We start from the raw sequence: 121,896 nt of genomic DNA, 5'->3' as shown, positions 1-121,896 counted from the left end.
CACAACCCTAGTTCAGTACGCGGTGAATCACGGGGACAGTAATGTTGCCAATCCGACATTGATCCCGCTAATTTGAATATCCAACTGCCTTATTTGGTATCAACTGAGTTCACAAGATTGTCGTTTTACACGTATGATATAAATACGAGGAAATAAGTCAGACGAAAGGCAATAATTTCCCAGGTGTTTATTGTACAATTAGTTTTCATGTTTTGATGAGACTATTTGCTTTGACTATTTATTTATTTTAATTGATTATCACCATGGTTGTCAATGTTTGTTGATATTTTTTCACGAAGAATACTTTCGTCCTTGTCTGTGGTCAATTATTTATCAGAATTGAAATATAAAACCAAGTCACGATGTGTTCCAGTAGCTGGCTCTGGGATCGGTTATAATCAGTTGTAAAAGCTTACAGTAGCCAGCGTGTAAATGCTAAACCAATCAAAGCCAAGTTCTCTGTGACGTCACAGTCAAGTATCGATTCCTTTGGCCACAAATGGCCAGCTTAGTCTATTTATAGTCTGACACGTGATCAGACGTGTTGTGTTTACTGTTGGAGAGGACAAATCTTCTGTACGGGATATTTGTTTTCTGGATATAACCTCTTACACTGGGAAAAGGGGTAAGATTACGGACACGCGATGTTAAAATATATTAGCGCAATAAGGAATGGATCTTCTGTTGAAGAAATCGAGCGATATCGACTGAGGAGCGATCCTGTTACTACAGACAGGGGAGGGGACATACTGTACCCTCCACTGGAAGCGCTTCGTTTTGCCGTAATGTACAGTCACCTGGATTACGCACGATATATTATGCGAACATTTGGAGAAGAAGTCATGCGAGTGAGTCTGTGCTGTCCTCTTCTGTTATTAACCGTCAGACTTAACGATGAAGCAATGCTGAAACTGCTTTGCGAGGAGAGCCGGTTAATCGGTGCTAAAGCAAACATAAATTATGTGAACGCCAGAGGTTGTGAACTTATGGAGAACGGAAAGACAGCGCTTCATACTGCAGCTGAGCTGGGATATGTTAATTGTACGAAGATATTACTACAACATGGAGCCAATCCAAATCTGAGAGATTCAACTCTCATGACTCCTTTGGAGAAATCCTGCCGAAAATACCGTGCAACACTCAACAACCTCAGGTGTTGTGTTGAACTGCTCAAGTGTGAAAGACAGGTTCAACACAAGTTACTTCCCTTTCTCGTAACTCTTCACGACCGAGTTCATGTTGACGGTTTGTGTGATGTGTGTGAACATGTGCCATCTTCGGTCGAACCCAGCAGTTTAGAGCACCTTAGCAAATGCAGTATACGTATGGCGATGGGAATACACCTTCCACACGTTGTTAAAAAATTACCTGTGCCATTAACCGTCCGTAAATCTATATCGTTGCAAGACAACGAGGATTGTACATAGCATGTATGTTACGATCAGGTGGCTGATCAATCACGCGGTTATGTGTAATGTCAGTGATCTTCTAATATATTTATGGCACGTCCCTTAGGGAAATATTGTCCACATTATTCATGTATTTATCGCTCAAAAGCGCCTGGGTCGTATTTATGATTGTTTAATTTATGTGTTTAATTGTTTTCAGGGATTTTCAGGGATGGGTGGTGTCCCCACAGAATATAGGGGGTCAGCTGTTTTGTACAGATATTTTGGTGGGGGGCAGCTATTTTGTACATGAACAAAAGCTGTTAATATCACCCTTGATACGCGGGGGCTTGGGTGGGGTGGGGTGCTGGTCATGTGTTTTGTACATAGAATGCGGGGGAGGGGGAGGGGGGAGGCTATTCGTTTTGTCCCACGTATTGGAAGGGGGGGGGTGGGGTGGGGGAGCCAGCCAGTTTTGTACATAAAAAATATAAAAATCCCCACCCCCACCCCTAGTGATAAACTATGAACGGTCCCTATTTACGCACTTTTACCCTTCTACAGTTCTACTGAATACGTTAGATGTTGTATCACGCTTTCTTCGAAGGAAGACTTATGTCATAAATCATAATTCTCACAACCGTTCTTACTGATCATGAAGATTCATTTTTAGTTTCATTTTATCTCTAACCGCCCTCTTATACGTGATCTATTCATCATGTTATCGCAGACTAAATTTTAAATTTCATTTCGATTTTAATTATTTAAAACAGGATTATGAGAACTTGTTATCTGTTATTAATTTTATTATATCTATTATCTTAAAACATTTCGCTCTATACAAGCTTGCGGCATCTGTGATGAGTGAATGCATATATGTGTCTTTGTTGTTGATTGGGAATGGAGTTTTCTCTTAGTATGGAGATATACAATGTGTACATGAATAAAACAATAATATATAAACTGGTGTTCAGTTTATTCCATATTTGAAGCTCAAATCTGTGGGATTTTAACTAAAAAGGTATACTGTGGGCATTCAATGCTTAGCGGACATGCTGAATTTACCACCGCTAGAGTAGTGTTCCACTGATACCAAGTAAATTACTACCCCAGAGAATTTCACCTGTGTGGAGACCCTCTCAAACCGTTGTTTGTTTAAGCTTAACGTCGCTCTAAGCCAGGTAATGAAAGCGATCTGTGAATACTCCAGTGGTCAATATCATGAGCATTGATCTTCGCAGCTGGGAAGCCATCATATGTGTTAACCAAGTCAGCGAGTCTGACCACCCGATCCCGTTAGTCTCCTTTTACAAGCATGGGTTGCTGAGAGTCAGTTCACGGTACGCCACAGAACACTGTCGTTTACTCCAAGATTCCGAGCCGTTTAACACCAGGGGCTGTCGCGTGCGTGCGTGCATGCATGTGGTGCACAGTTCATTTTCAACCGACAATCTCCACGAATTTCACTGTTGTTAGATGAACCTCCAGTCGCCCCCGCCTCCCTTCCCTGTGCAGTACTGAAACCATACTCCCTCCCCAGATTTCAGGAGGGCTTATGTTAATCTCATCAAGGCTACTGGTAATTAACACAATGCTGCAATCGCCCTCTGACTCAATCACCAACTGCCCTAATTACAATGAGAAGTTATAATTCACAAGGTACTTATTGCGTAAGGGCTGGACGATGTTGAAATGGACCTGGTCCCTCTGGCCATGCTGTCATCTGTACATTGTGTTAAGTGTGATTGAATGAGTTTTGCTCACTGCTTAATTATTTGTAGTAATGTATCATTGTTGAAAATGAAACAAGGATATTATTTTTATCCCGGAAGTAGACTTAGCCCCAAAGAAAAGAGGCCCAATGGTTCTGTTCCGGACATATCTGCGTGATTTCTCTGACTTCAATACCAAAACCAACCCTGGATTCGATTCTCCATACGGGCGCAGTGTGTGAAGCCCATTTTTGGTGTTCCACCTTGATATTGCTGAAATACTGCTGATAGCGGCATGTAACCAAACTCATTCTTCCGGTCAGCCCCTGCAGTAATGCTGTATCCTCAAAATAATCAAATTTAGATTTATCCCTTGTCAATGTAAATGTTGCTGCTTGTAACTATGAAAACTATATTTTCAACGTTAACAAAGTTCGGTCGGTTTACATTCATATTCTTAAACGGCGCTTAGCAGTGCGTGGGTGTCACATATAACTAATTACAGCTCAGTGAAAAGATAGCTCATATCTTTGTTTATTCACTGTCTTTTAAAACGGATTCACTTCCCAGGATGAACACAGAGAGACTTCAACTGTTGTACCACGTAGCATGGGTCACTGTGACCTGAAGGTTGTACAGAAGGGAACACTCTTATTCTCGTTGACGAACACACAACCATTTAAAGGATCTCTGAACTGAAAGAAACGGGGATGCACACTTCATTTTCACCTGAGTTTCAATGGTAATCAGTGTATGAAATAGAGTCTGCCCGGCGGGGCCGCTGTTTGCTAGTTACATGGCGGGCTTACAACTTTATTTTATAGCCAGCCCTGTGGGCCAATACATTTTCCAAAGGTATGCGTTTGACCATGTCATTGACTACGGGAAATATTTTGAAAATAATTTACAAATGTTGTAGCTAGACAATGTCTGTTTAGTTCATGATCAATCAAAGCATAACTTCCACAGATCAGCCTAGTCATTTATCTAACACTAAATCTGATTGGTCTAGAGAATGCTTTCTGATAGTATGTAACAATCACACATCAGTTCATTAATTACTCTCTCTTTCTTTCTTTCTTTCTTCTGGATCTGATAAATCCCAATACCAGGGTTGTGTATTACTTCGGGAGACGACCCATCCGTTTCAAGAACCTTGTACACTCTACTAGTTACAAGGTAAATAACAACACGCACCTGCTTACTGATGAGCGACCACACATATATTCATAGTACGGCTCTCGAGCTCTTTTCATGCGTGCAGATACCATTTAATAGGTGATCACATCGTCACTGATGCTTATCTGTCACATCTCTGCAAGGTAAACGAAAGCATTCACCCGTTTTGGGTGGAGGTAAACAGAAACACAAGAACTGATTTTTCGATGACGATGTTTGTGAGGGTGTTAAATTTACGTTTAGAACCCTAAGGAGTGAGTGAGTTTGGTTTTACACCACTTTTAGCAGTTCTGAAGCAATATCACAACCGGGGACACCAGAAACACATTGTACCCATGTGGGGAATCAAACCCAAGTCTTCAGCGTGATGAACTGAAGCTTTAGCCATTAGGCTAGTATAGGGCACTCCACCTCCCCGGGAACCTTTAAGGGCCAGTACGTCGACTGGTCTGAGGTTTTGTTTACAAGATGCGCCTATGCTGTGTTTCGGCGATTATTTACAACGGAGTAACGTCTGGGCAGTTATTTTCTTGTTACATACACTAATTAGGTATCAAATTTCTTCCAGTCTATATATTTGCCAAGATACGTACAGAGGTGATATATACTTCATATGAAGTCTTTGTATTTTCTCATACACATCTTGTTGTATACCAGCAATTCACAATAACAACGTGTGCTTGTGCCTCTGAGTCATACGTCACAGACAGAATCTCCTGAGAATGGATGATACAAGCAGCTATTTCGGGTTCGAGGCGTCATCGTGCAATTTCTCCTATTAGTCTCTGCTAATACGTTAGATATGACACACATACCTACAGGCTATACTTTTGCACTTGAACGTACACGCTCTGTCGGTTCTCCATATATGGACACGCGTTGCATAATTCCTTATCAGACACAATTTGTATACCCTTATACAGTCTAAGTTCTATTCAGTCTTTACTATGAATGAATACACACAATAAGAACATTAAAAATCGATAACAAGGCAATTCAGTGTTAATACAAAAATATACATTCTTATATGGGTCGTCTAAAGGTATAATAGTTTTATAGCTTTATCTACTGACGCCGGTATATGGTCGCTGATCTGCAAATTAACATCATCGTGTGGTCATAAGTGTACAAAAGAGAAACAGAAACTGATGTCAGCATAAAACTATTTTGTGTGTATATAAACTAACTGTAGCATTATTGAAACGATCTTGCGTGGAAGGAATGACACAACCTGTCATGACTTGAAAGAGTTGGAGTTATCGGTACTGATCCAGGGATCGCCAGTGTTACTAGACTGGTTTAGCAGCCTTAGAGCGCATGCGCTTCTCGACGCGCAAGGGCAAGTCAGACTGGTTTGCCTTCCTCGCAACACCACTTTTGCAGCCTTTCCAGAAGCGAGGGACAGGGTACCAGTCTAGTGTGTTGCGTGAAATTTTCGTGGACACCTTTTATCCGTTCAGTTCACATTTGTTGGGAATCTCCAGGTTGTCGACACCAAGGTAGTATACACTTGCAAATATACTAGTGTCATTTGAAAAGACGATTTTGAGTGACATATCCTTCCGTTTAGCACAATTATTGTGTCGTCTGAACCTCCTTGCCAACAAACATGGCGTCATGTTTGGATTTCACAGATGATCCTATGACCAAAGTTTTTGTTATTGCAGGACCATATTTTGATTGAGTACAGTGAATCTCCATGTGATCTATGAATTAGCTTTCCACGTCTGTGAAATAGCACAACTTTACATCTCTTTGATGTGATAATTCTGTTCCACCTTTAGCAAACAGTTGAATCAATTTTCACAGGATAGTTAAAATGAAGGGGTCATAAGACTCATACATTACTAATAATGGTTGCTTGTTCTTATAGAGACGTACACAGGTGCAAAGCGTACATTTCGATGGGAAATTATATAGTGTTGAGTTCTTTGTTAAAAATATGTTGTCATGCCAATCAGTCAAACACAACGGCAATTTATCATTATTTTGGACACTAATTTTATTCTCCACGTTTGACTAATGACATTATTGAAAACTGATCCTTCTTGCTGCTTCATTTAACCACCATGTTTTCACAGCATAGTACAGGTCCTATATGCTGACAGACAGGAGAAATACCTGGCTTGTCAGTTTGCACCAGTATTGATTTTTTTGGGATATACAAGACATTCCACATTTTTCTTTGAACATTTCTGTTACTATCACTGAAAGAAGAACTAATTGAGAATCATAGCGTATGTTATATTTGGGGTTACAATTTCTCAGTGAAGTACAAATTCTAGTACTCTTTATTGAGTTGACTCTTGTCCGAGATTTGAACCTATACCCTAGGTCATGCACCTTTTCGGCAGCACACAAAGCTGGCTGCTGAACCCGCTTAGCCACCATGACTTCCTTAAACATCCTTCACATATATGTGCTGTCAGAATGTTGGTGCCACAATCAAAAGAGACCATTGACCTACTGGAAAATGAACTATTTATTCAGTATTCTATGTTATGATATTTTAAATAGTGAGTGGGTATGGTTTACACTGGCTTTAGCACTGTCCTAGCAATATCACTGCTCGGGACACCAGAAACAGACTTCACACATTCTGCCCATGAGGGGTTGGGAAACTGCTACTATTGTCCAGTGGATAGAGATTCTGACTGGAGAGCAGATGGTTTGTGATTCGATCTTAGTATGCATCATACCAGAGATGCTACTTGTTGTTATATAAGCCTAGTACTCAGCATTAAGGGGATAAGTTACCTCAGGGTTGGTGCACTGTGTCACAACTGGGTATCATTGAACTACAGGATGGTATCTCAGTAGTCTTGTCACTATGGAACCAGCACTCAGTTTAACTACTTTGGGGAGACATTTGTCATGTTGAAGGCTTGGGTTCAAATCTCCACATGGGTACATTGTGTGAATCCCATTTCAGGTGTTCCCCGTTTTAATATTGCTCAAATATTGTTTAGAATAAAACTAAAATAACCCTCTCAAAATAGTATCTCTAGTTCAAACAGCCCCACACATGCATAATGATATATATTCACATATACATAGTATACAGATATAAATGCAGTAATCTTGAATGCAAGATTAAATTACATTTCCCCTAAACTCACTGTAGGATATTTTAATATATCCATGCTATGCATAATGCTATGTATACTGATCTGTAACACCAACAACCCCTACCTGATCGCTGATATTTAATTTTAAGAAGCGAACAAGTACTTTTATATTTGCCAACCAGTTTGTAAGTAACATCCTACCATAATAATTATAGATGACAACATATCAGGATAATTATGTTGACCCATTAACAATATTGTTCCCACCTTGATATGACCCTTGAACTTCATAGGACCTTTGTTTTTTATTATGACAATCAGCTGGTTCAGAAGGACAAGGGGTGAACTTTGGACATTTGCCTCTAAAAAACAACAAATAGCTTATCAGTACCACTCCTCCTTGTGTCAGATATACAAGACTTGTCACTTTACATAGCAGTCTGAAGTACTTCAGTTAATATTGTCTGAGCTTGTGTATGAACTCTGGGTGCTTTTCAATTTCAAGTATGTTCAGTGATTTGAAAGGCTATTTTGGCATCTTGCATTTGTGACAAAAGTAGTGGTAGACAACTGGAGCCGTATTTATAAAAAAATTCAGAATAAAAATTTACTCCTAAGTGTAGAAAATACTGAGAATATTTTGAAAGTTACTTTTAAATGGGCACTGATGCGGAGCAGTTTCCGTGGACTGGTTTAAACTTTTGTTATTGTTTTTCTCCTTTGAGTACCCAGATGATATCCAAGAATTTGTGACTGGTTTGTGACCTCTGCTGTGCAGTCTGTATGTGCAATTAATAGTTTAATTATAGACAGATCAACTAAGGTGAAGTCATTTTTACTTCATTACAAATGTATTATGAAAACAAATGAAACACTTTTAAGGTTAATCATCTGCCAGTGGTAGAAATGGTAAAAAACTATTAGGATGGAAAAATAACAACGCCAATGTACGTCTCTGTATTTTGTCTCATAACCTTAATTAGTTTAATGTCATATTTGTATGATTTTGAAAATGGATAAAAGATAAAAGCTTATACTGATAGTAAATTTCTAACATGACTGTAACATTTAAACACTGTATAGACTGCCAATGTGGATCCTATTTCACACACATACGTGATCTAGTGTGCGTTTTCTGTCATATAGATTCTGCTGAATACTACAACAAATAAATTGAAACAAAATGCAAATAATGAATGTAAAACAGACTAATTTTATAGCAACAATGTCAGGCTACTACCTTGTTCAGGAATGCATCCATCAATATCCACATAAAAGAATGACATTCCAAGCTGGTAAATAATCCTGCTCTGTGTAGTGTTTCTTACAACAGACTAATTTGCGAAAAAGTGACACATCGTTTCATGTCTTTCACGCTGGTGAAAACCTGATAAACTTCTCAATGGTCACCCAAGATAGCACACCTGCCAACTAATTGTAAGATGTCCGCCATTCTAAGTAATTTAGTTAACCAATAATGAGCAGTCAATCAATCAATGGTGGTTAATTCTTTGAAGGGAGGATGTTGTTTTTACACTCGCACTTTACAACAGGGTGTAGTTAGTACATCTACTCACACTGCCTTTTGACAAATCCGCTGTAGAAGATAAAAGTAATTAATCGATCAGTGTGTTATCGGTTAATCCTTTGATCAGTGTTTGTTTTTGTAACTCAGCTGGTACACCGTCTTGCATCACTTACATGCTCATTATACATAACATACCATACATTTGCTACTACAGACCTTAATTTACAATGTTGAGTATTTACTCCAGACAGGAGAAATGCCAAATGGGAACCTTTGTTGAGTAACCTGAGTGGTCTTTGAAGGGCGTTTAGAAGTGAAATACATAAGAATGAAGAGTTAATGCTTACTCCTTCATCACCTGATGAAGGAGTAAGCATTAACTCCGAAACGTTGTGTTCTCATATAAAGAAGTTGATATCCATAAAAATCTTCATTCCTAACCTGAGTGGTGTTACCACTAATTATACCTGTCATAAATTCATTAACTGACCACCAAGAGAATGATGACAAATAACACATGTAAGTTTACACCATCAAATGCAAGTTACAGCAAGGAAGATGTAATCTCTGTGTTGCATGCAGTCTGAAAACACTTACGAGCCGAAACTGTTTTGAGGATACCAACGGATCTTTGTTGCATAAGGAATACATACAGGCATTTGCTGTGTACTGGGGTAAATAAATGTAATCATTTTTTTTTTACGTGAGAAAATTTTCACAAGTTTCTATCAGTGGCAAAGTCATTGTTTTTAGTGTACAAATTCAAATAAATCAACTGTGTGTTTTTATTATCATAGAAAATAAACCAGGTTAGCTACCATAGCTACCAAAATTTACGTATGATATTTGCTATCACAGCTGGGCCAACACTCAAAACTATCTGAATATTAAGCTTTGCAATCTTTCGGACTGAAACTAATGGCTTGCTATGTGCCTGTAGACATAATATTTTCACATAAAATGGTTTAATATCGAGGTAAACAACACAGAAATAGGATCAAACTGGATCAGTCACTGTACCATACAAACATCCGAAAAAAAACAACACTGCTGGGATATCTGTTATGATCAGACAAGGAATACCACGGATGTTTTTAAATGATGGCATGTGATGGGCATCCGGCCTCTTGACTGTTTAGGTGAAGAAATTCTGGTAAGGTGGACCGGAGCCCAGTCCCTATGTCTTTCATGGTCGAGGGAGCGGGCGCTGACCAATTTGCAGTTTGGTTTCGTAATTATACCATTGGCAATAATCATTATTCGCTCCGCATCAGTGCCCCTTTAAGTTTCAGAATTTTGTTAAGATCTAGTTATAAAGCCTTTTCACTCTTCAGAATACTCTTAGAGCAAGCAAAAGTTAGGAGTCCTCACAGAGGACTGCTAGTCTACTGAAGAATTTTCCTAACTCAACAAAATGGTGTCTGCAAGACAAAGCAGCTGCCACCTCAGAAATTTTCGACAGCATAAGGACGTTTTAACTTTTTATGATGATAATGAATTAATGAAAAGATTCCATTTGGATCAAGCGGGAATCATAATCATATATGTGACAAGTTTGGTGAGAGAATCTTTGCAATCACCCACAGAAAGAAATAAGGCTATAGCATCCGAACTGAAAATGTCAATCACTTTATGCTATTTAGCAACAGGTAAAATGCTAATGTGCAATGGCAATGACTTAGGACTGTCACAGTCCGCAATCAGCTGTGTCATAAACGATACATTGAATGCCTTGAAAAAAGAAATGGATGTATGATAGGCTTCCTAATTCACTATTTTGATGCAAAATTGGTAGGGTTCAGTGGTTCATACTCATTTGATAATGTAGTTGCACTTTGATTAAATATACTATCTTATTCTGATTAAGCTTCTGGTTTATTCTGTTGATTGTTGATTCCAGATGCCGAGCATCAAGTTGCAGAGTTCAGATGGGGAGATATTTGAGGTGGATGTAGAGATTGCAAAGCAGTCCATTACAATCAAAACTATGTTGGAAGGTGAGTTGATGAATTAATGAACTGAGGGCACTCTTATCTGTCATAATCAGGTTAACATGCACAATTATATTTGTTTGACTTATTAGAAATTTAAAGACAAAAATACTCCAAAGCCCATGGAACATGTGAAAAAGATGACTTCCATGTTTGTTTACCAGCGGGACGTCTCAATGGTTCATGACCGGAAGGCTAAAATCGTATCGCTTCTTGGTTCAGTGAGCATAGCGTTTGTGGTACTTCCAATGCAATGTTATGGCTGAATGAACACAGTGCGCCCCACTTCGAGGCTCTGACAAATTACAAAGAAAACAGGATTAACGCGGACGCTCATTAATTTGGGCACATATGAAAATGGCAAGTAAAGAGATTTGTACTTATTTGTTTTAAATAAAAAACATTCCTATTTTATGTACACAGATGAAATGTAAATAAACATTTCATTGATTCATATAAAAATATAAATAAAGTTATTTACACGTCATTATCTGTGGTATCATATTCACTGTCTTTGAGTTTAAGAAGTTCGGACATGTGGTCTGTGTAGGCGATGCCCCAGGTGATGTTGTTTACAATATCAAGGTTTGGAGTCGGGAATCAATGTTCATGTAACACCTTTTCCCGAGTAGGCTTGCCAGTTGCCATGCAACTGTTTTATCTTCCTCCTCTACCTTCCTCCTCGAGTTGACTCTTTGAAGTGAATTCTAGCTGTGCGTCAGCCATCACAAAACAGCTCGGCTTCGGTTATATATAATAGCATGGATTAATCTTCCTCCAATGTTTTTTTTTCAATACTTGAACTTGATTCCCTATATGTGTTGTACTGATCATGTTGATGAGTGACATTAATTCAACAATTTTCATATTAAAGTTCACCAGTTAATCATCTTGGCAATTTCCCAATTTTCAATGTCATCAATGTCATTTTTGTTTAAAGAAAGTTCACCAATTGATCCAGCAATCCAGCACCAAATGATACGTGCTGTCTTGTACAAATTTGTTGACTGAAATTCTCAGTAAATGTTAGATGCTCCCCTAATCCCCACTTGTCTGACCAGTCAGCACACATGGGAGGTGGTACACCTGAAACAATAGGCAGACCTTGTGAAAAACGTAGTTGAAAACAAGTTGAATAAATAGAAGATGATGCTTAAATGGATTTTGACCATGACCTTGTGTTGCCTTGTACCTGTCTTGTATTCAAAATGGATGGAGTTGTGAACTAGCAGTTACAATTTATTATACCCCAGTTTAAAACATGCAGTATTTACAGATGTGTTAGTTCATCAATCTGTCAGACAAATCTTTTCAGTTTTCTGTGCAAAAATCCAAAATTCATGCATACTTCTTCATAAACAGTCTATGGTTTATGAACTGGTGCCTTTTCATGATGTGGGATAAATAATAAATAATGGCTTTCAGACCTGGGAATGGATGAAGATGAAGAAGAGCCAGTTCCACTTCCTAATGTGAATGCAGCCATCTTGAAAAAGGTTGTCCAGTGGTGCACCTACCACAAGGATGACCCACCCCCACCAGAAGATGATGAGAACAAGGAGAAAAGAACAGATGACATCTGTTCCTGGGACGCTGAGTTCCTCAAAGTAGATCAGGGAACACTTTTTGAACTTATTCTGGTATGTTCATCAGTTCTAATAGTGTGGGTCATTGACGCATATGGACAGTGGGGTAGCCTAGTAGTCAAAGTGTTCACTTGTCATGCTAAAGACCCGGATTCGATTCCCCACATGAGCACAATGTGTGAAGCCCATTTTCGGTATCACCTGCCGTGATATTGCTGGAATATTGCTAGAAGTAGCAGAAAACTATACTCTCTCACTTACTCATTGATGCATACATTTTTAACGTTTAAAGTTTATATGATATACAGCTCTTCAATTGTACAGGATTTCTATGAATTTTGATTGATGCGTTTTGATATTTATAGGTTTTTCATGGGATCTAGAGACTTCCATACCATTCCATGAAAACTCTTAGAGTTCCCAAGTCTAAATACATACAGTGGCATCTTTTCTGACCCTTGTAGCACTTCAGTCATGAACACACTGTTTTTGCAACATTGGGAAAAGAGTGTTGGACCTTACTGTGCCCATAAAGGAATAAGTTTCACTGTTTACCAATCAGGGACGGAAGTATAGTCTAGTGGTTAAAGCATTTGGTTGTTATGTCAAATGACTGGGCTCCAATTCTCCACACGGGTACAATTTCTGTAGTTCCCCTGCCATGTTATTGCTGGATATTGCTCATCAATCAACTTTCTTTATTTGCAGGCTGCCAACTACTTAGACATCAAGGGTTTGTTGGATGTCACATGCAAGACGGTAGCTAACATGATCAAAGGCAAATCCCCAGAGGAGATCAGGAAAACATTTAACATTAAGAATGACTTCACACCAGCTGAAGAAGAACAGGTAACATTCGGTGATGTCTACATCAAAGAAAATGTGTCATCATTTATGTTAGCTTGTTAAAACTGATTTGAAGCAGCCCATGCTAGTCTCCTCTATCATTGTCTTGATCTTCACCTAACAGTATCATGTTGTCAGGCCTGTTGACTTCGTTGATAGTTAGCATCAGTTAAATACATTTAGGAGATAAACATCATGTGTTGGCCAATTTCCGGGTGTTATTGAGTATTTGAAGCACGGGAATGCATTTGGAACCGACGGCGTCAGCCGGAGGTTTCAAATGAAATATTCCCGTGCTTCAAATACTCAATAACACCCCGAAATTGGCCAACACATGATGTTTATCGACATTGTAAACACAAAAGTAAACCAAAGGGGTTTTAGTGTCTGAGTAGTATAGGGAATAGTGATTCTGGCTCACTTTTCAAAAAACCCCTCTAAAAAGCCTCATTTACTAAATGAGGCTTTGGTGGGACCCTTAGCTCTTGCTACTATTGCCCCTACTACAAAGCCACGCCATCACGTTTACCGTGACTTGGCAGGCGGTAACACTGTGCCGTACGGTACGATCAATAATTTGTTGTAAGTTTTGACTGACCATATAGGATCGGTGGCCTGCCCTCGTGTTCCCCTATGTCACGTTTACCTCGATGAAACAGTTTAACGTGAACCGCCTACGATCTCTTTGGTGTTCATAATAAAGGCTTGCTGGGCTTTTTGTATTCCCTGTTCTATGTACTTTTTTTTCTCGTCCTCGCTGATAGCAGACTTACGAGACTTGGATCGAATATCTTGTTTCATTTCGTTATATTTTTTGAGTTCAGATAGGATTGAACGAAACTCCTCTTCTGAGATCTTACTGTCAGAGAGTGCCGTGGAAATACGCTCACTAACTGTGTTCAGCTTTGCTTCGGCCAGAACCCTGATCTCATCGTGTTTCAATGCCTTACGATGCAGTCTGCGTGATACCAACTTAAGCGTCAACCCTAACACCCCCGCTATACCAGCTGTTATTTCAAAACCTAGAACTATAGGTGCAGCCACGATGGTGGTTAACAACACAACTCCTGCCGCCCCTAGTCCCATGCTGGTTGTCATAAGGGTAGTGTCAGCCCCGTCCACGATATTGAAAGCTCTATTGTACTTTTTACATAGTGCTTTCCGCGTGTCACGGTCTTGTTCTAATTGGCGTTTCACATCACATAACTGCCTCAAGCGGAACCCATCTACGGTTTCCAATGTCTTCGCTACTTCCTCTACAACTGGGTACAGGCCCATCCTATAATGTATATTTTGAAAGATATTTTAATTGGGGTTCAGTTAATATTCTATCAATGTATTTGAAGTCTACAAGTTCTAGACTATTAGTCAGGGTAATAGGTGAGAGGCTAATAGAATTTCCTGTTGCAATAAAAACCCTACTGAGGCTTGTTAAGTGGTTTATAGGACCCGTGGTATCCTGTTGTATAACAATACGGCAATATTTATCTTGGTGTTCTCTAATCCAGCTTATATACACCTCGGGTAAAATTTGGTGTATTATTGGGTCTCCATCGGATAAACTCGTAAAGAAGACTTCTATGATGAGGGTGAAAGGGGAGGATATTCTATCAAGATTACTGCTAAATGTTAATTTATTGTTTGGATAAGCAAATAACCCCTTTTTATCGTAACCAGCAGATTGTCTGTGTACTAATTCCCTCTCCGGAATGAAATCCCCTGCCCAGATACCGTTGTTCTTAATCTTAGAGACAACCCCATTATTTAATGTTATATAAGGTGAGGTGAATGTTAAGTTGATCAGCCATTTGGGCTCTTTTAAATCTGGTAACGGCACCCGTCTGTACACGTTGTTTTTGAAGTGCAGGATGTATAATTCATCTTCCTCACCAGGCTGGTCGAATCCCTCTGTATCTCCCAGGTCGTTAAGCGTAGTGTTGGGATGATGACTGGTCATTATTATAATATTATTATATAATTTCCAACTGGTTTTCTGTTAATAATTCAGGGATTAAATTCATACCAATAAAGTGTATGTTGTTAGGTAGGAAGATCTTGGTTAGTGATATCTTGTTTTCCACGATCACGTTGACACCCTGCAGACTGGTGTTGGAGCCGACACCCACCCGAACGTAAACGTTGCAAACTTGATCCTTGTGTCGTTTCTCCCACCCTAGTTTGACTCCCTTCACGATCTCGATGTTATCCCCCGATGATTCCCCTAGGTAGACTTTGATGGCCAGTGTTGTGTTTGACGGTATACCATCTAGTACTTTGTCCACGCCTTCGAATTCAGACACCAACTGTAATGCCACGTTTTGTATACCCGTTTTACTCGATAGCACGTGGAGTGGTGAATTGTTGATTGGGCTGACGACTACGCTACGTCTCTGAGTTGGGACGTAAGCCACGAGCAGGAATCCATCGTTCACGACTTTGTTTAGGTAGTGGTCTTTGTTATCAGTGAACACGTAGGGGGAGAAGAGCTTAATATTGAGCAACCAGTTGTCGTAATCGGGTAACAACACCCACTTGTCATCTTCAGTGAAGGCGAGGTTATATGGCCGGTTCTTTTTGATGGTAGTTCTCTCAACATCGTCTAAGTCGAACAGTTTACCCCCGAACGATGGGTATATTCTCCAGTTGTCATCTCCGGTGTTGACGAGGGCGTACTTAGTGTTGACTGTTGCTCCTGTGGTATCTATCATATCACTTAGGGCTCCACCGGAGGAGACTTCAACGCGTTTGTAAATGTTGTTTTTCAGTTGCAAGGCGTACGTTTTACCATCTACTCCGGGAGCGTCGAAACCACGCGTGTCTCCGAGGTCGGAGATCCCGATATTGACGCATTTTTTCACTCCGGGTCCTTGTGCGCTGGTCATGTTACATGAAGTGTTAAGCTGAGGTATCCTATATTTACAGGATTATGATTTATATCTAACACCGATATTGTCAGCTCAGGTATGTTACCCTGGGTTAATTTCTTATACTGCCGTGGTGAAAATGACTCGGTTCTACCGTCGTTGTATTTCTCAGTTTTCACTGGCACTGCTCTCAGTATAGTGGAAGGGTGGCCTCCTTGAATGTTGTACGTTGTGCTCACCTGATCGAGATGAATGTACAGCTCTCGGTACGGTACTAGGTCGGGTAACTTCGTGCCTGTGACGGTTGTTGTTGGTTTTATCTCGTCAGGAGACATACCGAGCATCCTTGCTAATGGTCGGCCGAGCCTCAAAGGGTTTATTCCATTGTTGATTAACACCACTGTACCGTTTGAGTCGTTCATCTTGAGTTCGGCTCCCAGGGGTTTGAAGACCTCGTCGTTTAGAGAGCACACGCTGTAGTAGCCGTCAGTTATCTGGCTGCGAGTTCCACTGACGAACAGCTTATTGTTGCTGATATTAATGTTAGTCCATTGCGGTAGGTAGGTGATATCGCAGAGTGCGACTTCGAGTTGACCTGACGTGTTATCGATCGCGTGCGTCAGCTGAACGGCCTCACCGCTCGTTATTCCAGGAAGTGTTATGTACATATTATAATATATAATTTATATATTATAATATGGATTTAGCACACTTGAAAATCGTGGTGAATGCAGATGGTACGGGGTTTAAAACAACCTTTATTAATATCTTTGAAAAATATATCGTGTCCGTTAATAACGCGCAGGCGGTGGTAAACTGGAATCAAAACCCAATGCAGTTTTGGCAGAACCAACTCAACTTTGCTGTGTGGTGTGCGACGACAGGGTCGGGTGTGACACCAGACTACGGTATAGACGAACTGAGTAAGGCGGTTATTTTGTTTCATATTTATTATCAAACGAGACGAATATTGAAGGAAATAAGTGCTCCTCTTCCCCAAGATAAAGCGTGGAGTATGACGAATAACCCCTATGATAGACGCGCTTATGAACGTGTTTGTGGGGAGTTTGAGATTCCAACGAATAAAGACTTTCGCCTTCCTGGTGTGAACCATGGTCTCGGTATAGTTCTCGTGTACTTCTACAGGTCCGGAAAATATTATGCCGGTTCTAAAGATGGTTCATACAACCCAAACCGGCATACATTTACAGGCCCCACAACGAATGAAAAGATCCATGTCAGCTGTATAAAGCAAACCAGTCCTGATGCAGCCACAGCCTGGACTAAAATGATCTCAAAAACATCGAAAGAATTCACTCGTGCTGGTACAATACGCTTGAACGACTCGATTCGAACGTACGTGTGGGCGCTGTTGGGTGCGCAGTCTATGACGCGTTCTAACATCCTCGGTAAGGGAACTGCTTACGACGCTCAGACACAATTCGTTTCCAACGTTGAGGATGCTATCAATTCTCCAGTTGATCTCCCGAGGGCCATCGACCGTTACCAAAACGTGTTAGAATACGCCAGATCGAAAGTCAATTACGTATTCGGCGTGGGGTTGTACATGGCTCCGAGTGATATGCAACTGAGAATAAAAAAAGTGGTGGGTTATAACAACAAAATAGTCATAGCCACGGCGGACCAAAAGTTATCAACCCCGATATTAACACCCCCTATATCCCACACATCCCACCACGTGAAAAGGGTATAGTGGCGCCACCCCCGGGTCCTAAAGTTCATGTGTCCCCCCCACACCCTCATGTGCATGTGGGGGTACAGCAGCATATTGATAATAAAACGGCCCTGGTGGTTGGTGGGGTAACTTTGGGACTTATTTGGTTAAAGATTTCTTAGCCGCTACGTACACCAGACCCGCCACGGCGACGATGGCTGCCCACAGGTTTTGACTGAGCCACATGGCAGTTTTAGACAGAGCGCTCAACAACCACGAGACGATGCTACCCAGGATGCCGGGAAGGGCTTCGGCGGCTTTACCAGCCAGTTTAGCTAGGCCTTCCCCGAGTTTTTTAATCCAGTCTTTAACACCACCACCTGTGGGAGTTCCCCCTCCGCCGGCAGGCCCCACAGGTGTTCCCCCTGTCAGTGACACCACCAGGGTTGATATGATGAAACCCAATGCAGTCAGAATACTGGCGATGGTGATCCCTTGCTCCCGGAACAATATCCTAATCCTGTCTGCTAACGTGGTGTCTCGGTGGAGGACTTGATTGATGGTTTCCCGTATACGGCTGACCTGGGATCTAAGCTTTTCTTTGTAGCCGGACGCTGTCTCCAACCAGGTCTGCCTTTCATCTTCCAAATTACGTATTCGTTCCTCGATGGTGGTTTTCATAGACTCGTCCTCAGTTTCACCGAGTTTTTTCTTTTCATAGGCGATGTGGTCGTCTATCTCACTTATTTTGGCTGTGCTTTTCCAGAGCTGACCACGAATGGTTTGCATCAACAGGTCCAACCCCCTCAGTTCCCGAACGGTAAATTCGAGCCCCGGGAAGGGCTCGTTCTCGTAGTCGGCCAACATCTTTTTAATATCATAAGTCATGTTTTGATCTGATGTGGCGTCCCTGATGCCTTCCAGACCTTGAACTAACTTCGGAGGATACTGCTTAGGTCGCGCGCCACCGTAATCTATGAAGCCTAGTTCATCGCGGATAAAGTCATTCCCATGTTTACTGCCCAATGTTGATAAGGCAAGCGGTTCTCTAGTGCGTTTATTCATGAGATCGATCTCCGGGCGAGACTTCAAACGCAGCGTGCCATTGCTGAGGGTAAACCTGGAATAGTTCCTTCCCAACGGCTTGAGTTTGGATTTATTTTCAACTGCGTTGTAATAATCGTCGACGGCACCCTTAAGGAGCTCGTCACTTTGCGAGAATGAGGTCTCCTGGTCATCATTGAATGCCTGGGCACTATCGTCCCACATATCATCCATAGGTATGTCTTCATCCATTAGTATTAAAAATATATTTCATTTATATAACAATGTACGGTAGAAAATTAGATCCTTTCAGAAGATTGAGAGAGCCATTAGGAGCCAGAGCCGTGCGTCAGTCGGTGACCATCACCAACAATCCCAGCAAGATAGACCAGAATCAAACTCTGCTGGTTAGATTTCCAAACCTTGGTGAGAATGACCTCATTGTACCAGGCACTATTCGACTGGCGTTCAATATCACGTTGACCTCCGACAACGACAAACGCGAGCTAGTGCGGAACGTGGGTCGAGCTATCATCAAGAAAACGACCGTCAAGATCAGCGGTAACGAGGTGCTGAGCATCGACGACAGCGACGTGTTTCACTGCTACAAGGATCTCTGGAAAAGCGATGGAGAACGAGTCAATGATGTGTACCAGGGTATCAGCAAATCAACCCGGGCGCGCATAGGATACGTCTTCACGCAAGACCAACAAGACAAGCTATCGGACGGTGAAAAGGCCATCGCTCTAGCATACGGAAATCGATTCTGCGTGCCGCTCGACTTCGAGTTGCTCACGGGACACGCGCCGTTTTACCAGGCCGCGCTGGGTGATAGGCTCGAATACGAGCTCACGTTTAACGACTATAGCAAAGTAGTGCGTACGCCGAACGGTGATGAGGCTAGTTATGCCATAGACAACATCTCTCTGGAGTTCGACATGGTCACTAGCCCGGAGCTGGCCAGGCAGGTTCAAAGTCAGTACTCTGGGAAGATGGCTATACTATACGATCGCGTACTGAGGCATAGATCAGTCGTGCGAGATAAGAGCGACACTGTGTGGAATATCAACCTGAACGTGCCGGCGCGATCGATGAAAGGTATCCTGGTCGTCCCCGTGGAGGATTACGAGCCATTCCAGAGGGACAGCGAGAAGTTTTTCAACCCCGAGATTGAAAAGGTGGAAGTGGCCATCGAGGGCGTGCCCAACCAGCTGTTCAGTCATGGTATGAGACCACACCAGCAGTGGGATGAGATAAAAAAGCTACCAGTGGGGGATTACATAACAAAGGACCTGGACCTAAGCTCCGTGCAGATCGGTGAATACCTGACCACCAAGTACGCCCTATGGTTGGACATGCGATCCACGGATGATGATAAACTGCACGGTAGCGGGCGCCGTATAGATAACGGCAGCGAAGGGATAACCATCCAGATTACTAAGAAGGCTCAAACCGCTGGTAAGTTGAAATTATATCTGTACGTAATTATGGACGCGCAACTTAATATAGACAATGGGAGATTCGTGCAAGCCATCTACTGATGGGGGAGACCCCCTGGGGTTACCCACTGACCCACACTGCGCCATAGTGTGCGGGCAGACTGGCTGTGGGAAGACCGTTTTCGTGTTGGATATGTTGGAGGGTTACTACAAGGATGTGTTCGATAACATTGTTATCATGTGCCCTACTCTGAGCATGAATAAATCGTACGCGCGACCTTGGGTGATGACGGACCCGGACGTACACAAAATCGACCCTGGAACACGCCTGCAGGACTGGTTGAAAGCTCTTCACGAGAAATTTAAAGGGGAACCGACGCTGTTCATACTGGACGACTGCAGCGCTAATCGCGAGATAACAAAAAAGAGAGACATGCTATCGTACCTGGCCTTCTCCGGCCGGCATGCAAATCACAGCGTCTGGGTGCTAACGCAGAAGTTCAACTCGGTGTTGAAAGACCTCAGGGAGCAGACGCGATGGGTGGCCTTATTTCACTGCAAGGACAGGGATTCGTTTGAGGAGTGTTTGAGAGAGAACGATGTGATGAGTAAATTAGAACGGGAACGGGTGAAGAAACAGCTCGCTGAAACTAAACACGCTAAGCTCGTTCTAAAAACCGACCAACCAGTAGCATATATAGTTTGCTAAAGCTAAGCAAAGCTAAGCTAAAGCTAAGCAAAGCTAAGCAAAGCTAAGCAAAGCTATGATATTTGAAGTATTTGTCGTGTGCAACTTAACCTTCATTTCTCTGTGTTTTGTCTGCATCGGGTATTATATAGTTAAAACTAAATCTTACTTGTTATATTATAAGATGGAATGTGAGGAATTGCTCGAACAATTGTCGTTGGAGGGTTCCCCCACTGGGGGTGTGGGGGATTCCCCCAAGCGAGAGAAACTGGTGGCGTTGGCTGTTGGCGGCAAAGCCAAACATTACTTTGGAGACTACACCCCGGATAAAATTCACAAAATCGATAAGCTGTACGCTAGATACGAGTCCCGGCTCGGAGCAGAAATGACAAAGACAATAGGATCGGCTATGACCCAGATATACACCGGTATTGTATCACACTTCCTTCCCATTCCACCAGAGCGCCGACTTTACCTGTGGGAGGACCTCGAGAAAGACCCTTTTATCGAACACGCCGTGAGCTCTATCAGCTGCGGGCTGTACCACAAATATGGTATGTTGTTGGCTCCAGTGACGGCGGCGATTATCACGGCAAAACATTGTCAATTTGAGAGAAAGAATAATAATAATAGTATAGATGGATGCTGCACAGGAAACCCCAGTGGAGGAGACCCCAGTGGTGGTACCCCCTTCACAGGAACCAGTGATGGTGGAGACCACTTCAACAGTAACCAGACAGAAGAATCCTAAGAGAGTAGCTGCCGGTAAAAAACGGTGGTGTAACCAACATAAAGTGGCCAACCCAACCAGACTGTTGTTGGCTGTAGGCGTAACTGCTGCCTTGGCTATATCGTGGTTATATACACGTGAGGGAAACCCTAACCGTGAGGTGGTACCTGAGGTGGTAACCCCCACTGTTGGGGGTGTGGGGGGTACCCCCACCGTCGACCCGCATATCATGTTATAATTTTAATATTTTTATATCATATACATAATGTCTGAGGGGAAAACGTTCGTCAACGACGCATACCACGCCACAGTGGTCGCTAGTCTAGCCGTAGGGTACGCTCGGTTGACTAAAATGGTGCTTAAACAACCAACTATCAAGCTAGATTTCAACCTGCAGGATATGGGTATGCTCATAATGAACCTTGGTATGGCGATGGCCACGAAAGACATCCTAGTAAAACAAGGGATCATACCTGATAATATAATGAAATAAATATAGGGATGGCCACGATAGCTATGATGGTCGGTGGGGCGTTAGTGAATGCCCTGGCATTTTCCGGGAGTAATTTCCTCTTCTCGAAACTACGAGATGATCACGCGGCTGAAATACAGGAAGAAAGGAAGCGACACGATCTCGCTACTGAGAAATTACAAAGAGCACAGGCCGAGTACGCTAAAAAACGCCTCCAGAGGATCGATTTTATTAACGAACAACTCACGCGTGAAAACCATGCCGTTCAAACATTCAACGATGTTGATGAAGCAATGAAAGAATACTATCTACTAACTGGTAAACAATTGGAACCGCTCAATAAACCCACACTCGCTCAGTACTACACACCATCCAAGGGACAAATGAATCGTGAACTGGGCTTCATAGTGTTGGGTATAGCAGCTACTGCGTTGGTTGCGAAGCAATTAAACTAAAATACCTATATAAGTAAACATGAGACCCGCTCCATACCGATGCGAATATATACTTATGGGGAAGACCGAGGCCTGTGGTAGGAAATGCAGGAATCAGGGGTTCTGTTGTTTCCATATGGGAAGTCCTAACTACACGTGTTCTGTGTGTGGTATCGGGGTTAAAGGGCACTACTGTTTATGTAAAGCTCACGGAGCGAACGTAGTCAGACATCAACTCATATACGAGAATAAAAAAGGCTACATAAAAGAACGTAGGCGACTGCTCAAGATAGCCACTTAAGAGTTACCTCCCCTTACTGTCAACCAATTAGACATTAGTTCTCTTAGGTGTAAACACGATGTCTACTGTGCGCGAGCTCAAGAGGGCCGCAAAACAGAGAGGTGTTATCGGGTATTCTAGAATGCGGAAGCCAGCATTGTTGAGATTACTAGGTTTAGAAGTCCCTCCTACGGTAAAACAGTTAAAAGCTCAAGCGAAACAGCTTGGACACACGGGTTATTCACACCTGGGGAGAGCCGGGTTAACCGCATTGTTATCACATGCCCCCGTAGCAAAACCTCCCACTGTAAAACAACTGAAAACCGAGGCACACGATTTGGGTTTAGGCGGGTATTCCCGTATGAGGAAACCACAGCTCGTAGAATTATTACAACAGAATAGAGCTGTTGACCTGCAGTTCGTTCGCACTGAGCGCGCTGTAGGCAACTATTTGAGAGGTTGGCGCATGCTCGTCGATAGAAACATAGACATTACAGATATCAAGCCTCTGATAGCTGATAAGGTCAACCAGGAACTAAATAACCTAGGAAGTATCAAGTTTCAGATCACGGTGAAAATGTCGCTCGATAAGGAGGGCACCACAGGGGCCACTGAGTATGTTCAACCTTACTTCCGAGGCAAACAAGAGGTCGCCACACATGCAGAGACCATTGATGCATCAATCGATACCAGTTTTCAGCAGATACGAGAATACCTAGAACGCTACACGCACATGGGGTCCGGGTGGGCTGTGGATAAAATCGATAACGTCTATCTAGACATAGCTAACTACGTGCCGTTCAGAGGCGGGTCATACCTAGCCTTGCCCCCCTACTATAAGAACAAAAAAGCCATAGTAAACGTTAAGAATACAGGAAACGATTGCCTGAGGTTAGCTATCAGGTCAGCCTTATTTCCAGCTGGCAAGAATTCAGATAGGCTTTCTAGCTATCCCCAAGATGATGGGCTTAATTGGGATGGTATAGATGAACCAACCCCAATATCCCAGATCACTAAAGTAGAAAAACAGAATAATCTGGCTATAAATGTCTTTGGGCACGAAGGTAACACAACAATAGTACACAGGGTCAGCCCGGTGAAGTTATCAATATATTCATGATCCAGCGAGGTGAAAAGTATCACTACACATGGATAAAACACTTTAGCAGGCTGTTGTGTGACCAATCGGCATACAGAGGGAAAAAACACTTCTGTGAGCGATGCCTACACGGCTTCACACGAGCTGATTTATTAGAATCCCACCGGGAGGATTGCCAAGGTGTTGGGCAAACGGCCATACGAGTCGACATGCCTAAGGAAGGTGAAAATATCCTAAAATTCGACAACCACAAGAACCAAATGTCTGTGCCTTATATCATATACGCCGACTTCGAAGCCTTGGTTGTGGGTGGGGATTCCCCCAGTGGTGCCTTCACCCACAAAACCCAGGAACATAAGGCCTGCGGTTTTGGGTACATTGTCGTCCGTTGTGACGGGGAAACGAAAGCTCCGGTAGTGTACAGGGGTCCTGACGCGGCTGAAAGGTTTCTAAAGTGCTTGCAGGAGGAAGAAAAAATTATTAGGAATGCATTGTATAAAATCGCTCCCATACGTATGACCCGAGCCGACAGGCTAGCTCACGCTAGTAGCACTAAGTGTCACGTGTGTGACTCACCGCTTAACGGTGATTCGGTGAGAGATCACTGTCACATAACTGGTAAGTATAGAGGCGCCGCTCACAACGCGTGCAACCTCAAGCTTAAAATCAACCCTAAGACAATAAACATCCCCGTTGTCTTTCACAACTTGAGAGGGTACGACTCACACTTGATCATGCAGGCCATCGCGAAAATCGATGGTAATATAACGTGCATCCCCAACAACATGGAGAGATACATCTCCTTCAGCTTAAACGGACTTAGGTTCATTGACTCGTTTCAGTTCCTCCTGTCGTCACTCGACAGTCTGGTCAAGGCCAACAATACCTTCCCTATCACCGATCGATACACAGACGCCGAGACTAGACCCCTGCTTATGAGGAAGGGTGTGTACCCATATGAGTACATGGATAGTTGGGTCAAGTTCACCGAGACCAGACTACCTCCTATCGACTGCTTTTATAGCAAGCTGAATGAGGCGTCCGTCTCACGAGACGATTACTCGCACGCGATTAACGTATGGAATAAACTGGGTTGTAAGAACCTGGGCGATTATCACGACCTGTACTTGAGGACAGATGTACTGCTGTTAGCCGACGTGTTCGAGACGTTTCGGCGGACATGTTTCAAGCAGTATAAACTCGACCCCGCATGGTATTACACCAGCCCAGGTCTGTCGTGGGACGCCTTGCTTAAAAAGACCGGAGTTAATTTAGAATTGCTCACAGATTACGACATGCACCTATTCATTGAGAAAGGCTTGCGAGGTGGGATTTCCATGGCATCCAAACGATACGCTAAAGCAAATAATCAATACGTGAAAGGTTACGATCCTAACAAACCAACCAATCACATTCTCTACCTCGACGCAAATAACCTGTACGGCTGGGCCATGAGCCAGTATCTACCTACAGGGGGATTCGAATGGGTACCCCACGTTGATGTTATGAGCATTGCACCAGATTCGAACAAAGGTTATATCCTCGAAGTTGACTTAGAGTATCCCAAGGCATTACACGCATCGCACAACAGCTATCCCCTTGCACCCGAACGTATGAGGGTTAACCCAGACTGGATGTCTGAGTACCAACATAACTTGTCAGGTGGTCGTGTGACAGACGTTGAAAAACTCGTGCCTAACTTAATGAATAAGACCAAGTACATCGTTCACTATCGCAACCTACAGCTGTACCTGTCGTTGGGTATGAGGCTGGCCAAAATACACAGGGTGCTCATGTTTGACCAGAGCCCATGGATGGAGCCCTACATCAGAATGAACACAGACCTACGAAAAAAAGCCACCAGTGATTTCGAGAAAAATCTCTACAAGCTCATGAACAACTCGGTGTTTGGTAAGACTATGGAGAACCTGAGGAAACGCGTGACCGTGAAGCTGGTTAGATCTAGTGAGGAAGACAAGCTCAGGAAATTGATAGCCAGTCCGGCATTCAACCGTAGTAAGATATTCACAGACGACCTGGCTGCCCTACACATGAAGAAAAGCCACATAAAATTCAACCGACCTGTTTACGTGGGGATGAGCATCCTCGATTTATCCAAACACCTGATGTACGACTTTTACTACAACGAGCTCAAGAAACAGTACGGCGACAGGTGTGAAGTGCTGTACACTGACACGGATTCCCTGCTGATGGAGATTCGAACCGAGGACGTGTACGAGGACATGAAAAAACACATCGATTTATACGACACCAGCGACTACCCTAAGACCCATGCCATGCACAGTACGGTAAATAAAAAGGTCCTAGGTAAGATGAAGGACGAGTGTGCTGGCACGCCCATAACCGAGTACATAGGTTTGAGGCCAAAGATGTACTCCATACTGAAAGCCGACAATAGCGAGATCCGGAAGGCAAAGGGGGTTAAGAAGTATGTGGTGAAACAACACATCAAACACGCCAGATTCAAGGAAGCCCTGTTCAAGACACGTACCTTTAGACATAAAATGAACACACTTAGAAGTGATGGGCACAAGATATACGGACTGACTATAAACAAGACGTCCCTATCGCCTATGGACACGAAACGTTGGATAGCTATTGATGGGATAAACACATACGCGTATGGACATGAAAAAATTTGAGTCTATTTACTACAGCCCGCGTGGGTACTGGAAAGGAGCTAGCGCAGTAGATAAGCTAGCTAAACTAGCGCGAGTACCCCCGGAGGAAGCCAAAGCGTGGCTTGAAAAACAAGCCCTGTGGCAGATCTATTTGCCTGCACCACGCTACGTACCTAGAAGGAGGTTCGGTATTAACATACCTAATAGCATTCACCAGGCAGACCTACTGTTCCTACCCCACGATAAGAGGTACAAGTATGCCTTAACCGTAGTGGACGTAGCCAGTCGTTACAAGGAAGCCGAACCCTTGACCACGAAAGATTCGGCCCAGGTAGCCAGAGGATTTGAACGTATATACAAACGCAGCCCGCTGACGTGGCCAACAGAGCTGCAAGTTGACCCCGGACGGGAGTTCATGGGTGCCGTGTCACAACTGCTAGCCAAACACGATACAAAGGTCAGGCGTGGCACGGCCGGAGCCCATCGCAGCCAAGCCATAGTTGAGAGATTTAATAGGACTTTGGCTGAGCGCTTGTTCGGCTATCAGTATGCTAGGGAGATGACCACCCCTGGAAAACGATCGACTGAATGGGTCACGAGGTTACCCAAGGTGGTGTCGGCAATCAACCATGAAGTCACCCGTCTCACCGGTAAGAAACCGGCAGACGCTATCAAACTAAAATCAATAGTTGCAGAGTCGGCCGCTCCATTGCGTGGGAAGGAGAAACAGATACCAGATAGGGCCCTAGTGAGGTATCTATACCAGCCGGGGGAACACGAGGGTGATAGCCGTAAGCGAGCCACCGATCCTATATGGTCGGTCAAAACTTACAACATAGATAAAGTGGATATGAAAGCCGACGAACCTAACTTATACTACTTGAGGGGTGGGCCGGGTAGGGGGTTTGTAAGAGAAGAATTATTGATCGTACCGTACGGCACAGTGTTACCGCCTGCCAAGTCACGGTAAACGTGATGGCGTGGCTTTGTAGTAGGGGCAATAGTATCAAGAGCTAAGGGTCCCACCAAAGCCTCATTTAGTAAATGAGGCTTTTTAGAGGGGTTTTTTGAAAAGTGAGCCAGAATCACTATTCCCTATACTACTGTCTGCACTCGTTTACATCGAATACGGACACAGCAGTGAAGTGTCATCAGATGGCCGTTTCAGCTGGTTCCCATGGTAGCATCTGGAGTTGCTCATTTGTGACGTCATTCTAACTTTACGTCACAATATGATTTGAATGACGTCACCACTGTTGATGACACAACAAAACAATTGTTTACGTGTCAATACACGGTGAATAGTCTTTCAGTTTCCGGGAATCTAATACCATTTAATCATGTTTTTCAACCAATCAGATTACAGAACACAGCAACTTTTGGTTTACAATTTGGTATGTGATAGAGCTAACACAGTGATGGTCACATCTTATGGGTGAAAACCAACTTATATTATACAACCTGTTGGACTTACATGGCTTGTCAGCGTATATTGAAAAGGCGATCAATATTAGCAGATGTCTTATGATTCGTATGATGGTGGAGTTATGTCCCTTTGTGCATTGTGTGCTCAGCTTACTTTCCGGTGACATTTCTACACTACAGGGACAGAAATTCTAACCTCTATGCCAGTACTATTGTACTAGAAATTCTATAACATTTGAAGAAAATTTATTAAAATTCTGACATATAGGCAAAAAAATACATTTCTTGTTGTTTTAATACATTTTCGCCAAAGAGAGATAAGAAGAAACGTAATGCTGATAATTTTGAAATCGGTTCTTGGAGATGTGTGAAATTAAAGCTTCACTCTTGATTAGTGTCATATTATTTTTGTCAGAGTCCTGAAAGATTTTAAGTGATTATTTGACAACTAATTTTATGGTCAGACTATCAATTTTTATTCTTGAAAGTGCTATTTGCAGCACTATATGGCATCTCTGGGAGGGGAAATGTTTTGCTTTTAGCACATTCAGTCTGCAAGCCGATGTTAAGAGAGAAACAGAACACCTTGATTTAAACATGTTATGATCTTGTAATTGTGAAATGAGTAAAACAGACTATGTTGTCTGTTTAAAGGTTTCCTAATCATGAATAAAACTGAAACAGGTTGACTAAAATTGACAGTCAGTAGCATGAGATGTATGACAGTGTTGTGAGACTAGTTCTTTTCGATTATATTCTGTTTTTTAGATAAGCCTGTTGAGTGTAATGTGGACATGTTAAATTTGATCAGTGGTGTTGGTCTGTGTCTGCCTTAGCCACAAGTCTTAAAACATTTCCATCAACTGTATGTTTTTTGCTGCTTAATGCTGCACTCAAGTCTGACTCAAACATAACAGCAAGCCTGACCACCCAGTCCCATACATTGCCTCTTCCATGAACCCTGGATGTTGAGATTGTCTGGTCCAGACTCAATTATTTACAGGCTGTTGCCATATAGCTGGAATATCGCGGAGTGCGGTGTAAAAATAAACTCACTCACAATGTGGGTTGGAATTCTGGATGGGAACCAACCCAACAAAAGTACTAGAATCTTTCTCTAACAAGAAAGTGTAATCCCAAATATATCGTGTTATATATATAAAAGTAGAAAATTCTTTTTCTACTTATAACTGTTCATCCACATGGTATTACTTGCAATATATGCTCAGTAAGAATTTTATAAACAAAAGTATGAGTATTTAGCTATGCCCTTTCAAATGGTAATCTGGTTGTGTAAATTTCAGGTTCGCAAGGAGAATGAATGGTGTGAAGAGAAATGAGATGTGAGCATGGCGGACACCTCCCAGATGACGGTACAGGAATTCATGGATGTCAGTTGTCCCTGTCTTCAATAACAACTCGCACTGTCAGGGAAACCACATCATCACCATCTTGATGCTATTGTGAAGGATGTAATCAGCTCTTAATTGTTAACTTCTGGAAGGATCAGTGTAGTGTGAAGACAGATTGGAACAGTGAAACATGGCGAGAAGTCATTACAAACAACTTTTCAATAATCCACTTTCCAGCGTTCAAGGTTATTTTGCAATGCTTTCGATAGATGGCGTTACTTGTGTTGTAACATTAATTTTGAAATCCAATAGTTAAATACAGGAATAGTTTCGAGTTGAAGAGTCCAGTTCATGTTGTGTGACTTCTGGCACAGACAAGGAAGTGATCCAAGGTTTCCAGTTTGAGTAATGCTTGGTGGTGAATTACAGTCTTGCACCAGCGGTGGGCTGAGATACTGATTATGAGGACATTGGTGAAATATACATTTCTTTCATTGCTCACTGACAACTATCATAGGCGCTAATTTAAGTTATGTTGATTGTTCGGCAAATGGACTTCTTCCTGTGTACCAATCCTTGTCATTCTTTAATTTGGTGTTTTAGATTGTGAGAATATTTAACACAATATTTCAAGTGCAGATTACATGTATGGTTGCAGCACAATAAAAGCACTGAGACATGTGGAAAATGGTTTGTGGAAAAAAAAAAAGTCCAATTAAAATGTCAGAATAAACTTTGATGAGAACTGTTGGATTGTTTAAATTTTTCTAACCACCCCCACTTGAGTTGTGTTCATTGGTTTTCACTTGATATGTCTTGAACACCTTCCACTAGAACTGTCCATAAGCATTTCCGTTTTTTGTACAAAGTGATGAAAAATATAGAGTGGTAAATAAAGAACTGATGTTTTAACTTCAAACATAATTGTCTTGATCTTTTGCTCATTTCAGGTTATTTTGCCACTTTCTCTTTTTTGTTTTCATTGAGTGGCAGCATGATTTTAATGTAAAGTACATACATCTTGCACACTCATCTCATTGCATCTCAGCAGCGAATTTAAATAAGCAATAATTTATAACAGAAGTTTCTTACACTTACTGAAAATGTAATGCCTGGACCTGCCCTTGCTATAACAATTTTTTTTTTTTAAATCCAGACCGTCAAGTACGAATAGGTCAAAGGACATGGTCATTTTCTAAACCTGTATATTTCTTTTTCAAGGTGCCTATATGGTCCTCCAATGTTGTACTGTGGAATTAGTCAAGCTTCATTAGGGTAGCATTCTTGTTGAAGTATTTGCTTGTCACAGTGAAGACTGGAGTTTGAGTTGCACAAGTGTAGCTTATGTAGCCCATTTCTGGGGTCATTTCAGACGCCTCTTACTCCTTCACCAGGTGATGAAGAGCGAAGGACAGTATAGAAGTTTTGGAGTATATTCTTACTCAAGTAATGGGAGTACAAATATACCCCCAACACTTATTGTTCCTCATAATGAAGGAATAAATTGTCATCTTTTCATGTGAGTTTCCTCCCTTCAAAAGAAATTTGATCACATCAGAACCGAGTCTAGGTGCAGAAACAATCTTTACATTGGTTTCTTTTCAGCAAGTGACTTGTTTTACACCCCACTCAACAGTATTCCAGTTAAATGGTGACACACTCAACACATTCCGACTGTATGAAAGGGTAATGTGTGAAAGTTAAGAGAAACTTACTATATGCTATGTGTATGATGAGCACATCTCTGAGTTTATGGTTCGGGAAGTTGAACCCAAGGGCCTGGAGAAGTATGACCATAGTATGAAGTATAACCTCAGTCATGCCTTACTATACATATGAACCGTCAATGATGGATAATAGATGATCATGTAGTGAAGCTACATTAACAGTAACTGAAGTGCTAGTAAATCATTTTAACGACAGTAGGCATTACCATAAATAGATAATTCAGCCCCAGCCTCTTTGTTGGCATGGTGGTAGAGAATCTGCTTAGGAACCTGTTACTTGCATATCCATTCCTGCTAGGGAAAACTTTAAGTTTATCTTTGATGACATATTTCAGTTGTTTTCAAACACTTTGCATATCATATGATGTGTTAATATAGAATTAGGAAAAGTAAAACTTTGGAAGAGGTCTTACTCTGACAGTAAACCCGGGAAATAGGTCCTACTTACAGAAAGTAAAACCTGGGATCCAACAATAACCTCAAATGCAGTTATCCTGGGAAATAGGTCCCACTTACAGAGAGTAAAACCTGGGATCCAACAATAACCTCAAATGCAGTTATCCTGGGAAATAGGCCCTACTTACAGAGTAAAACCTGGGATCCAACAATAACCTCAAATGCAGTTATCCTGGGAAATAGGTCCCACTTACAGAAAGTAAAACCTGGGATCCAACAATAACCTCAAATGCAGTTATCCTGGGAAATGGGTCCTACTTACAGAGAGTAAAACCTGGGATCCAACAATAACCTCAAATGCAGTTATCCTGGGAAATAGGTCCCACTTACAGAGAGTAAAACCTGGGATCCAACAATAACCTCAAATGCAGTTATCCTGGGAAATGGGTCCTACTTACAGAAAGTAAAACCTGGGATCCAACAATAACCTCAAATGCAGTTATCCCGGGAAAAGCAGCAATGTCTAATATATACAGTTGTGCCCTGTTTATCCGAACCTCAGATACCCGGAAAACTCGCCTTCCGAACAAAAATTCCTTAAAACAAATTCACAACGTAAAATTACTCACCTTTTCACAAGACAAGCCCCCTGTAGGTTTATATTGTATCATCTCTTGTACTTCAAAATAGCTAGCTACATGAAATCAGGTGAAAATTCATGAAATAAACTTTATTTACATTCATCTTCAGGATACATTCACACAAAATGAAAAGCAACAACTGTTTCCACTGTAAATTGTTTCCAGTTTATTCATGACAAAAAGTTTGAGACAGAACATTGTCAAAGCAGTGTACACGTTACAGGATATTCAAAGCAAATAAAATGTTGTTTACCTATAGTCAATACTGATGGACCAGCCCTACCCACTGTCTGTCGTACTGGTGTTAGGGGAACTAGAACACATACTCAAACTCAATTGAAATATGATATACATCGGTGAACACAATATCACCTTTGCAAAGGCAGACTGGTATCAACACAAGGATCATTAAGATCCATTTGTGAAAAAACAATTTTGATTTAGTATTCTTGCTGGGCTCTCATATGGACTCACCAAGCCATGTTCTATCTATTGACTACGTAGCTGCACACTAGGACTCCATGTTATGAGTGCGAAGGCAAACACATATCACAGACATCACTTGTGCAAGTGACATGACCCCTCTGGCCTGACCTGTCACGAATCCTTTCATAATACTACTATGACAATGGTATTACGCATGTACAGCCTTCGTATCCCCTTCACTCAGCCCCAACACATGTACGAGAGATATAAGAAGGTCAAGGTCCTTTGTGAGCTCCATCCATTTTAAATTTAAATGAGCATAATCATGCTTATTATCATAACAAACAATATTAATTTCCTAGACATCTAACCTGTGATACCAAGATTCATGCAAGTCACACAACAGAATCATTTGTTTGGTTGTTTGTGGTAGCAAAATTGACAGGATAAAAATAGAACAATGTTGATTTAGAAAATAAGGATGTTTATGATTGTCTGACTCAATAAATGAGAGGAGCTCAGCTGAATGAAAGCTTCCCACTTCATGAACTCAACTTGCTTTCAATGATTATGAGCGACATTTGAGATCGATCTACAACTTTGATTGAAATGAATCTTGTGCTTTGTGACTTCACATTCAATCTGGATAGGGTTACATTTGTTAACTTCAAGTAGTAAATGTAATCGTGAACAAAATTTACAGCAGTGGCGATGGCAACAAAGTCAGTAATTGTAAGTACCGTACATATTTAGCAACCTGCCCTAATATCCCAGATTTCTATTTCATTTCGACATGTTTATTAACCACAAAATGATATGGGATGGAAATGGACACCTTTGTCACAACCTTGTATTTATAGTTGAACATGCAAGCCCACTACTGACGATGAGAGCTAATATGTCTTATGCAGACTGACAACATAAGGCTAGTCATCTTGCTCAGACTGATGGAATTGTTCCATAAAGTCAGGTTGTAATACTGCGCCCAACATGATGGACTTGATATGTAAGAATAGTGGGCAACACTTATTTTGTTGAAACATTTAAAAATATTTAATATATTGACAAAAGCCATTATTTTTCAATCTTCAGACTCTTCAATTATGGACAAGTTTCATACATATACACCTTGGTTGATATAAGTTGTTGAAAAACTTCTTTGCTGGCTTACAATCAGCAAGGGCTAATGAGCTCAAAATGGAAACAATTTGCTTCCCAAAACTACGATGAGAAGACCCCTTCATGATTTCTTAGGCAGGCTTGTTAATCTTGGAACTTAAAACCTATTTTGTTCCTTTCTTCATTTTAAAACCAACAAAATAAGAAATTCACATGAGCATCATACACATTTATTCATTTGACACAAAAGGCGACAACAATCTTATGTCTTAAATTAGAAATATGTACAATTTTACAGAGTGAAAGTTTGCAGATACTGCTTCATGGCCACCACTATCACTACCAGAACTGCCGTAACGGTCTCAGCATATATAAATATTAAAGACGATAACAGTTGATTCTGCAAACAGGAACTGTGAGGGAGACTTGGCCTCATCCTGCTCTGGCTACTGGTCGAACAATTGTCAGCACCAAAGATTGGCTAATTCTAAAACAACACTAACACTCAGATAGGGCACAGTCCTCTAGAATACACATTTACAGAACAGCGAGTTCATTTATCACAGATAAAAAAGGTCTTTAAATTAACAACAAAGAAATCAATTATATTTGGATCGTCAATGGTGTAAACAGAAATGTGAAATGAGCTGGTAGTATGCTATTGTATATGCCTATTGAGTAATCATGATTAAAAACACCACGATCAACAACTATGCACAAATATACAAACACCGTACATGGATGTAATGACAACAACTAACTATGACGTGTCCATCTGTCGGTTCGTCAGTCTGGTGTTGCGGTAGGCTGTGGCGTGTGTCACGCCGCGTTAAAGAAGGTATAAAAGTAACAAGCATTAACAACAGAGAGAGCAACAATTTGCCATAACTGAGTCGTGGCCGACAACCGAGCAAATGGCTGTCTGGATTGACCGACTAACCAGCATACCATGAAGGTAATGAGTTAAGGCAATGTGAAACACCAGTACACACTGGTTGCACAATGATTCAGCACTTCATATGCCAAGCTTAACACATAGCGGCGGCGGCGTCTCTACCTCCCATACAGCCACATACGGATGATGAACACTGTTTTCTGGGTATTATGCGTTGCACTTGAGATGTGGCGGGGCACATCGTGAGTAGAAAAATCGCACAAGGCAGGATATATTTCCTGCTGTTGGTCGGGCTTGCTGCGTCGTCGTCGGTGCCACCAGGTGAGTTTGGCAGCTGTGGGTTGATGCCTGTGTGGTGTGCCGACGCCCTCATACCTCGTCCCCGCCATGGAAGAAGAAGTCATATTGTTCAATGAGGGTTTGCATGATGTTGACCAGGAACACAGAGTACTGGCCCATCTGCTCATACGACGTGATCTCCACTCGCATCAGGGTCGGCCACCAGCATCGGGCCAGGTTGGAATCATCCATGCTGTTATACTCGCTGTGTTCTGACACTCTGCAACACAACATACACAATGAATATAGGCAATGCATCCACATTATACCCACTGTATTACAGCAATAATTACCAATAATTGCCATAAAATCAACTGAACAGCAATAATGTTGCACTTGCATTAACACTGCAAGTTTGACTGAAGAGAAGCACTTCTCAGATTACCCAGAATATTTGAACAATCTTTATGGGCAACATATATCATGAGGGTGATGTTTCGATACAGATTCTTACACCATCACACTGTTGTTGTCAGTCAAGTTTGTTCACTACTGTAAGTCGGATGTCAGAAGATTTCATTTAGTGATTTCATTGCATAAATGGTTGGAGTGGGGCACAGAACACACTGAACACGTACCTGTGTAGATGTGTTATGAGATACTTCAGTACTTCAAAGTTCTGCTTATATTTCTGATCTGGCAGTTTCTTGAGGACTCCTCGCAGGGCTAACAACCGACTGCTCTTGTCTCGAACACCTACAACACAATGGCCTTTCATATAAGAAAACATGATGTTATTTCTACAGATTTTCATTTCCATCCATTAGGGTTGATTGTAGAATTACACCTATATTAGCAATTACTTGTGCTATAAGCAACAATATTGATATACAATATATATCCACAGACCTCATATCCAAATTGAAATTATTTGGTGCAGAACTTCCTCATGCTAACATGCATCATTCCTAATTAATATATTTGTGTCATTTACTTTTTCAATCGAAAACAATGGAAACATAATTATTCATCTGTGAAGAAAAAAGGAGAACGTCTAATTGAGAGATACCAAAACACCAGGCAGAGATGTCATCGACAGAATCTATATTAGTAAGACAGAAAGTGATGACTAAGCACTTCCCTCTTAATGTGCAAGGCAGATACTTGCTGAGCAATTAATGACATGGTTTGTGTACAAGCTGTTCCCATTGCGAATACAGGAGCCAGGTTAAATTGGCGTTCTAAGAGATGTATTCTAATTGCGCAGCAGTGAACATTGTCTCTAGAGTATTAGTTGTGCTCAGACACCTACCTCCAAGAATAAAACATAAAAGTACACAAAATTGTGAATGTAAGTAGGATTTCAAGCCAAGTTGTCACAACTTTTACCTTTTCTGTGTTTTCCATCTAGATGCACAAATGAATTATGTACAGACTCAGCTTATTTCAATTATGCAAGCAGAAACATATTTAGTTTACTTTCAACCTTCCGTCAAGCATCTCCTTTCACTTAAATATCAATGTGCATCAGAGGAATTGTCACAAGCAACTGTGGACTTGTGTTTTTCAACAGACTGTTATCAATACATGTGTAATATGATGATACATAACTGCTTAAAAAGTGGTATAACCTGTGACTGTTACATTGTTACACGGATATTATGTGTCCAGTATTCAACCATCACACCATGTTGTAACACAGTGTAAGTTAAAGTACAATACACCTTCATCAATTATTAATGGAACCAAGACAATAATGATCCCTGTACCAATTACTGCCACTATCCACAACACAATATTGCCATGAACACCCTGGAACAATATCTAACCTGTTGTCACCAAGGATGACATGGCAACTCAATTCCCACGACTGCCGACACACGATTTACACAAATACAAAGCAGGACTGAGGGACCTACCTGCTGCAATGATGAGTTCGTCATACAGCTGCACTGGGATAAGGGGCTCAGTCAGGTCCATGAAGAACTGTTTCAAGATGGTTGCCACGGCATTCACCTGTATGTCTAGTGAATGGATATCCGTGTTGATATCTGCAACAAGTACAGCAATGGTAGTAAAGGATTCATCCAGGGCACAATTCGTGTAAGGATAAATAAAAGGTATAACTCAAAAATTTAATAAAATGCAGAGTGGGTTGTAAGGATTATGTCTTTATTATCCTTCCTGACTGTTGATGTTATATCTTAGGCAAAGCAGTTATGTTGAACAAGTGAGTATGTTTTTTGCCACTAGTAGCAACAATCCCGCAATATCCTGGTGGGCTTCACATATTGTTCCCACGTACGCAATCGAACCCTTGTCAGCGTGGCAAGCGGACACTTGGCTACCCCACTCCTCCTAGATGTGAAACACAAGTATAGGGAAGTGAATTATAAGAACAGTTTTTGTCTTAATGATAGATGCCATGGCACTCACCTTCATTAAACTTGGATGTGAGAAGATCCACCTGTCCCTTATTGCCAGGTATTCGGTAGATACCCTCTGCATACAGACCTGAAAAATATGCACCATGTTAAAACCAGGCCATGAGTTGCCAGAACAGATTTCCTCTCTATATAATTCCCTGGATATACCGCCAAACTGGATATAAAGTGTCATTGCCAAACTTTTTGAGAACAAATATTCCAATGCCAAGGATATAATGCTCGGTTTGATCACCAAATCCATTTCATGTTGGTGTAATACAAGAGTAATACAAGTAAATTATCCACCCTGGATATACTGCCAAAAGTTGTCTGGATGTAGTGGTATATCCAGGTTTAACTGTATATCAATTTGAAACACCCCATATAACACACTGTATCTTTGGAGTATTTGAACGTACCTTCCTCCTCTATGAAAACGATGCACTTTTCCACAAACACTGGGATGAGGGGATTGTCGGTGGAGGTGGGGAAGTCTTCGAGACAGCAGCCGCTCTGGGACGGACCAGAACTCTTGCTGGGGTTCTTCTTCATCTTCCTCTCCTCCTTAAGGCGCTTCTCCTGCAACAAACATTGACATTAGACCCTTACACAGACCTGCTGAGGACACCTGCTGAGGTATGAGGCAAATTAGGGGGAAGTTTTAAACCTTTCACAGAAAGCTATAAAGTAATTCTGACTGCACTGTGAACAGTGCACTAAAGCTGTGAATATTTTTGGTCCTCTGTTATGGTAAGTTAGAAACACAAATCTCTAACTCTCAGTTCAATTGTGACATGACAAGGGTGTCTTCATATGTAAAAAATATTTTGAACACCAACATTTTCATATATGTATACAACTACTGTTTATAGAGAAAAAATAAATAAATTCAGTACAATATTTCCCATCAAAACTAAAACAAAACAAAATGATCCATGATATAACATTATGGCCTACACATATTGTTCTTCCCTTAGCACCATGCCCAGCGTCATCACCTGAGACTCTTCCTCCTGTCCCCTGTCAAGCCTGGAGTAGCCACTCCCAACAGTGGAGCACACGGAGGTTGAACAACCCATTCCTCTGCTTATGTCTTTTACAAATAATCCAGTATCCCAACATTTACAAAACCTTAATCTATAGATTGAATTAAAGCACGGTAGAAAAGATCAATACCAGAACCTAATGTAACTTGATACTTAGGCATTCGACTAAGTCAGAAAACAGCTGACATTTGACACAGTTGTTATAGTGAAAGTCCTCTGGAATTATTCCATCACTGCTGAAGGCAACAACGTTTGTTTCACTATAAAGCACATGCATAAGGAAACTTATTTCCAATATCCAAAGTACAGCATGTTGACCACATAAGCTAGTTGCCCCTAGCAACCACATAAACAACTGGTGATATTGATCAGTGTACCTGGATCCCTTCCTCCCTCAGTATAACACTACCCCCATTATAAAGTATTACATGATCTGGTGGGAGGAATCGCATGGCAATCATTTTGAATAAAAACCTTACACCAGGAAAGTAATATAATAATACAGAAATAAATATTATGCTTCTGCAATAGAATAGGGGTTTTTTTGTCACAGATTTTTCACCTGAACTTTATGTTCAATCATTTATGCAGAAAATCTTAGTTGACATAAATGAGTTAAAACGGAAAAAGACCAAAGAGTTAACACATGGAAGCTTGTGTGGGTTTTTGCTTTGGTTTTCTTAGGACAAAAATCCATATAAGCAGAAAGGAAATTGGCCTGCCTTAAAAAGACATCACATTAATTGTCACCATGACATATATATGTGCAAATTTGTATTTCTGAAACAGGAAATGTAATTCTGTAGTTTTCTGCAACTTTTACAAATAGGATTACCTCCTCTTTCTGTCGTCTCTTCTCCTCCTTCTTCCGCTGCTTCTCTGGGTCCCTCATTGTTTTGGATTTCAGTTTCACCAGGAACTGGTTGCCGCCATCATACTCCGTCTCCTCGGCAGGAAACTACATTACACACAAGGAACATGTCAATGATGAGGGATTCTGCAAAGATCCTTAACATGGGCTGTTTTTTCTGATGACAATAAAATGGCAAGATCTCAATAATATAGTCATGTCCTGTCTTTGATATTGTTTATCATAAATACTAACTTGTTTATCATGTTACGATGTGACGTTTAGCATAGATTCTCATACCTTTTGTCAAGCAAGAGTTTAAAAGACTCCTAAATTAATCATGACCTGTCGAGTTGGAATATACCACCTGACTATCAGGCAGGTCGCCAACAACTTATTCTAACCAGGAATCCCTTTATCAAACATACTACCGGGATGACGACTGATGACACTGCTGATGTACTCACCCGACTGTGTGGCATGGTGGAGTATGGGGGAATCATAGGCTCAAACTGATTCTCGTTATGAAATGGACGACCTGTAAGTACAAACAGTTGCTGTGATATGCAAATAATTAGCAAAAAATATTTCTGTAGTTTAAAATCTTGAATCATCTAATCTTCATAAAAAATACTGTCATGAACTGTTAAAATATTTTTGCAATTAACCAGGTCAGATATATTTATGTGCAGCATGTACCAGGAGGGGATCCTACAATGTGGTCACTGTCTGACATGGGTGGACTGATGGCTCTCCCTGGACTCTGGCTGACCACGAAGCCCTTCTGACGACGGAATGATCGCCTCTTCTTTTCCTTCCTCCTGCCCGGACACTCGTCCCCAGTCCCCTCGCTACCTTCCGATGGGGAGTTGCTGCGAACTGCTGAGAGAAGACAGTAGTGAACACAACAAAATCACAGGCAGTAATCTGTACAGGAAAATACTCTAGAATCAACAGAAAATATATTGTTTCCAATTGTAGACCAATAACCCTACTTCCAAATAAAAAAGCCATTGGAGACATCTGATTTGTAAGTTGATGCAATGGAACCAAATTACTTACATTTCCCCCCAAATGTGGTCCCCCTAGGGAGCCCGATAGGCCTTCGTTTATCTAAGGACTGCATGGCACTGTCTTGAGATCTCTGTTTGCCCTTCTTCCTGTAGGGGGTGGGGCGCCTATTGACTCTAGCAGTTGGAGCCACCTCTTCAAGCTGGTCACGCTCCAGTGAACTGAACTCAGAGTCCTCGGAATCGGAACCTGAGAAGAAATTAGATGTCAAATGTCAAAGCTGACATAAACCCACAATAAACAGTATACCACTTAAATTTGGTATGACTACCTGAAGTGAGAATCATACCCCTAGACCAATGAGCCAGAGGGTAGGGCAGAAGATGGTAATTCTCTTGTTTCAACCATTTGTTATAAGGAACCAATAATCACTCGCACTCTCACATCCCATCCTACTTGAACTAGTACATAGCTAGTCTTACTGTCACACTATTCCACAACTGTATTCATACAGGTGTAACCACGTCAAACATACACCTAGTATGTCAAAGCCATTATCACGAAACACTGCAACTGATGTTGTAAGGGTCGAGAACCCCATGGGTCTTAACAACCTACCTTTTTCTTTCTTGCCAGAGGAGGACTTAACACGATGGACTTTCCCACGAGGCAGAGCGTCCTGAACTGTTCCATAGTCGTTCTCCAAAGGCTCGAATGTGTTTACAGCATCCTGGACAAAGTACAAGAGAGGAATTATGGCCACTGTCTTTACAGGTAGTCTACAAAATGCTGCACAGGGGGAACATCAGCAGTCAAGATTTGCATTACAAAGAAGAGTATGGGCATGACTATACACAGTGAAATTCTGCCTTGGATAGGCTAGGCTAGCTGTGGCTGTATTTGTCCTGACCCTCAATGAAGCAATGTGACACATGTAGTTTCACCAGATCCATACTGCTTCTGTACAGAACATGGGTACCCGGTGGGATGTGGGATAAGTCATATGAGAACATTCTACTGCCTCACAGGCAGGATGGGTTACCTGGGGTAATAATCAGATTGTACCCTTTGAGCATCCTTACATTTGATCTGAGCAGGATGTGAAGCCTAGAAAGGTGTGCTAAAAATATTCTTAGAAAAAAAAAGTCTGTGCCAACCTTCACTGTACAGTAGTCAGCTATCTCGATGGGCTCAGGCACTGCTAGAGGAGCCTGCACTCTACAGCCAGACATCTTGGGCCTATCATGACTTCCTCGAGACTGAAAACACCAAGGAATATTATTCATACAAGCCATACTATATCATAGGGACAAATAAAAAAGGTAATGTGTTAAAGTTCACAAATACTCCATATAATTATTTAAAAATGTACAGTGAAATAATTTGTGTAATCTGAGTTACCTGTGAGCGCCTATGTGGCCTGGTTTCCTGTGGACTGTACAGCTCATCTGCCCACACTGCATCCTCGGGGGACACTGGGCCATACCGGGGGTGACGGATGTCCATAGGGTCCCCCATGCCCCCGTGGCAGTATAAGTCATTGTCCGCCCATACTCGGTCGTGGTGCATTGCACTGGCAGTTTCATACAGGTTGTTGTCCACCCAGCCTATAAATGAAAATCACAGCATAATAATTAAAAACATTTAACATATAAAATGGCCATATATCTAATGTTTCGAATGTGACCATCCCAGTAGTCTGCAAAACTGGAACTGGATACTGTCATTACAAAATTCAGTAAGACTCAAAAAGTTGCCTCAAATTTTATCATTCCCAAATCTCAGGCAAGTTATTAATAAGCATATGTAATTACAAGTGAAGAGAAACTATTAACTCTAAGGAATATTACTGATCTGAAAGGGTTGCCCAAGGGTTCACAGATCCAGATTAGCAATGTCAGCACAAGACAGCACCCAACATGGGCACTGATTGCACACAATACATGCAGTGATAACATTGGTATTTATCTCTGATACATAAACCTCAGTGAAACAGTCAAGAACCAGGTTAGATAGTTTTAACAAATAAATATATATATTGAACAAATAGCTTAAATAACGAACCAGGTCTTCTTTTACTTTTTGTTATATATATATTTTAGTTCTCTTGATAAAAGCTGTATATCTGCAACATGAAGTCCTCTTTTGGTCAAAAGGCAATAAATGTTTCACGAAGTGAAATATTACCTTTGTCTAACTATACAATTTAAAACCCTTGCAGTTAGTAATAAACATAAAGAAAAATCACCCTTATTACTGGTTACAATGTACTATGAAATAAAATGCTGAAACCTATAAACACACAAACAAATAAGTGGCATTAGCATTGCAATGATGCAAAACAATGAGACATTCTGTCACAAGTGATTCCAATACAATATCACGTGAGAGTGCTTAATGCTGTGTTGGCAGCTACCACAAAAGAACAAACTATCAAGAACAGCCAGTTCTGACCCCTACTTCTCGACACACACCACCAAACCATTTCCCTAGATGTACACATGTAAGACAATAATAGGGAAACACAGAAATATCTGGCTACTTCAGAAGAAATATCCTGTCATGTAGTGATACTATGTTTGGCGCAGAGTGCTAACAGTAATGATGAAATACAATTTACCAAACCAGGAATTGTGTTGCACTTGGTGATAAGTAGTATTTTCCTCACAACTAAATGCTTAATTATGATTCACAGAAACACTATCAATACTTTGCTCACTTCTACCGAAGGCACTTTCTTTAGTCAGATGTGAATGGGTTCGAATCCCAGATGGGATTCCCAACAGAAGTACTAGAATCTGCACTTTTATAAGAAAATATTATCCCAAATATAACATGTTACATAAAGAATATAACTGGACATGCAAGATTACACTGTCATCATACAAACCTATTTTCATTTTCTTGTAGGGATGGTAATATCCACTACAGAGTAGCACGCTGTCCAGAAACATGACTGATCACACAATTAGACTCTGTAATATCTCTTCAGGTTCTCATCTAGTACATGTCCATGAATTGTGAACACTCAGAAATGTTCAGCATATATATATACTCTCCCTAGGCCTTGTACAAACACCCTGGCACAATACTCCAACACTGGCACCTTCTCCAACCATTATCTTTGACATGCTGTGTTATTGTTCCATAAACAAGACACATGGCCTGCAGCAACAGCAATTAATCTCTTCATTAATTGGTGTGAGTTTTAATTATCTGGCAGTAGAGCCATGCTGGCTTGACCAATGGTAAGGGTAGGGTTGGTGAAGTGTGGACCGTCATGCTCCAGTGACTGCATTGTTTTTGTACAATGATCTGTGTGGGAGATTCGTCAGATATGAGGCGTTATCAGTAGAAAAACAAACAGTAGTCGGATCAGAGGTTAGATAAACTATTGTCTTACAAACAAGGATTTGTCAGTTTGTTGAACAGTTTGTTTTACCCTGGGGTTTGTTGGTTTATACATGGAGACATGTCAGAGTTGTGTATAGATCTATGCATGGACAGACCAATACGCCAATATTGATGTACAAAAACTGACACAGTCAAGAAAATTGGAGATTACTCAGGATTATTCACATCTAAACTCATGTTGTGAGGTTCTGCTTGATTGTTGAACTAATGTTACCATTGCAGGGACAAATATTTGCCTGTCACTGTAAAACATCTGTTGGGAAATCCAACTCAGAGAAAGGATTTTCAATATTTCATTATAGTAACTGCTTGGTCAGAACAAAATGTTTACAAAGTTAAGTTGTGACAGGATACCTGTTTCAGTTGTTTCCAAATGTTGGAATCAGGTAAAAAAGGGAGAGGTACTATTAATTCTCATGACAACAATAAATAGTAGTTGTCTACTTCACCTTCACGAATAAGTTTAACATGTCTCTATATTCAAAGGTGTTGACATGAATATATGGCTCAATGGTTGGAATTAATTGGCTGCATAAAATGTCTTAATTATGAAATATTTAAAACTGTTTTTACATGTTTTTTTCACTATCTTGTTTTTCTTCAGGAAACATTTGACAGAAAACATATACAAATATGCATGATGTGTATAACTGGTTCTTACTAATATCTCCACACAAGATTTGACACTGTGTACATAAATGTGAATCAACATCTTTTCATTTTTCTAAAAACAGTTTCTGTGCCAAATGTGACAGTTTGTACATACACATGTAAATATTTTAGCAATTTATTTCACAATTATCACAATTCAATGTGAAAGGAGCATCAATGTGTATCTTTTAACATTCTCCTAAGCATCTGAAACACCTTCTTGCCTGACTGCCCCAAACTGGTCCTTTCCGACATGGAATATCAGAAGAAATTCATCATGATGCAGGACAATAAATCATTATTCATTCACACATTCATCTGTAATAAACAGTTGTTTCTTTCCTTGACCTATAATTTGCTTTTTTCAATATTTTACAAGTTTAAAATTGATTATACTAAGTAAATTCATATTTTTGTGGCCAGTAAGCTTTGATCAAGGCTGTTTTATAACTAACCATCACTGTGATGAGAGTTTCCTACCCTGCTTTCCTTCATAATTTCTCTATGTATGTGTTACAGGTACCTGTACATCACCAAAAGTTTAAGTCAGCAAACAAATATTTCTGTATAAGCCGATGACACCTTGCTAAGCCAACATGAGATGAAAGGATCAAGAGCTTATCCCGTGTTCCACTACACCTCCATGACAAACAATTGTCTGTGCTCAAAGGCTTAGCATTCACTGTCACTTGGGTACTGAGGATTAGTTGAGAAGTCGTTATAGACACGCATGGTTTCTGTTTTACAACCGACCCACTGAATGCATCTACAGTAGCGACAACTTCTGTACTTCGTCTGGCTAACAGTTCCTGAATCACATATTTCTCCCAGCCCTCCCTGTAATGTTAAAGTTCTATAAATGGAGCAAGTCTATTCTCCATTTCACATAGGCTCCTTCATAATGTAATTTGGATTATTTGTTTTTCTCGAACATGTACATAGTGAGTGAGTATGGTTTTATGCTGCTTTTAGCAATATTCCAGCAATATCACATAGGGGAACACCAGGAAGGGGCTTCACATATTGTTCCCACGTGGGAAATCAAACCCTTGTCTTCAGCTGCCCCACTGCCTCCTAACTTATCTACATATCTACTGTGACTAGGCATCAGTCTACTCTGTCAGCAAGGGTCCATGATATGTCATATTTGGGATTTCACTTTCTTAGTAAAGTACAAATTCTAGTACTTTTTTTCGGTTGTGTCCCATCCGGGATTCGAACCCGCACCCTCAGAGTCAGGCACCTAATCGCCAGCACACAAAGTCAGCCGCCTAGCCCGCTCAGCCACCGCGACTTCCACAAAATGAAAGTCGGACAACTGGTAGTCTAGACTGCGTACTTTGTGTACCCCTCTGATGAGTGTAAATTGGCACGGCTCCCACGGCCGAAAGCTATGATTACACGATGAAATTTAGAAAGTGGTGAAATGCAACATATGTCATATTTGGGATTTCACTTTCTTAGTAATCCCGGATGGAATACAACCGAAAAAAAATACTAGAATTTGTACTTTACTAAGAAAGTGAAATCCCAAATATGACATATGTTGCATTTGACCACTTTCTAAATGGCATCGTGTAATCAAGGGTCCATGATGTGGGAACAGGTCCACCTTCTGGGGCTCAACATCTAGGATTAGTGTTAACACTTTGATTACAATCAACACTTAATGGGTTAATGAATTCACTTAATGAATGGGTTTCCCCTTGAGTAGGGGTCCTACTTTGGTCACTTTTCACAGTCATTGTATTTTGAACCACCGAGTGTAGGGAGTTCACAGTTAGAGCAGGGGTTGTGAACATTTAGGGTCAATATTTAAACTCACTGAGGAAGGTTACACACAGTGTAGGGAGTTCACAGTTCAATGCTTTGGTTTGGTGTTCACAGGGAGTGATCATACAGAGTATGGGGTTCAAAGTTATGGTAGGGGTTGTCAATACTTAGGGTCAGTGCTTGCACTCACTGACATGGCTACCATAAAGCATAGAGAGTTTAATGTTTAGGGTTGGTGTTCACACTCATGGAGAGATCATCACAGAGTAAAGGGTTCACAGTTAGAGTAGGCTTTTGGACATTTAGGGTCAGTGTTTTTGCTTAAGGTAAGTGACAGTTGTAGCATGGAGGTCACACTGTAGGGGGTTCACAGTTAGAAAAGGGGTGTCAATGTTTCGGATCAGTGTTCACACTCAGTGAGAGATCACCACACAGTGCATGTGCTTCACAGTTAGGGTAGCCTTGGGTTTGTCAAGGTTTTGGGTTAGTGTGAACTGTCAGACTAACTGTCAACATTCAGGGCTGGTGTTTAGACTTTGTGTGGCAAGTTCATATTTTGCTCAGTGAGTCACACTTGCATGGGCGTAAGCATTTCAAAATACTGACTGATGTTGATAACAGGGGCAGAAGTACATTTACAATACTCTGCTTAGAGGTTTACAGATAAGGTTGAAGGTCCATATGTTTGGGCAGTGTTCACACATAGAGAAGAGGTATGTATCTAGGGTAAGGTGTTCACAATTTCGGTAGGAGGTCCATGTTTTTAGTCAGGAAAGTTCACTCCAAACAACTTCAATGATTATGAAGAGTGGCTCTTTGTGGAAGAAAACCTTTGACAAAACCAGTTTGGCACAACAATGTAGTACATGTGTCCTGACAATCAATTCTTGCCTCGAGACCGTGAAAAACTATAGGATGGTGATAAATATGTTAAACACTGTGACAAATATACTCCTATATCATTCAGTGAAGCTGGAAGGTGTTCAAAGCGGTTTCTATTAAAAAAAATCCCAACTACATTGTGATATATAAGCAATACACTGTGATAAATGTACTCCAACATGTGACAGTGAAAAGTCAAGGTCTCCGGGGAGACTCGTCATTCAGTGTTCCACGTCATACAATGCAGGTGAGAAAATATAACGCAAATCACATCTGCATCTTGTCATAATACATCACACAAGGACATCCGAGACATCGTGAGCAGTGAGAGAGAGCTGGAGATATCTAGTTACAGAGCTGAAGGTGTTAGTCATGCAAAGAAACGCTGCAGCAAGCACTAAGTGGACGATGACATGCAAATACGTAATATGGTGTCACCATCTTCGCTGCTAGAGGTCTGTTTGCTGGCTGCTGCTGCTGCCGCGGCGGCGTACTTCCTCTCGTGGTGGCGACGCATGTGCTCGTTAAGCGCCCAAGCTTGGAGAGAAAGATGATGGAGAGGAGGAATGAGATAGACAGAAACACAAACAACACAAGGAGAAATCTGGCTGAAGCTGCTCTGAAATGGAATTCCTGAAATGCAAACTCTGCAGATGTTGGAATGTTGGATCACTTATGAAAGGACGCTGGCAGAAAGCGAGAGAGTGAGAGAATGAGTGAAGGTATACAACACTTGTACTAATGTTCCTGCAATACCTCGATGATGGACACCCTCAATCAGCTGAACACACAGAAATAAAGTATGGAATCGAACCCAAATCAGGGGGTATTGAATGAATGTTTCAAGCACCTGACCACCAATCATGACGATGGCGAAGCAGCTATGTGTTGGGATGGTTGAAGATGATTTAATGTAAATATGAGTCCACCAATAACATCACAACGTCCCAAAATATCAAGCAAGAAGGACAATGAGTCTTTGTCCTAACCTTTATGCAAATAGACTAAAGGGTCCATAGATTCAAATACTCCATAAGGGAAACCTCAAAGATTCCACTGAGACTGAACATGCCTCATGGATTTGGTGAATGAACCAAAAGTATTTCGTAAAAGATAAACATACCCTCAAATGATTTAACCTAGCCTGTCTGACAAGACATGTTCAGGGCAAATTACTGTCAAATAACTTAAACTGACTTCTTAATCATTTATCCAGAAACTCATCTGTAAAGACTCAGACTTTTGCACAACTTCACTTGTGTTTTAAAATTTGAGTCTTAGATATTATGAACAGTAGATATCTTTAGGTAATTTACGTAAGATGGGGGATTTCAGGCCTGGATGAATCCTCGTGTCTTGTAACGCCTTGGGGTTCATTCGTAACCTTTCTATTGGCAATTACCATCCTCATTACAGTGCATCCTGGGAAATATCAAGGTGAAGCTGACCCTGACCAGCACATAGTGTGTGGATGGCCCAACCTAACAAGCATAAGTCAAAGGTCCTAATGACTCCAAGGCCTCAGGTCTTGTAGATGGTAGAGGCCACAAGACACCTCAGCATAAGCCATAGATAGTATGACATCCAATGATATTGCCTTCATGGTATTTTTGGATAAGGTGACCTTGGAACCAGACAGAGGCACACTGGATAATGAACTACATTTGCTTCAAAGTTTGTCACATTCAGATCACCGCGACGCATAATTCACAGCCATGACTGAAAGCAGTGGCCCTTGGTGTCTCTAACTCAAAAATGACAAAAAAATATGTCAGACACTCATCATCTGTCTGGAGAAGCTGCTTTATAACTTGGTCAAACAGAGCTTGGAGGACATGAATACCCACAATCCATTGCTACTATAAACCCTCCACTGATCATATTGGCTTGTCATTCAACATGACAATCTGTGTAGACAGGGGGAACAAGCTGTTCTGCCTTACAACACAGAGGACAACAGTGAGTGACAACACCTAGCTGGGATATAAATGACATATACTATCCCACAACACATATTATCCTGTCACAACAATGCTTATTATTCCACTGAACAATTACTACATATTCTAATAAACATATGAGATGAGTTTGGCTCATGTGAATTAAGTTTTCAACACAGAACCCTAAAACATGACATTTTAGACATCAAACAGCTCGCATAGAAGAAAAATGACAGAAAACTCAGGTTCACACTGCCAAAATTGAAACAAATTACGTTCACCAAGAAAGAACACAGCTGGTTTCACATTCACAAACAGGAGAGAAACGCAGATCTGTAAACAACAAAAACTGAACGCAAATGAGTGATGCAAATGACAATGAGACAACAGCGCCATCTAGTCACCTGACGGTTCAACAGGCATCTCAAGCTTCATACTACTGGACTTGTGGAAGTGACTAATCGATTGAACGTCTGAGTCGGAAAACTCTGTACTCTCACTCATCAGGCGAGAAGAGTCACAGGAGCTCTCCAGTATCGGCAGAGACTTCCGATGGTCTTTGTATTGTTGGACTGAAATTTGGGAGGAATTGGATTTTTAGCTATAGAGCCATATTCACTGATTAATATTGCTCAGTTTAGACTGAAAACAAGGAGAAAAATCACTTGTGTATTGTCATCAAACCTTACTAGAACTTGACAAAATTTCTCATTTTACCATAAAAAATGTAATGTCCTTTCTAACAGCTTGCATTGACTTCACAACTAGAGCTAGTCTATCCACCCATTCACACCCTCTAACAATTCCAACCCTTATTTCTTGCCTAACTGAAGTCTGTGACATGGGAAACTCGTCTCTGTCCCAGTTTGGTCAGGTAAGCTAAGTCAGTAAACCAAAAGACCTGTTGTTTTAAGCATAGCCAATAAGAGACTATATATTCAAAAATCATGAACTACAGTTAATACTAAGAGTGAGTGAACTTAGCTGTACTCAGCCATAGTCCAGCCCTACGGCAGTCGTCTGTAAATAAAGCAGTCTGGACAAGACAATCTAGTGAGCAACAGCTAAGCATCGATCTACGCAACTGGGATACGATGACATTTGTCAACCAAGTCAGCAAGCCTGACCACCTGATCCTGTTAGTCACGTCTTATGACAAGCATGGTTTGCTGAAGATCAGTTCTAACCTTGATGTTCACGGTTGATGACACTTAAGGTGGTACACATACAGACTGCAGATGCCTGCTAATCGCTTCCATCCCAAATTCTGGTCCTGGGCAGTCATTGTGAGCTTACACTCCACCTTCAGCACAACAGTCCATCATATTCTGTGTGAGACCTCCAAGTTAAGTCAGTGTGATGGTACAACAGCAACATCACCCAGTGAGATGCTCATGTTCCATCAATATCTAGTAATCACAAGATATCTTCATGTAAAGTAGCATGAGGAACTCGACCGTGTGAAATTCTCGTGTTATATAAGACACATCTGGGTGAAGTCATCGAGCTGGATTCACTCAGTGACATACCCATGTTTAGTCAGTCTGTTGGAATCATGAGATCCTTGTATAGTCATATGTTGAACCTGGGTGAGTTATTGAGCTGGATTCACCCATGTTCAGTCAGATACCCATGGGAAATACCCATGTTCAGTTAGGTACCCATGGGAAACATCCATGTTTTGTCAGATACCCATGTTCAGTCAGATACCCATGTTCAGTCAGTGTGGATGAGTCAGGAGATCCTAATGTAAAGTCAGAAGTCAGATTAGCCCAGATGAGATCCCCATGTGTAGCAAGAATATCGGACACACACTCGTCAATGGTGAAGTCAATATGGTGGACTCACCTGCATGCATGTGTTGCCGAGTCTTCACATAGCTCGGTCTGACTAGATGTTCACCATTTGACTGTGGTCCAACCTCTGCGTAGATGTCTTCCCCTGATGGCACGGGTGATGTTGATGACGCCCGTTCATGGTCACTGTCGGAAGGGTAGCGACCTTGGTACAGATTGGGTTGGTCATACAAAGGCTCTGAGTCCTCTGTGCTTTGGCTGTTGCGGAAATGATGATAAGTATGAATGAAGGAATTTTTACCTTCAAATTTGTGAACATTCAAGACAAACTTCAATATGGTGTTACTCTAAAATAGTTCCTGTTACAAACTAACGTAACAAGAAATAACCTATGACAACACTGAGGATCAGGAGTCTTCCAGTCTCAACATATTATTCACATGTGATATGTGAATTGATAGAACTATTTTTTAATTTCAGTTAATGCAGCAATGCATGTATATCCAACCAATCCATCATCTGTGTTCGACTTTTCTCTGATCAAGTGACCAATTTCCATAAGAAGGACATCTGTGAAATGAGACATAAATAACAGCAGGATGGGAACACATAGACAAATGGATACAATACTCAGGGAAGGTGTGTTTCCATGTTGCTTCTAATAAACACCCAGTGATGTCATCACATTGTTCTGCCATTGTCTCAATATCGCATTAGAACCTAACCTGTGCTATATCCATGATGTCACACGTAAACTTCCAAAGATTTCACACACAAAATACTGTTGATCTTATATCCAGTGCTTTTAAGAATATTTCAAGGAATATGTACATCAGCACGGCATATTTAATGTCGATTTCCCAAGATTCATGGAATGTGTGTTTGAAGCACAAAACTGATGATTAAAGGTATTTCTGATCTTTTTAAACATTCGTTTAAAAAAAACACTTATCAGTTATTCGGAGACATTTACTTTCATAAGAACCGTTAGATGTGCTTTTTCTTCACATATTCATGGGCAGTGTGTAACTAGTCGAGTCTGGACCAGACAATTGAGTGATCAAAATCATGATCATCAACCTACACAGCTGAGCTATGAAGTTTGTCAGCCAAGTCTGTACGTCTCGTACGGCCATCATGCTGACTATTAGCCTGGATGTTCAAGGGTTCCCTATTACCATTCATTCACTGAACTGCATTTTCCACCAAGTGCAGGTGCAATAGGAATGTGGACATCTCGGCTCCATTTTAAGGACCTATCATAACCTTGTAAAACTGTGACAAACAGGCTACAGGGGCCTATTCCAACCTGGGTCCAACCTTAGAAATGTGCAAAGAACTATGCAAGTCTGTGCCAAAGTTGGGAACTGTGGAACCAAAGGGAACTGTGCCCCTCATGACTTGAATCTGGCTTCTATTATCAGTGTATCAGTGTCACTAGGAGCATCATGGAAGCACTCCCTCCAGTGAACTGAGGCAGTCCAACACAACATCTGGAATGTAACAGTACCGTTTCACCTACCATTCTACCCACCTATTACTTGTACTGCTCTTGGTGGTATGATAAGTATTGTATGGCAGTGGGGCAGGAGGTCTTCGGTCAATGTAGGTGCTGCGGTCATCGTAAGCTGGCGGGCTCTGCTCGTCCACTGGCTCGCGGAACATGTCCTCAGATTCCTCCTTTCTCTCCCAGGCTTCCTTGAAGAATGGGTTGTATACTGCTGCTGAAACATGGAAGTGTGCGTTACGCTTCACTAGACACTCTACCTGGTGGAGGAAGAAGTTACTATCCTAGCCTCGAATTATCATAATTGCTGCAGAATATGGAATATTCTGCTATGATAGCTATATTAAAACAGCCTGTCATTAAATGAGCCTGTTCAAATTACTTATTGAATGAATTTTCACATTTTCTCTGGATGATGGAGTAGACAGTTCCTTTTCTGACCACTGCCCATTTAATCATATTTCATCGCTTTTAAACACTTTGCTTAGCAATATTTTGTTTGTAAACATGGCTTAAAAATAACTAATCTTGACCAGACAATCCAGTGATTGATACACGTTGAGCAGCATGCCACTCTATGGGGATATGAGGAGATGCTGTCAGTGACCACCTGATCCCCTCAGCTGCCTCTCATGACCAGGGCCCACTTGCACAAAACGATCTTAGAGCTACAATTATTGTAAATCCTTAAGATCGCGATCTCAGGCTTCGGCTACAATCGCCATCCACTTGCACAAAGCGATTGTAGGCTAAGATCATTGTAAGTTACAATCAAAACTTACAATTGGTCGGAACCAATTGTAAGGAGCTAAGATCATTGTAGTCAGTAGCAAAATGGCGTTCAAGTTGGTGTCAGTTTCACGTAAATAATTAGCTTTATGCTTGGGGATTGCTTTTATATTGCATAAAACTGTATGATTCGCCTCGACACTTCAACAACACGGAGAATGCAACATCGCTTTAACGTCTGAAATACCGTTATTTGAGGTAATGAACAACATCATTACCGAGTCGATATCATAGGGTACAATTCTCACCCGATTAAGTGCTGGAAAAAGTATGAACACCATACCTTTTTGATAAACAAGGAAAGGATAATACTAACGAAAGGTGTCTGCATACGATTAGCAGTGGCCATGACCTTTTCAATAACTCAAGGGCAGCTAATCTTGGTTTTACGCAAGATGGGAGTGGTGTCCCTTTGCGTATTATACCGTTGCTGTAAAATCTGCCATGCCTAAATACAATGTATGTTATATTGTGACAGCGCAGATCTCCACATATATTTCTTTTCGATCAAAGACGTGTCAATAATCTACAGTTGGTTAACGTACAAATTTATATTTCTTTCTGACGAGAGAATAGAGTTTTAATCTATGCATTCTAATACAAGTATTCTTCAAACAGGAAAATACACTTGCTGAGGCATGTGAAATTTGCATTTTCCACAACACTCCCACTTTCATGTCACACTTTCATATCCTTACACATCTAATGCTTTTGGGATATATTTGGGATTTTACTCCAAATAACACCAACCAGATGCCAAACACAGATTCATTGATAAGCATTGACAAATCATGGTACATTTAGGTGTTGTATCATAAGGAAACTTTGTTTAATAGCTATGTTTTCTTTTAATTTTCATGAGTACTAGGTCAGTAACTCAAAACCCAAATTTGTTAATGTCCTTGTTAGCATTTCAATATTTTATCATAAAACGTGATATTTCTGTGGTTGCAGTATGGCAGTTAGTTCATAAATAATATTAAAATGTAGAAAAAATAGAGAATAGCCCAAGAGGTACGAGTTACCATATTTGTTATCTTCTTGCTTGTTGGTTTGTTGTTTTTTTTTGGGTGGGTGGGGGGGCTTTGTTTTGTTTTGTTTTCATGAAAAAACTGCAAGGTGCGATTAAGGAAGGAATGTCAGTTGCGTGCAGTAACCAGTTCCACGTTTTATTTGCGCTGAATGCTATGCGTACTTGTAGACACCTGTAGACAGGAGTCGAGTTTAAGAAATTTCTACCTCCAACGTTGAAGAGTTCGATCTTAGTTAAGATTGCGATCTTAAATCCATGCTGTCTTAAGATCGTGTTTGTGCAAGTGGATTATAGCAATTGTATGGTGATTGTAAAGTTGATTGTAGGGGCCTAAGATTGATTGTAACTAAGATTGCTCTGTGCAAGCGGGCCCAGCAGAGGTTGCTGGAAATTGTTACTACAGAGGGATCAATCTTATACCAGCTGCAACTTATGTCAGTATTTTCTCAAGTTTCTTATTCTGACAAAGTCCTTGAAGATACATATTTTCTATGCATCAAGTCACACGTGTATGTACCAACAAAATATTTATTGTAGAAACATGTTCATTCATCAAGTTCACCTTTATTTGCTTAATATAGTTAAAATCAATAAATAAATTACATCTATCTTAGCAACCATTTTTGAGTGAAATAGCTTTGTGGTTTCTTGTATGTGGGTATCAGGGATAAACCTGGCTCAGAAAACATGTGAGATAAAATCTCACATGGGATCAAAAGCATGAGATTTTTTAAAGTCTTATGAGATTTAACTGTTCATGATCGTTCAGAAGAAAAAGATAACGAGACAAATAAAACATTGTCATAATCAATTTCAAGTCAAGCAATCCTGAATTGCAATGAATTAAAAGTCTGTAGATCTACTAGCATCACCATTGGTGTCTGCATTCTGGTTGTCATCAAGGTCAACGACTTAACTCTTTCAACACCAGTCAACCAGCGGCATAAACTGCCATGACACCGAGTTCCTAGCAACTCTGAGGTCATAGATGAAGTTTATGTTTATCAAGAGAAAATATCAACTTATAAATCATTATTGCTACTGCATATCATACACCAGTTGAAAGGACTAATCTTACTGTTTGTAAATCTGAAAGTTATTTTTATCATATGTTTCACGTAATACGACTACAACTTAAATAAGTTAATTTGTAATGAAAATGCAGGCATAGACATTTGTATGTCTAGATGAACCACGGAGGAACAAAAACCTGGAGCGTTTTTTCTGTTTGTAACAAGTCATGACATCCCCTTCACTTTTTCTTTCATATGTTCATTTATACACGATCAGAAAATTATTCTAGAAAGATTTCAGAAGTAATATGTATGGTCGTGTATTTCCCGATATCAGTGGCAATTCGCTTGGTAACGTGATACAACAGCGTGAAAAACCTCCGTTTTAAAATCTTTGTCTGATAATGAAGAACATGTGAGGCGATTCGTTTGATGGCGGGTATCATTCGAAAGCTCTGAACATCAACAAAATGACGGTATCCTTGCCTAGAGTATTTTCATAGTTGTAAGAAGCGCGTTTATTGGATAAACATTGGTTTCTAATGACGCTTTTTAGCCTCAGCCTGCAGTAAGGATCATGATCGGTCAAATTCAGACAAGTGACCTAAGTCAGCCAATCAGATAACAGCAATGGATACTGTTCCCCTCCCCCCCCCAAACGAGAAAGAATGACATGACACGATCGCACAATAACGTTTGAAATAGTAAGTTATAATGTTCTTAGACAATTTTTATGATTACTGTTGTTGCTTTTATTCTTCAGTTTATGTGATTTGTTTAATTATATCCTCTACGCATTGTTGATTTGCTCACTGAGAACTCGGATGTGGACCCGTTGCCGAAGCATGTGTGTGAGAATAGTTTTTTTTAAAAATAACACTACGGAAAAAGAAAATAGTTTTCAATTCTAACCTTGTCGATAAATATGGCTATCTTAAATGTAATAAGTGTTGACAGGCATTATGAAGAGTGATAGATTTGATAAATGAATCATATGTTAGTTAGGTTCCGAAAAGTATAAATCATTTTGATGCAACTACTGACTGGTCGTTTTTTCGACCTACAGCTCCTGCGGACTGGCGATGTCTTGGCCAATTTTTCGGCCTACGGTGTTGAATGGGTCAAGTTGTTTCTTCGTTTTCATTCGTAGTCTTTAAGAATTTAAAGATTTTTATATCGAATAAGATGGTTTCGTTAGAAGATGCCCTTTGTGTGACGTTGCAGAACACAACTTCCAAATGCGAACTCTGTACACCGTCGCACTGTGCATAAACAACACAGTACTGCGGGGTTCAGAGTTTGCCATACTCCTTGCAGCGCAGCTCATTTTGTGCCGCACTGTGTAACGATGTTCGGTGTTCCATACAAGAAGTTATGTTTCGAAGATTAAAATTAGGTAGAAAGCAACGGGAATATCTTTGACAGGACAAAATAACGACAAATCCTTTCTCAGTAAAACAGATTTAAAAACTTCCTATCATACAGGTAAGCAGGATGCGATTTTAAATCGCTGCAGGTAGATTTGAGTGCGATTTTAAAGCAACTGGTGCGAGAAAATCGCGATATCGCGGCCCAAGTCAATCCCTGGGGTATAATACTGACAAACATGACCAGGTGAAACTGGGATTTAAACTCCCAACTATAGGTTCATGGAACACCAAGGGGTGACAACTCTGTAAAACTAGGTCACCTATACAGACGCTGTGACAGCCTCTGAGCCATCTGTGTACCTTCATGAACACAAGACACTGAGGGGTTTCTGCCATCCACATTGATGCCAAATTCCACAAGGAGGCTGATAGATTGATGATGACGATGCACAAGAGACCTTGTTCAAATGACTACTTTATAGTGTTTTGATCCTCACTGTTCACAAACCAATGCAGACTGATCACTGATCATTTACTGTACTTGTCTTGAATCAACATGGACCTCAAGAACTTACTCTGTGGAGTTTACAATGGCTTCTTTTTCAATGTCTAATCTAAATGATATTTACACAACATATCAGACTGTGTAATGTCACATATTTCCTTGTGTTTCGCTCTAAAGGTATAAACCTAAGTGTGCTTCTCACTATTTATTAAGTCTTCTCTTGTTTTCCCAGAATAACTGCATTTGAGGTTTTTGTTTTCTCAGTGAGACCTCTTCCCAGGTGTTACGTTTTGTAACCATCTTTTCCTAACATCAACATTCAAATGATACACAAGTTTTTGTAATCAATTGAAAAATAACATTCAACATTAAGCTCAAAGTGCAAATGTTTTCGTAAGCAAGATTGGACCTGCAACTCTCAGATATATAGGTAGATGCTTTACTACATGACCACAATACAGAATCACATGCAACAAAGTAAGTGGGGTTGAATTATCCTCACAGTTACTGTCATGGAATTGCTTTTACTCGTGTTTCAGTGATTGTTAAATGATCATCTACATTGTAATTATCCATCATTGACAGTATATATATGTTACAGAAAACACTTCTCAATTTTGGTAGACAATGCAAAACCATTGGGGAATTCCATGGGGCAACTCTCCTCGGGATTTCCGTCCCCATCTGGTTTTACACTGTCTACCAAAACCTGTTCGGTTTCTCCTATACCAAACAGTCAAGAAATTCTTACTTGTCATTGAAAATTTGAAAAAAAAAGCAATTGAGAGAAAGTTTAAAATCTCTATCAGCAACTCTGCAGACAACACCAAGTACAAGAAACACGGATTAATTCTGCTTTGAACAGTAATTCAGATTTGTCATGGTGTGTGAGCTTTTTTCTGAGCTACACAAATTATTGCGTCTGCTTTGGTAACACATACACCTGTGAGTATTACACAATACAAAAGTAAAAGCTGGACATGATAGGGCAGAAATTACACAGACTATGAAGGCAAAGTTATTATGAAAAGAAAACAAAAACTAATGATACAGATAACTTTCAAGATTTGTAAAACCTCGTGTAGAAAAACACTTTGGAAATTCCATGGTGTTTATTTGAGAGTTGTAGTAAGAATTTCACTCAACTACACAACAACAGATTGACAACTTCAAAAACTGTCAGCATCAATGACAGAACAGAAAACAAGAAACTGACACGACAACACAAAGTAAGTCATGACATTGTGCAGAAAGACATGTGACTGTGCAGAAATAAATAAAACTATGCGGAAAGAAACCAAACTGTGCATACTGACATGAAATTTGCAGCAGATGTGACTGCAGAAAACATTCACTTGGAAGAAAAATATTACAATGCACAGAAAAAACATGTAACTGCAGAAATACATAGAACTAACATACATACAAGGAAGACATGAACAGTGCAGACAGACATGGAACAGAGTAGAAAGACATGGAACTGTGCAGAAAGACATGTAACAATACAGAAAGACGTGTAACAATGCAATACATGGAAGCGTGCAGGAAAACATGTAACAGTGCAGAAAGACATGAAACAGTGCAGAATGCAGCAAAGCGGACAACATGGAGAGTACACGAGACTCACTTCCCGTGTCTGCGAGTCCACAAGGAGGCAGCAGCAGCAGCAGGGAGGAGAGGAGGAAGGATGAGTGTTGGGACATTGATAGGGATACACACAAATGCTCAGCAAACTTTGCAAAGCATCAACTGAATTCTCATTATATTCCTTCTTGTCCAACAATTATATCAGAGGTCTGTGTAAACATGATTGTAGCTACCATCTCGATGCTCTTGCGTTTGCACCAACTATGCTCCCAAATCAAAGTCAAATGCTATTTCATCACCACAGAAAACCTCAAGAATGATCATGTGGAAAAACCTCAGACTACTGGCTTAAATGGCTGACTATCTCTCGGAGCAAGAAAACAAAGGATCAAATACACTAGGCTCAGCAAGCACTCCCTTGTTAAGCTGCTGAGTCAGCTGTTTTTCAGAAAGAGACAATGGCATTGGCATAGTGGAAACAAATCATACACAAGGGTAACAGCTCAGTTAGTAACATGAATTCAAATGTCTTCATTAATCATGCATGTTTGTCTTGGCTTTGTACACTGACACTGGAACGTATTTCAGTTCTGCAACAATTTTTGAAAAAGTAAACGATTTAGATCATTGCTTGTCTGCATGTATTGATAACAGAACTTTCTTGGTTCTTGGACTGTTATATAAGACAAAACCTGTTTCCCCAATCACTTCATGTTCACAAAGAAAAGCCATTTCAGCAGATTTGTACCTCCATACTACTAGGTCAGGTGTCTGTACTGCTGTCCAACCAGGCAGTAGTTCTACTAATGGCCTGCAACTCTAGCTCTGTACAAATACCTCTGCTATTGGCCTACAACCCTAGCTCTGTACAAATATCTCTACTATTCACCTACAACCCTAGCTCTGTACAAATATCTCTTCTTCTGGCCTACAACCCTAGCTCTGTACAAATATCTCTACTTCTGGCCTACAACCCTAGCACTGTACAAATACCACTACTACTGGCCTACAACCCTAGCTCTGTACAAATACCTCTGCTATTGGCCTACAACCCTAGCTCTGTACAAATATCTCTACTTCTGGCCTACAACCCTAGCACTGTACAAATACCTCTACTAATGGCCTACAACCCTAGCTCTGTACAAATACCTCTGCTATTGGCCTACAACCCTAGCTCTGTACAAATATCTCTACTATTCACCTACAACCCTAGCTCTGTACAAATATCTTTTCTTCTGGCCTACAACCCTAGCTCTGTACAAATATCTCTACTTCTGGCCTACAACCCTAGCACTGTACAAATACCTCTACTACTGGCCAACAACCCTTGCTCTGTACAAATACCTCTGCTATTGGCCTACAACCCTAGCTCTGTACAAATATCTCTACTACTGGCCTACAACCCTAGCACTGTACAAATACCTCTACTACTGGCCTACAACCCTAGCTCTGAACAAATACCGCTACTACTGGCTTACAACCCTAGCTCTGAACAAATACCGCTACTACTGGCTTACTACCCTAGCTCTGTACAAACACCTCTACTACAGGCCTACAACTCAAGCTCTGAACAAATACTTCTACTACTGGCCTACAACCCTAGCTCTGAACAAATACCGCTACTACTGGCCTACAACCCTAGCTCTGAACAAATACCGCTACTACTGGCCTACAACTCTAGCTCTTAACAAATACTTCTACTACTGGCCTACAACCCTAGCTCTGAACAAATACCTCTACTACTGGCCTACAACTCTAGCTCTGTACAAATATCTCTTCTGACCGACAACCCTAGCTCTGTACAAATACCTCTACTACTGGCCTACAACCCTAGCTCTGTACAAATATCTCTTCTTCTGGCCTACAACCCTAGCTCTGAACAAATACAGCTACTACTGGCCTACAACCCTAGCTCTGAACAAATACCGCTACTACTGGCCTACAATCCTAGCTCTGAACAAATACCGCTACTACTGGCCTACAACCCTAGCTCTGTACAAATATCTCTTCTTCTGGCCTACAACCCTAGCTCTGTACAAATACCTCTTCTTCTGGCCTACAACCCTAGCTCTGTACAAATATCTCTTCTTCTGGCCTACAACCCTAGCTCTGTACAAATATCTTTTCTTCTGGCCTACAACCCTAGCTCTGAACAAATACCGCTACTACTGGCCTCCAATCCTAGCTCTGAACAAATACCGCTACTACTGGCCTACAACCCTAGCTCTGTACAAATACCGCTACTACTGGCCTACAACCCTAGCACTGTACAAATATCTTTTCTTCTGGCCTACAACCCTAGCTCTGAACAAATACCGCTACTACTGGCCTACAACCCTAGCTCTGAACAAATACCGCTACTACTGGCCTACAATCCTAGCTCTGTACAAATACCGCTACTACTGGCCTACAACCCTAGCTCTGTACAAATATCTCTTCTTCTGGCCTACAATCCTAGCTCTGAACAAATACCGCTACTACTGGCCTACAATCCTAGCTCTGAACAAATACCGCTACTACTGGCCTACAACCCTCGCTCTGTACAAATACCTCTACTACTGGCCTACAACCCTAGCTCTGAACAAATACCTCTACTACTGGCCTACAACTCTAGCTCTGTACAAATATCTCTTCTGACTGACAACCCTAGCTCTGTACAAATACCTCTACTACTGGCCTACAACCCTAGCTCTGTACAAATATCTCTTCTTCTGGCCTACAACCCTAGCTCTGAACAAATACAGCTACTACTGGCTTACAACCCTAGCTCTGAACAAATACCGCTACTACTGGCCTACAATCCTAGCTCTGAACAAATACCGCTACTACTGGCCTACAACCCTAGCTCTGTACAAATATCTCTTCTTCTGGCCTACAACCCTAGCTCTGTACAAATACCTCTTCTTCTGGCCTACAACCCTAGCTCTGTACAAATATCTCTTCTTCTGGCCTACAACCCTAGCTCTGTACAAAAATCTTTTCTTCTGGCCTACAACCCTAGCTCTGAACAAATACCGCAACTACTGGCCTACAATCCTAGCTCTGAACAAATACCGCTACTACTGGCCTACAATCCTAGCTCTGTACAAATACCGCTACTACTGGCTTACAACCCTAGCTCTGTACAAATATCTTTTCTTCTGGCCTACAACCCTAGCTCTGAACAAATACAGCTACTACTGGCCTACAACCCTAGCTCTGAACAAATACCGCTACTACTGGCCTACAATCCTAGCTCTGTACAAATACCGCTACTACTGGCCTACAACCCTAGCTCTGTACAAATATCTCTTCTTCTGGCCTACAACTCTAGCTCTGAACAAATACCGCTACTACTGGCCTACAATCCTAGCTCTGAACAAATACCGCTACTACTGGCCTACAACCCTCGCTCTGTACAAATACCTCTACTACTGGCCTACAACCCTAGCTCTGTACAAATATCTTTTCTTCTGGCCTACAACCCTAGCTCTGAACAAATACCGCTACTACTGGCCTACAACCCTAGCTCTGAACAAATACCGCTACTACTGGCCTATCCCTAACACCAAATATCTCTATGATTGGTCTACAACCATAGCACATATCTCTACCCCTGCCCTACCACCCTAGCACTGTACAGGTATATCTACTTCTGGCCTACAACCATATCAAGTACCTCTACCCCTGTCCTACCAACCACCCAAGCACTGTACAGGTATATCTACTTCTATAAGCAGGAAGTTGCAGCAAGGCGGAGCTCCTTGTGGATACTCACTCTGTTGTGTGAAGTTGGCCGTGGTGGTCATGAAGTGAGCGGCAATGCGGTCTGCCAGCGAGTTGCCATCGGTGATGAGACGTTGACTGTACTGACTGGAGTAGAAGGACGACGCACCACTGCTGTCTGATACTGCCAGGATCAGTTTAGGCACATTGGGGAGACGCAAAGCAAATGCTCTGAAAATATTGTGGACATATAATGAACAGGGCTGGACACACATTAAGTGAATGAGGTTTGTGCAGGCCTTTCAAGAAATCAGACAACTGATTTACCAATCAAAAAACCCATGTGAACTGCACTTTCCTCAAGACATCTTTACACACTTCTGGTAAAGCAAGAAATCATAAGCAAACAACAAAGTTAAAATATCCATGAAACATGGAATTTTGATTAAGAATACAAAAATCTTTTATCTCCAAAGTAGGTTAGGTGTATCACTGGATTGTCTGGTCTACAGTGGTCTAAATTCAGATCACTCATACATCAACTAAGTCAGCTTGAATACCCAGTGTTGTCTGTCACCTCTTGCCATTAAGGAGTAATTCTAGTCAAGATCCAGTCTAAGTAAACTTAGTCTCAGTGTATTTCATTACACTCCACCACTGAGTCTAAAAAAACCTAATAGAAGGTCGCGTCAGGTAACCTTTAAGCAACCAATGACCGTCCAATCAAACGCAAGACTGTTAAGTAGATTTAACCAATCAGACAACGGCTACTATTTACGGATCAGAGGGACTTTCAAAATATTCAGGTCACTGACACAGATCTCTCCACAAACAAAAATCCACATATAACACAGTTATTTGAACTGCAGTATATACGCTCTGGGGTTTCTGTTGACATGGTTACCATTCGCTAATATTTCCGCAAGATAACAACCTTGAATATTACCAAAAACACAATTTTCAGCGACTGTTTACTCACCGTTGTCATGGTTGTACGTATGCCGTGTGCATCAACCCAGAAGCGAGCGTACGCTAAATAGCATTCGGAATCGTTCGTGTACGAACCTTTTCGAGATAAAAAGTTCAAAAGGTATTTGTGAATGTGTACTTTCATGATTTGGTAAGCAGTGTTCTGATTGGTCAATCTCAAAGTTTCCTGACACGACCTCCCATAAGGTTTTGTTAGACTCATTAGTGGAGTGTAATAAAAAGTACCGAGGATAAGTTTACTTAGACTGAGTCCAGATCTTGAGGACTATCAACTAACCTGAGCGTCATAAGAGAAGCTTTCCGTTTGGCGGAGTATACAAGAATGTAGCCATGAGTGACTTGTTGAAGGGCGTGGCTGTCCCCATGGTAAGATGACACTTCTATTTCTATTCGCTGTTTCTGATACTCCAGGAAAGTGTCCAGAGTAATGAGATGGGGTGCTTTAGGTGACACTCTACAGAATTCATTATTCAAGAAGGGTCCCAGTGGGACGTCCACCGTGAACTCATCACCGCACATCATGCACACAGATATCCTGAACAGAACAAACAGCAGAAACAATTACATCTACAGAAAACATGGCTAAATTCATCATACAATCAGAAGTATGAAAAAAAAGAAACATTCTAATTCAACTTAGTACACACCACGAGTTGTGATCGGTCTATAAGGGCAATGCAGTATTTCAGGGCATCGTTATATATGGCAGCCCTCCGTCTTCAATTAACTCCCCTAGTATAACTAAAATGGATGGACTTGGGTTAAATAAAAGGCAAATCAGTATCATAAATTTAACTGTAAGCACTTGTCTCCAGTTCATGAAACACTGTACAGTTATGCCCTAATTATACAATGAGAGAAGGTGGACATCAAAGTGCAAGAAAACAAGTTACAAAAACATGCCCAAAAATATTAAACAATGTGAACGGAGTAGACATGGCAAACACGATAAAGCGGTTTGATATTCTCTAGATAAGTGAACAGCCTTTAGAGATGATCATCACTGATCAAATATATAGGGAATTAGAAACATTGTCATTGTTGTCATGCCAGGGTTTATACCTGGACTGTTGACAACAACAAACAAACGTCCAAATTACTTGTCAACAATCTGGGGAAAGGGAGATGATGTTCCATGAGTGACTTGACGCCCAATGTCACAATTAACAAACCAATTAAAAACACAGTGTGATATCAACAGTGCACCATATGATTATTATATAACCCTAAGTAACGGGGTATATAGCGTTATTCTGGCGGTATATATTCACACAATATATTTTGACATAGATACATATTATATAAGTGAAAAAGGTATTAACATTTGAGAATTGTGATGATTAAGTCCGTTTCAGTAATCTGAATGTTCAGCCAAGATGAAGCAGCTCTGACACGTGGTCTGTGTAGTTCAAGTCAGTAAGTCTGTCGGCAAGAAGGCTAGCCTTCAGCCAAATATGATGGACAGGTGGCATCTGTACATCAGCTGGGTTTTTTTCTGAGCTCTGCGTCTGTTGACTCTGACTCCATTGTGGTAAAGATTCTGACCTCCATTAATGTTGTCAGTCAGTGTACCCCACGCCATAGCATTTGCCATTTTGACAGTGATATCAACATTTTTCTGATCTATTATACATTCCCAAATAATACATGGTTTCAACAGGATTTCAAAAATCCTGCTACACCCATTTCACAACATAATTTCTAGGATTTATTTTGTTTTGTGGCATGTGAAACTCCAAAATGGGAATCTTTCCACTTCCATAACGTAAAATAATAGTTTGTTTACAACCTTAATTCTCTTACAAACTGTTGAAAACACAAAGTTAATTCATTTCCTCATGGTATGTGCATAACATAAAATAATACACATGTACTCTGTTTGCAACCTTATTTCTCTTACAAATTTTTAAAAAGGTTAACTTTATTCAATTACTCAAGATTGACTAAGTCACTAAGCAAACATTCTTTAACACAGTCACTGTTTGTTGATCACGCTATGTTGAGACTCCGGGTTTTTACTCTGTTGACGATAAGTAACACCATAATTTTCATTTGTCGACAAATCAGGCTGACACCCATGCCAGGATAGATAATTCCAGGTAAACCAAATTAACACAGGAAAACCAAATACCATTGCACAAAGGATTCTGAAAGGTAAGGAAAGTAACACTGCCGACCAGACAACTGGCAAACTTTGAGGGTTTAATAAAGTAGGGGTATGTTACTTCTATCATCATTAAACTGTGGACATTGTAACATATATACGAGATAGACTACTGTCCTAAGGAAGTTCTTTTAACATCTAAATTAGTTGTAAGTTAGGTTAATGTATGGCACTTATGACTACCATAGCCCTAAGACAACTTCAAGAATCTAGGCCTAGGGGTTTAAGAAAGGATTCTGTAGATATGCTTCCAAGTGGATTCACAAGGCTATGATCAGTGATAGCAGAGGAACAGTAGACACAAAAGGGATGTAATTCTGCAACCAATCCTCTTTCCACAGAAATCTCCACAAAAATATATTCCACTATATTGTTTATACCATGATTATACCATGAACACGTGTAAGATAAAAATATCATATGATGAGAAAGGTGATACGGCCCTGCTCCCCTGGTGCTATCCATCATTAACAAATGCAAATAGTTAATTGTTTATGTAAAACAATATGGGAACGTAGTCAAAATAAGAAATTGTGGGCAAGATTGGCATGACGCTCTTTGACATCTTGGGACGGGAAAAGCCGCCATTGTGAAATGTACGCATATAAGGTTTGAGCTGCAGGAATATTCCACAAGATCATATCTCAGTGTCTATTGGCTTGTTACAAACAGCATACAACAATCTGCCCACCTACAGAAATCTGTGCGTCACCGTTGGTGAAAAGAATGCAGTCTAGGGCAGGTTTCCTCCTAAATTTTGAACGCCGACACCACAGTCTCACAGGTCATGTCTCAAGCATAATAAAATATTAAGTACATCATGTTCAACTCTCGCACAGTTACACTTCTGAAAAGCATAGCTGCTTACAGCCGACAGTAAGAAAACCATTCGTACGAACATTTAGGATTCCATGTGTCAGCATTTTCCAAGCCAAATCAAAGTTAAGGAGACAAAGACTGTGTTTCAAACATACTTCAAATTACATGTCTTTGGTTCGAAGAGTAACCTCAGTACCACATGCTGTCTGACATATTATTCTTTATCATTAGCATGTAGAACGGTTGGTCTTGAGGTTCATGTTAGATGAACATTTGATATACAGTTTCGCATAATGAAGTCAACAAGTGATCTTCTACCTTGAACATCATGGTTTGTGTCACATGTATAGCACCATCTAGGAGGGACATGCTGTGTTAGCTCACCTGATATCTGGCTGTGCATGCTCTGAGAGGAGCCAGCCTCCCATGCTTGATGAGCACCGGCGAATGACAGCCTGAAGCGCCCGGTGGATCTGACAGCTGTCGAACTGTGTATGTGAGGCCTCATCTATGTCCTCAGGAATGTTGATGAATTCACCATGTAACCTAAGAAACCAGTATAGATGAATCAGCTACAGTTAGTATATTGCTACAATTATCAGGTAAAGACACCAAACCTGGATGATAATCTACAAAATAATTTATATCTTCGTTTCTATTTCAAATACAGAAACCTAATATAAGTTGACTTTCTCCACTGCACAGAGGTAACTCTACAGACTTGCTATCAGATGTTAAACAACACAAGATAATTTTAGTAGCAGTCAGAGTAAGGCTAAACAGTGGCCTTACTTTATGTGTAACTACGCTATACCTGTTTTCAAGCCTGTGGATTGGCAAATCTTTCAACAAAATTATGGCTAAATTAATACATTTACAGTTGGCTACTATGTGTCGATAACTCACTTGTATTATGCAACCAATTTCCAATGTTATCAAATGAAAATTCCAAACATATCTTTAACTGATCATTGCAAGTTTCCAATAACTAATTCATGACAATAAAGTTTACATCGATGTATGTGTTGTCTATGAAAATCGTCACTGCAGCTGACCTTTTGGCAAGATTCTGGCCATCATCGTGGAGTATCTCTCGCTCCTTGTCACTTTGACTAGAATTATATGCTTGAATGACTGCAATGGGCATCCCGTTGAGGGCCTGTACATCCTGCTCGAGATCAGTGAACAGTGAGCGTTCCAGACTCTCCCGCACATACGTGAGAGTGTGCAAGGAGTTGTAGACACACACACATCCTGAAACACAGGGCAGCACACAATCAGATCTGTAATCAGTAGGGCTGTCTATTGGGGGTATATTGCACTATATATTGCACTATTTTTTCTACCTTTGAATTGTCTCCTTTGAAGTCATTTCTCAAATATATTTATGGAAAGACTGAAGAAGTTTCAGTCCCTTTTAAGAAAGTTAGAACCCAGATCATGTAAATAGTCATGATTGTTTAAGAAGTAGCAAGGGCGGATAACTCTAAATCACAGTGAATGAATCTAGCACTTCCTGTATATTGCACTGTGCATTTACCAACGGAAGTCAACTACTACACGATCAATAGCCACAGATACTATCGCTGCATCAATAGTTTTTCATTTCTACCATGGATTTATTGTTATTGGACACTCAACAAGTGCAATCCATTGATGGGTCAATGCATCGTTACAGTCCTTGTAACCAATACTACATGTCACACTTACTCTGTTTATAGATATTATTTTCTGATTCAATAACACTGTAGAGTGTCAGTGACTCTCAATGAATGGAAAAGGAGAAAAGTATTGGGGAACCATGTATGTCCTTACCATGTGGTTTGAAGTTAGCTGTAGCTAATGCATTATGCTCCAAACTGACGTCGCCATCTATTGGCCGATAGTCTAGGCTGTAGTTGACACTTTCATGAACATATTCATCGTCTGTACATAGATTCTGAAACAGTAAAGGGAACATATTAAGTTTACAGACTCTGCAAGTCTACATTTCACCTATACCTATTCTGAAACAGTAAAGAGTAAATATCAATTTTCTCAGACTCCCTTATAAAGATATTCATTGTCCTTACCCTATTCTGTCATTGATGCCTTTACAACTCTAGGATAGACCAGAAACTGCATGACTGGAAGACATGCTTGAAAACACTTCAGAAGTTTCCAACTTATCTTTAGAAGCCCATCTTATTCTGAAATTCTGAAAATGTGATATGTCTGACCACAGTAATCTCCTGCTCCTGGGAACCTGTTCAAATATGGACTCCCTTCGGGACTCCAGACAAAAAGAGCTGGGAACTAACCCTGATAGCCAGGTTGACATCTTTGGCGAGTCCGTCCTTGCCAAGCAGCACCAGGTTGAGACACCGCTCTGACCCATCTTCGACCTCACACGACTGGACCACCTCCGGCCTGCAACATACACACAAAGATAAAGAGCCAGAACACGACATGAACCTGTCTACTTGACCACTGGAAAACAGTGACAACATAAAGGACATTATATGAGTCCCCATTTCATGCTATGTTTACAACACAAGTGCCTAAATGTTGATATTTCTCAAGTGAGAGCGATTGATTTACCGTTGACTGGGCACGAATATAACATTCTGTTTATTATGAAAGACTTCAAACTGGGGACACTAAAAACAAATTGACTTTCAAACATAGCCTGGCTATCTGCTGTAGCCGCATGTACAACGAAATGTCACAAAAGAAACATGATGCCATAGGATAGGTCATGACACCAAGTTACCGAAACAAAGTGATATTTTGCCGTATGGCATCATATGAAAAATATGACCCCCAATATTTTCACCCTCATAATTATTAAAACAAGCATTGTCACTAAGGTGACATAATTCTCTGCCGCATATGATCAAGTCAAACTTAAAAAGAAATGAAAGTGAAGGTACTAGTTTACGATGAAGTAAAATGTCAACAAAAACATTATTCTAAAACTCTCTTGCTATCTTGCACTGCAGTTGTTCAAACAAAAATATTTTGAAGAGTCACTTAGACCTTGAACAGTATATGAAACTCCTGAAAAAGTCGCTGTGACCTTGAAAATCAACTGAAGGTCACCAAATCGACTGGGCCCTGCATCCTTATCTAGATAAAGCTTGGTGTTGAATATAAAGAAAAGCCAATGAACGGTTCCTGCGATATCTCGCTGACAAGGTAAAATGCTAATGTCCCCTTGTGACCTTGAGATGAAGGTCAAGGTCACCAAACCTGACTGGGGCCTATTTTACTGCCATAAACCTAGATACCAAAAAATGAAAAAAAAATCCAGTCAATGGTTTCTTAGGATATTCCAATTCGTACGTATGGATGGACGAAGCCTAATACTATATCCCCTGCTCTGCGTTAAACTTGCGGTGGGGGATAATAAGCCACATGTGTATCGGTCTGAAGAATGACGTCAGGTGACAGAGGACCTGATGCAGCTTACCTGGATGACCTGGAGGACAGTAGTTTGTGGGACTGCAGGTCGACACAGTTTTCCCGGAAGTAGCACCGATCCTTGGATGGACACTGGATGAAGCCGAGATGGTTGAGAATCATCACCTTACGGTCCTCCTCTAGGCGAGAGAGAGCCTTGTACCTGAAATATTAACAGGAGTTTGTCACTAAGATACAAGTATACTGAGAAACCTGCAGCAGGTGAGGTCCTGTTGGGTTCTTTTAAACATAACACGATACAGGAGTAGGGAGATGACGATCACTGACACTAGGCAAGTCATATTCATTCAGGATCCTCTGCATATTACTTAAAATTTGTACAAACTTGTAGAGGTAATGAATTCTTAGAAGAAAGTCCCCCTTGGGGTACATATAAGCATTTTTATGTCCATTAAAAATCCCTGCAACTGTTTTGATAATAAAATATTTCCAAAACAAAAACCTTGTTTTTGTCTTGTGAGACCAACCTTATAAGACCCCCCAGGCCCCTTACAACCAAGAGCAATATTCCAACTATTGCAGCTACCAATGCAGTTACAGATATTATACCTCCACCAATCAAACAGAACCTATCAGCCACTTTCTGAGAAAAGCAATTGAGCCCAGTGTCATGTAAACTTTACAAAGAATGGACTCCACTCGCACTTATGTGGATACTGAACATGCATTGATGCTGTGAAAAAGCATTACCTTAACCAGAAGGTTACCTATCACCCCTGCATGAACTAAACCAGTATCACTACCTAGGATCATCCTGCAGCGCCAGTGTGATGCCCTTCAGGTCTTCTGGTGTCAGCCTCCCTGTAGAGTTGAGATTCAGAAATATCTGTGACTGTTCCCACAGGAGTTCCTGGAACTCATGCTTGGCTTGCTGTCGAAGTTCCTGCTGATGCTGTTCGTACACGATGCTGCGGTCCTGCTCATCAAGCCCATTGTACCCCTCCTTACCAACGAAGAACACGTATGTCTCCCCTAGTGTCTTGCCTGCTGTCACCTGATGATTCTCCTCTAGCAGCTTCTTGAACTGTCGCTGGAGTCTAGGGACAAAACACACAGTGAGTCTCAGATCGGCATTTAACTTCAAATAATTGTTTCCTTGGTAGCTGATGAATCACTGACAAGAAGAACATGAAAAAAGTATGAGAATCTCATTGAATGAATATTTACACTGGAGTATTTATAGCTGGATTTGTAAGTAATATGCCAAAGAAAGGTGGGTTTTAAGCCTGAACTTAAAAATGTCAGTTGTGTCTGAGCTTCTCATGGCACAAAGAAGAGACTTCCAAAGCACAGGTGCAGGGCAAGAGAGTGAGCTGTATCCAAACAATTTCAGTTTGTAGGATGAGATGACCAGTAGATTTTGGGTGTTTGAATGCATGTTGCATGTAGGAATTCAATCAGGAGGGAGCCAAACCATGGAGGCAAAGGTGTGTCAGACAAGGATGTTACAGTCGATTTTGACCCTAACAGGTAGCCAATGTATTCACAACAGTCATGTGAGAAGTACCTACATTTCATACAGTTTAGCTATTTTCAGTAGTTGTATCAGTAGATTCAGTACCCTATCAAGACACAGCACAGTAAACAACATGCCTTAAACTGACAAAATATGGTCACTTGCACTTCAAGTAGCAATGACATATGACACTTCTATTTCTTGCGAGGAACTAGCAGCTTAGGCTGATTCCCTTGCACAAATTACATGGTTCTACCACGCCGCCATTTCTTTGGGGGCCATATATTCTCATTTGTCCTTTCTTCTTTCCTTTGCTCAAAGAAGAACAAATTTCATGGATTGGCATCTCCATACAGAAATACATGTGATGTTTCAGCGTACATGATAGTTTCATTATCTGAACCATAACTACGTCTAAATGCAACATAATATGTGCCATGCACCTACTTTATCACTTATAATCACTCATGACAGACCACCAGAAACAGGACTTGACAATATACAGACCACTCTCCTTTCAAACCCTTAACAGGACTGGCTCAGTCTGGACTGTTTTGGGAAGAAAAAATGTCATTCTTCCTTCCCTACACTTACTCTTTCCTGCGATGGTTGGCCTGCAGCTCGTTGACGTGGTTCCTGAAGCAGGTCTCTGCATCAGGGGAGTTGAGCAAATCAAATGGTATCCTGGTCTCTTCCTGGCTGTCAAGGAAGGCATCAGTCGTCTTCCACGTGCCCTGCCCTGACGTGCACGCATCCACAAAATACTTGGAGAAGTCTTCATGCTTCTGGATGTTCTTCTGAACTGTTGGCCAGCTCCTGGAAGCAAAGTCAGTGGAACATTAGTTTGACAGCTTAATTTGAAACAACAGAGCGGACATGAATTAGTGCCACCATTGGAATTACAACTACATGTCATGTAGAACACATCTACAACAATGAACACCTATGGTCAATAACCAGGGTTCCCTTAAACAATTATATTTGGGGGTACTCGGGGGGAGGGGGGGAAGGGGGAAGAGACCTGATAAAAATTTGGGGGACAAACAATTTACAAAATAACTGGTTTTCAACTAACGATTTCAACTAATAATTTCTTTTTTACCAGGTAATTGCCTTTTAGTGAGAATTCTAAAGAATTATTGTGTGTACTTTTGAATCAATTTCAAATAAAAAAATCAATTTACTCACATTTATTACCTGTAGCACAGAACTGTGTGATCTTGATAAGTGATTTTATTGTATCAAAAGCAAAGCTTTGCTTTTAATGCATATTTTCACTTTACACTGTGTCATATATGTCATTAGTCCAACATCAAGGGGAACCTCACACTTTCAAAAGTAAAACAAACTTCTTACTGTTTGTTGTTCTATGCCTGTTACTCTCATGTGAGCGAGTGAGTGAGTGAGTGAGTGAGTGAGGACACCCAAAAGTGTGAAATCATTAAAGTGAGTGAGTGAGTGAGTGAGTGAAGTTTTATGCCGCTTTTAGCAATATTCCAGCAATATCACGGCGGGGGACACCGGAAAATGGGCTTCACACATTGTGCCCATGTGGGGAATCGAACCCGGGTCTTCGGCGTGACGAGCGAACGCCTTAACCACTACGCTACCCCACCACCCAAAAAATCATTAAAGATCTTAGGGACCTTTAACATTTGACAAACTAACCCAGGCAAGTGCTAAAATGCACACATTATACCTCAGCAGGTGCTCTAGGAATCAGATTCACACATTATACACAGGACCATTATGGTATGAACAGAGGTGTGATAAGAATATGTATCTCACACTAAACTTCTCCATGGCTGTTTGGGAACAATACACAGACTTATGAATAAGAACAATTTATGTGGACTCAGGGTTAGATTATTAATGAAGGTCATGACAAGTGAGTCACCTTATCACAACTGTGAGAGAACAAATGGTTCCAACAAAGATAGTGACAAGAATCAGCACAAAGCTATACCAGTTCTGAAGTACCACACTGTAAACAGATAATTCTGGACAGTGCAAAACCAGTGAAATAAGTCATTATTTAAAAGCTTGAGCAAATTTTATTGGGGTTCAAGGGTCAACAGGCTGTAGGTAAAAGATATTTCTGTGGCAAATGAAACATGATGATGCCCCAAATGTTTCGATTTCAATGTTAGGGCTGGGACAAAGTTGGTTGTTAAGGATGCACTCAGCAATATTCCAGCTCTACACCAGCACTCAGTCAATAATGAGTCTTGACCAGACAATCCAGTGATCAAAAGCATGAGCATCGATCTTGGCCACGGTGATACAATGCTGCAATAACAAGGATTTCTCGACTTACAAGCTTTATTTCTGACACTTGGACATGGGTTTATTTTTTAAACAAATCGTTATCAGGATCAAATAACTCAGACAGGAAAAGAAATTGCAACACATCAAAATACTGAACAAACGGCTGTAAGACATGCTGCGGAAGTGTTGCCAGTAACCACTCTGAAAGCGACTGTCATGTGTTGTGTAATCAATGGTGCTCAACACTTGTCTGCCACACCCCTACTTCCTCCATCAATAATGTAATATACTTCTCTGACATCCATTAAGCTAACCTTGTTACCTGAGCTGCTGGATCATCAATTGGGAGCCCACCCAGCCCAGGCTGCTTATCTCCATACTGGTCAATGGTCAAAGCAAAGTTGAAAGACAGGTGAAAGTGTAAGATATGGCTGAATGCTATGATGCCCCAATGTTTAGAACTGTTGCTCATTCTATCCACCACTAGTCACCCAGTCTTGACTTCATTATCTACAGTGGTACATCAGTACATCTACATCAGTGGTATTTAAATACAAGTTTCATATGTTGGCAAAATCAGCAAGTTAACATTGCTTCTTGTACCTGTATACACCACAAGTATACTGGTGGTGGCAGTCAGCATGTTAAGTCACTGACCTTCTACTCTCAGGGTAGATGTTTTACCTAATGAAGCAGTTGCCAACAGTAAATATTATGTAAAGTGAAATGCTACTTGACACGTGTGTATCCACACAAACAAATAATGGCCCCTAGGTCACAACAAGACCAAGCCTATCAGCTTCTGTGGCTGGGGACATCCTGTATAATCCATTCATGAACGGGTTGCAGATCACCATGTATGACAACTCTGGCCATGACACACTGGGCTGTCACTTGATCTACCATTGTGTTAAACACTACACACTGCACAGGATATTTCACTTTTTCCCTTGAATGGTAAGGATGTCATTGTTCGTATGATTTTCTTAATGCCCATTAGATGTTGGGATCAGTAACACCGTGAGAGTTGTTAGAGCACCTGCTGTTTATACTTGTCACTTCCTAATGTTTGAGATTATATAATTTATAAACATTCATTTAGCATATTTGTTGAAGAAAACAAAACTGGAAGGTATGTAGCACACATGAAGCATTGACCAAAGTAAGTGATGTAGGCATACTTCTGTAAGTTAATACCTGACAGCCAGCCAGGACAACTAGATCCAAGCAGTGAATTTAAGTGAATATATGACAATTATGTATCTACAGATGTTCAGTGGTTATCAATATCATATGTCTGTACATAAAATACCAATATCGCTCCTATGCATCAATAGTTTTTCCTTTCTGCTATCGATACGTTGGTATCAGAGACTCAACAATTGCAATCCATCGATAGTGTGATGCACTAGCGTCCACTGTAATAACTTCTCAGCCATGTCACATGGTTATGAGGTACAGGGGATGTCTTGTCCTTACTTTCCATGTATCAATTTTACCTGGGAACACACAGACTTATTCTACCTGCAATCTCCCACCTTTCCATTTTACCTAGGAAATCTTCATGTTCCACAAACATGACGACTTATTCTACCTGCTGTCTCCCACCTTACACACACATCTACTTCACCTGAAACATCACCTGCAAAAATAAAAAAAAACAGGCAAGAAGCCAAAGATACTCACCTGTCACCTATTGCATCTAGACTAGGGAGGAAGTGTTTTAAAATCTTGGGTATCTGGGACAAATACGTCTGTTCCTTCTGCTGAATCTGCTCATCCCGCAGGTGTTTTACATGGTTGCGGAACAACTTCTTTGCTTTATCCGTACCGAAGAGGTCAACATAATGTCCAAAATCAGGCTCATTCACAAATTTCTTCCGACACGCCAGCCAGCTTAGCACTGGATCTGTAACATGCAATTTGAGCAAGTTCTGATAGGCTTTGTTTGCGACCCCAAGGATTTCTTGCCGAGCTTTCAATGCTTCATTGAAAGGAATCACTTTGGCTCGAGCTTTAGTCTTGTCAATGAGGTGGGCTAGAGTCATGAAAGCAAGTTCTGTATTCACATTGTCATGTGCGGATGTTTCCACCAATGGAAAGCATCCTTTGAACTCCCGTCTGTTGAGTAATTTCTCTACTTTTTCCACAAAAAGTTCCTCTGCATCATCATGTTTTGTGGTTGCAAGAACCAGTGGTTTCTTGGCTTTGAGAACAGCGCTTAGCAACGCTGCCACGAATTCCACTTGCTTGTCAACTGGCCGCTGGGGGGCCTGACTGACGTCAAAACAGCAGATGAAGCCGTCAATGGTTAACTTCCCTTCTGGCATTAGCTTCTGTTCATAGTCTGACTCCATACCTACAACACACAAACAAGGAAGGAATTATTACATGCTAAATGAGAATATTGCCCATACGTTTCTTGAATGCTAGAAACAATTTGAGGCTATTATTACACAAACTTGTGAGGTCACAACATATCTACAGGGACACACTGGACTGATAGTTGCCTGATGGATAATAGAAGCCTGACCACCCATCTACACCAAGACAGTCTGACCTCCCATCAGCACCAAGACACAGCCCTAACCATCCATATGGATCAGGACACAGCCTGAGCACCAGTCTACATCAAGACACAGTCTGACCACCCATCTGCACCAAGACACAGCCCTAACCAGCCATATGGACCAGGACACAGCCCTAACCAGCCATATGGACCAGGACACAGCCTGGCCACCAGTCTACATCAAGACACAGTCTGACCACCAGTCTGCACCAAGACACGACCTGACCACGAATCTACACCAAGAAACAGCCTGACCATCAATCTACACCAAGACACAGTCTGACCACCCATCTGCACCAAGACGCAGCCTAACCACCCATATGGACCAGGACACAGCCTGATCACCAGTCTACATCAAGACACTCTCTGACTACCAATCTGCACCAAGACACAGTCTAACCAACCATCTACACCAAGACACACTCTGAACATCAGTCTACACCAAGACAGTTTGACCACCAATCTACATCAAGAAACAGTCTGACCACCAATCTAAACCAAGCAACAGTTTGACCACCAATCTACACCAAGAAACAGCCTGACCATCAATCTACACCAAGAAACAGCCTGACCATCAATCTACACCAAGAAACAGCCTGACCATCAATCTACACCAAGAAACAGTCTGATCACCAATCTACACCAAGACACAGTCTGACCGCCAATCTACATCAAGACACAGTTTGATCACCAATCTACACCAAGAAACAGCCTGACCATCAATCTGCATCACGACACAGTCTGACCATCAATCTGCATCACGACACAGTCTGACCATCAATCTGCATCACGACACAGTTTGACCACCAATCTACACCAAGAAACAGTTTGACCACCAATCTACACCAAGAAACAGTTTGACCACCAATCTACACCAAGAAACAGCCTGACCATCAATCTACACCAAGACACAGTCTGACCATCAATCTGCATCACGACACAGTCTGACCATCAATCTGCACCAAGAAACAGTCTGACCATCAATCTGCATCACGACACAGTCTGACCATCTATCTACATCAAGAAACAGTCTGACCACCAATCTACACCAAGAAACAGTCTGACCATCAATCTGCATCACGACACAGTCTGACCATCAATCTGCATCACGACACAGTTTGACCATCAATCTGCATCACAACACAGTTTGACCACCAATCTACACCAAGAAACAGTCTGACCACCAATCTATATCAAGACACAGTCTGACCATCAATCTGCATCACGACACAGTCTGACCATCAATCTGCATCACGACAGTTTGACCACCAATCTACACCAAGAAACAGCCTGACCATCAATCTACACCAAGACACAGTCTGACCATCAATCTGCATCACTACACAGTTTGACCACCAATCTACACCAAGACACACCTTTACCACCAGTCTATATCAAGACACAGTCTGACCACCAATCTACATCCCGACACAGTTTGACCAGCAATCTACACCAAGAAACAGTCTGACCACCAATCTACACCTAGACACAGTCTGACCACAAATCTACATCAAGAAACAGTTTGACCAACAATCTGTGCCAAGACACAGTCTGACCATCAGTCTACACCAAGACACAGTCTCACCACCAATCTACATCACGACACAATCTGACCACCAATCTACATCAAGAAACAGCCTGACCACCAATCTACATCCCGACACAGTTTGACCAGCAATCTACACCAAGAAAGTCTGACCACCAATCTACACCTAGACACAGTCTGACCACAAATCTACATCAAGAAACAGTTTGACCAACAATCTGCACCAAGACACAGTTTGACCATCAGTCTACACCAAGACACAGTCTCACCACCAATCTACATCACGACACAATCTGACCACAAATCTACATCAAGAAACAGTTTGACCATCAATCTGCACCAAGACACAGTCTGACCATCAGTCTACACCAAGACACAGTCTGACCACCAATCTACACCATTACACAGTCTGACCACTGGGTAGTCTGTAAATAATTGGATCTGGACCAGACAATCCAGGGATCAAAATCATGAACATCAATCTAAGACAGCCAATTATATTACTGCAATGGACACTGTAAATGGCTACTTTTAGATTTAGACGAACGTTTTGGGTAAAATCACAATATTCTGAATGTGTTACAGAAAAGGCACCACCTATATATTTATTATGGAACTTAGTGGACATATTGTGGTAGGTTATGACCAGTGACAAAAATGCTTCATGCATGTATTTTAGCATTAAACATTGTGTACGAGCGTGATGTTCATGGTGATGAAAGCCAAGATGTCACCTGAATTACATTACACAATTGCGCAAAAAAGATGGAAATAGGAAGTTATAATGTATGTTTGACAACTTTTATGAGTACTGTTAATGATTTTATGTTTCAGGTTCTTTGATTTGTTTTATTATCATCTCAAAGCATTGTTGTTTTACTTTTTGACAACTCTGAAGTGGACCGGTTGCTGAAACAGGAGTCCAAAAATTATGTTGTTATAAAAATCATTGTAAAAACAGTTTACAATTCTAACCCTGTCGATAATATATGGTCTTTTGAAATCTGATAATTGTTTTCACACACAGTGAAAAGTTGATAATATCAAGTCTCATATGTTAGTTAGGTTCAGAAACTTTTTATTTTGATGCGACTACTACCTGGCTGGTAAACTGGCCTACAGTGTGAGGGGACTCGTGATGTCTTGGCTGGTTTACCGGCCTATGGTGTTGAATGGGTTAATTCCAGTGTCAATGCCATAACAATATCATTTTTGTACTTCAGTTAAAATTGATTTACTAGTATCTGTTCATGTCAGGAATTTGTAGTGCGAATATGTTAGGAAGTGAAGCTTCAAGTAAGCATTATATAATTCATATTTTCATTTTGCTACATATTACTAATAGTCTATACATGTGCAAATTAGAAATGAAAGGAATGTTTTTGTTGGTCCCTTTTAAGCAAGAAATATAAAATTTCACAACTCATTCGTGATGTTATATTGTAAAACTACATATCTTGATATATTAAATGAATATCGTATACAGATTTTTTCTTTGCACATTGCCGTTACAACTTCTGTAATGGTAGTGATGCAATTTCATGAAACTTCTATTAAAAAGTTTAAAATATGAAAATGAAATGTCGTCAAGTTTGTATAATCAATGTTTTCTATATTCAGAATACTATGACTGTGGTCAACAACATATCAAAGATAAACAAGAAAACAAAATTTACCATTTTTGCCATCGTGAAATATGCATGAATTTTGAAAATGATTCCTACACTAATGGATTATGATGGCAAGTGTCAACTCAGTCAGCGAACCTGACCATCCAATCCAAAGTAGCCTCTTACAAAAGCATCGGTCACTAAAGACCAATTTTAACCCTGACTTTCATGGTTCTGGACAGACTATCCAGTGATCAACAGCATGAGCATCCATCTACGCAACTGAGACACTGATGTAGTTTGCTAAAGTCATAAGGTACTAACATTGATGACAAAATACAGCTTTAACATGATGCTGGAACCATACATGCTAGATACAAGTTTATACTGCTACTATTTCTCAATTCTTGACAGAAAAAATCCTTATCAATAGTCTGTGCTTTTAAATCAGAAGGAAAACCTCAAAAAGAAACAGTTCCACACAATTTATGTTATCTTATTCCCTGCCGACCGTGGAAAAGGTTGCTAGTGCTTATAGTATATAAGTTTCAAATGTTTACCAACAAGGATTTCTTAAGTTGTAATAGTCACTGCAGTATGACAGAAGATACCTTCGAGCGTTTGTAAAGAACCTACAGACTCTATGGGCAAGTAAAATTATAATGTATTAGCCTGAGGCTATTTCTACAGGCTTCAGACTTACGTGCAAGCTCTAATTTCAATCCAGTGAACTAACTCTTCAAAATACACCCAATTACAACAGAAAGGGTTTCATCAACAACTTGTTTCAACATAAAATCCTGCCGATGAGAGTTGAACTAACCTCATAACCCGCTCATTCCGTCAAATAACCTTCATGTCATTCCTTATTTATACAGTACACCTATTCAACCACATGATTAAATTTCTATGTCAGGCAAAAATGCTTTTACATACTATTTCTGACAAAGGCCAAAGTCTTGACACAGAAATATCCTATGTGAAGCTGCAACCTCTATCAATCAGACCAACTATCCACAATAAGCGCTTCTGTTTGCTGTGTGGCTTCACAAATACATCCAAGGGCTTTTCTGTTATGTAACACTGTGTATGTTTCAACTATCTGTGTACATAGGTGGCCACATCGCAGTTGTGTTATTTGTCTGACGATTAAGATACAATATTCAAATTTGAAGAGCCTGAGAGTTTTATCAGTCACACAGCAGCAGGTACAGACAGAGCACGTTGCAACTGAACACATCGAAATGACAATTATACTCACCAAGTTGGTCCTTACAAATGTACATCAGTTTCTCCGCAGACTGCACTTTGGTTTGAACACATCTTTTGGTGTAAGGTTCCGTCCTCCCTGTTTTGAATGGTTGAAATGACACATCATCTATAAACTCAGTCTGCTCCACCACATTGAAAGTAAAATTGTTCCCTTCGTCTGTTTTGGTGACTTCGCCCCAGTACAGGAAGTGGTCGTTGTTGATGACCCGTCCAGCGAAGTCACTCTGCGACAACACAGAAATATGTTCTGTGTGGTACTTGTCTGCCACCTGGTACAGGAACCGATTGCAAAGACAAGATTTGCCCACACCATATTGCCCCTTCTCCCGTTCAGTTCCAGATAATCCGATCACGCCGACGTTAAAAGTGCGTCCCTCTGCCTTTTTCGCCATGACCACTGCGTGACGTCGTCAACCAAAAGGCATTGAATCCACCATTATCCACATATCAGCCATTTGCGTATAATCGTTGACTGCATCGTAGAGCCATTATTGCACTGGACGTAAAACATAACAACATAATCCAAGATGGGAGGGAAAACAAGCACAAATCCTCAACAAAGGAGTCCTAATTCACTACAAATTGCACATGAATGTTGAATCTGTAAATATTCTCAAAATGTCATCTGTGAAAATATTTCATGGAATCCTAAACGTTCCAGCTTGCATGTTAGGAGGAGGGAACGTGTTGGCGAAGCTGTTATTACAACACAAGGATTAGCATTAGTGGAGTCACATCTCGGTAAGAAACTTCTCTGTCATTTCCTTCACCGGGTTGCTCGGTGCAAGGTCATGACCTGAAGGTCGTCCACCACATGCGACAGCAACATCCATGTGCCAGCACCTGCAAACAGAAAGAGAATCTGATGAATGTCAAGACAAAATAACCCACTGGATGGAATTGGACAGAAATGTTGTCTGCTCCCTGTTCAAATTCTCTTTCAGAGAATGAAATCGGGAACACAATGAACACTCTTGCTCCAGAAACACGAGAAGAATTTACTAAATACAAACAGCACCTTTCACTTGAGATTCAAATCTTGGCTGTAAAATAGTTGTAATAGTGACTACAGTCATGAAAGAGCATAGACATAAAGGCTACTCACTGATACCATCAAGTAGTATATTCATACCTACAATTAAACCTCAGTGGATAAGTAGCACAATGAATGGCTATGCCAGGCTTTGGTTGTATGCACATGACATTGAAACTGTTATCATAATTTCCAAAAAACTCAACTCAAACAGCGGTTACGTATCTGAAACAATTTTCAAAAATGTCCAAGTGAGATTAAAAATGAAAACACAAACTGATATCACAGCACAGTGAAATCACAGCATGTTTCTGGTGCTTTTCACTTTCATGGTTAAACTTAAAATGGTAGGAAAATTATATTCCAATACAGGGACATGGAGTTTCTGAGGGACTGTTTTCTTCAAGTGAGTGAGTGATTTTTTTTCATTTTCAGCAATGTCTGCAATGCCTGATAAATGTGTTCAGCCAGTGCACAGAGGTAATGACAAGTACAGACAAGTAATGTCTCCATGACACACAATCAACAGTCTCACACTTCAAAAACACTGATGTTTTGTTACAGATACCATGGAATCTCCAGGGGTTAAAGAATTAAAGAATAAACTTTAATTAACTTAGACATCTGAAGCAAAATCATCCAGATCAACCTTCAACATACAGGCAAGTCTCGTTTAATCTTCGATTCCTACTTCATACAATACCATGTAAGCTGACAGTGTTTTATAACCATGAATGATTGTCAAAAGGTTTTGAGTGATGTTCCCATTCTTTGTACATTCAAATACTACAGCAGGAGCCACAAATCATCCCAGAATCACCTATAAATCCCTCTACTGATCGGGTCACAGTTGCCCTACCTGTTAGACATGTTAGCTGCAGTAGCCAGGCAGCTCTTTCTGCACCTCAACATAGACTACTACACCAGCAGCTATGAAACCTAAACCTACGCTACGTTTTTCACAGCTTCCATGCATCGTAGGACCTCAAATTCCTAACTCTTCTTACGTTATTATTCAGGCATTTAATCTCCTGTGAGTCAAACACCACCTCTCATATTCAGCCTGATGTTGGAGTACTGCAAGGTGCCCCCCTCTCCCAACCCCTCTCCCAGCAGATGGAGTACTGCAACTCACCACCATGTTCCACCTGCCAGACTGGGTCAGTGGGTACACACACACAATCCAGGGTCGCAGTATGTACAATTACAACCACCACAATACATCAGCCTCACATGATGTCCCATCCTTTGTCTATAATCGTCCAAATACAACATACTTGTCTCAATACCTGTGATGACCAAGCTTTTTTTTCTTGCCTTCACTGAGTTTTACTTCATTTGACTTTAAAATGTTTCAGATTAGGAAACAGTAACTAACAAAAAAATAACAGATGTTGTAAAATATTGATAATGAAATTGTATAGAAGTGAATGTGTGTAGAGTGACGGAATGAGTGATCACATTAATGGTGGCAATTAAAACAGTTGCAGTTGCAGAGTCACAGTGAATACCCACAGCACAACCCATAGAAAGCAAAAAAACTTGCAACTTAAACAATACATATGCTTGTGCAAACTTTAAAAGTAAGCAAGCATTTTATAAAAAAACTTTCAATAAAAATGAATTGAAGGATCATGAATATTTTAGAATTTTTTGGAAATTGTGTTGTCTGTCGTAAGGAGAAAAAAATGTACCAGAACGTGTTTTTGTCCTTGAATGGCACTTAGAAGTACACAAAAGGAAGAGAGCTAATTTGAGGATGTCATTGTCAACTTCTTTATAATTAGGAACTCAATGGTTTGGAGTGTATCCTTACTCCTCTATAAGGTGATGAGGCAGCATGGGGGTGTGATGAGACAAAACCCAAAAAATATCCATCATAAATTGTATCTGTCTGGGAGTTGGACCGAGGCCTTAATTCTTGCTTAGGATCACTGTATATACACATACATTCATGATGAAATGGTGGCATGGCAAGGTGGTGAATATTGTTGACCTGGTGTAGGTCAGCTGTGTATGTAAATTACATCAACCTTAAATATAGCAACACTGTCGCTGTCCTCCAGACATGATACACAGTAAATTCCATACCTAGTCATTCAGATATACATGTGATAGACAGCGTGTTATAGGTAATATACCATGTCAATAGATATAGAAACACTGTATCTCCTATACCTGATCATCTAAACATACAATATTTACACATGATTGACAGGTCATGACAGTAATATATGAAATATAATCATGTCAATAGATGAAGCATTGGATCATTTACATTCAGTCATCCAGACATACATGTAATAAACTAGAATGTGGTATTATGGCTGATAGATCATGTTACAGACATGGCAACAATGTAGCAGGTTGACTAATACACATGGACTGATATGGTATACAGAGCACAACATATATGCAACATATCACAACAGTAGACTGGTCGTTTGTCTTGATCGCTGGAAGAACAGAAAATCAAGTCTGTAAACATGGTGAATGGTAGATTAATGAACAAGAATGGAAATTCTGAATTGTATATATGTATTATTTTAGCAAGTCAAAAGATTTGACTGACAGGTGAACAAGATGTTTTGAAAAGAGAGAAGAGATCAGATACTTGGATGTCTTTGTAGTGTCTTCTTTCTATGCATACACAAACATTACTATAATTAGCTAATTACACTATCATTTTGACCTGCCCCAGCCTCATCAAACACACTACTGATCTCCAGAAACAAACATTCACAATGATGCCTGCTGTGCGATATGTTGTTTCTGTCAAGTGTACTACACAAGGCTAAATAAAACAAGTGAAATGTTTCTTGGGCATTGGCGTGTCACTTTTATTTGTGCATGTAAACAATTTTCTACTGCCATAATTTTGACTTGGATGTGTTTAGATCATCTATTTCTCCACCATATGGATGAATGCCTGTAAGAATGTGTGTGACTGAATCTACAACCCATTAACATGTGCTTAACTTTCCAAGCTGTATTCCTGAGAGAAAAAAAAAATGTCTTCTTCCCTAATCACTCTTTTTCTAGCAAAAATTTTTAAAAATGCCCTACAGCCCTTGTCACTTTTGAAAAAAAATGTGCCCAAGAAACATTTAAATTTTTTGTATGCAGCCTAATATGATTAGATTGTAATGGGTTGGTGAATAGTTCTGAGGTAAAACAACCCTTCCCTGATCAGCATAAGATTCAAAAGTGAGAGCTCAATCCTGGCTGAATGGCAGGCAAGGTACCAACAAGCATCAACTAGTTTAAGTATACTGAGAGAAAAAAATAAAGGAAGACACTAAGACAGGCAAATTCAAGTATTCCTTTAACATTTTCCAGTTTTCATCACCAGCTTTAAATGGCAATGTAGGAGACAAACTGAGAAAAAATAAAGGAGCACTGCCATGAAGTGGTGTCCCCTTTTTTATTTCCCTCAGTATATTTCCGAATTGGGGTTGAAGTTCCTACCTTCTACACCTATGGAACTTGGAAGATAATCTATACACAGAATGACTGAGGCAGTTATTCACTGATAACAATATTATCATACATATAAGTGGTGGTTTAATTGATCCATACCAATGATATCCTCTTACAAAGTTCAAATGAAATGTAACCTACACGTTACATTCTAAAGCTTTAGCATAGTATGGGATGAAACCTTGTCTCATAGTCATGAACGTCTCTTTGGTGTAAAGCTGAGAAACATTAGTCCATATGATTATGATGTAAAACTCAAAAACAGAGCATATTACCAACTTCACTGCCTCAAATGTTTTGGGCAGAAGCTGAACTAATACTTAATTAAGTTAGGTTAGTAACTTTTCTGGGATGTCATCTTCTTTCACGGACATCTGTGAATACTTGTCCTTTCTTAACTCTCCACTGCATCAGAACACGTTCTTATCATAAAAAGAATATAATGACATTTTAACAGCAAGATGTCCCCTTTCTTTAACGCCCTGCTTAAACATTCTGGTTTTTTCAAACATTCTCTGTGAACAAGCTTTATATAGACCATCCAGAGGGTGTGTTGATTTCCATCCCAACATTCACAGGTTGGATTTTCAAATCAATATTTTCAGAAGATTTGATATTTAATCTACTACACAACATACCATAGAAAAGTGTTTATGCTGCACTCAGTAACATTCCAATATGTGAGTAGCTGTTTGTCAAATCTGGATCAAACAATCAAGTGACTGATATCATCCAGTGATATTCAATCCATTAAGTCACTGAACCACTCAATCCAGTTAGTCACCTCTGATGACAATGCTAGTTCACTACATGTGTCAGAGATACTGAACATCTATCTGATTAAATACTCAAATGAGGTCATAATCTGTTACCAGCTCCAATTACAAAACCTTGTGCATGACTTACACACATCGACTTCATCATCAGGTCACATGACCATGAAACACACACCAGCTGCCTGGGGTAAACTGCCAATACATGTCTTCGGAGTTTTCAATGTGGCAATAGCTATCTTGCTTGAGAACTAAAACATACATACCATGGTTAGATAAAGTTAGTGGTCACATGTGGGACATTAGGCATTGTCAGACCTAAGGCCCACACCTTCTCAGACATGATGTCACATGATTGTCTGTTTGCGTGTTTCATTCATCCCTATTTTTAATCAATGTATTGAGATGTGACTGATTCAAATGGACCATTTCAATATCTGTTTTATTCACAAGGAAATGTGGTGTGATTTTTAACCTGCAGCTGCAAATACTCTCCCAGCAGAACACACAATGCATCTCTTCAGATGTTCATGGTGTTTCAAGGTGACAGGATATTGGGTCCTGTAATTTTCAGATGTCTGTCTGACCCCTGAAAATTCACACGAACCATAAAATAGAAATTAAACATACATATCAGATTTAATGGCATTGAAATTATTAACAAATGTAAAATTAATAAACAGCAAAACTAGTGACGTGTTATACATGACAACTTCAGCTAAAGTCATTGTGAAATATGTAAGACACTTGGGCTGGTGGGTGGTAGATTTTCCATTGGACTGTCAGACCGGTCTGGGGGCCCAACGCTACCTATGAACACTGGTAACAGGCATTTAATTTGGGAGATGGATCTCCTACCCAGTCAAAAGGATTTCAGATTAATTCTTTTTCTAAGACACAGATAACTGTAACTACACATGTCTTGGAGAACGTTCTTTCAGATTTGGTAACTATACTGACAAATGTTTTCGCAAATGTTGCACAGGGTAATGTGTAGATAGCATTGTTTCTAGCCAAGTTATGGTGACTGCCACTATCTCAGACCAATAAGTGTTTCCAAGTTGATGACAGTGAGTTTAGTCTTATGCTAATTTTAGTAATATCCCAGCAATATTCTGGACACCAGAAATGGTGTGCCAATGTGGGGAATCAAACCCAAGTCATAGGCACTATAAGTGGATAATTCCACCATTAGGCCACCCCACCATCCCTACAATGTTGGTATAGTGTACAGTTGCTTTAGTCCATGCATCACCAGTGTATGTGTTCATCCATTGATCCAGCCCAGAGTGTGACCTAGATATGTGGGAGGAAGACTGAATCAGGTCCCTCCCTCGCAGTGTGCGCCAGCATGGGGACGTCATGTACACCATTATTGGCCACTACGTAGTTACTGGCACAAGCCCATATTAATCAGCTCTGATGACAACCTCTTACACTCAATAGTCAGCATTGACATCAAATTGCCATGTGATCCAACACTGGTCTGTCATGTGAGCAAGTCTTTCACTTGATGTTATGTCCTTACTGCTGTCTTTAATATTCACGTTTTGCTTTCTTTCTTTGGCAGATATAGACAACATTTGAAGGTAACAAATGCATCATTTAGACAATCTCTAGCAATGACAAGATAACAAGCAATTTGGATGTTTTTCCGGCAATGGTTTTGGGAGTGAGATGGGGTTACCAAAACACTGAACATATTCTTTTTTGAATTTAGTTTCTCACTGTGATCAACAATATGACATGCTTATTTTCTACACAATGCAACAGTGAAGTTTATCATATATATTAATATCATATGTATGTGATGGAGATACAATGATAGTCTTCTATTGAATCCAGCAGTAACAGGTTTTAAGTGACTATAGAACCAGCCAGCAAGTTTATAATGTTTGTCATTATAGAATGTTAATAATTTCAATGCCAATGAGAAATGTTAAAACTGAAATGTATGTTTAATTTTATTCTGTGGGTCCTGTGAATTTTCAGTGGGTCAGACAGACATCTGAGTATACACTGAGTATACAGTTACATCATGCCACATTTGGTAGTCTGTTGCACTTCCTAACTAGTGTTTGCGTTAGTGCAGAGAACTGTGGTTTTCTTGCAAAAAAACCCAGAAACAATATTTTGCATGCATGGTTTGCACTGATTCTGATCTACTTAATTTTTAAAAGCACCTTAAAACTGCAATATATAACAAAAAAATAACAACAATAAATTTTGTACTGATTAAAGATTGTTGCAAAAATTTCATGTGCAAAAGATTTGGATCACATATCTATAATTTTCTTGCTGAATGCACTAGTACAAAACTTAACACAAAACTATCAAGACATTAATTAAATATCTAGTTGTGACACTCACAGCCTTAGAAACCACGATACCAAGCACAGAACAACAGATCTCCATATTTTACACTTTCAATTAACTATTTTTGAAAATAAAATATCTCCTTCGTAAAGTTAAAACATATTTTTCACATTTTTTACTCTAAAAAGAATAAGATAACCTGTTTTAACAATGTAGAGCATACCAGGCACTAACCTGGTTGCTTAGTGCATGGAATACGGTAACTAAGTTCTTCATAAACATGGCAAATACACAGATTATTTAGCATCAGCCCTGTTTATGAAAAACATTCATAATCGGACCCCTGAAGCAACAGCAGGCTAATAACCTGCCGTGACATTTACACAGTCAACACCGTCCATTCTCCTGCCAGGTCACTACACCTACACCAGGACTACAAGGACCACAATCTACCGATTCCTCGCTCACCCCTAACCTTCGCGCTGTTCTACTTCTAAGGGGCATTCCCAACTCTAAGCCACTGATCAGTGCTGAGCCGAAGTATGAGGACACCATCAAAGGTTAATGATGCATCGATGCCTTCATTGTCTCCCAGCGGTGACGGACGATGTTTCTGTCTTCCCTCCAGAAACAATGACAGCGCCATAGACTGCGGTAAACAGCTTTACCGAGATGGGGATGCTAAACCTGTTTGAGCGTAATAACTATCTGACACTGTCATATTGATATGATGGCCTTATTTATACTAACTGGTACAGAGGTGGGGACGCTGATGAAAACTGGAAATTAGAATGTGGAAAATAGGAACTCCCTCTACCATAATGAAAACACTGAATCACAATGTAATAATCTTAAAAAGTGTCAATAGTCATTTTCAAACTAATCAGCATATGTTTTCAAAGTTATGACATTTTCCGAACTCCACACTAAGGTATACTGGGTCTATCTAGGATTTTTCAAGGCAAACTGGGTATAAAGAAAAATAAAATACAAACCATTTTTAAATTCTGAAGTATATTCCACAAAGTGAAAACATGTTATATTAAATAAGAAAGTCTCCATCCTTTGTCAGTTCAATTATCACTGGCAGGAAATTCAAATTTGAAAATTATCTGTACATAAAGGACAGAACATGAAATAGATATGGCAAAATTTAATCTGAAATTAGAACAACAAATAATACAACCATCTTTTAAGTTTTCGCTCAAACCATAGAAGATAATGAGGTATACCCTAGATGTAGGAATCGGCCCACTTGCCTTGTGTAAGGTGATGGGATCAGTCCACTTGCCCTGTGTGGTGTGATGGGGGTGAGGGGAAGTGCTTAATGTGGCCAGCACCTGTGGGTCAGGTTCTTCATAAACCATTTGGCCTGTCCTCAGGAGATAACATCTCCACTACAGTGTCAGGAAATTCAACAGATAACAGGCTCCATCCTACTGTGGTATAACTGGCAGTATCACCCTGCATCTTGCCACCACAAATGTATATGTTGAAGGATCATGTTACAAAAATAGATGTTACACCCATCTCTTATTCAGTAGGATGAAAAGTGAAATTTTTATTTCTTTGTATGTTTCTACGATTTCTCTTATACAATAAAAACGTTTTATCTCAGATACAATAATGGAGTTTATAACCATTAATGGGCTATCACACTACAGTATGTCAGTATTCAGTTATTCTACCATCACCAATATACACTACCAGCATATCAGCAATTAATTATTGCAGCACCATTTCAGTATTTGGTTACTGTACTACCATTTCAGTATCTACTTATTGTACCAACACTACCATGACAGCATTGATAAGCTATACCTTCACAACCACAACAATGCTGCCCAGCTGACCTGTCACTGATACATTTCCACCCAACAGCAGAACACCACCCCATCATTTATGCATCAGGGTTGAACTTACTTTAGCAAACATTGTTTCACTACATACTACATATTGATTACATTTCGTCTCAATTCTATCTGTTACACACGTCCTGATCTTTCACATTTCATCAATGGAAGTGGTGAATATTATAGCATGCACTGGTGTCACATAATCACCTAGCTCTTCTCTAGAGTCTGTGCTCAGAGTGAAATGCACGCTTCACTCCATAATAACAATGCAATGACAAAGTCATTATTGTGTACTGTGTGTTGCCAGAAAGCATGAAAACATTACTTCATTAAATCAATATCCTCCAACTTCATTCAGGTATTACCCTCATGGTAGTATGATAAACTTTCATTACTAGACGGAAATGGCAAACTGCAGTAGAACTACAAATAGATGTTTAGCTTCTCTGTTCAGCATATGCAGTATTAAGGTGAATGCGGCTTGTTTAAGTAACTTATCATGAATGTCCAATAACATGGCCACCTCTATGCCAATACTTATACAAGCACAGAATATCTGTTCTTGTCTTAAGTACAACGGTACAGATCTTGAAACCCCTATAGCAAGTATTCTAAATTAAAGTATGTCCGAAGTAGGATTTAATGCCAATAAGCCATTTCAACATTACAATTGCTTTCTAGAACAAGTGATGTTTGGATCTCACAGGCCAGAAGTGGTCAATTCTCAACCATGATGTATGAAATTTAGTCCCATGGGTCTAATTCATCAATATTTGAACCTCTAACCTTTCATATTAGGTCTTATACCACTAGACCTTTGAAGTATAAGCAAACACATGTTTTTAATGAATTGCCATCAATATGTTTTTTAGCCTTTACAGCTTAAGATATAAGCAATACATAAAATCAGTAGGTCATGTCCTGAAACTGGTTTGTTGGTTTGTACATAACACCTTCACACCATCATCATCAGTTGACTGCAGCATACAACAACCGTGGGTTCAGCCTTTACCATATCCTGGGACCAACATTTAAAACTTACCTTGATTTATTATGATAACTATACCAAACTGCATCTAAAATATTGACAGAACATATTATAAATTTTGTCTAAATGTGAGTCAGTGAGAGTGATGTTAAACTGTTTTCTTAGCAATATTCCGGCAATATCACAACAGGGGACACCAGAAATGGGCTTCATACACAGTGCCTATGTGGGGAAATCAAACCCAGCTCTTCCTTATGATGAATGAATGCATAACCATTGTGCCACACCAATGCGACTTTTCCAGAAGAACTGCCTGTAATCTAAGCTACTTACAGACCTTTAGTCAATGTCACATGCAATATAGTAATGGATTATTTATCACATGTTCTGGGTTGTGAAGTGAAGGTTAACAAATTTTGAGGATTTTGGAAGACAAAATAAACCAGATTATACATTTTCATCAAAACAACAAACTCAAACCAAGTGTCCTGGCTTCCAAACTAAGCAGGCAGACTGATAAAATAATTTTTGATATTGTTTAAAGTTAGGCTTTCTTATTTTGTCAATGCCAGAGGTGTTTGAATGGCACTTCGACAGAGAACACATAAGGAAGTGTTTTCATGGATGTTAATATTTCTATTATGAGGAAGGAGTAAGGATGTATGATACATTGTTCCAAGTAATAAAAAATGAATTGACATCGATATAAACTCTCTTCCTTACTTCCAGAGGTATTTTAAATATCAGCCTTCCTCTATCATTTCTGTTATCAGTGAACTAAAAGTTATCTCGACAAAATCATTTAATCAGCGATTGTAACTACATTAATATCGGTAATGTTTAACGGAATGTGGGAATTTTTACTGACATTTGTTACAGACACAGATCTGACTACACTCCTTTGAGCGATCACATATCCAGATGGCCAGATGAATAACGATTACTATAAAAAAAGATAAAAAAGAAACTATTACAGGTAACAATTAGCAGACATTCGTAACTCTTTAAAACAAACCATTACCTAAAAGATCATGACATGACTGATGATGGCACAGACTTCCTCTACTTGTAGTGTTAAGACATATGTCCAGTTAACCATTTCACTATAGTATGCAACACATGTTCAATCCCTACAATGAGGAAATGGACTTGATAAAGTATGCACATTACAGGATATGCATGAGTTGTCTTGACACAAAAACCATGAATGTGATGGAATGATGCCTGAATAATTAGCTCAGAAGAAATCTATGATTCAATATGCAACACAAGTATATGCCATCATCGTGTGATGATTCAGCCTGGCAGCCCACAAGTCTCCACACAACACACCTTCTCATCAATACCGCACTGGGACAATTGACAATCTCACAATGCAGATTGTTTCACTGGGAAAGAGCAAACGATGACGCAATATCTACACTGTAGGACGTCTAGGCACGAGACGATGGTCAGGGCAGTTTGTACAGACATCACTCCAAATGTGTAGGTTGCAGTGTTCCACCTGTGTGGGGTGTGGAATTCTGTTTGTGTGTATTGCAGCATTCTACCTGTGTGGGTGCAGAGTTCCCCCTGTGTGTGTTGCAGTATTCTACCTTTGTGTGTTGCAGTGTTCCACCTGTGTGGGTTTCAGAGTTCCACCTGTGTGGGTTTCAGAGTTCCACCTGTGTGGGGTAAGTGTTCCACCTGTTTGCTTTCACAGAAGGGTGAGAAAAGGTGGGGTAGATGAGTGATGTATGACAGTCTGAAGTAGAGTGGGTTCTGAGCTGGAGTAGAAGGGACTGTGGAGGACAGTGGGTAGGTAACTGGGTAGGATTGAGGGTAGGAGGAAGTTTGATGTAAAGTAGGAGGGTGGGTAGTTGGGTTTGATGCCATTATAAAAGTATTCCTGATGTGACAATATATGGAGCCACAGCAGTGTTAATATTGTTGGTTTCAACTGCCAGACCACTTGTGCTAGATGGCTGTAAAATATTGGATAAAACCTTCAAGTACATACTCTAGACACTCATTAACCCCTAACAATCATTAAGTTGAGACCACTACATACTGACTGTATATTCCTTTTCCTCATGTATGCTTCTCCTTTAAAAGGTAATGCACTGCAGTATCTTGGATAATAAATATAGTATTCTCAGTAAAATTTATGTCTGCCCCCCCCCCCCATCCCCCCCAAATCCCAATTCCATAATTTTACGGAATACCTTTTAATCAAATACAGAAAAAATTCTCTAAAGAAATATCATCAAAAGCAGCGCACAGTGTCCTCCATTCAAGGGATCCGATTACATCAGTTTCAATTAAGATAACCTACGGTAACAGCATATTAGGGATCAGCTGTGCGCTATCTTGTGCACAACACATTACTCCAGTGACTGGTCTATCATATCTCAATAGGCAAGCTAGGTTACTCTGACTCAGTAGTACACAGATACAGACAATCTTGCACAGGATACTGGACCTAAGTTTTATAAAACAAACAGAGGACCACAATAAAAAAACACATTTCAAGTTTGTTGTAATAATGCTAACCTAAGCAATATTAAATACAAGAAAATTTGAAGAGAACAGACCAGAGAGCTGGTAGCTGTATGATCAATTCAGCAATGACAGAACATCTCATCCATCTGTTCAGGTGGTCTGTCACCAACAACAGCCATGATGTGGACAGGTGGGTGGACATTAGGGTGGTTCGATGGGCAGATTGTGGAATGGATTGACGACTTGACCATCCATTCATATGGCTTGCCATGAAAAGATAAGTAGGATGATGGACAGAAGGGTGGTTTCAAGGGCAGGGAGAGTTTGACCATCTGATCCATTGTTTTCGGTGGTCTGCCATGGACAGACAGGTAGGAGGGCTGATAGAAGGGTGGATAAGAGGGTGGATAGGAAGGATTAACAGCTTGCCTGATCCATTTGTGTGTTCATGTGATGTAAATAAGATGATCTGATTGATCAGCAACAGATACTTAAGCATAATTAATGTACGGTAGACACTAGTCTAACAGCCTCAGCAACTCACCACTGTAGTGGAATGAGTGAGTGTGAGCGAGTATGGCTGATGTTGCTTTTAGCAAAATTGCAGATTCTCACACCAGGAATAGGCTCAACACATTGTACCACTGTTGGCAATTGAACCTGGATGTTTGGCAAGACAAGTGAATGCTTTAACCACAAGGCTACCCCATGACTGTGGAGATCTGGTTGGTATATTGCCTTGCATCCTGCTGTTCAGACCACAAAAACCAATATGACATACAAACTACACAAAAGTGATTTTCAATGAACCAAGTATGACAGTTATGATCTATGAAGCCATTCCCGGACACCTTCATTTCAAGGTGTCGGGAGTAGTAATCTGCCATAAACACAACTGCAAGTTGCTGTAAATTTATAAACAGTTTACACATACTTGTGGAAATTACTGTAAACAATTTGAACGAAAATGTTAATCACAAGAATTGATAGAGTATGAATTAGGAAATAGTATATGTAAAGCAAGCATTGTATTTAGTTCATAAAAATGAATAACAGGGAACATTCTGCCAGCAATTCACAATAAGTTAACAAGTTTTTTAGGCAAATTATAACTTCACTGCATGATGACAATTATCACTTCGATACTATTTAATAAGCATTTCATTGAACGAAAGTTGTGATTATCTAGTGCTGCAAGTAGTAAGATCTTACAGCACTGACAGAACTAGCATCATTGATCAGTTGACACCAAGCTGGATGGATGTGTCTGTGATGTTTTGCTTGCTTGTCTGCTGTTTAAAGCCACATTAAAAATATTCAGGCTACATGGCAGTGACCTGGGCCTAGATTTTCAAAGCTCTCTTAACGCTGAGACAGTCACACATTAGTGCCACACATTAACATTTCCATACGGTTATCTTAGCGCTAAGACAGCTTCGAAAATCTATACTCAAGCCTGGACCAGACAATCATGTGATCAACAGCATGATCATCAATCTACGCAACTGGGATATGAAAACACACGTCAACCAACTCAGTAAACCTGACCACTGGATCGTCTTGTCACCACAAACAAACATGGGTTGGTGATAACCAACTCTAACCTGGATCTTCACAATGTTGTCAGCATCTTTGATACACATAAAGCATATACTTCAAATGTGACAGACAGAGTGGATTAAACTTATGATGTTATCAGTGTCAATGGAGAAGTTGACCAATGAAGCCATGTCCATGACATATTTGAAATGTACCCAGTAATAAAGATATGTTTTGGTCAAGTTAATTATCATATTTTGAGTGTTTTTTCTTTGCCAGATGATTGTCAATGAACTTAACTGACTTCAAAACCCTCCTCAGATATGATTGATGATAAGTTATGAGGTTAAAACAAATGGCTATATGAGACATATTTGCTTATATTTAATCGAAAACAAATTTAACAGATGGAATTTTTGGCAGGTTATCCGAAATCCATGATGTTTTGCTATACCAAAAACAAAACTGCTATATGGTTCCAGTATCCAATCTGTTTGCATCAGTTCTTTTTAAAGATGCAACTTATAGAAAAGTATTTAAATTGTATTTAAATGATACTGAATTCCTTGTGATTTATGAGTATTACACAAATCAGAATAACCAGAAAAAGGTAATCATTATTTTCTGGAGTCAACATTTCAACACATTCCTCAACATAATACACAAGTTTCTTGGACTGGAAGCAACTTTCATAAGTATATTTAACAAGCGTCATGTAGACACTTTTGAGGAAATGAATTTTCCAAAAAATAGTCAGTTTGTTTGAGAAAAACATGTATAAATCATTGCTGGGAAAAACAAATATAAGGCAAGGTATCTGGGGTGGGATGGAGTTGCTGCCCTTTACTGTCAACACTTTCACCTATTTCATCTAATTCCTCCTGAAAAGTGCATGCTTTGATGTTAAACATGTTAAAGGCATGCCATCATATGTTGCAAGACTCTAGGAACATATTTTTGTTATACTAATACAAATGCTTTTGGGGACAGCAGGGATGGAAATGTCTAGTTTCAATATGAATATTTTTAGACTTTTTCCTTTTTTTACCGTATATTTGGGCAGGAAGATAAATACACCAAGAAGAAAATTAGCTTTACTATACAGGCAGAAGCAAGCTTAAATCACTGGTTTTAAAAAGTCTTACAAGTTTCCCAGGAAAAATATTTTACTATTTGCACAATAAAGTCTTTACTACTGGTTCTCAAAATAGACATTTTTTTATCAACACGTTGATTTGGAAATAAAGGTTCTTAAAGTGACACAAACAACTGTTTCAAAAAAGCTGACGAAGTAGCCATTTGAGCAAGCACCTGTTTGATCAGGACACTAGTTGTGCACACATCATACTTCCAAGCACACATTTTTCACATTTCCAATCCCTGCAACACCTAAGCCAACTAAGCTCCAGACTGGAAGTGCACTAGTCTGGTTCACTCCAATAATCTTCTCCACGCTATCAGAAATACAACTCCTGTCAAAGATTCGGCATACAGTATTTCTGGGTCTATTTTGAGGCATAGGGAACCCAACATACACCATAGAGGATAGTAGATAAACTTTTAAAGCCTCTTCCCTTGCACAAATTGCCAGCATGCTGGTAAAACCCATATCTAGTGTTTGCCGCCACAGCTGCTTGAGAATATTGTCAAAATCATCCTGCTGGGAACCTCTAAATAAACCTGTACAAAGTGCACATAGTGACCTTGAATTTCTTCACGCCTGTGTGACCCACGCTTGGTTTAGGTTATCAATGTACAACTACAAGGAACTGGAAAATAATTACAAGGAGTAGTTGATCTGACTTGGGATTCCAGGAACTGCTCTCAGGCTTCTGTCTACTCTTAGCATAAGTAAAGATTTGTCACTGGTAAGAATCTACCTGCTTCCACTGAAGTGAGTGAGTGAGTGAGTGAGTGAGTGAGTGAGGGAAGGAGGGAGGGAGGGAGGGAGGGAGCGTGTGAGAGGGCATGTGAGTAAGTGAGCGGTTGTGATAAAACCCAGACAGAAAATCATGGTAAACAGTGATTAAAAAATCCAAAATCACAGGTTTCTGGCAAACCTGTCTCTGCAATGTATTTCAGATGTATTTCACCAGATTATGCAATCATCTTGTTGTCAGGATACTTCGTACATAACGAATCTAAAGTTTTGTCGCCTGTCCTTGATAAATGGAATTTGGCTGAACGTTCTTCTTTCCAAGAATAAAATCAACAAAAAAGTGATGAATTCAAACAACGGAGCAAAACAGAATGAGTTTCATTTTTCTTTTTGTCCTTTCGTCCAGGTAATCAACAGAAAACTTTCTATGATAGAGTTGATAAAGACACTGACCAACCAATACATATGTGGTTCAATAAACAATGGCCATACACTGTAAATAGCAATCTCATAACTGGTTACATTTACATATCAATCATGTATCAAATGCTTTAAGCTGTTTCATGATGCAGACTAATCTAAATCTCATAAGCAAGAAAAATAATGATCATGCAATACTGACAGATATTGCACATAGTGAAATGTTCACTTAATTAATACAAATTACTTGGCTATTATTTCCAATAATTAAACTGCACTGTTAAAGCCCAAGACCACTTGCTATGTTGCTACTGTTAATTATTCCTGGGTTCAGACACAGATATCATATTTCATTATCAAAGACCAATAGAAAAACAGTGAAAAACTGAACAAAGGTATGCATTTCACAGGCAGTTATCACAATGGAACAAAAATATAACACACTTGATGATGAAATGTGTCAGTAATATGACATCTCAGGTGTAAATACATACAAGGAATGAGTGAGTGAGTGAGCGCATCCTAGATACCTGATACATCACTGCACTGATCTCACCATAATGGTGGGCTCTTGTAGGGGAACTACGGTACATCCCTGATATCAGTGGGACCTGGGACTCATCTCACATCATCGATAACTGAACACAGCCATACACAGGCTACACTCCATCTCTCAACTGGACAATGGTTCATGTTTTAATTGCAAAAGATGACATCATTGGAGGATTTTCCTTCAAGCCAACATGCCTTGGTAACAATGAAGTGGATGTTATCATTTCAGCTCTAAATCATATTTTTGAAACCTTTCCCCCTTTGAGGTCAAGAGGATAGAGCATGATACAGACAGATAAAAAAATCTGTGTTTCCCCTTATAGGAAAAATTAGGGTAACTCATAAGGTGTGGAAAACAAAAAAAATCCTTGTATGAAGAAATTAGTCATGAATTGCTTGCACACATGAATTAGTCACATCATCAATGAAATAACTCCTTAAGTATGTCACACTCAGAGAGCTGATAGAAACAGGAAGGAACACTGCCATAGACATGAAATAAACAGACATTTGCCAATGAGCCTTGTGGTGTAGCATGACACATACAAGCCTTACGCTGCGGACAAGCCTACACAATAGCGATCTTAGTGTCCAGGAGCCCAACAGGCTTGTGTTTCCACACTCAGGAGGTAAACGGCAATCAAACAGTGCCAAACAGTTGAAGCTCATATCAAACATATTCTAGGATGTTTTTATTAACTCTTCTTGTTGGATGAATTATTCAGCTTGTCAGGATCTATTTAAAGACAGGTACATCAAAATACATTCTGAGTGTGAACATCAATCAATACTTCTGGAGAACAATACTGCTTTAATACCATAGAAGTGTTTAAAATTACACATGCAAGTCAAGAACCGCTTGTCTGCCTTTAAGGCTGAAACAGGCAAGCATCTTGATATCTGGGTTAGAATTGATCTACAGTAACCCATGCTTGTGGTAATAGGTGACTACCAGGATCTGGTGGTCAGGCTTTCTGACTTGGTTCACACATGTCACTGTATAACAACAGCGCAGATTGATGGTCATGCTGTTGATCACTGGATAGTTTGGTCCAGATTCGATTATTTACAGATGGCCACCACATATAGCTGCTATATTGCGAAGTGTGGAAAACCATTAGCATTTCACTATTATTTCCGACAATGCAAGGTCTTGGCCTCATACTAGTCATAGTAAAGACCAGTGGCATAAAAATACTAGTCATGATATATTTATCTTGAAACAAAGATACAACTTCATACTATCTTCAACCAATCACTGAATGCCAAATCAGCATGAACCAATCAGAAAGCATCCCTCTCAGGCAATGGCTATCTTAACCCAGATTTCAACAGGTGCACTGGATTCTATGTATCATTTCTTTCCTAAAGTCCCCATGACAATGATTTCACTGTTGTCATTGCCATTATTAATATTAGATGTACATATGTGAGAGAAAATTTAGAATATGAACAATGAAGATGAAAATGTTGAAAACAGCTAAATGCCATCTCATGTCTTCTTACCATGCTTACTGTAGCTAGTGAATCATTATCTATGTTCAAAAATTTGCCAGGAAAAGCTACATCTGAGATGAACTGCACCAGAAAATTCTGGAATGACAAACAAACAAAAAAGAAAGGAAAACATCTCAGCCTACCATGAAACATGTCATTTTCAGGTGCATGAAACTAGAAGTAGTTTGTTTTGGGGTAGTGCATGGATAAAATACTTTTTGTAGAAGTACCAGCCAATCAGGAGAAAGCAAGAACAGAAAATGTATATTTTAACATAGTTTCAGCACGTAAAGCATACAGTGTTTTATAGCATATATCCCAGCCTGTTTAGAGGATAGTCTTTTAAAATGTCAAAGTATCTGTTTGCATGAATGTTTGGATCTCATTTCTTGGGACATCTGTAGATCGAGTACATATTAAGATCCTATTCCAAGCACCAAACATGAACAAACATAGTTGTTGTATAAGAGTTCAAGTTAAATCAGGGTACTTTACCACCAAAATCAAATATAAGAAAATACCTTCATATACAGCTATTCCCAATATTGTTACCACCAGCAAATACTTCACACGTCCCTAGCAAGTGATGAGTAACATAACATGTGTCCTTAAGCTTGAAGCAAATGTCTCCCCCCAACTGCCTCCCACAACAATGAAGTCTTGTGATGGAGAAGCATCTCACACTTGCATGTGGCGACCATGCTTACTAAAACAATGAACACCGACAAAAAACTCACCCAAAAATGTCAGACATGTTCTGTGGGCTGAGGCGCTCTTCCCTGATTAGGTAAAATAGAAAATAAGCAGTCACTGGTCCACTTCCTACTCACTGCTACAAAATGACACAGTATCACCAGTCCTCTATTAACGCTGTAATGATACACCTTTGTCATAACAAGTAACCTTGGACAATATGATATGAGGAAAATATTGGATGCAGACGGTTGTTTAATTTATCCTTGTGGCTTTAGGGTCCCAACCCACAACATATTCATAATGTTACGATCTATTCTAACTATGTACTTGAACATAGGGTTATGACTGGCATTTTGTTACGAAGGTTTTGGGGAATGGGCCCTGGATCAGTCAGCAGTTCCTTATTTTACTGTGTGCATATACAAGTGGTCTCATTTATTCCATAAAAAATGTACTAATGGTTTCTTTGTCAAAACTACATTTATGAATATTAATATTTAATTAAATATTCAGTGACGCAGAAACATTTACAACTATACTGATTACTTGATGGTGTAGATGACATCATGGCTGTAGCTCTTCACCTGCTCATCATAGCACCATGAAACATGCATGCATTTGTGTATAATATATTGGCACAGTTTATACTTAAGGTAGGGTAACCTACAGAATAACTATAACGTTTGTGTACCAACATATATATTCTGTATGATATAACACTCTTATTTCAATCCAGTGACACCAAAATAATCTGCAGTGTCTTCAGTTAAACCCTTTTGTCAAGACATCATGCCATAACCCTCAAGAAGAAGACAGTTACTGAGCACCAAACTCTCTAGTCACAGAGAACAATGGTTCTAACTCAGTGACAGTAATGTAATCTTTGTAAATATGTATGTTAGCACCTTTGTTGACAGAGAAAAACACAAATCAATTATCATGACATAACAAAGGTGAAAGGTTAATAATTTCACACTTTCATAACTTATTAATATCAAATGATCACGGCAAACAACTGTGCATAGTAATACATGACTTGACAAGTACGAAGTGTATCAACATTTTGACATCTATTCAGTTTTCAAAATGTGGACAATATGTATTGATTCAAGGTACACAAACATGACGCAGTGGGGAATCATTTCATCCATCCCGCATTCCCATCTTGTCCAAAGACCGACGACAGAACAACTTATTTCAGGATGTCTTCTTACTTCTTGAATTAAGTGAGTTTTACTAGAAACAGACTTTGTAACCATGAGGGAGATTGAATCCAGATCCTTGGAAAGAGGAGACCATGTTTTGACCACTGTGTCACCCTTGCCCTTTCCATGCTGATACTTTATGATACATATTATGCCCATACATAAACATTTTTTTAAAAATGATGCCTGCAGAAAATTGCCTTGACTTGCTTAATGTAAATGGATAATCAAAAACATGAATATTGCCAATACATTGGATTCAAAGATTAAATGAATGCATTAAGACAAATGGCATACATCCAAGCTATGCTAATTCGGATATTGATGATGATTCCTGTTACAAACATGTTAACTTTTTGCAGAGTCGGCATAAACAAAATTCAGCCATCATTGGCACTTCATGTTTCAAAATCACTGAAAATACATCCACTCAAACACAGATCTACCAAAGAAAACTTTACCACTGTGAAGAAAAACACAGTAAAGCACACATTATTTGAGGCAATAGCAACATAAACATAACACTCTGCCAATGAAACAGAGGAAACGGCAACTTTACATCTCTAAAACTGTAGCTTGAAAACACCCCAAAGCCTGCAACTTTGATTTTGCTCGTGCACACATGGAATAGGAAGTTTCGACTGCAAGTTGTCATTTTCCAGTTTGAACAAAAGTTACTTTCTGTTCATAAGCATGTTGAAGTATTTCTGTTGTGTTATTTGGCAGCTACCATCATCAAGCCTGTGTGCACACTAGTTTATTTTACATTCCATTTGTATAAAATGATTGACAGTAATTATTTCCACATATTCAACACATTTCGAGGCGATGCATGGTTGCTCTGAAATTTGATAGAGGCATGGAGTTTAATGTGCATGCGCAGTAGAAGTCAAAGTTCGCTTATGTAAATATGTAACAGTTTCATAGTCTTTCGTTGCTGTTTTACTATTACTATTTCAGTAGTGAGGTAATATGTTTATGTTGCTATTTCCACAGTGAATGTGGGCTTTTCTACATTTTTCCGTACAGTGGAAACGATTTCTTTGGTAGCCACCAACATCAACAAAGTAACATGATTATGGCCAAGAAGTCCAGGGGGCAAATATTCAATATTTACAGCAAAACATTTTTAAAATATTACATAACACCATCTGCCTATTATTATAAATCTTGCAATATATTATGGTACACAAATTTAATGTAAAAAAACCCATCAAATTTGCAAAGGTACAATAGTACTAAGATTTCCTGTATTTTTCATGCTGAAATGAGGACATGTGCACCCTTCATCAAGTACCTTGATTCAAGACCAATAACCATTACATGGAGAAATGAAAACAGCTGTCTACACGTGTGTTACTGCATTATCACGCTATAATTGGTAACCCTCCTTACTAATACATGCCAATGTATAGTATATTCCCAACATAAGTCATCCATTGTCTACGATTGATGATTGCAAAGCATCAACACAGATTCAGACCAACAGCCCATCAGATACACCACAAATTGATAATCTCTCACGTCTGTAATGGTCGTAGTGCAAATTCCCTCGTAAATGATTGGTAACAAAAAGATGTTTATTTTTTCTGAGACCCGAATGTAAGATGCCATCGGTGCAACGACGTTAATCAACAGGCTGGCAGCGAAATCTCAGAATGGCAACCGATTACGCTCGTATTAAGGCGCCCCGTTGTCAAAATCAGTCAGTGAGGCTATTTCGACCGTGGCGACGATCACAAAGGTGTAGAAAGACTATCCACGAGTGGAGAAACACCAAGGTATCTGTAATATTGTTCTTCAGGATTCGTATCATGACATAAGATCGTTTCAGCTCAGAAAACCAAATTATAAAGCATGGTGATGTTCTACGTTTTGTGCCACCGTAGTCAAACTACAGACAATATTCCAACATTGAATATGTATATCAAATACTAATTCCGATATTTTTTCGACAATCGATTCATTATGCAGCACAGTAATCACACATGTTGAAAAATAAACCTATAGTATCTTACCTCAAATTTTCTCGCCATGTTGAATGTCGATCAGAATGCTAAATTAGGAAGTCAGGAGCCAGTCATTTTGGTTTCGTATCTGATTCCAGACGAAAACGTTCGATATTTCTCTATAATGAATGAGTTTCATATGTCTAAACACCCGCGAATCGTTGTGAAACGCACTGTTACCTATTTTCCACACAACTTGTCGCGGTCATATACTTTCCATCTACCATGCATAAGGAGCGGTCAATGCCCGTTTAGCTCCGTTTGATTGAAGATGGAGGGGTCATGTCAGGGACGGTTACCTCCCCTGTTCCGTACGGGTCAATGCAAAGTTGAACCAAAATTGATTTTTATTACAAATTATCTGCCAGAGATCTAGTCCCAAACAGCAATGTTTAGACGTACATTTTGCGTGTTTCGTTTTATATTTACATGTTACTATGGAAAATATTGAATGTTTTAATTTTCCGAAACATAGTAACAACGTCTCAGAGTTTATATTTGCAGGTTTTTCCACGTTACATTGTTACATTTTGCATTTTAGTTTTGTTGAAAATAACATACTCAAGTGTGATAAAGTTAAACGTTTTACCTGCACATTTTGCACATATAGTATGTTCTGTAGGTTAGTCGAAAAGAGAGAGAGAGAAAGAGAGATGGGGAGAGAGAGAGAGAAAACAAATACAATTTATCATTAGCTCACTCTCAGACAATGTGCAGGTCAAACCCACAGTATATATTTGTAGTTATTGCCATTATTTCAAGTTAATTTGATAACGTTTTGTTGAAAATCAAATCCCCCAAACAGGTAAACTTGTTTTATCTGATTGCACATATATTATGTACTGCAGGTTAGGCGAAAAGAGAAAAAAACAAGTACAATTTATCATCATTTCACAATGACAACTATAAAATCCCACTCGCAGATGTATAGATCAAAATAGTTAAAACAAGACAGTACAAAGCCAATCGAAAAAACACATTATCATATATATTTAATCAATTAATAAGTAGAACGCGTTTGCTCAAACTCTTAATAAAGTGGTGCATCTCAATGGTTATAAAAGACATGTCAGTAAAACCTAAAGGTCAAGACCAGGGACGACTGTCTACTCAACAAGAAAGTCACTCATTCATACACCTTTCTGAAGTGTCATCTCTCCATGCTCCAATCAGCTCGACCGTTCGTTCGTTCATTCATCCTTCACCCATTCACGATTCCCTGCATGCGCCCTATCCCATTCATGTTTTGACTTTGATTCAGTATGTCCCGAAGAGAATGCGCCGTTTCTGTTATTGAGACCAAGGCCAAATGCTAGAAATGTGCCTATCGCCTGTGATCTCTCCGCGGCAGTAGAAGTGTGATCCAGTAATAAGTATGACACCTCCCACACTCCACACTCTTGTCGCTGTGGAACTAAGAGCAGAATGTATCAGGTTAAAAGACAAAACAAAACAAAACAAAAACAAAAACGAACAAACAAGCCAAAAAAAAAAGAGTTTTACTCCACGGCTTGACCCACACTGTCCAAAATTCCATTGACCAACTGCATGAATGAGGGATGACGAACCATGGTCAATATTCAGGATTTGCATTATGGGAGATGGTTTCAGGGTGCCGTTTTACAAAACGCCCTCAGCCCTATGCCCTATGATTATTTTCACTCTATGTTAAGATGTAGGAGTTATTGTCACCTTAGCGCTATTTTAAGATTGCTCTGTACAAGGGCAGCCAAGTTATATGATACTGTTTATTCCGCTGGGTACCCATTCTCTGCTGAGTGAGCCAAGTCTGTTTTGAACAACCCACTTGCCCAAGGTGGGACCACACAGTCCCGAAACTGAGGAATCAAGTAGCTAAATAAGAATGAAGATTTTTATGGATATCAACTTCTTTATGAGAGAACACAACGTTTCGGATTTAATGCTTACTCCTTCATCAGGTGATTGAGGATCGTTTCAATCACCTGATGAAGGAGTAAGCATTAACTCCGAAACGTTGTGTTCTCTCATAAAGAAGTTGATATCCATAAAAATCTTCATTCTTATGTATTTTCACTTCTAAATGACATTCAAAGACTCAAGTAGCTAAACATGGTCATCCATTCTAGGGTTCATGGTGACCACTGCTGCTTCACCTCAACTGATTAGTGACCAGGAGCTTTTTTCACGTAGCAACCATTACTAAGGTTAACTTTACTTCCCATCTTTAACATCTCATTAAGAGTACCCTAGTGACTTAACGATCGGCTTACAGTGCTTTGTGAAAGGGTATACTGTGTGACCAAATGACAGATATAATGATCTAGAGCAGACCTTAATAGCATTGTAAATAATTTCACATTTTGGTTTATAGATACAGTTGGAACATGTTTGTATAAAAAGGTTATGCATCTCATTGCTCTATGGAAGGTTATTAAGTGAGTGAATTTCGGATAAATATTACAGTAATATCAATACAGGGGACATCACACATTTCACCCATGTGGAGAATCAAACCCGGGTCTTCAGCGTTACAAACGAACGCTTCAACTACTCGGTACACCCCACCACCCATACGGCGTCTATTCACCCAAGAGTGTTTTTTTACTCCTTTCGGTTAAGCATTTGCTCGTTACCCCGAAGTCTCGGGTTCGATTCCTATCAGTGTACATTATGTAAAGCACATTTCTGGTGTCCCTCGATGTCACACTGCTGAGAATATAAAAGCGGCGTAAAACAATACACCTTCACCAGTGTTGAAACAAACACACCCATAAGGCGTGACATCATCTTTGTCTCGCTTTAAAATAAAATACACATTGAAATGGATTTAAATCAAATAAAAATAAGACATGTAAAACAAAGAGATGTTTTAAACATTTTAGAATAATCCCAAACTGTCAGTTCTTACGCTAGTGCTAGGACATGTTAGGACAAACTCTTCCTCAAAACCCTGTTTCCGCCTTTTTAAAACCATGTCATAATCACATTTCAAAACAGATTTTGAAAGACACGGAATTACACAAAACAATGGACTACAGCATTTGGTTACATAAACACTCAGAAAACATTCACGACAGTTTCATATCATGTTTGAAGTTGTCATTTAGAGCGAAACACATCAGTTCAATAAAACGGACATTATACCCGAGCTCTCCAGTTTCATAGTGTGTTAATGCTTTTCTTGACGAAGATTTCGCAGGACCGACCTGACCCTTAGCAGACATAAGTACTGCTCGGCTGCAGATGATACGTGGATACAAATGGAGAATTTGTATTTGAAGCTCATGTTTGCAGAGTTTTGGTGACTGTGTTTGTCAATATATTTACCAGATTGTCGGCAGCTTAAATGAAGCACACAGGAGACGGAATAGTATGTTTCACAGTCACCGAACCACGTTATTTTCCCTGCTGCCAAGCCCTGTCTGCAATGCTAAAGCCTTAAATCAAGCAAGTCTAGATTTCCCAAGAATAACTCTTCCAACTCACCAACTCACTGGGCTCCTTTTCAATTTAAATGGGTTTATTTGTTACTATCAGAATTGTATACATGTACTCTGAGTTGTTAAGCGTTAGGCTAGCTGTTGTGTATATTGTCAGCTTGAAATCGTGAACTCACCTAAGCGTTAGTTTAAACGCCAGACAACATCGCCCAAACACGTTTTCCTTATAAGTCAAACAAGCACACAAAATGAAAGTATCTGACTAAAGCTAAAGCTAAAACCACATGTATGTGATTTTCCGATGTCTGCTCATTTGTGCGAGTAAAGTACTAGCAAATATATAGATACAGGCAGGGGGATTACAAAAAACGCAAGCACGTGGGGGCGTCTAGGGCAAACACACCAACATGTGATGAAACATGATTTCTTAGGCTGTTAAAACCATAGGATTTCATTTATTTTCCTTTGAACGTACCACGATTGACGGAGATCGGTCGCCATCGGGCAACTGCAGGCAGGCTTCTTGGTATACTGACACTCTGTCTCTGAATACATATACTTTTGATGATGACAAACCAGGCCTTTCAAATTTAAAAGGAGCCCCAGAGATTCAGAACCTGGGAAAATCTAGACTTGCCTTATTTAGAGCTTTAGCACTGCTTGTCAGGGCTTGGCAGTAGGGAAAATAATGTGGTTCAGGAACTGTGAGGCAGACTATAGCAACTTGGCGGTGGCCTTAGCCAGATTTTGATCCCATGTGGTCAAACATCGTTACAAGACTGCAGAATCGCTAGCAGGAGTCAACACCTGACCCGCTAAGATCCGGTCGACTAAGTGTTACAACTACAGCGCAGCACAGGTTCATACGGGTTCATCCACTACGTAAGAGACTCGCCGTCAGGACTGAGTTGGTATTCTGGTCAGTCGGCGAGGAACCGTCGACGCACCACAGGCATTCGCCCGATACCATCATTTCGAGGCGTCATTCCGACTGATCTGCACCGTCTGCTGCGACGTGAACGATTCAAGGACGCACAGTATGGCCGCAATATCGATGGGGACATGTTTTTCCGTACAGACGGAAGGTGTCGTGTTTACATGGCCCTCAAGGTCACCGTTTGACCAACGTCTGTGATCACGTCAGTGACATCCCCAGAGCCCCCAACGGTTGGGACACGCTCTGCGGGAAGAGCAGGTGAACGTTTCCCTGGCCATGATTCGTAATCTTTTGGAGGATATACAAAATATTGAGAACAAGTGACCTTCACAGCAACATTCCATTGTTTCATGTACACCATGATGAACCGCGGTAAACGGCAATGACCTGTGCCAAAATTCTGTGATCTGTTGATGATTGATAAAATGTATAAAATATACATCCTTCAAACACTTTTGCGTTTCTTTTTTGTTGAGTATATATTGGACGATCCTCAGTTGTAGGCTATTTGGATAAAAATATTGAATATTACCGCATTCTAGGACCCCTGCCACTTGTTGAGTAATCAACACCCAGTGTCATGCCAAGGTAGTCTCTTATGCACTCGGTGACTTAGTTGTCCACTGATCCCAACTGCGTAGATCGATGCTCATGGTGTTGATCACTGCATTGTCTGGTCCAGACTTGATCATTTACAAACCGCGGCCATATACCTGGAACACTCACTAATGTCCACGTATCCCAACTGCGTACATCGATGCTCATGATGTTGATCACTACATTGTCTGGTCCATTTTACAGACCGGGGTCATCTACCTGGAAGGTGTTGAGTGCGGCGTAAAACTAAACACACCCGCTCACTTACTCTTACAGACACCCTGACACAACGTTGGCTGGGTTGAAGAGCAGGGCTGCAAAATACAGGCTCGTCACTTCCTATTCAGGGCAATTTACACTTTACGCGCTGCAGTATTACACAGGGGCACATTTACTTTGATAGACTTCCTAATGTATCTGCGTTTGAGTGACAGAAAGTGTGTATGTTGGACGCGCGTCACTTGCAAGGGTAATTAACACCTTAAGTGTTGTCATTTTCCGAGTTGTCCCCGATATAACGCCGACTGGACACTCAGTACAAAGTAAGGTTATCTGTTCTGGAAGTAGGAAATGGCCTGTATCAGTTTTCTCAGAGGCCTGGTGAAACAGACGTTATTTTATGCAACACAGCATTTGACCGTCACGTTTAAATAAGCTGTAATTCTGTGGACTGCCAAACAAACATGGTTAAAACCGTAAACAAACCAAGCAAAACAGCAATCTGGACGCACGCCACAATGTTTTTAGTCTATCATACACTCTAAAATTGCAAGACAGTTTATAGTGTGGAAATTTCCCTGATAAGGTGAGGTTGGATAGCCTTGTGGGTAAAGCGGTCGCTCGTTAAACCCTAAATACCCGGGTTCAAGTCCCCTCGTCTGAAGCCCATTGTGTGTGCAACTGGCGCCAATTCACTCCCCGATACAATGCAGTAAACCTGGCAGCGTTAACTTTAACTTGTACTTAACCTTAACTTGTACTGAGTTACAGCACCATTCCTCTACTTGATGGAAGAAGTTGCTGGGGTAAGACTTAATAGTGGTCTTCATCAACCCGTGCCTGGAGGAAGAGGCAACGACACACGGGAACGCTGATTTAGTTGATGCATATCATTGTATCCTATCTGTGTGTAGATCGATGTTAATAAAGTCAATCACTGGAATATCTGATCCAGATTTGATTATTTAAAGACCCCGTCATGCAGCAGGAATAACGATGACTGCGGTATAGGAACGCAATAATGGCCATCTGTCAGGATCCCAGGCTGTGCGGCGGTGCAGAAGAAGCAAGAAGCAGTGATTGCGGTTTTGTATTACTGCCCCAATTCACCCGACCGTTCTCCCTCAAACTCTAACGAAACCTTCAAAGTCTTCTTTCGACGCCAGTTGCTGTTGAGTAGCCTATAGATGATGCGTTCGAAGGTCCGGGTTTGTATCCTTACGTTTGTACAATAAACGTATGCTTGTTTCTGGTCTTCTGTCGTGACATTTCTGGAATAATGCTGAAAGACAATACTCCCTCAACCATATCTTCTTTGGGATGAAGACCGACATATATATGATGTCTTTGTGCAGCTGGGACCGTTGATCAAGTGTGCGCCCGTCACGTCAATGGCCCGAGTTTGATTCCCAAGGTTGTAAGTATTAATGCATAACCAGAACGACGTAAAAGACTATATTCTCATGCACCCCAATCCTCTTGGGGGATGAAGATTGAGATAAAGATGAAGACGACTCTATAGGGCAGGAACCGAACCAAGTTTTTTTTATGTCAAGCAGGTTTATAATAAGAACTGATTTGATTCTGATTTGCTATGTGAGCCACTAACTTGTAAATGTACACCTGAATGTCAGGTGAACCCGTATCACGTGGTCATAGCTGATATATTGTGGTCATTTCATATTTTGTTTTTATTCTTCTGGGTCGAGACTTCGCTTGACCCTCCGGATCTGCCCGGGGCGGGCGTGGTGACCAGCAAACATCTTGTGTCCACCACTGCAATATAGGTCAGTGGGCGCTCTTGCCTCAGGAATAAGAGGTCACGCTAACGCTCCACGTGGGCACCACGCGAAAAGACGGTGATCGGGTGATGTGTTTGTGTTAATGTTGGAATACTTCAAAGAGCAACACTTTAATATACTCACTCACTCTCTCTGTACGTGTTGTTCCTGTCTGAAACATCAACATGGTTGTCAAAACAAAACTAGGCTGGGTGGATTAGACTGGTTCCACGGGAGGAAATTGTACGTGTCCTACTTGAAGGCATCGATAGAACCCCGAGTTCCAGAGGACTGGCTTTGCAACCCTAAGACCATTGACATAACCATCCATTGTCATTGTTTGAATCTCACAGTATAGGCTATTGGTTTACCTACCCCAGATAGCTGTTTGAATCTCACACCATTGGTTTGCCTGTCTCGGCTGTCATTCTCTGACCTATATAAACTGACTATATACAATGAGGATACTTGCAAGAAGGGTTGGAAAGTGGTTAAAACCTCGCAGATGTTTTCACCTTGCTTTACAAGAAAGACGTTGTAACGCTCCACGTGTAATATTGTGGAGTCTCACGCCGGACTCTGAACAACCAGAAATAGGAAAGAAGACGTGGGATGGCCAGCACATTTATCCAAGGTTTCTCTTGAGCGGAACCTTTGACAGACACACAACCTTTTACGGCGCTTCAGTCAGACCTCGCTTGTTCTGACCTCTTTCCTCTCTCAGATTCTTTGTGTAGGTGTGACATCACTATGGGCATATTCGTGGGTTTTATCAAAGAGTAAGATCTGAGTACAATACATTGTTCAGGGGCACTGACTTGCTGTGCTGTAACCTGAATGTTGCCCAATGTGGGGGCGGTTGGGTAGTCTAATGGTTAACGCTTCGTCACGCAAAACACCCTGGTTCAGTTCCAGATATGAGTACAATGTTTGAGGACAATTTCTCGTTTCGCCCTCCTTACTGTAATGTAGGATACAACGAGACTGTGAGTGTGAATTTAACACACAGCAAACTCAGCCATAAAATTCTCACCTCTAATGAATGAATCTTCAGGTCATGAGCAAGCCGATGACTCTTTCAGAAGTTCAAGGACAGCAACTAACAACGAAGGACCCCACACAACAAATTCAGTCAAACTCACCCAAGAGGAACCCATTCATAACGAATAAAGACAACTTTAAAGGTAAGTATCACCAAGGTGAAATTCACGCCTCTAGGTTACCAAACTGCATTGCATCATTTTGGTCCTTTGGAAAATTGATGACCTATTTCTTTGCCAAGGCTGCAATACACCGGTTTTCAGGTTAATTACTGCATTAGGTTCAACTTGGTTCGAACCAACGCCAACCAACAATTGCATCAAGATAAACATTTAAGAGGTCAATAAGCCAATGTGCGTAAATAGTGAGTGAGTGTAGTCGCACTCTGCAATATTCCAGCTATTTGGCGATGGTCTGTAAATAATCGAGTCAGTCTAATGGTCAACAACACGAGCATCGACCTATGCAATAATACTGGGATACGATGCGCGGGATGTAAAAGTTGCTGAGTTGAGTCTTTACGTCGTATTAAGATTAAAATAATTAAAATATGGTAAATAAATGACAGCAGACAGACAATACACAATATTATCACGATCTGTAATGCACATACATACAAACATTGCTTGGAAACCAAAGAAAAAACGTCCTTCTATAAATTGAGTGAGTGAAGATAAGGCTGACAGTGCGGATGAAAGCATATATTAATGTATATGCAATCTCCTTACATGAATATGCGTTTTAGAAATAGGAATCGTTTTTTTGGTAACACACAGACACATCATGTCAGGTGTTAGTGAAAGGTGTCAATATCAAAACGATCAATCTTTGGACACTCGACTGTGTGAGTATACCCACAATGAAACAATTTACATTCAACAAGCTCAATGAAACCCCAGAAAATCACCCATCGTATTGATTTGGTAAACGTATTTTACAATGTCCAATGATTTGGTAAACGTATCTTACAATGTCCAACCATATTATTATTACAATACAATTTGTCACTATACATTTTGTTATGAAATAATAAATACTATCACTATCGTATATCAGACGCTAAGAGTAGCCCAAAGGTGGTGACTGAAGCACCTGACCAATCACCTAATGTGTCAGGCTTTCCTCGTAAGTGGAACCATGATCACTCGGTCACAACTTCCAGGATATCACCCAGAAATCTTTCAATATCTCATCGTTCCACGCTCGCGTGAAGATCAGGGCTAGAAATGGTCTTCAGCAACCCGAGCTTGTCGTGAGGGGTTTAGGATCTGGTGGTCAGACTTGCTGGGTAACACGTGTCATCGTATCCCAGGTGCGTAGATCGATGCTCATGCTTTTGGTCACTGGATTGTCTGGTTCACACTCGATTAGTTATAGACGACCGTATCTAGAATATTGCAACAAACAAACAAACAAACAAACAAGCAAACCTGACGTTATCTATGTCCGTAGGTTGTTTATTTAGGTCGTTGGGGGTAATTTGTGCACACACTTCTTCCTGCAAATAAACATAAGGACAAATACATACTTTGGGGTAACATTGTTAAACAAGTGGAAATTATTGTGTTGTGTCGATTCTGATGGAGTGCCACCAGCTGATACGCTATTCGGGGTTGTCTGATCAAAACAGTGTCAGTTGGCTCAGTACATCACTTCGCAGGTTATGCACGTCAGGAGATAACATATTGGAGATACATCGGGCATTGTGTTACAGTTACTTTTGTTCATTGATCGACCCGTGAGGATCCGGGTCAGAATTATTGGTCTTCAGCAACTACGCATGCTTGTTGTCGTCACTGGGATGGTCAACGTTGCGCATGATGGGGATCACTGGATTGTCCCGACTCGAGAGCGGCGTTAAACACCAAACAAAACAAACAAATGTGTCCATTGTTCGTTGTATCCAAGTTTGTTCTTCTTATTCTTATCTAAAACACATTTTATCACACAAGAAAATTCGCGATAGTGTAAAACAGGATTAGTAAACGTAACAGTTCAGGTTTTAACATGGTGTAAGACGGGCATTTGAAGTGTTCTTGTGTTTATAATAACTGCGACCACACATTATGATTTATATCATTATATCATCATATCATATTTTCATTGTTATTTAACAACTGAACTATAACGCACTCATTGAAAAAAACGGATCAGCACGTATAAAGTTAATGTAAGTTTAAATCCACAAGATAATAATCCGATTCCAGCACTTTGGGCATTCCAGATTTTAAGCTCGCTTAAACACCACGTGGTCAATCGAATGTTCCAATTTCCGTGTTAATTCTTCTTTTGAATTGATTTTGAACCTTTTTTGAAAATAAAGCGTTAAAATATATTGGAGACTTGGACAAATGACACAGTAAAGTCCATGCTAGTGATCATATGTGTAACGCGGTTTGTTCCTATGAACAAACATATACTGACAGCAAAAGAAACGCAACTCTTTTTTGTCACGTTTTTAAATAGAGGACACAAACATGGACGCTTACTTTCATGAATTTTCATATTTTCGAAACTTGCGGTTTTTTGTTGTTCCGTATGCAGTACTGCAACTTCTAGCTTGTTTTCGTATTTAAAGTATGACGACAATCGCAGTCATTCTAGGAACGACTCTAGCAATTTGTCTAAACATGAAAACACGAAATCCAGCACTTAAAGCGAAAAGATTCGATTGAGATAATCGCTTATTTGCTATGCCTCCAAAGTAAATTCGTTGAGGAGGCCTTCTCAAGGAGACATTCTATCTGCACAAACTCTACTCCTGTTTTGTTGTGTGTTGGTATAGTCACAAGTCATTTGATAGATGCAAACATATAAACAAACGTGACTTATATTGAAGTTCCGAAGTTCCAGGTACCTTCCCATAATCCCCCGGATGGCCGCATGGAGGACAGCAGCTCGTGTGAATTTAACTTAGTTGTATATTTTGGTGTGTACGAAGTATATATTTGCAAAAATAATTATATGTTTGCATGCGTGCGGGGTATCTGGACAGATACATCATGTATGCAAGTGTTTGTGTGTAGGTAAATCCTAGATGGACATAATGCATGTGTTTATGTAAACATATGCACACATTGAAAACCCACAACGTCCGTAGTATCAATATGTTTCCATTACACATAACAAATGCCTTTATGAAAACTATCTGTATGGATAAACGGAACCGCAAGGAACAAGCAAGTGACAATTCGAAAATTAAAAGGAGCCGAGAAACTTTCTTCATTTTGAGAAACTGGAATTGTGGTTATTAGACTTTCGTCCGACAAGTGGACTTTTCACCGTCACGTCATATTCCAGTCAAATGACAACAAGATGGCCGCGCTTCTCGTGACCAGGGGCTAACAAAGGACGTCTGATCGGTCATCTGGAACGTTACCCGGCCGAATGTTAGCAATGTCTGGCCGTTCTGTTGGGCAGACGATCATGTGCAAGCCACTCTGCTTTTAACATGCTGCTTGACACGATAAGATGAAAGCTTTTAGGAGGGATGTGTCTACCTTGGAGTTGTCATTCGCGGTCGACCCGAACACTGACGGTGATTAGTCTGCTGGTGTTCTTGGCCTGTCGAATGGTAGGTCATGGCTGGCAAACAACATCTCGTGCAATAGCCCTCAGTGACATGCCAACATTACGTACACCAACAACATGCCGTCGTTGTGCAGTTGTCAGATGAGGAGCCCCTGTGTTTGCTTATCAGCAACGAAATCAATTGATTTCTAACCTATTAGAAAAGTTTACAGAATCCAGATGCTTATTTAATGGTACAGGTATTCCAGGTGATGCCCGCCGTGTATCAATGTAGCAATCAATGTATACGGATCACCCGAAGGGTAAATATAACCATACAAACACAATGATGATATAAATAGTAACAGGTGTTGTGATATGTCTTCCATGTGTATATAGGTGTCATTATGTAAATGGATATATAAATGAGTGCAAATGTTCGCGGATTTAAATGCAAATCAATCGACCGGGACCCCTCCCCCAAGCTGATCTTCAGCTGAAATCGCTTTCACCTGTTGCCATCCCTGATAAATGTGTTTTATTACAGCATATAATGCAGTGTCTTTCCACAACCTGGACACAAATTCTGTTGCACAATGTCTCCTCGGCCAAGGTACATCATCGTGATCTGTTTTGTTAAATGTTTCGCTGTTCATTCATGCGACATAACAAGTCCACCTAGCCCAATACCCCCGCCACCACGCTTTTAGGCCAAACCGCTCACACTTATCAATTCCTGACATGGAAAATACCCGCAGTTCGCACAGGCGTAACACACCCGATTCTCACGGGGAGACTCAAACCCCCATGGTTAAACATGTTCCTGTGTCTAACCTTCGAATCGCTTGACGCAATTTAACCTTTAAAACAGCAACAGGTCAACCCAGAAAGACAGACCCGGTTTAATATCAAATCTCCCAACCCCCACCCCCACAGAGTTTGTTCAAATGGTACTCTGTACGTTCACGTACGCAAGGTTCTACTAAAGAGGCTATTTGCCGAATTTGGTTCCTAAGTTAATTGTTTGTTGAGAAAGAGGGTGTTCAGGACTTATCAGTGTGCCGCTGACACTATTTCGCAATTCCGTGCGTGGATGGGTAGATGAAATGGACGAATGAATACTTCCTTTGTACTTGAACGCTATAGTCCAGTTCTATAGCGAATGTCTGTAGTGAGTGAGTGAGTGAACTGATAGCAATATACCAACAATATCACGGTGGGGATCACCAGAAATAGGCTTCACACATTGGACCCATGTGCGGAATCGAACCCGGGCCTTCAGCGTGACAAGCGGACGCTTAACAAGAAGGCTTCCCCTACCACAACCCACGGAGGTGTGTCAGGGAAGGACAGTCCAGATGGATGAATAGACTGGTGGATGAATATATATGTGGACGGTTCAATGCCCGGATGTCAGATTCACATGGTTGAATGAATTAATGAATGAACAGAAAGCGGGAGAATCAGATGCTAACAGAAGGCAGGCATGTGTGTCCTTCTGCACAGACGTGTGCTTCTCTTCAAGAAATGGAGGTGAGTTTCGAGCACTGAATATGCCACCATGTCACTTATTTCAACAAGGCATAAAATCAAAGCGGTCAACACGGTCAATATTTGCCTGCGGTAATTCGGACTTAAATGGACCTTCAGTCCAATGTTGATTTTATGTCCCCCGATTGACCCATGAGACGGACGGCACGACGTGCTGGCGAGTGGGGTGGTGCATTTCTACAACGAGGGTGCGGCGAACGTGGCTGCTATTCACCAGTCTTCTATACTCTGACTGGGAGACGTGACCAGTCATAATATGAACGGTGATGGATTTTTAATAACTGGTGTTTTATCACGTTTTCTCCTCCGCAGACTAGACAACTGTATTCCACGTGTGGGGCAACCTGGTTCTTGCTGTGCCGTGTGCCGACAACGGACTCAGCGTGCATCATAACCAATTATCGTTGGCAAGCATTTTCATTAACAGTTAGCAAATTGATTCTCGATCCAATCACAAATATTAGATAAAAGTAATTATCTTGTTAAGTGTGGCAGTATTTTTAAACAGCAGCAGGTCCGTTGATGGAAGGGCTGCTTCAGTGAACTCAACGCGCTGTGAATGAATTGGTTTTTACGCCTCTTGTGGGGTTATTCCAACAACTCCTGCCAGGGAATATATTAAAACAGGCTTCACACATTGAACCCTTATAGGCATTCGGACCCGAACTTCACCCGAGGCTGCTCTGCCGCCTCTACTACCTTGAAACACATAGGAAGACTACATGAAAGATTGGCCCGGCTGTAATTACTGATATGCGTATCTGGAATATTGCCATTCGATGGAGCGGCGTAAAATCTTATTCATTGTTACGTAACAGATCAGGTTACCATGCATATCGATGATGTTTAGGTTTGACGTTTACCTTCGGTTCGACTCCGTGGTGTCACAGCCCAGATCTGTGAGTGACATTAAGAACACATTTTGTGCATGGGTGCACGGATGTTTGGTGTAAAAAGCGAACACATGGACCTCTGGGCCACCCTACCTTCCTCATTGTGGTGAAGTCCATATCTGGTGTCCCCCGTCATGATGTTGCTTGAATATTGTTTATAGTGACGTAAAACTACTCTCTTCCGTTCACCATATATTTATTAACATGGTGAAAATGCACGATATTTCAATAAAATATTCTGTCATAGAATCTTTATAAAATATTGTGCATTTCCACTTGCATTTCCACATGCACAATATTTTATAAAGATTCTGTGACAGAATATTTTATTGCAATATCGTGCATTTCCACCATGTTAATATATTGGTGATAGAGACGAGAGTTGTGTCACATGTGTATCGTAATCACCAGTCTCATGCATATTCACACAATGATCAACATTCACGGGATCTACAGGCCTAGAGAGACTAGGCTGACTAATTTACACTCTACTTCAGCGTCCTGGTGCTTTGAAGTGGGACAATTATTCATTGGGATTATTCCGACAATATGACTATGTCTGAAACAAATGACAGAACATTTTTTCACCTATCGGAAACATTTTGTTTCTTTCTTTTTTTTTTGTCACTTTAAGATTTGACAAAAGATTTAAAGACGCAGACTTGAAAGCTTGTTACTTATATCAACCGAGGCACGGACTGAACTGGAATAGTTTGGTTTTTGCAACCATAAAACTGAATTGATATGTACAATAATATTTACGGGTGGGATTTGAATCTCTGTCTTGGTCAAAAGCAGCAAACGCATTCACGTGTTGACCACCTCTTCATGCACAGGCGCTCGACTCTAACATATTTGTAAGTATGACCTAAATATGTAACATATAAGTTTTCATATTTAGGTCATACTTATAAATATAACATATAAATTTACATATTTCGGTCATACTTAAAATATATGAGAGTGGAACGCCTACTTCACCACTTCACCACGAAACAACGCTAACTGCCTTCACCTCTCTGCAGAAGGATTGTGTTAACACTATTTGAATCACTGTCCTAGAGCACCTACAGTGAGTTGAACGATGGTTGCAAGTTCAGTAGGGGACATCAGAAATAGGCATCATATATTGTACCCATGTGGGGAATCGAACAGGGGTCTTTGGCGTGACGGGTGACAGCTTTAACCACTAAACTTCCCCACCCACGCCTGAATTATTATACACACTGGTGAGTACCCGTATCCCTGCGTGTCAGCTAGATGTAAGTCCTTGTGGTGATTTGAAATATCGTACGTAATACCACCTTAAACACAATGCACCCACTTCACACGTTTATTAATTATATATTGGATTCATGCTCCCAGAGCACCAAGAGCAAATTGAATGGTTGCATTCACTGGTGCATGTGTACCCGTATGCCCCACGTGTATTTCAACCAGCTGGAAGTCTTTCATTGATTTGAAATTCCGCACGTAAGACCATCTTATAGACAATGAAACCAGTTCTAACATTTACGAATGAAACAGAGGCCTACACGAATTCGCTAATACAGGGGAACCGACGTAAACTGGTTCCATAGATGGTTTGCGTAGAAAGCTTAATGCTATTTGTCTTTACTCGTTTAGATAGACAGGGGCCCAGCCCAAAGGACTGATGATGGCGTGATGACATCACGTCACAAAAATCTCCCATACAAATTAACAAAAGATTTTAATCGATCCTCTGCTTACGTGGTTTGAGTTTGTGCACGAAGTATGCCATGTTTGATCACACCGTGTACACCGTGTGGACAGGGTTATAGATTATCGTAGGGTGCTGTGTACAGGTTGTCAATACACTGGGAAGTTCGTGTACCTCAAATATGAGGTATTAGCTGGAAATTACCGTTTCAAATATTTGTACAGTACACATTAAGAATCTCTGTGTAAACAATTAAAGTAATTCCACATTATCGCACGTTGAATCTCTTTCTAAGTATTTTTTGTAATTCTTTACAGTGCAAGTCTTGGGTGCATCGGAGAATGTGCCTGCGAACCGCGACTACGTGGAGGGAAATGCCTCTATGAGTAAGTGAGTGAGTAATTGTGGCTCTACTCCTCTTTCAGCAATAACCCACCCAGCTAACGTTTTCGTGACGTTGTGGTAACGTCATGACAACGTTGTCACAGGGATAGTATTGCGTCAATTTAGAATACGCCATGTCAAAACGTTTAGTCAACGTTGCAAATGTACGTTGACTAAACGGTATGCTTTGGTCTTCTTACACCGTTATAACGCTTCTTATAGCTTGGTGTCAAAAATAAATAAATAAATAAATTGCATTCTCTACCGCTGAGAAAATATTTGTCAAAAACCGATTCACATTTTGGGAGACACCCGATATAGTGACACGTACATTACGGTTGGCGATTCCATAACACTCAGGGCGATTACAACAAGGACATAACTACATATTGTCGTTGGGAATCTACATCACACTCAAAACAGTGGGGTAGCCTAATGGGTAAAGCGCTCTCTCGTCATGCCGAACATGCGGGTTCAATTCCTCACATGGATACATTGTGTGACGCCCAGTTCTGGCGTCCCCCGCCATAATCTTGCTTGAATATTGCTACAGGCGGCGTAAAACTAAACCCACTCACTCACTATGGTCTAAACGTTGTTGACACATATCAGAATTGATGGTTAGGGCGTGTTGAAATAAATGTCTTCCTTATTCAATTCAACTCACGTGCTCACGTGGAGGTGATGGAGGTCGCGATGCCCACTTACCTTGTTGATACATGCGTAAAGTAAACATCTCTTGTAGGTACGTCGTTTGTATCTTATAGTGGTGACCTTTCACCCCCTCAATTTGTCATTAACCTGACAGGTGACAGCCTCGCCGTCTGTTCCGAATATTTGATCATTCCACAGTATAGTGGAAGGAAATGGGTTATATTTACCTTTATATTTAAAATGTGTGTTTAATGATCATTAATGATAAAATAATGTAAATGTTCACCCCTTATTTTTCATTTCCCCCAAGTTGAGATAACAAACCTGCAAATGACATTTAACAACGCCACCCCCACCCTCATCCCCGAAGATGCATGGTTATACTGGTAAAGGTTCAGCAACAGATCTGCATCTGGAAGCTATTTTCAAACAAAACAAAACTATATGTCACAGATAAACCAAATTGAAAAGTTTAATAACGACAGAAAAGTAAGTTAAATATTGAACACATTCAAGATACTGAATGGAGGCGGTACATCTAGTGGCACGTGCTGCTGGCAGGTTATAGCCCTGTTATAGACCAGTGGTCGATACCATGAGCACCAGACAGTGTGTCCACACAGTGGGTATAGCTGTCGGTGTATAACTTAGACATCGCCAGTGCTTCCGGACTGTTACAGCGATTATATGACTCTGGGCTTGTAGTCTAGTGGATAAAGAGTTCACTCCCTTCATCGAAGATCCGGGTTCGATTCCCTACATAGGAACAATGTGATAGCCCATTTCTTGTGTCCCCCGCCATGATAACCCTGGAAATCACTTACCCTGTAATGTGACGTTGTAACTGTGGTAATATAGGGCACCCATATATATAAGTAGCTGGACTGTATTTGACGCCCCAGGCTTATGTAATGTAACTGGATATTGAGGTCGTAATCCCATATGATGGGGAATGTTTAACGCTCGTCTCATGTATTGCTGGAAGAACCTGTTGTGTTCGGCGCTTAAGTCTGAAGTCTGAAATACATTTAACACGCAAGTCCCTTGTTTTGTTAGAAATGTGCCCGGGATATTTGAAGCTTGTCGGAGGCATCTGAACTGTTGTTGACACGAACACGTTTGCTGAGAACTCCACACAAAGAGGGATTGATTCTGGCAGTTTTTCAGAAGTCCCCATAAACGCCGAGGATGACAGATATCCTGTAGGACAACACGTCCGTGACGTCGACCTCTCCTGTCTATGCAACGGACGGGGGCCTCGTGCATCCTACCTGTGTTTGTTTGTTTATATTGTTTATATAACGACGGTCCGTAAATAATAATAATAATAATAATAGGACTCAACGATCCAGTGATCAGCATCATGAGCACCCAATTGAGATACAATGACGAGTCAGCCAAGACAGCGACCCGGATCTAATGACAAATCCATACGTATTTCGCAATAAAATTTGATAGAATGGGGCCCAGAGACTTTCTGAATTTTCTTTTAATTTTCCCATAACTGTAGTAATCTGGACTCGTAACATATTCTAAAGTCTCTTTGGGTCATAAAGATACCTCTGAATCACAATCTAACCCCAAATCGGTTCATGATCAAATGCATGTATTCATTTCAATGCAGAATGTCTTGAACACATAAGACCAACTCTGAAAAACGTTTCATAACGTTTTCTCGAAAATAAAAATGTTACATAGCGAACTACCATCCCTTTGTTTTCATTTTCCGCGTGAAGTTTTCCATGGCTAACGTAACAGTAAACTGTTGCTAGGACACCCTTGCATATATTTTCTAGGACTGTATTGTGTATATTTCTTTGACAGACCACCCTAAGACGTGATATTTCGGCGACCAGGTAATGTATACTATATTTGGGATTTCACTTTCTTAGTCTAGACTACCAGTTGTCCGACTTTCATTTTTGTGGAAGTCGCGGTGGCTGAGCGGGCTAGGCGGCTGACTTTGTGTGCTGGCGATTAGGTGCCTGACTCTGAGGGTGCGGGTTCGAATCCCGGATGGGACTCAACCGAAAAAGTACTAGAATTTGTACTTTACTAAGAAAGTGAAATCCCAAATATGACATATGTTGCATTTGACCACTTTCTAAATGGCATCGTGTAAT

At 40.4% G+C, this 121,896-nt stretch overlaps 3 protein-coding genes across 11 annotated transcripts; 2 read left to right on the top strand and 1 right to left on the bottom strand.

Annotated features, from left to right (window-relative positions):
• Positions 1 to 644: 644 nt before the first annotated feature.
• LOC137261633 (ankyrin repeat domain-containing protein 9-like) lies at positions 645 to 1,687 on the top strand. The gene has a single exon (XM_067799411.1). The coding sequence runs from the start codon at positions 645 to 647 to the stop codon at positions 1,425 to 1,427; it is 783 nt and encodes a 260-aa protein (XP_067655512.1). The 3' UTR covers positions 1,428 to 1,687.
• Positions 1,688 to 5,483: 3,796 nt separating this feature from the next.
• LOC137260595 (S-phase kinase-associated protein 1) lies at positions 5,484 to 30,366 on the top strand. The gene is made up of 5 exons (XM_067798187.1): positions 5,484 to 5,778; positions 10,776 to 10,872; positions 12,292 to 12,506; positions 13,161 to 13,301; positions 29,395 to 30,366. Exons 2-5 carry the CDS (start codon positions 10,776 to 10,778, stop codon positions 29,428 to 29,430), a joined length of 489 nt encoding a protein of 162 aa, XP_067654288.1. The 5' UTR covers positions 5,484 to 5,778; the 3' UTR covers positions 29,431 to 30,366.
• Positions 30,367 to 32,348: 1,982 nt separating this feature from the next.
• On the bottom strand, positions 32,349 to 103,176 carry LOC137262192 (rho GTPase-activating protein 190-like). 9 transcript variants are annotated; one of them, XM_067799976.1, is made up of 27 exons: positions 103,113 to 103,176; positions 80,369 to 81,222; positions 75,069 to 75,741; positions 71,709 to 71,930; positions 70,402 to 70,695; positions 69,648 to 69,800; positions 68,497 to 68,605; positions 68,012 to 68,135; positions 67,252 to 67,450; positions 66,581 to 66,742; positions 63,491 to 63,748; positions 62,276 to 62,454; positions 52,237 to 52,438; positions 50,767 to 50,972; positions 47,417 to 47,515; positions 41,660 to 41,865; positions 41,416 to 41,517; positions 40,877 to 40,988; positions 40,310 to 40,507; positions 39,947 to 40,129; positions 39,715 to 39,785; positions 39,233 to 39,355; positions 37,771 to 37,930; positions 37,362 to 37,439; positions 36,845 to 36,976; positions 35,564 to 35,681; positions 32,349 to 35,205 (listed from the first exon to the last, which is right to left on the bottom strand). In XM_067799976.1, exons 2-27 carry the CDS (start codon positions 80,769 to 80,771, stop codon positions 35,016 to 35,018), a joined length of 4,956 nt encoding a protein of 1,651 aa, XP_067656077.1. In that variant the 5' UTR covers positions 80,772 to 81,222; positions 103,113 to 103,176; the 3' UTR covers positions 32,349 to 35,015. The 9 variants fall into 9 exon arrangements, with proteins under 9 accessions (XP_067656077.1, XP_067656078.1, XP_067656080.1 ...); XM_067799977.1 differs by having other exon boundaries at positions 39,947 to 40,126; XM_067799979.1 differs by having other exon boundaries at positions 52,249 to 52,438.
• Positions 103,177 to 121,896: the final 18,720 nt, after the last annotated feature.

Source organism: Haliotis asinina, chromosome 14, assembly GCF_037392515.1.
Source record: "Haliotis asinina isolate JCU_RB_2024 chromosome 14, JCU_Hal_asi_v2, whole genome shotgun sequence".
In the NCBI taxonomy this organism is placed as follows: domain Eukaryota; kingdom Metazoa; phylum Mollusca; class Gastropoda; order Lepetellida; family Haliotidae; genus Haliotis; species Haliotis asinina.
This window is presented reverse-complemented; position numbering and strand designations above follow the sequence as displayed.

What these genes read in the sequence shown, in the direction of transcription:
- LOC137261633 (XM_067799411.1), top strand. Translation starts at nt 645, where the DNA reads ATGTTAAAATATATTAGCGCAATAAGGAATGGATCTTCTGTTGAAGAA.
- LOC137260595 (XM_067798187.1), top strand. Translation starts at nt 10,776, where the DNA reads ATGCCGAGCATCAAGTTGCAGAGTTCAGATGGGGAGATATTTGAGGTG. An exon ending in AATCAAAACTATGTTGGAAG is followed by an intron (nt 10,873 to 12,291) that starts GTGAGTTGATGA and finishes AATGGCTTTCAG; the next exon opens with ACCTGGGAATGGATGAAGAT. An exon ending in CACCAGCTGAAGAAGAACAG is followed by an intron (nt 13,302 to 29,394) that starts GTAACATTCGGT and finishes TGTAAATTTCAG; the next exon opens with GTTCGCAAGGAGAATGAATG.
- LOC137262192 (XM_067799976.1), bottom strand. Translation starts at nt 80,771, where the DNA reads ATGGCGAAAAAGGCAGAGGGACGCACTTTTAACGTCGGCGTGATCGGA. An exon ending in CATTTGTAAGGACCAACTTG is followed by an intron (nt 75,742 to 80,368) that starts GTGAGTATAATT and finishes TGTGTGTTGTAG; the next exon opens with GTATGGAGTCAGACTATGAA. An exon ending in CGAACTCATCATTGCAGCAG is followed by an intron (nt 35,682 to 36,844) that starts GTAGGTCCCTCA and finishes ATTGTGTTGTAG; the next exon opens with GTGTTCGAGACAAGAGCAGT.